The 125,665-nt window shown below is 33.9% G+C and overlaps 16 protein-coding genes and 1 long non-coding RNA gene across 40 annotated transcripts; 7 read left to right on the forward strand and 10 right to left on the reverse strand.

Annotated features, from left to right (window-relative positions):
- Window positions 1-4,593: 4,593 nt before the first annotated feature.
- Window positions 4,594-6,254, forward strand: LOC108221680 (transcription factor MYB20). The gene is made up of 3 exons (XM_017395543.1): window positions 4,594-4,755; window positions 4,872-5,001; window positions 5,270-6,254. The coding sequence occupies exons 1-3, from the start codon at window positions 4,623-4,625 to the stop codon at window positions 6,252-6,254; spliced, it is 1,248 nt and encodes a 415-aa protein (XP_017251032.1). The 5' UTR covers window positions 4,594-4,622.
- Window positions 6,255-11,693: 5,439 nt separating this feature from the next.
- LOC108221681 (transcription factor MYB20) lies at window positions 11,694-54,414 on the forward strand. 2 transcript variants are annotated; one of them, XM_064093045.1, is made up of 3 exons: window positions 11,694-11,887; window positions 12,004-12,133; window positions 53,429-54,414. In XM_064093045.1, exons 1-3 carry the CDS (start codon window positions 11,749-11,751, stop codon window positions 54,252-54,254), a joined length of 1,095 nt encoding a protein of 364 aa, XP_063949115.1. In that variant the 5' UTR covers window positions 11,694-11,748; the 3' UTR covers window positions 54,255-54,414. The 2 variants fall into 2 exon arrangements, with proteins under 2 accessions (XP_063949115.1, XP_017251033.2); XM_017395544.2 differs by lacking the exon at window positions 53,429-54,414 and adding an exon at window positions 12,314-13,182.
- On the forward strand, window positions 14,361-18,379 carry LOC135152610 (protein ALP1-like). The gene is made up of 5 exons (XM_064093044.1): window positions 14,361-14,887; window positions 16,480-16,997; window positions 17,110-17,335; window positions 17,425-17,943; window positions 18,137-18,379. The coding sequence occupies exons 2-4, from the start codon at window positions 16,482-16,484 to the stop codon at window positions 17,832-17,834; spliced, it is 1,152 nt and encodes a 383-aa protein (XP_063949114.1). The 5' UTR covers window positions 14,361-14,887; window positions 16,480-16,481; the 3' UTR covers window positions 17,835-17,943; window positions 18,137-18,379.
- On the forward strand, window positions 22,473-23,056 carry LOC135152611 (uncharacterized). Its single transcript, XR_010291957.1, has 3 exons — window positions 22,473-22,597; window positions 22,691-22,858; window positions 22,943-23,056. It is a non-coding gene; the product is annotated as an uncharacterized LOC135152611 (long non-coding RNA).
- LOC108221682 (uncharacterized) lies at window positions 29,091-31,555 on the forward strand. Its single transcript, XM_064093043.1, has 8 exons — window positions 29,091-29,211; window positions 29,308-29,486; window positions 29,817-29,993; window positions 30,090-30,267; window positions 30,386-30,514; window positions 30,607-30,744; window positions 30,812-31,012; window positions 31,194-31,555. Exons 1-8 carry the CDS (start codon window positions 29,107-29,109, stop codon window positions 31,320-31,322), a joined length of 1,236 nt encoding a protein of 411 aa, XP_063949113.1. The 5' UTR covers window positions 29,091-29,106; the 3' UTR covers window positions 31,323-31,555.
- On the reverse strand, window positions 37,266-40,167 carry LOC108221685 (uncharacterized). Its single transcript, XM_064093161.1, is given in 13 exon segments — window positions 37,266-37,449; window positions 37,451-37,475; window positions 37,578-37,643; window positions 37,743-37,850; window positions 37,981-38,133; window positions 38,269-38,377; window positions 38,468-38,680; window positions 38,789-38,871; window positions 38,951-39,125; window positions 39,207-39,258; window positions 39,352-39,498; window positions 39,600-39,660; window positions 40,104-40,167. Coding segments are annotated over 13 exon segments (1,440 nt in total).
- Window positions 41,158-43,293, forward strand: LOC108221686 (acyltransferase Pun1). The gene is given in 2 exon segments (XM_064093162.1): window positions 41,158-41,204; window positions 41,327-43,293. Coding segments are annotated over 2 exon segments (897 nt in total). The 3' UTR covers window positions 42,177-43,293.
- A 681-nt stretch (window positions 54,415-55,095) lies between the features above and the next one.
- Window positions 55,096-56,581, reverse strand: LOC108222485 (trans-anol O-methyltransferase 1-like). The gene is made up of 4 exons (XM_064094024.1): window positions 56,298-56,581; window positions 55,983-56,200; window positions 55,478-55,542; window positions 55,096-55,398 (listed from the first exon to the last, which is right to left on the reverse strand). Exons 1-4 carry the CDS (start codon window positions 56,579-56,581, stop codon window positions 55,096-55,098), a joined length of 870 nt encoding a protein of 289 aa, XP_063950094.1.
- A 3,727-nt stretch (window positions 56,582-60,308) lies between these two features.
- LOC108219773 (E3 ubiquitin-protein ligase PRT1) lies at window positions 60,309-64,512 on the forward strand. Its single transcript, XM_017393282.2, has 7 exons — window positions 60,309-60,559; window positions 61,618-61,646; window positions 61,734-61,913; window positions 62,002-62,397; window positions 62,521-62,718; window positions 63,655-63,776; window positions 63,928-64,512. Exons 1-7 carry the CDS (start codon window positions 60,483-60,485, stop codon window positions 64,300-64,302), a joined length of 1,377 nt encoding a protein of 458 aa, XP_017248771.1. The 5' UTR covers window positions 60,309-60,482; the 3' UTR covers window positions 64,303-64,512.
- A 4,331-nt stretch (window positions 64,513-68,843) lies between these two features.
- On the reverse strand, window positions 68,844-74,959 carry LOC108224034 (WEB family protein At5g16730, chloroplastic). 19 transcript variants are annotated; one of them, XM_064093118.1, is made up of 9 exons: window positions 74,549-74,959; window positions 74,371-74,461; window positions 73,860-74,003; window positions 73,683-73,789; window positions 73,050-73,387; window positions 72,835-72,911; window positions 72,069-72,119; window positions 70,025-70,096; window positions 68,844-69,759 (listed from the first exon to the last, which is right to left on the reverse strand). In XM_064093118.1, exons 1-5 carry the CDS (start codon window positions 74,656-74,658, stop codon window positions 73,336-73,338), a joined length of 504 nt encoding a protein of 167 aa, XP_063949188.1. In that variant the 5' UTR covers window positions 74,659-74,959; the 3' UTR covers window positions 68,844-69,759; window positions 70,025-70,096; window positions 72,069-72,119; window positions 72,835-72,911; window positions 73,050-73,335. The 19 variants fall into 19 exon arrangements, 16 of the variants coding, with proteins under 16 accessions (XP_063949188.1, XP_063949180.1, XP_063949183.1 ...); XM_064093110.1 differs by having other exon boundaries at window positions 72,069-72,132; XM_064093113.1 differs by having other exon boundaries at window positions 72,069-72,199.
- Window positions 74,960-78,797: 3,838 nt separating this feature from the next.
- On the reverse strand, window positions 78,798-80,642 carry LOC108219970 (large ribosomal subunit protein uL13w). Its single transcript, XM_017393580.2, has 4 exons — window positions 80,278-80,642; window positions 79,608-79,724; window positions 79,419-79,506; window positions 78,798-79,075 (listed from the first exon to the last, which is right to left on the reverse strand). Exons 1-4 carry the CDS (start codon window positions 80,547-80,549, stop codon window positions 78,932-78,934), a joined length of 621 nt encoding a protein of 206 aa, XP_017249069.1. The 5' UTR covers window positions 80,550-80,642; the 3' UTR covers window positions 78,798-78,931.
- Window positions 80,643-85,618: 4,976 nt separating this feature from the next.
- On the reverse strand, window positions 85,619-86,573 carry LOC108220651 (NDR1/HIN1-like protein 13). The gene has a single exon (XM_017394474.2). The coding sequence runs from the start codon at window positions 86,520-86,522 to the stop codon at window positions 85,758-85,760; it is 765 nt and encodes a 254-aa protein (XP_017249963.1). The 5' UTR covers window positions 86,523-86,573; the 3' UTR covers window positions 85,619-85,757.
- Window positions 86,574-87,550: 977 nt separating this feature from the next.
- On the reverse strand, window positions 87,551-104,122 carry LOC108222828 (chromatin modification-related protein EAF1 B). 3 transcript variants are annotated; one of them, XM_064094314.1, is made up of 23 exons: window positions 103,794-104,121; window positions 103,151-103,348; window positions 102,996-103,050; window positions 102,813-102,916; window positions 99,843-101,310; window positions 99,647-99,766; window positions 99,340-99,477; window positions 97,988-98,194; window positions 97,745-97,825; window positions 96,655-96,712; window positions 96,051-96,574; window positions 95,873-95,926; window positions 94,194-94,251; window positions 93,908-94,104; window positions 93,748-93,801; window positions 93,552-93,632; window positions 93,188-93,325; window positions 92,982-93,098; window positions 92,142-92,233; window positions 91,818-92,018; window positions 91,348-91,729; window positions 90,883-90,966; window positions 87,551-89,798 (listed from the first exon to the last, which is right to left on the reverse strand). In XM_064094314.1, the coding sequence occupies exons 2-23, from the start codon at window positions 103,291-103,293 to the stop codon at window positions 88,341-88,343; spliced, it is 5,814 nt and encodes a 1,937-aa protein (XP_063950384.1). In that variant the 5' UTR covers window positions 103,294-103,348; window positions 103,794-104,121; the 3' UTR covers window positions 87,551-88,340. The 3 variants fall into 3 exon arrangements, with proteins under 3 accessions (XP_063950384.1, XP_017252243.1, XP_063950385.1); XM_017396754.2 differs by lacking the exon at window positions 90,883-90,966 and having other exon boundaries at window positions 103,794-104,120; XM_064094315.1 differs by lacking the exon at window positions 87,551-89,798 and having other exon boundaries at window positions 90,883-90,971; window positions 103,794-104,122.
- Window positions 104,123-106,795: 2,673 nt separating this feature from the next.
- Window positions 106,796-108,343, reverse strand: LOC108222872 (pathogenesis-related genes transcriptional activator PTI6). The gene has a single exon (XM_017396829.2). It carries the CDS (start codon window positions 107,854-107,856, stop codon window positions 107,041-107,043), a length of 816 nt encoding a protein of 271 aa, XP_017252318.1. The 5' UTR covers window positions 107,857-108,343; the 3' UTR covers window positions 106,796-107,040.
- Window positions 108,344-109,992: 1,649 nt separating this feature from the next.
- Window positions 109,993-114,437, reverse strand: LOC108222871 (probable inactive receptor kinase At5g58300). 3 transcript variants are annotated; one of them, XM_017396826.2, is made up of 3 exons: window positions 113,915-114,437; window positions 111,344-112,686; window positions 109,993-110,852 (listed from the first exon to the last, which is right to left on the reverse strand). In XM_017396826.2, the coding sequence occupies exons 2-3, from the start codon at window positions 112,680-112,682 to the stop codon at window positions 110,221-110,223; spliced, it is 1,971 nt and encodes a 656-aa protein (XP_017252315.1). In that variant the 5' UTR covers window positions 112,683-112,686; window positions 113,915-114,437; the 3' UTR covers window positions 109,993-110,220. The 3 variants fall into 3 exon arrangements, with proteins under 3 accessions (XP_017252315.1, XP_017252316.1, XP_063949510.1); XM_017396827.2 differs by lacking the exon at window positions 113,915-114,437 and adding an exon at window positions 113,481-113,620; XM_064093440.1 differs by lacking the exon at window positions 113,915-114,437 and adding an exon at window positions 113,128-113,333.
- Window positions 114,438-118,273: 3,836 nt separating this feature from the next.
- On the reverse strand, window positions 118,274-121,404 carry LOC108222873 (hypothetical protein). The gene is made up of 2 exons (XM_017396830.2): window positions 119,966-121,404; window positions 118,274-119,178 (listed from the first exon to the last, which is right to left on the reverse strand). The coding sequence occupies exon 1, from the start codon at window positions 121,069-121,071 to the stop codon at window positions 120,643-120,645; it is 429 nt and encodes a 142-aa protein (XP_017252319.2). The 5' UTR covers window positions 121,072-121,404; the 3' UTR covers window positions 118,274-119,178; window positions 119,966-120,642.
- A 539-nt stretch (window positions 121,405-121,943) lies between these two features.
- Window positions 121,944-125,505, reverse strand: LOC108223808 (root phototropism protein 2). The gene is made up of 5 exons (XM_017398233.2): window positions 125,156-125,505; window positions 125,003-125,072; window positions 124,190-124,570; window positions 122,952-123,671; window positions 121,944-122,576 (listed from the first exon to the last, which is right to left on the reverse strand). Exons 1-5 carry the CDS (start codon window positions 125,227-125,229, stop codon window positions 122,079-122,081), a joined length of 1,743 nt encoding a protein of 580 aa, XP_017253722.1. The 5' UTR covers window positions 125,230-125,505; the 3' UTR covers window positions 121,944-122,078.
- Between the last annotated feature and the right edge of the window lie 160 nt (window positions 125,506-125,665).

A 125,665-nucleotide genomic window follows, 5' to 3' on the forward strand; every position in this document is an offset into this window, starting at 1 on the left:
TGTGTAGATTACCAATGTCTAACATGCATCATCTTATCCCAAGCACAACTCAGCGTTTAAGTCTTTAAGATATACATAATGTGAATCTACCAAGTAATCAGATACTACTCATCAAAAATTTAGGTTTGCTATAACAACATCTTATACTTTTCAAACATTAGAAAATATATCATCTATACCGGTATGCATGAATAACTTCATCACTCCAACGAACAGAAATATCAGGATAGAAACATTAAATTTGATATCCATGAACGAAGGAGCACATGCTGGTTAGGGTTTCTATTGGCGTACCTTGGGTCCAAGAACTCGGGGAGAAGCAGCTGAAGGCAGTTCCATCCCGATATGTACACTCTGAATTTCTATCAACTAAGCAATTCCATGCAGTCGTCACAGTGAGTGGAACAGGAGTACTACTTTGCGAAAGTGAAACGACGACAAGATCTTGATCAGTATGTACATATGGCGATGGAACTGTTTTTAGCTGCGTGCAGGTACTTAGTTCCTGGACATAAGGTATACTGAATAAAAACCCTAGCTAAAAGCTGCAGGTGCTCCTTCTATTCATGGCTATCAAATTATATGGTTCTAGCTTCTCCGTCTCTTGAAATGGATACATCTTGGCTACTTGCATGGGTAGCTATATATACGTACACCGGCCAGAAGTAGTTGTTAGTTGGAACTTTATGACATATATGGGCACATACGTAATGAATTAGCTTGCTAGCTAGGGCTCAATAACAATATTTGTACAAATATTGTTAGAGGAATTTGGAATATAAGAATGGAGTATATTTATAGATGATGCACATAATTTAGTTTGGGTTTTAGATTTTTAGTTTCAATAGCTCCGTAATATTGTAATTAATTATATAACAAAGTATAAATATATAACCGCTGGATCCCACCAAAACTATATGATTACTATTCTTATATTTTCATTTAATTAATTTTGAAATATATATAACAAATTTATATATTCCAAGGTATTTTTGTTAAATTTATAGTTGAGTATTAAACTTATAACAATTTATAATTGAATATTAAGTTTATAATAATTTAATACTCAACTATCTACCTGTTTAGAAACTTACCGCTGAGTTATAAATATTTTTGTTCCTATCACGAACATTACCTTTATATTAGAATTTAACTATTTCATTAACTATCACGTTGTCTCTTAGAAAATGATTTTAGATATTCTTGTTAAGTTGAATAATTAATTATTAAAAATATCATCATAAATTATTTTATGACATAACCTAACTATTATATACTCGATAATGTCCACATATATTTAAATTATTGTGAAAATAGTACATAACAAAGAGAGTAAAAAGTAGTTTATAATTATATATTCAAAATAATAATTCAAAAATAACTTCTGCTCTCTAATAAAATAGTTGTGATCGTCCGTGAAATTTTTTGAACACAGGACCTACAGCAACATCCTTAGCTTGTGTACTTGGAAATTCTAAGTTCGAATATAATTGGAATGAGTATAGTTGTAAAACGCGAACTAAGAAGTTGGAAAAAACGAGACCTAGCTAATTTAAGAAGAGCTGCATGATGATTGCATGTTCAATACTGCAGGTAATAATTTAAGTAAATTCGTGCTGGTCAATGTTCCCAGGGACTTCTTATAACCACACAAGTACTCAAGTAAGTTAGCAGCAATTATCTTCATTCTTTTTACTCTGCAAGTGCTTCCCAAAATACTCCCGACATGTTTTTCAGTTTTCAACATTTTCCACCTACTTACAGAAAAGCAAAAAAAAGGAATCTGCATAAAAAAAATCAATAAAAGCCCGCAGCCGACTTTAAACTTAAATCTTCTCCACATATATATATTCATCCATCACAACTTTTGGTTGTAATTTTTTTTCATAGGTTGTATATCCAACTGTATTAGCTTCTCGATCCCAAGAAGCTGTAATAATGCCTTTACCTTTAAAATTCATAAATCTGTCATACATATTTCACAGCAGTTATAATTAATCTAGAGAGAGATTAACTTGGTTCCTCTGTTAAAAATAAGAAGATGTTTTATCTTAATTCTTTTATTTTTTTTCCGCAGCCGGATGATGATAACCATATAGTAATTTACAAAATTAACAACTGACACCGCAACTAATTCATCGCTCTATAATTCATAATATTTGAAAAAAGTGAAAGTCATTATTATATATGTTATACAGTACTATTATTTTAGTATACATGAATACCAAGAGTATTATCTCAGTATGTACGAGATATCATATACTCCCTCCGTCTGGGGGCGGAATTTGACACTTATCTTAAAGCTCTGTTAATTATAATTTATATTTTTAGTTTGTTCTTTTAAATAAAAATTTATTTTTTAATTTATACGGGTGGTGCTTAACATGCATAATCCAATTCCAAGTACAACTTATTTTGATTTTGATACCGACTATTTACTCTTTGGCTCTCACATCTCTTAACACTTTCACCAACTATTTGATATGTATTTTAAAGTACATATAAAATATAAGTTTACAACTTAACTTTTTCCAAAAAAATTCTTATTCTGTATAAAAATTTAAACATTAAATTTTTATTTAAAGAAAATATTAAAAATAATTTATCAAATTATATTTTATGAGAATCTTAAATCATCTAATCATCCCAAGTATATCTCAGCGTATTACTGTACATGAGGTGTTAACATCTATCAAGTATTCACATCATCAAAAATTGAGGTATACTTTAAGAACAGCTTAAACATTCAACAATATCATCTAATTGCTTTGATATACATGTATGAAGGAGGACATGCTGTTTAGGGGTTGTATTGGCGTATCCAAGAACTCGGGGAGGAGCCCTTCAGCTGCTCCTCCCCTTATTCCATTTCTACATTGATGTTTCCAGCCAAACTTTTTCAAAAAGTTTAAATACATTCATATTTTGTCACTATAAACTCATACTTTCTTATTTCTCATTAAAACTTCTACATAATTTTTCATATCATTCTCCCCTCATTCCATCCAAGTGAACACAACCTAAGTATGTGTCCATATGTCATGAAGTTCCAACTAACGACTCTTTCTAGCTAGTGTGTACATAGTACATATATATATAGCAACCTATGCAAGAAGCCAAGATATTGTATCCATTTCAAAAGATGGAGAAGCTAGAAACATATAATCTGATAGCCATGAATGGAAGGAGCACCTGCAGCTTAATTTTAGGGTTTTTATTCAGTGTACCTTCTGTCCAAGAACTAATTAATTAAGCACCTGCACACAGCTAAAAGCAGTGACTTTCATCGTCATATGTGTACATACTGATCAGGATCTTGTAATCGTTTCACTTTCTCAAAGTAGCTAGTACTCCTGTTTCAGTCACTGTGACTGCAATATTGAATTGCTTAATTAGTTGATAGAGATTCAGAGTGTACATGTCGGGTTGGAACGTTCCAACCCGATATGTACACCCATGAATGTATAATGAACACGAGATTATAAGTAAAGAAATTATATATGTACAGAGCAAAGAGTAAAAAGTAGTTTATTATATATTCAAAAATAATAATATTCCAAGAATAACTTTTACTCTCTAATAAATTAGTTGTGATCCTTAGCTTGTGTAATTGGAAATTCTAAGGGTTCGAATATCATTAGAATGAGTATAAGTTGTAAAATGCGAACTAAGAAGTTGGAAAAAACGAGACCTAATCGCGGAAGAACCACATGATGATTGCATGTACAATACTGAAGATAACAATTTAAGTAAATTCGTACTGATCAATGTTCCTAGGGACTTCTCTTAAACCACACAACTGAAGTAAGTTAAGAGCAATTGTCTTCATTCTCCTATCACCAAAGTTTCCACGGCTTCTAGAGAGGATTAACTATATAATAAGCATTGAAGGCTCCATTTAATTGTAAGAGAAACAAATTAAATTATTTCTTGCAGTTCATCTTGATTTCTAGAACGAGTCCTCTCCTTGGCCCCCATGCAATCCCTGAAAGACTATTCCGGCCGTTGCAGACTTGCAGTAGCGGAGCACATTCTTTTTTACTCTGCCAGCAAGTGCATGCTTCAGTTTCCAACTACTTACACAAAATACTCCCGACATGTATTTTAGTTTTCAACATTCCCACCTACTTACACGAAAGACTTCGGACATGGATTACAGATTTCAATTTCGTTCCAAGATAACTGGAAAAAGAATCTGCATAAAAATTCAATAAAAGTCTGCAACTTGATATATTAGACACAAGTTTATGCTAGCTTAATAATTAATTAGTTGTTGATTCTAGAAAATATATAGTACAATAATGCCTTCTGGAAAGTAATTCGACTGGACAGTGTTCTAAAATGGGGCGGGAAAGTATAGGGATGAAACACAAGTTTAAACCATATGCTGTACTTTAAGACAGACAAGTATATATACATTTTAAAATAATTACATAAAAATAAAAAATAAAAAATAGTGCATTTGTGCACATTCTCCACGTAGGCGCGGGGAAAAAAATAATCAAATATTCTCTCCAGCAAGCCTTTGTATGCACTAATATATATGGGGAACAGCTTGGGGGCAGTGAGGCCAATAAAACGTATAATGTTGAGTATTGCTTATATACATATGCATGTAGATAATGGGAAGGAGACCGTGCTGTGATAACATCGGGCTAAACAAAGGGGCATGGACTGCTGAAGAGGACAAGAAGCTCGTCAACTTCGTTCTTACCAATTACAAGTGCTCCTGGAGAGATGTTCCTAAACATGCAGGTATTATAAGTACATATTAGGTTGTATAAGTATACATTGGCTTCTTCTTTAAAACATTTATGTCTTCATTTCTTTGATTGTTAAAAGATAACTATGCATGGATGGTTGCATTACAGGACTACTAAGGTGCGGGAAGAGCTGCAGGCTGAGATGGGTAAATTATCTAAGACCAGATTTGAAGAGGGGCCTTTTAACGCAACACGAAGAGAAGCTTGTTATTGACCTCCATTCTCAATTTGGTAACAAGTATGTTTTTGGGTATTTACACTATGCATTTTACTTCTCATTGCACTTTAGAAACCAATGACTACTTGTAAAATGATTGCCTGCGGTTCATTCATTATTGTGTGTTTATATGAAGATACAAATATGATATTTTGGATCTTTGTGAGTGTTTGTTAGCATAAAACAAAACATACATACATATATAGAATTAATCATCTGTATGAAATTATTTATTGATTGCGACAAGTGTTTGTTTGCTAAAGTCTGCCTCGTCAAACAACTTGGGCAGATGGTCAAAGATTGCTTCACATATGCCCGGGAGAACTGATAATGAAATCAAGAATTTGTGGAATACCCACATCAAGAAAAAATTAAGCAAGATGGGAATTGATCCTCTTACTCACAAGCCACTAAATGCTTATCCTCCTCCGGATAATCATCACAAACACTACCAATCCCAAGAAGCAGAACTACCAAATGGAGAAGAAACACAAGAGCATCATAAAGATCAAGAAGATGAGATTTCGTTAAATTTAGAGGAGTCGACCATCACTCACACTGATGATCAACTGGCTAAAGAGCAAGAGTTAATGGACACCAACAATGGTTTTTTACAGCAAGTCCCGATGAATAATGAACCTGATGAAAACAATGATAATGCCTTTTCTATATATGAAGTCCCAATTATTGAACCCTACGAACCTGATGAAAACAATGATAATGCCTTTTCTATATATGAAATCCCAATTATTGAACCCTATAAAAACACCGAAGATGGCTTTTCTACACATGAAGTCATGTTAAGTGAATCCAATGAAAACACTAATAATGACTTTTCTACACATGAAGTCCCATTGATAAAATCCAATGATAACATTGACGAATGTTTTTTTTCAGATGCAGTTCCGTCGATTGAACTCGAGGAACCCGATGAAAACACGAACAATAACTTTTTTATACATGAATTCCAGTCTATTGAACCCGAAGAAACTCTCCGGCCTGATTTATCATCATCTTGTTCTTCAACTACTTGTTCTAATACAAATGCATCAACTACAATTTCTATTCTTGAGGATTTGAAGTCTTTGCAATCTTTTGAAGATTGGCAGAGTGGTGGTCATAAAAAACTTTACATTGAAAACTCGGGTGTCACCTGTGAGGATGATTTCAGTGATTGGAATTGGTTGATTAATGATTTTGATATTGACACAATTGATTTTGAACTTATTAGATCTCTTCCCGACCCTGTGTCTCTCAAGAATAGTCTTGGATGAAGAATGTTGCAAGTGCCAGCTGATCTAATAAATTGTAATAATGATTGAAGAGTTAATTAGTTATACTCTTTATTCACTTTAATTTAAGTGTAACTTTCAACTGTATTGGAATAAATTAAATATAAATTATCAATTTAATAGTGTACTCTTTTTTCACTTTAATAATCTAAGTGTAACTTTTAACTGTAGAAATATATGAAAAATCAATTATCAATCTAATAGTGTATATCACTCTTTTCGTGACATTCCCAAATCCAAGTAATTCGTTGGATTTTGATCATCATGTTTATAGAAAACTTAATTACATGTAAAATCGCACGCAACGGTACTTAGTCTATAGTTATTAGAAACCAAATACATTAGTCATCATACTTAAACCAATGAGGATTTTCAATTAATGTGTATGTATCCTTATTTTACTCTATTTCGACAAATATATATGAAGATTGCCTTCTTTTTGGCATATATATATATCTGGTTGATCTGAGCTGAATGGATAAGTGTTTATGCAATTATATTTATTATCGATTTTGAGCAAAAGATTTGTTACTGTTTATTTAAACAGCTTAGTTTTATAATTTCATTGACCACTATCTTAGTTTTTGGATTTTGGCCCCTTTATCATAAGTTAATAATGTCTCAAATATCAGGTCCGGAAAATTTGATCTCAAATATCACTTTATAACATTACATCATTTAGCACAGAAACGCGGCATCATGTAGTATTTATCATTCTTTTTAAGTCCAATACATAGGTATGTGAACAAATGATGCTTATCTGACAGGCTGTTCTTTGGAACATGGATACCTTGCGAACGGAGGACACTCCCGAAGAACACCAGTTCTTGATTACAGATGTCCGTTTCAGGCCGAATTCAACTCAGTTGGCGACGGCTTCATATGACAAGTCTGCGCGATTGTGGGATGCAGCTAATGTAATTTTCTAATCTCTATTGTGTTGTGTATGTACTTGTTTATTATTCTGCATACTATGAAGTACTCTTTAAACCAACACACATGTATTTAAATATTTCACAATCTTTCAGCCAAGCTACTACTGTTTGCATGCTTATACTGGGCACAACAATCATGTTATATCCCTAGACTTCCATGAAGAAAAATGATATATGTAATCTGATTTTGCGATAGTAACAATGAAATTCGTTTTTGGAACGTAAGTCCATTTTCATGCACTACTTGAGTTTCAAAGGTTAGTTTGTGAACTTCTTATGCCTTTCTTCTTCTCGACAACTGTACATTGCTTAATTAAGTAGTAGTTATAACTTGTTATATTTTGTCTCTCTCTATATTGCTCTTATGTAGCAAGGAGGCAGTTCACAAGTACGATTTCAACCAGCAAGTGGTCGCCTGCTAACCGCAGATAAATAAATCGTGTCCATCTTTGATGTTAAAACTGACATGCAAACACATTATTTCCAGGTTAGGGATTTAATAGTCCTGATGAAACGCCTATAAATTGTTGGCCGCACACTAGACACTTACCCTGTACTAGTTACAGGATTGACTTGCACTTTGACCTATGGTATCAGGGACACATACAAAAGGGTGGTTAGCTATCTATGCTGGGATCTAAATGGTGATTATTTGGCCTCTGTTGGTGAGGAATCTGTAAAAGTTTGGTCGTTGGCCTCTGGGGAAAGCATTCAAGAACTCAACTCGAACGGGAACCAGTTCTATTCGTGTGTGTTTTCCATCCAAGCTATTCAGCTCTATCTTGGTTATTGGTGGAATGAGGGTAATAATTTTGTTTCCTACAACTTTTTCTACACCTGCACCAAGATATGTATTTTATTTTGCATTACGGATTAGTCTATCAGTAAAAGTGGTTACTAGAAAAAGGATACAGAGGTCACCAAAATTTTTTGTTTATGTTTTAACTAAATTAATTAAGAACGTAACCCTAAAGACTGTGTTCATTTAGATGGAATGTAATTAGGGAAGAATGGAATGGAATTTGTACTATAAATTGGGTGTGATTAGAGAAATTGTACTATTTGAACTATAAATCTAGCCCACATGTTTTGGAAGGAATATTCATTCCATTTGTTCATTATGTTTCCCGATCATCTTTTTCATGAAAATCAGTTTAACTCACTCATATTTAATTTAGTGTCTCATACTTTCTTATTTCTTCATAAAACTTCTCTATATATTTTCATTCCATTCTCCTCAAATTCCATTTCATATAAGTGCACGCAGCCTAAGCACTTAATCACTTGAGTTTTTATTTAACACCACCAAGATATGTATTTTATTTAACATGCGGATTAGTCTTTCAGTAAAAGGGGTTACCAAAAAAGGAAAAAGAGTACGGATTAGATGGACACAGGTGACAGTTCATCATAATATCGAGACTAAAGTGAATACTTGGCAATGAGGGTGCATTAATCTCAATAACATGAGGACTGAGGTAGATGAAAGTTAATTCCCTTGAGATTAGGGTTCATAGAAACAATACAACTCAAAGTTGCACCACCTACATCTACCACTTCTTTCACTCCCTCAAATCCTTTCTACTTTTCAAGTATGGTCATGAAAGTAGGAGCAGACTTTTCCATTGCATTGCTCATAAGTTCAGCGAGGTGTTTATCAGCTTTTTCTAATTAGTCAAATAATGAAGTTCCCTCATGAGCCATATGGCATCCCTCCCTCCAGAACTAATTACTGATATTTGAAGTTACCGATGATGCATATTGGTGAATTTTGTCGTAGAGTTAGCCGGCTGCTACTCATGTTTGTGCTTTTAGACATGTTAGTTGGCTTGTCAAATCCAAAAGGTACCAGCTGGCTGCTGCTATGTTTCGCTGTCATTGGTTTGATAATGTACTTCTAGTAAATTGAATGATTTTGTTGGCGGATGTTAATCCAAGTTCTACGCATTATAGTTATAAAAAAGATTTGTTTTGAATATAGACGGTATTCCTTTTTTTTTCATAGGGCTAAAAAATTTCTTCAACTAATTATGATGAAACTGAGCAAACTCCTGACAAAATTTATACAGACCAACAAAATTTGAATTTTAGACAGAACTAGTGTAATAAATTTCCATTCTAAAACCTGGTTTCGTTGCAGTGACAGGAGTACTTTCAGAAAGTGAAACAACGACAAGATTTTGATCAGGATGGACATATATATGGCGATAAAATTGTTTTTCGTTGCAGGTGCTCCTTCCATTAATGGTTACAAATTATATGTTTCTACTTTCTAGCTTCATTTTTTGAAATGGTTACATCTTGGCAGTTGGCTTCTTGCATGGGTAGCTTATAACACACACCTAGAAAGAGTTGTTAGTTAGCCATAATTCATTTATATATTTCAAAATGTCTAACAATATATATTTGTACAAATATTGTTATCGACATATAGGCACATACTCTTAATAAATTAGCTAGCTAGCTAGGCTTCAATAACAATATTAGTACAAATATATATTGTGAGGAATTTGAAATATAAAAATAGAGCATATTTGTGGATGATGTAAAAATCACATAAATTTAATTTTGATTTAACATTTTGATTTCAATGACTCGTTAAAATTAAAATTAATTATTTAATAAAATATAATTAATTAATTATATTTTCATTTAACTATGTAATTCCGAGTAACTCTCACATTTTCATTTAATTCCTGGTAACTCTCATATTTTCATTTAAGTATTTTTGATATAACATATATACAATTTTATATATACATGTTATGGACTAGTGTATTAGTATATATTCTCATTTTTATCCCGCTAATTAATGTGTTTTTCATATGATGGGGTCATATATGTCCTACTTATATTGTTCTCGACAGGTGACTTATAGGGGGTGTTTGTTTCGGGCTTAAAAGCCGGGCTTCTGGTTTATAAGTTAGAAGCCCTTATTTGTATTTGTACCGTTTGTTTAAATTGTATTTGTACCGTTTGTTTAAAAAGTCAAGAAGCACTTATTAAAAGCTTGGAATGCTAGCTTTTGTTTCAGGTTTCTGCTTATTTCCCAAACACTTTAATCACTTATAAATTTTAACTTGCTTCTAACACTTCTACTCCACTTTTTTATTTTAAGCAAGAAGTACTTATTTTAAATTCACCCAAACGACCCCATAATAATCAACAAATTGTTTACATATATTATATGTCGAATAATATAAATAAGTAGGCTTGTATATATAGGATACGAGATTAGCAAAAGAAAGTACAAAGAGAGTAAAAGGTAGTTTATTATACATTCAAACTAATATTTCAAGAATAATTTTACTCTCTAGCTAGCTAATAATTCCTTTGTGATCTTCTTTTGAATTATTTTTTTTAACACAGGACCACAGTCTACAGCAACGTCCTTAGCTTGTGTAATTGGAAATTCTAAGGGTTCGAATGTCATTGGAATGAGCATAGTTGTAAAACGCGAACTAAGAAGTTACAAAAAACGGGACCTAATCAAAGAAGAACTACAGGATATGATTGCATGTTCAATACTGCAGTCTGCGCGTAGATAACAATTTCAGTAAATTCGTACTTGTCAATATGTTCTCAGGGACTTTCTAAAACCACACAACTCAAGTAAGTTAGCAGCAATCATCTTCATTCTTTTTTACTCCGCAAGTGCATGCTTACTTCCACAAAATACTCCCGAGTAGTCCCGACATGTTTTTCTAGTTTTCAACATTTTCCACTAACTTACAGAAAAGGAAAAAAGAAGAATCTGCATAAAAAAATCTATAAAAGACTGCAACTTAAAATATATTATATATGCTAGCTAATTAATAAGTTGTTGATTCTAGAAAATATGTACAATAATGTCTTGTGGAAAGTAATTAGACTAGACACTATTCTGAAATGGGGGTTTCTTATTGGACAAAATAATTAAATATATAATAATATTTATGGTCCAGACTTTAAAATGAACATAAGTAAAATATTTGGTATTTTACCTATAAGAAAACAGTACTTAAATTCAAATAAAAAATTCTTGAATTCACAAATTAGATTAGTTATTTTAAACCAGGTTATAAAGAATTAAATTAACTTTTACTTACACCCTTCTTCTCTTTTCAATAACCTTGTTTATTTAAATAAAATGCTTAATAATATCTCTTCTTTGTTCGATATAATTTTTGTACTATTTTCAGTGTTTGACTATAAATAACTCCCACAACTTTCTAAAATTATTAAAAAATAATTATGAAATATAATAAAACAGATGAAAATTTGGTTATATTAATTAATACAATTTTAGTGATGATAAAGATAAAAAAAAATCACATTAATTTAAAATTTCTTAATGTAGTGCATTTGCCCACGTTCCCCACATGGGGCGAAGTAAAAATTCAAATATTCTCCCCCGCAACTCCAAAGCCTCTGTATATACCATAAATAGAAGAGGACTGAGGAGCGCGATTGTGCTACAGTATATATGAGGAACAGTATGGGGGCATTGAGTGGAATAAAACGTATAATCTTGTAAATTACATATATATAGATACATCTAGATGATGGGAAGGAGACCGTGCTGTGATAACACCGGGCTGAACAAGGGGGCATGGACTGCTGAAGAGGACAAGAAGCTCGTCAATTTCGTTATCACCAATAATTACAAGTGCTCCTGGAGAGATGTTCCTAAACATGCAGGTACTATGAGAGTATGAGTACATAATACACTGGTTTCTTTTTTAAAACATTTATGTCTTCAATTCTTTGATATATTGATAAAAGAAACTATGCATGGCTGGTTGCATCTATTATAGGACTACTAAGGTGTGGTAAGAGCTGCAGGCTGAGATGGGTAAACTATTTATCACCGGATTTGAAGAGGGGCCTTTTAACCGAACACGAAGAGAAGCTTGTTATTGACCTCCATTGTCAATTTGGCAACAAGTATGTTTTTGTGTATTTACACTATGCATTTTACTTCTCATTGCACCTTAGAAATCGATGACTAGCTACTTGTAAAATGATTGCCTGTAAAATTATACATAGAATCATCTGTATGAAATTATATATTGCTTGCAACAATTGTTAATTTGCTAAATTCCGCCTGATCAAACACTTGGGCAGATGGTCAAAGATTGCTTCGCACATGCCGGGGAGAACTGATAATGAAATCAAGAATCTGTGGAATACTCACATCAAAAAAAAATTAAGCAAGATGGGAATTGATCCTCTTACTCACAAGCCACTAAATGCTGATCCTCCTCCGGATAATCATCACGATCACTACCAATCCCAAGAAGCAGAACTAGCAAATGGAGAAGAAACAAAAGAGCATCATAAAGATCAACAGATTTCGTTAATTTTAGAGGGGTCGACCATCACTCACGCTGATGATCAACCGGCTAAAGAGCAAGAATTGATGGGCACTAAAGATGGTTTTATACCCAATGAAAATAATGATAATGCCTTTTCTATATATGAAGTCCCACTTATTGAACCCTATAAAAACACCGAAGATGGCTTTCCTACACATGAAGTTCTCTTGCTTGAACCCAATGAAAACATTATAGATGGCTTTTCTACACCTAAAGTCCAGTTCACTGAATCCGAAGGAACTCTCCCGGGTCATCATTTACCATCATCTTGTTCTTCAACTGCTTGTTCTAATACAAGTGCATCAACTACAATTTCTACGTCAACAACCAACTCAATTCTTGAGGATTTGAAGTCTTTGCAATCTTTTGAAGATTGGCAAAGCGATGGTCACAGAAAAATTTGCATGGAAAACGCAGGTGACGCTTATGAGGATGATTTCATCGATTGGAATTGGTTGATTAATGATTTTGATATTGACACAATTGATTTTGAACTTATTAAGTCTCTTCCTGACCCTATTACTCTCCAGAATAATCTTGGATGAAGAATGTTGCCAAGTACTAGCTCTAGTAAACTATAGTAATAATGATTTAAGTGTTAGTTATACTCTCTGTTTACTATTTTGGTCTGTAACAATCGATTGTTGCAGAACCCTTGTCCAACACACAGCTTCAGAGCCCTTAGATCTGTATTTTAATGGTGGAGATGAAAGCTTTTTTTTTTTTACCGATCCGCTATAATTTTCCGTGGATCGGAGCTTTTCCCTTCCGCGGATATTATCCGCGGAAGGGAAAAGCTCCGATCCGCTAATATCCGCGGAAGGGAAAAGCTCCGATCCGCGGAAAATTATAGCGGATCGGTAAAAAAAATGCTTCAATCTGGACCCTTCAAATAGAAATCCGACGGCCCTGGTAGTGTGTGTTATATAAACGGTCCCTGACACACGGTTATCAGGGACCAGGACCCTTAACTTAATTGTATCTTTCAACTGTATTGGAATAAATGAAATATCAGTGACAATTTCAATCTAATAATATCTTCATTCTTTTCGTGACACCCCAAATCAAGCTATGTTAAATTCATATCGACGTCATGTTTATAGAAATACTCAATTAAATATAAAACCACAAGCAATGCACCAGTAATACATATATAAGTCACATATAAAATCACGAGGCTGTTAACATGTGTGTACCAGTGTATGTATCTTTGTTTTACTCTATTTGGTCAAATGGGAAGATTGCCATTTTTGACATATACCTGGTTTTGATTTCTGAGCTGAATGGGTAAGTGTAATTATTTTCATTGTATACCAATATTAAAAAGTATTACCTAGTTTTTTTTTTTACAAACAAATGATTTTATTATGACGAAATTTAAAAGATTTTACAAAATTTAAAATGATTTAAAATGGTGATGCTTATCTTAAGATGCTAATTTAATATTATCAATGACCATATGTCGTAGTGAAAATGATACGTGGTATTGGCGTAAGGAGAAGTTGGGTCATTATTCAGTGAAGAGCTCTTACTTATTGATCCAGGATGGAAAGGAGAACAGCCAAACAAGTGATAACTCAGGGTTTTGGAGGCAAATGTGGAATCTTAAGATACCCGTGAAAGTTAAACATTTTTTATGGCGTGCTGTTTCCAATTGTTTACCTACTAAAGACCTGCTCAGAAGAAGGAAGGTGGATGTTAATTTAGTGTGTCCTATGTGTCAAAATTCAGCAGAGACTGTTTTACACATTCTGGTGGAATGCTCGTTTGCTTCAGCTTGCAACCAGCTTGTTTTAGACCAAGCCATTCAGGAAGAATTTCACACTTTCGCAGATTGGTTGCATCTGGTATTTGAGCAATGCAGAAGCGAGAAGATTCGTGTGCTGGTTATGGTTTGTTGGATGATTTGGAAAAGTCGGAATGATCTAGGGGGTGTTTGGTTGGAGGTTTATGGGCTTGGTAAACGGGAATGGGCTTCTCATTCCGTAAACTTATGTTTGGATTAAATTTTTAAGACAAGGGAATGGGAACTCTTGTACCACTAGCCTGTTAACACAAACCTGGCCAATACCCTGGGTTACCAAAATTGATTCCCGGTCTCGACATACATCTTCTCCCTCATTTCTTCGTCAGTTCTCTTCGCCTGTCCGTCTATTTCGCCCCTTTCTCTCTCTCTCACACGTCATCTCGCCTCTCTCTCTAACAGTCTCTCTCTCCTCTCCATCTCTCCCTCTCTCCACTCTCAGTCTCTCCTCTCCATCTTTCCCTCTCTCCACTCTCCATCTCTGCATCATATTGCTCCATAGTGAAGGCTCCTTCCAAGGTAACTCTTTGCACAAAACTCTCGTCATATCTATACTCTCGTCACAAATTTATGCATATATTTGTGTATATTGGCTCACCATTTATGCAATTTATGAATCTGCTGGTGCTGTGTGTTTATTATCTGCTTATACATGAAAATTGATATCAAGGTGTTTGATTAAATGTCTAAGTGAGAATATTCTAGCTGAATTGAACAAGTTATGTTCTTCAATATTTTGATTTGAGTTAAATCATTTCATAATGTGTTTTCATTGTTTAAAATATCACTTTGTTATGTGAGTCATTGTCGAATTGTGTTACTACATTGTATCTTTGTCTAGCTTGAAGTATGCCAGCTTTGTCCAGGTATCAAAACTGCTAGCTGATTGTTATGCATTATGTATGAATCTTTCTGTTTTTGAACTATTGGTTTGAAACCTTGCACCATAATTGTGTTAATGGTAACAAAAATTAGACTGGTCATAAATAGCTATAATACTAAAATGATATTAAAATTTTGGTACTCAGCAAAATAATAATATTTTTCTGCATCAAAATTAGTGAGTGTTACATGTGACTATTACAATTGATGATTTGCTTTGGGAAGAAGGAAAAACAGAGGGGATTCTCAAGTGGTTGAGGTGAACAAAAAAGGTCGGGTGTGCATCATTGAATTTACTTAACATTTGTTGCATATTATTCTAGAGGAACATTATTGATTGGTGTAGCTTCAGAATAAAGCTTTTTAGGACCCCATATCATTATCAGATCAATGCGTGCTTCTGGGTTCTAGTCTCAATGTCATGATCACTAAGTTAGAATATACAGCTCTTTAAGATAATTCTGCAAGTTTCTGTTATCTGTACAAAATAGAGGAGAACCCATGGTAATTAGAAATTTAACATGCTTCCGGCCTTCCACCGCTTCTGAGTAAGATATGCCAACGTAGTTGATTTGTTTTGAGAATGAAACAGGTAGACCTAATAATACACTAATGTTTGCCAGATTTATAAATATATATTACATCTGTTGACAATTAATTCCTAATACACTAATGTTGTCTTGGTTGAGGTTAATGGATGGAATGAAATAGAGAGAGTGAAAATCAAAAAGAAATAATAGGAAGATGTAATTGTTTCTGCATCATATCTATACTCTCGTCACAAATATAAATGGAGAAGGTGATGTGTTTTCTGGAATAAAATACAAATATAAAGAATGCAGTATATAAACTCAAGCATTATCAGCATGTTTTAGCAATTTGTTTCTCACGTAAAATGGCACAACATACTACATACTAGCAATGCCAACTGCTAATAACAGAATGATTCATTATACGAATCCATCTGCCTTCGATTCTTTCTGTGTTACCTAATTTGACATTTTTGTGGCCACATAGCTCTACTGGAGTTCTCAGACTCATATAGATAAGCATGGTAACTTAACTTATGCTTTTATACTCTAGCAGGCCAGACTCTAACATTGTCCAAAACAGGGCCACAAATATGACCCTAGTCGTTAGTTTTAGTGTGATAATATGCACTGAAAAATGCACTGAAAGTGTGTTTCTGCTTCATATATATTAATGTATTTATGTTTGAAATTTTGTAGTAATGGCTCATTTGGGAGTGACACGGAGAAGCAGAGTATTGTTAAAGCTTCAAGTTAACATAATGATAATCAAGTTTTTCGTTATTTTTGTTCCTTGGTATTTGATGGGTATAACACTATTGAGTGAATCATATTTTCGGAAGAGGACGAGGGAGAGAATGATTCATAGACTAGCTAATTTAAATAGCTTGATCAAAGATAGTGATATTGGATGTATAAATGAACTTCGTATGAATAGGTCCACATTTAATGTGCTTTGTGAGATGCTTAGAGATATCGGAGATTTAAGAGAAACTAAAAAGATGAGCTTAAACGAGACAGTTGCAATATTTTTGTACATTTTAGCTCATCACCAGAAGAATAGAACAAGTGGAAATTATTTTGTGAGGAGTGGGGAAACCATAAGTAGACAATTTAATCGTTGCCTTCTAGCTGTCTTGAAGTTACATGTCCATTTGCTCAAGAAACCTTCACCAATAACCGAAGGATGTGCAGATAGAAGGTGGAAATATTTTAAGGTAATATAATATCACTTTGGTTCATTGATTATTTTAATTTTGATGTAAAATTATCTTGGAGCCTTAGATGGTACTTATGTGAATTTATATAATATTTTGAATTTTGATGTAGAATTGTCTTGGAGCCTTAGATGGTACTTATGTGAGTGTTCAAGTGCCTTCTAGAGATAGGGAAAGGTATCGTACTAGAAAGGGTCATCTTGCAATGAATGTTTTGGGTGTCTGTTCACCGGATATGCAGTTTATATATGTCTTACCTGGATGGGAGGGTTCAGCGCATGATGGTCGTGTCCTTCGTGATGCTATATCTAGACCTCATGGTTTGAGAATCTCCCAAGGTATGCTAACTAAATTTGTAGCCGAAAAATGTTTCAAATTGCATACGCAATGGAAATAACTTTTAATGTTTTTTGCTCTAAAAATGTAGGTTGTTACTATTTGGTTGATGCCGGTTATGCTAATAGTGATGGATTTCTCGCTCCATATAGAAGACAACGTTACCATCTTAATGAATGGAAGGAAGGCCGTGTACCTCGATCTAGTGAAGAATATTTTAACATGAGACATTCAAAAGCTAGAAATGTTGTAGAACGGTGCTTTGGTGTGCTTAAAGAATGTTGGGGAATCCTTCGGAGTCCTTCTTTTTATCCGGTTCGCACTCAAGGTAGAATTGTAATGGCATGTTGCTTACTACATAATCTTATTCGAAGATATATGCCAAGTACGAGAAAGACTAATGATGATGATGAAGAAGATGATGATGAGGATGATGATGATGATGATGATGATGATGATGATGAGATGGATGATGATGATGATCTCGAAGATGATCCTTAATATATTGAAGTTGTTAGAACAATTCAGACATCTCATTTTTGGACCAACTATAGAAATCAACTTGCTTTGGGGATGTACAATGAGTGGAGAAATAGAAGTTAGAAGTCAGGTAATTATAACTCAGGGCCTCCCCTGCTCACTCTTGCCTCACCTCCAAGAACTCCATTTCTCTCTTTCTTCACATTATTTTAATCCCCAGCCCACATATTTTTTGGTTCACTGGTGCAGTAAATTTGTGATCAATTCTTGTTAGGTGTTTTAATAAGCATGTTTATCTGATGGCCTACTTCTCTTTTTTGCAGCATTTCATCCAAATTTAACGACGACAAAAACTTCTGACTGGATTTAGGAAGATCATCCACACTTGATCGGATTAGTAGCAGCAGTTAAAGAGAAGTGTGATTACAGACTGGAGCAGTAGCATTATTTACTTGTTGGGAATGCTACTGGAGACTAGTGTAGTCAATAAGACCATTAATATACTACTGAAATTATTACAATCTCATTTACTTGCATAATACTAGTGGTAAAATCCCTTAGTCCAAGAGCCAGAAATCCTTCTGCAATCTGGTGCTGATTAGGTAACCACCAATGCTTTGACTCTGCTTCCTCACTCCTATTGTCAAGCACTCTACATTGTTTATGCATTCTTCCACAAATTTCTCTCTGCTGCTCCTCCCACACAATTTGCTGTCATTTTCACATTATATCAACATGGGTGGATTTTATTAATTACAGTTACTCTATAAATTAAGAATTGGATTTTCGAGATAATATGCGCTTTGACTTTTTATACATAATTTGATTTGCAAAAAATACCTATTCTTATAAATTATTTTTCAAAATTTTTTGAATAAAAAATAGATATTAATCATTTATTTAGAAAAAGAAAATTTAAAAAATAATGGGTAGAATTATATTTTTTTACACCTCAAATTATGTGTAGAAGTAAAAAACGACTCTATTTTAGAATGAAGAGAGCATTTTTAATTTTAAAAAAATTATCTTCATGGCGTTTCAATTATTAATATTTAATATCGTTTACCCTTTAAAAAATATAAAAATTAAGACAAATAAACTGATTTTAAATATTATAATCAATTTTAATAATTTAAAATAATTTTCACCCATTCCCATTTCAGAGTAATCCAAACAGCTTCATTTGGTGAACGGAATCCGATTCCAGGACAATCCAAACAACTCTGGTAACCTCATTCCCAAACCCGATTCCCCCATTCCCGATTACCATTCCCATGTGCAATCCAAACAGCCCCCTAGTGTGGAAGCAGCGTAGTATGGAGGTAGCAGAGGTTGTGCAATCAGCTAACTCTAATCTTAACCAATGGCAAAGCGTTCAAGACAAAACATTTGACCGTTTCATGGCTTGTCACTCATGACGACGGTTGTGAACGCTGGTGGCTCCCAATGTTAAACAGTGTTAAGATAAACGTTGATGCAGCAATTTTCGAGTCTACTACAAATTATAGTTATGCTTTCGTAGCCAGGGATCATGAAGGCAAGTTAATAGAGGCAAAATCAAGGTGTCTGCAGGGTATAGTAGCTCCAGCATTTGCAGAAGCTCTGAGCTTCAGAGAAGCATTAAGTTGGGTTAAAAATCAAGATCGAAGGCACGTTGAGATTGAAACAGATTGTCTACAGATTATCCAAGCCATTCGCAGCTCTTTTTCAGGTTTTTCAGCCTTGGGAAAGGTGGTGGAGGAATGCAGAACTATGCTTGAGATGAAGTTAAAAATCGAAATGTGATTATTAGATTTGTTAAACGGTCCGCGAATAGGGTAGCTCACTATTTAGCGAGATACTCATGTTCTGTAGCTGATCGTAGGTGGAAGGAGGGTGAAGCCCATCCGGAATTTATTTCTGTAATGTTGAATGATTTAAGAAGTTAATGAAATCGTTTTCTTTTCGTGGCAAAAAAAAAAGCATGAGTAACATGTCAACTTGTCTAATAGTTAAGGAGTAGGAGTCATTATAGTCAGTAGTTGATTACTGCGGTTCACCATTTGCAAAATAAAAATATCTATACTATACTATAATAACATGAGTATAATTTGTAGTCCAGGGTTTTAGTTATATTTTTTGGTTTGGTACTCTCCTTTTGGTACTACAACTCTACAAATGTGGAGTCTATTAGTATTATATTGTTAAACAGTTTCAAATACTAAAAACACTTATAACAATACATTATCATATAATATTTCATTAAAAAAATTATAATGATATTATAAATTAAATTATAAATATACAATTTTGAATATCTTTTTTTTAACAAGAACTTTCATATAACTCTTTTTAACTTTAACGTGTTCTATTTCGATATAAACACGAGCCATTACATGACTCTTTCTAACTCTAATCTTAAAAGTTATTGTTGTCAAAAAAATCAAGATTACAAAATTACGTTTGAAATTCAATTGATTAGATTACTGAATATTTCAAAGATATTACAGGATCGGTTATGTTTGGAAAAGATTTGAATTTTCTGATTTTTTTATTTTTAAATCTACGTGTACTAAATTCAAATAAAATGTACTAATATATATATATATATATATATATAGGGTAGCAATCTAGGGAGGGCACCTTATATGGAGTTATATAGTACACTCGATCTGAACCGTTGATATTAAAAAAAAATTAACGGCTGTGATTAAGCATGTAAAATACATGTTAAAACAGTTGGATCTAAATTTAATTTGGCAACTATACACACAGAGGAGCTATACACACACTGGACCTATACACACGGAAACTTCACACTGAGAGCTTCACACACACAGCAACTACACAGCTTGAGAGATTCGAACGACGAAGCTCAGAAACAAGCTCGAAACAACGAATCGAGCTTCTTTATCTATCAAACCGAAGGTTCAGAAGCGAATCGAAGCAATTCGAAGCTAATCGATTCAATTTTGTTTTGATAAATTAGGGTTTCAAAATAATCGAAGCTAATCGAAGCTGTTTTGGTTTGTTTCAGGTGATTTAGAGCAGTATTGATAGCTTAGAAGATGCTCCGCCGAATAGGTCAGTAAAATTCCGGCGAACTCTTCATAATTTTATATTCTACAATAGAATGTTGTGAATTAGAATAATATACAATATACAATAGAATGTTTATTATTGTTCTACAGTAGGTGATTTAGCAATGTTCGAAATACATATGTTCCACAATAGATGTAATTCTGATTATTCTATATTAGAATAATATCATTTTCATAAAACAGAGCATGTTTATTAAGTTTATAGAGTATTTTTCATTATTTTGCATATGTAGTAGAACATATTACAATTTCATGATGTTTGTGCTACATTAGAATAAAATCATTGTTTATAGTACATAGAGTTTTATCTTCCACAGTAGAATATATTACAAGTTTGTCAAATTTGTTGTATATTAGAATAAATTCATTGTTTATAGTATAGATTATATTGCTTCTTTAATAGAATATGTTACTAGTTTATGAAGTTTATTCTACATTATCATATAGTTTATGAAATTTGTCAAATATGTTGTATATTAGAATATATTCGTTGTTTATAGTATAGATTATTTTGCTTCTTTGGTAGAATACTAGTTTATGACAAGGCTTATATATAACTTGTATTCATCAGAATAACTAGTCATAGAATGTTTTTTAGGAAATAGTCACCTTGAGTTATAATTTGGTGTTTGCTTAAGGTAACATCGGTTGATCCCAGTGATCATGGATTCACTTTGGAGATTGGTATACTCAAATATGTGGTATTTTAGGATTCATGGAAGCATCCATATTCTTTTTGTACTTACACTTTTTGTACTTACTCTTTTTGTACATATTCGAGCCATGCCAAAATCTGATATTTTAGAATTCATGGAAGTATCCAGTAGTACGTTGCTAGCTTATAAATCTCTGTGAATTATTCTGAGTATTGAGTCGTGGTAAAGATATATCATTCCTCAAGCAATTCTGATTGCAATATCAAAGCGTGTATGCCAATTTAGCACTAAACATAAAAACCTTTTGTTGTCCTTTAGTTCCACCCAAGCTTCATTTGTGGAAGATAGGTTGGATGATCAAAATAACCTTGCCATAAAAAATTCTTCTCACTAAACATATTCTTAAATAGAACTAAGTTTCCAGTATTCAGTAGCTGAGCTGAGTTTTTACATCCGGATTATGAAATGTTAGTTGACTAAATTGAAATATGAGGAGTTTCACTGTAAAATAAAACAAGTTGTCCTGTTTTATCCATTTAGTATCACTTAAGCTTGTGTGACATTTAGTCATTGTTTCATGTTATAATTGTATGGAACATTGTTTACAGGCACATATTTAGAGTACAACTTTAAAGCTATTTGCTCTTTCCATATTTTAACTCAAAGTGTATCTCTTAAGGAATAACTCAAAGTGGATCATATAAAATTATACTGGCTCTGCCTCTGGGTCATATGACAGCACAATCATTCTAATACTTTATTTATTTATTTGCATAAATTAATTAAAGTGTTTTAGGATGTCTCGGTGGTGTAAGCTTTCATTTATTTGAATAAATGAAATACTTGGTTTTGATTTTCCTATTTAATCATTCTAATATCTTCACTACTTTTATCTAAACATGGCAGGTACAAGGTCGGGAGGAAAGAAATATAAATTCAAAAGTTCAGGATCTGCAAAACAAGGCAAGTCGCAAAAGAGGCTTAAGCAAAATTCTGATGATGAAGTAGAAGAACAGTTGAGCACATTAGTCTTTGATGATTATTGGAGGTAATACAGTTTTGCCAAATTATACAACTGTTTTCATAAAAATTTTTCTATATTATTTTCTCTGGTCATGCTAATAATTTTTTTTCTATGTAGTTTAATCTGGAAAAGAATACCTTCAGAGAGAATAGAGGGATGTGTGTATTACCATCCTTTATCTTTTCGAAGCTATTTGACTGAAAAATCAGTTAAAAAACTGAAAAAATGGGTATCAAGACATAAAGTGTTCTCAAGCAGATATGTCTTCATTCCAATGTGCCAATCGTAAGTAAATTAACAACATGATGTTAGATATGTACTAAACATTCTTCAAACCAATTCTAATAAATTTATATTTGTTCATGACAGAAATCACTGGAACATGCTCATTATATGCAACATTGGCGAGGATATGAATTCTAAAACAAATAGTCCATGCATGTTCTTATTGGACTCGCTTCAAATCGGTGAAGCTACAAGACTTGAACCAAGATTAAGAGAGTAATATCTTATATTAACTACTAATTATAGTTTAATTATTTCTTATATATAAATATTATATTGTAACATAAAATTTGATATGATGCAAACTTCAGGTTTGTGTTTCATTTATATGAATCTGGAAATCGAAAAGAATCTGCTGAGGAAATCTTCAATATACCATACAACATACCATCAATTCCACAACAAGAAGATGGGACTAAATGTGGTTATTACATGTTATTTTACATGTTCAAATTCCTCACTGCTTGTCCTTATCAATTTGACATTTCTAAGGATTATCCAGGATTTGTAAGTTCTTATTTATTGGCTTTCTGTAATCTATATGTTCCTAATCTGTGTAATGATTTATAAAATAAAATGATGTGTTAAAAACTTGTCTGTTGTAACAGATGACTGAAGATTGGTTTGATAAGGATGAATTTCAAAAATTTTATGAAGACTTGACATCAGAGAAAGAAAAGGACAGTTTATCTGACACAACTACAGATAAAAAGAAAGATGGTGAAGGAAGTAGCATTCAAAAAATTGAGAATGTGAATAATGATATGCTGCAAACAACGCCATCACATGATCTATTCAGATCTAATGATGCCCTCCCTCCACTGGTATCATACACCCCAGAAAGCTCACAAGAAGAGCAGAAAATAACTCAATGTAAGGAATTCTCCACTTTGTTAAGTTTATATTCTTTAGAACTTTGTTTCTTGCAAATTGCTTTAAAGAAACATAATGTTGTTCTTTAAATATGTCTCCCTGTAGGCAATAAGCCATCCCCTTTGCCAGTAATTGAAGAATCAAAGATCGAGGCTGATGTTGTCAAAAAGAAAAAGACAATCAAATTTAAAATCAAATCAGGGGAACAAAGAAAATCACCTAGGCTCATTGAAGCAAAGAAAAGTCCTAATGATTACGCCAAGGATGAGACAAAAGATGCTGCAGAAGAAGATGAAAGAAATTCTACAGAAGAAGAAGCTGAACCAGTCGTGATTGCTGTAGTTGATGGTAATGAGGATGAAGAAAATCTGGATGAAGACAAGGCTGATGAAGATGATTTTATTGAAGATGGTAAAAGCAAGAAAACAACTAAGCCTAAGAAAAAGAAGAGAAAAGCTTCAAGTCCGGTAAATAAGTTTATTATTCAACATTCTATTTCTTGTTTCACTTCATATATTAGGAACACTCTTTCATATATGTGCACACATTTGGAACCTGTCTATCTTTTGATATGTGTAATTCAAATACTAAATATTTTCCTTTAATCTGGATGATATTAGGTCAAAATGAAAAGAGCCAAGAAACGAAAAAATGTCAAAGAAGAAGAAGAAGAAACAGAAGAAGAGGAACCAACTGAGAACAGAAGAAAGCCTGAAACAGACATGCCAAATAAGATATTGTTACGTGCCTACCCGAAAACCTTCACCGATGCTATCCAGGCATTGACAGAAGATCAGAAAAAATGGGTGACTGAAGCGGGATTTGGCCCTCTCTTATCATTTGCAATGAGAAAAGTTTCGCACTCAATGTGTGTGAATATAATTTGGTGGTATGATTTGACCGAAGATGAGATGATCTTCAGTAAACAAAGGGTGAAGATCACAGAGCAAGATGTGGCTGATACCCTTGGGCTGCCAAAGGGAGAGAAAGAAATCTGTTTCAAAAAAGGCAAAGTTAATAGAGACAAATTCTCTAGATGGAGGGCACAATTTCCTGACAAAGATGGAAATAGAATCACAGAGTTGACCGTGTATGAGGCGATAACAAGATCAAGAGTGGTGGATCTTCATTTCAAACAAAACTTCATGATTCTAATGATGAATCTGTTTGTATACACAAACAACAGCTCTTTCGTTTGTCAAGATGTTTTGGGATTTGAAGACGAGTTTGAAAACGCAAGCCACTACAATTGGTGCAAGCTTGTGGTTGAATCTCTTCGATCTACTCATGAGGAATGGTGGGATGATCCTCAGAAAAAGTACTACACTGGTTCACTAGTGTTCCTCCTTGTAAGCAAACATATAATATTAATAATTCATACTTGTCCTTAATTTCTATTGTGCATATAACCTTGCCATAAAAAATTCTTCTCACTAAACATATTCTTAAATAGAACTAAGTTTCCAGTATTCAGTAGCTGAGCTGAGTTTTTACATCCGGATTATGAAATGTTAGTTGACTAAATTGAAATATGAGGAGTTTCACTGTAAAATAAAACAAGTTGTCCTGTTTTATCCATTTAGTATCACTTAAGCTTGTGTGACATTTAGTCATTGTTTCATGTTATAATTGTATGGAACATTGTTTACAGGCACATATTTAGAGTACAACTTTAAAGCTATTTGCTCTTTCCATATTTTAACTCAAAGTGTATCTCTTAAGGAATAACTCAAAGTGGATCATATAAAATTATACTGGCTCTGCCTCTGGGTCATATGACAGCACAATCATTCTAATACTTTATTTATTTATTTGCATAAATTAATTAAAGTGTTTTAGGATGTCTCGGTGGTGTAAGCTTTCATTTATTTGAATAAATGAAATACTTGGTTTTGATTTTCCTATTTAATCATTCTAATATCTTCACTACTTTTATCTAAACATGGCAGGTACAAGGTCGGGAGGAAAGAAATATAAATTCAAAAGTTCAGGATCTGCAAAACAAGGCAAGTCGCAAAAGAGGCTTAAGCAAAATTCTGATGATGAAGTAGAAGAACAGTTGAGCACATTAGTCTTTGATGATTATTGGAGGTAATACAGTTTTGCCAAATTATACAACTGTTTTCATAAAAATTTTTCTATATTATTTTCTCTGGTCATGCTAATAATTTTTTTTCTATGTAGTTTAATCTGGAAAAGAATAACTTCAGAGAGAATAGAGGGATGTGTGTATTACCATCCTTTATCTTTTCGAAGCTATTTGACTGAAAAATCAGTTAAAAAACTGAAAAAATGGGTATCAAGACATAAAGTGTTCTCAAGCAGATATGTCTTCATTCCAATGTGCCAATCGTAAGTAAATTAACAACATGATGTTAGATATGTACTAAACATTCTTCAAACCAATTCTAATAAATTTATATTTGTTCATGACAGAAATCACTGGAACATGCTCATTATATGCAACATTGGCGAGGATATGAATTCTAAAACAAATAGTCCATGCATGTTCTTATTGGACTCGCTTCAAATCGGTGAAGCTACAAGACTTGAACCAAGATTAAGAGAGTAATATCTTATATTAACTACTAATTATAGTTTAATTATTTCTTATATATAAATATTATATTGTAACATAAAATTTGATATGATGCAAACTTCAGGTTTGTGTTTCATTTATATGAATCTGGAAATCGAAAAGAATCTGCTGAGGAAATCTTCAATATACCATACAACATACCATCAATTCCACAACAAGAAGATGGGACTAAATGTGGTTATTACATGTTATTTTACATGTTCAAATTCCTCACTGCTTGTCCTTATCAATTTGACATTTCTAAGGATTATCCAGGATTTGTAAGTTCTTATTTATTGGCTTTCTGTAATCTATATGTTCCTAATCTGTGTAATGATTTATAAAATAAAATGATGTGTTAAAAACTTGTCTGTTGTAACAGATGACTGAAGATTGGTTTGATAAGGATGAATTTCAAAAATTTTATGAAGACTTGACATCAGAGAAAGAAAAGGACAGTTTATCTGACACAACTACAGATAAAAAGAAAGATGGTGAAGGAAGTAGCATTCAAAAAATTGAGAATGTGAATAATGATATGCTGCAAACAACGCCATCACATGATCTATTCAGATCTAATGATGCCCTCCCTCCACTGGTATCATACACCCCAGAAAGCTCACAAGAAGAGCAGAAAATAACTCAATGTAAGAAATTCTCCACTTTGTTAAGTTTATATTCTTTAGAACTTTGTTTATTGCAAATTGCTTTAAAGAAACATAATGTTGTTCTTTAAATATGTCTCCCTGTAGGCAATAAGCCATCCCCTTTGCCAGTAATTGAAGAATCAAAGATCGAGGCTGATGTTGTCAAAAAGAAAAAGACAATCAAATTTAAAATCAAATCAGGGGAACAAAGAAAATCACCTAGGCTCATTGAAGCAAAGAAAAGTCCTAATGATTACGCCAAGGATGAGACAAAAGATGCTGCAGAAGAAGATGAAAGAAATTCTACAGAAGAAGAAGCTGAACCAGTCGTGATTGCTGTAGTTGATGGTAATGAGGATGAAGAAAATCTGGATGAAGACAAGGCTGATGAAGATGATTTTATTGAAGATGGTAAAAGCAAGAAAACAACTAAGCCTAAGAAAAAGAAGAGAAAAGCTTCAAGTCCGGTAAATAAGTTTATTATTCAACATTCTATTTCTTGTTTCACTTCATATATTAGGAACACTCTTTCATATATGTGCACACATTTGGAACCTGTCTATCTTTTGATATGTGTAATTCAAATACTAAATATTTTCCTTTAATCTGGATGATATTAGGTCAAAATGAAAAGAGCCAAGAAACGAAAAAATGTCAAAGAAGAAGAAGAAGAAACAGAAGAAGAGGAACCAACTGAGAACAGAAGAAAGCCTGAAACAGACATGCCAAATAAGATATTGTTACGTGCCTACCCGAAAACCTTCACCGATGCTATCCAGGCATTGACAGAAGATCAGAAAAAATGGGTGACTGAAGCGGGATTTGGCCCTCTCTTATCATTTGCAATGAGAAAAGTTCCGCACTCAATGTGTGTGAATATAATTTGGTGGTATGATTTGACCGAAGATGAGATGATCTTCAGTAAACAAAGGGTGAAGATCACAGAGCAAGATGTGGCTGATACCCTTGGGCTGCCAAAGGGAGAGAAAGAAATCTGTTTCAAAAAAGGCAAAGTTAATAGAGACAAATTCTCTAGATGGAGGGCACAATTTCCTGACAAAGATGGAAATAGAATCACAGAGTTGACCGTGTATGAGGCGATAACAAGATCAAGAGTGGTGGATCTTCATTTCAAACAAAACTTCATGATTCTAATGATGAATCTGTTTGTATACACAAACAACAGCTCTTTCGTTTGTCAAGATGTTTTGGGATTTGAAGACGAGTTTGAAAACGCAAGCCACTACAATTGGTGCAAGCTTGTGGTTGAATCTCTTCGATCTACTCATGAGGAATGGTGGGATGATCCTCAGAAAAAGTACTACACTGGTTCACTAGTGTTCCTCCTTGTAAGCAAACATATAATATTAATAATTCATACTTGTCCTTAATTTCTATTGTGCATTGATTTTAACTAACAATGTTTGCAGTTCTTCTACCTTGACCGAAGCGTCCATACTGAATATAGAGCAGAAAGGACAAGGCCTGTATTCATTGGTTGGAGGGATTCACTGATTGAAAATAGAAACAGAAGTGAATCCATTGAAGGAACATTTATGAGAGGAGAAATTGTAGGTTCATTTGTCCAATTAATATAATTCTCAACCGATTTCTTTGAAAGATTATGATTAAATTTTGTTTTTAAAATACATTTCAGGTTGGACCATTGCACATTTCAAACACTGGAGAGAGACAGAGTACTAGAAATGTATTAGCTGAAGAACATAGGCAGCAGGTAAGAATGACAAACACATCATAAACTACATTCTCAATATAAACATATGTGATAAGTAAACTACAATTCTCATATGTTATTGAACTTTGAAAATATAGGATGGAAATCATGAAAATGAGGAGGCTGCAATTTTGAAATTGCGTAAAAACAAAGGAAAGTTACCAGCTGAAGAATTTGTGGATGTAAACTTCTCAATTCTATTCTCTAAAGATTATTTTAATTTATTTGGATTTATTTTAATTATGTTCTATAGTACAATAGTAATTTTGTGCTTCCAAAGTATGCTCGATTTAATTGATTATTAAACTGCATCAATCTTATGCTTTTATTAACAACATAAATATGTCTTCTCTTACATATATTTCAAGAAGGTGAGAATTTTAAAACACCAAAAGAAACCTTAAGGGGAGTAGAAATGATTCCACAAGTTTTCAAGGAAGATGAAACTTATTCTGGAATCATGTCTGTGGCGAGAGATATTAAGTACACGTATGAAGATAATGAAATTATCACTGAAGAGGTACAAATCTTTTTTTTTTTATAATTCTATAAAATCTAATTTATCTTGTGTAATTATATAAAGTTTTGAATAATGTTATTATGTCTTTGAAACTAGGAAATGATGACACAAGTTGATAAAGACATCAAAGAATTGGAATTTGTGTATGAAAAATGCAAAAACAACTTGAAGCTGGCAAATGACCTCTTCCCAAACAACCATAACCTGAAGCTGTATGAAGACAAATTTGCGAAAATGTATCAACCACAAAGTCAGGAAGAAGAAGAACAACAAAGGTATTATAACAACACTTAGAATATAATGTAATTTTTGTGATTGTTTACTTTGATAATTGTATGATTCAATATTCTTATTTATCATATGTCATTCTCTTCTATTCTAGTTATCATTAAAAAATAATTCAAGTGACAATAACATATTTTGAAAAACAGAATTGAACCAGAGAGTGACAGAGACCCAGAATGGCCTTACTACACGAACAAGGACTATAAAACCATTGATATTTTAGCGCTTCCAAAATACGATAGAGCATATAACAAAATGTTTGATCTCGATGATTTTCTTGGTGATCTAACATTGGGTGGTGAACGTATTGATTTTGATAGATTTGAAAGAGAAGGTGACACTGAATATAATCCAGGAAGACTGAGGAGAGAGGTAAAGGTCGGAGACTCCAAAAAATCACCATTTCTTGATCGCACAATTGACTTCAACAAGCAAAAGATTACAAAGGCAGAGGAGGAGGTGTGGAATTGGATCACAGCAGATACATCAGATGCAACGTATGTTTTCACTAACATATTTGATTAAATTAAAAAATACGTCATTACTAAATCTATGCAGTGCTTTTAAGTATGAATAATATAATGTTACTGCAGCCAAATTATTTTCTTCTGGGAGGATGTAATTTGCATGAGCTACCAGATTAAAACTTTTCAATTCAATGAAAAAATATCAACTGCTGTCATTGATGTATATGCGACCATCCTGAATGAAGATGAAAAATACAGATCCCCAGACTCCCCACACCGGTTCTTTTGCAACACTAGTATCACGGTATGCTACTAGACGAAATATTTTAGACACAATGAAAGTCTTTAATAATATGTAATATGCACTGATTTATATTAACTTCTATAGTTTATATTAATTTGAGTTTGTTTGTACAATACAGGGGATGTCATTGACAAAAAGGAACCATGTTGAAACTCCTGAAGAGGCTAAAGCAAAGTATAGAAGGTTTTGTTCAAGATTAAATATATGGCTTCTAAAACATGATACAAAAATTGATGATATCGATCTGGTACATTCTAAATCATTTAATAAATAATTTCTGTTTCACACAAAAACACAAACATAGATAGACTAAAATATATATTTCACATTTATTTATAGATATTTTTCCCAATCCATGATGTAGACCACTATTATGTTGTCTGTTTCAACATTAAAAATCCATCAATAGAGATCATTGACAACAATAGAATTGCAGATGGCAGCAATGCAGTCTATGATGGATTACCGGAATGCTTGGTATTTTTCTACTTTTATTTGTAACTATTAGTTGTGTTATATGTATTGACCACAAATTTGTTTTCAGCAACAACATTTTGTGAGCTACTTGGAAACAAGCAGTCCGGCCAAGAGTAAACAGTTGGGCAGCGTTTCAATTGTTCGACTAGATATGAAATGGCGAACAATGTATAACAAGGTGGATTCTGGAGTGTTTGCCATTAACCATATGGAAACCTACAAAGGCAATGGATTGAGGAACTGGGAATGCAAATTTGCATATGAAAAGGTAAGACCATTCCATATCTGATTTGAGTTGTATAATAATTAAATTATAGTATCACCAAAATGCTATTTAGATACTTTACTCTAATACTATTGGTATTCAGTGTTCTACTATCTATTCAGTTCTAGAATACTTTATGCTCCAGACAAACTAACTAGTTTAAATGATCAATATATTGATGCAGGGAGTTCAACAGAAAAAACAGCTGGAGAAGGCACGCCAGATTTATGCCTCAAAGATTATATATTCACCAATAAATCTGTACAAAAACAAAATGGTGAATGAGATCAAGTCGTTGTGTCAACCAAGATGAATAGTAGTTGTCTTTGAAAGTACTTGTCTTAGAAAATACTTGTCTTCGAAAATGATGTGAATAGTGAGGTGAAGCAAGTACTTATTTTTGAAAGTGATGTGAATACTCATTGTTTGCTGTTATAATGGTATGGAACAGTGTTTAGAGGCACATATTTAGAGTACAGCTTTAAAACTATTTGCTGTTTGAAAGTGATTGTGAATAGTGATCAACTGCTAGTAAAAATGATGCAGATTTTTACTCTCTTGTAATGTCTGTTTTCATTTGCTACATATTGGAATATGATGCGAGAAATTTTAAAAGAAATATTCTCTTGTAATGTCTGTTTTGCTCTATCTATCATTCTATATATAAAATAATCATTGTTATGTACTAACTTGTGTTGATCTTCATATGGATTGTAAGTTATTAAAAATGGATAGTAAGCTAATAATAGTAAGTTAATAATAGTATTCTTTAGTGGAATCATTATATTTTACCAAAACCAAAAAACCTACATTGTTCACATCAATATTCAATAGTAGAATAATTTAATTTATTAAAAAGAATTTTGGTTTTGACTGTAATACATCTAAATTTTAGTAAGCTAATAATAGTAAGTTAATAATAATATTCTTTAGTGGAATCATTATATTTTACCAAAACCAAAAAACGTTCACATCAATATTCAATAGTAGAATAATTTAATTTATTAAAAAGAATTTTGGTTTTGACTGTAATACATCTAAATTTTAGTAAGCTAATATTAGTAAGTTAATAATAGTATTCTTTAGTGGAATCATTATATTTTACCTAAACCAAAAAACGTTCACATCAATATTCAATAGTAGAATAATTTAATTTATTAAAAAGAATTTTGGTTTTCACTGTAATACACTTACATTTTTATAATGTTCTACACTAGAATCATAGTTTACATGATACCCTAGAAACAGGCCAAGCCTCAAGGGATGGTACATTAAGCCAAATAATTTACATGATCTTTACTCCGAAATACCATGTGAATCACAAGGCATCCCTCCTAATCATCTCGTATATGCAGCCTCTCTATGGCAGCCTGCCAAAAGATTACAACCTGGTCTTTAGCTTGTGCATTCAAGTACATATATAGAATCTGTATAGCGTAGCAAATTTGGTCAAGCAAATTCATATCTATGCCAATAAAGCCAATTAAAAAATAATCCATAGTTACATCTCCACCGTGAGAAGACATTGGTATAAAATCAGAGTTTCAGACAATCATTCTTGCTTAGTAAAATTTGTAATTTAATCTCATGAACAAAGTAAAATTTGTTCATTTACACTGCAAAATATATTAAGAACTATAAACTTGACAAATCCACATTTTTGCTTCAATCCTTGTTTCTTCTTGTCCGATGATCCATGCAAACTAGCTGATTATTCCTAAAAACAGATATATGGAAATAAGTTATAAATTGAAATCAATCTATAAGTTTCAATTACCATTAGATAAAAATATTTAACAAGCATAAATGCAGAGAACTTTAAATTGCAGAATACCTGTATTGATGGTCTGGTTAGTGCTAATATTGTCGACAGAATTATTAGCAGCTTGCATGATTGGATTTTGCATCTTCTTCTTCGGGCAAGTACGTGAATCGTGATATCCTTCCAGCATACAGAATTTGCACACCCTTAATTTCCTCTTCTTTCCATCACAACTTTTTTCTGCAGGACCAACAAGTCTTTTTCGGCTACCTTTATTATTACTTTGGAGTGGTGGATGAACAGTAGTTATAGTTGAAGGTCTCACTCCGAAACATTCTTCTAGCATATCTTCTTTTGTAGCTCTGGAACTTTCAAATTTTTCTTCAACCCTTTTTTTCAAACTATTCATCTCATCAAACAAAAACTGCATACCATCACCATTGTTTGAAACATATTCAATGCATCCTTGGAACACAGTCCATACTTTTTTTGACATATCCCTAATGTTCTGTACATTAGTACTTTCCATCACATCTGAAAATTTTGATTTACAAAATCTGTCCTCTGCATTTCTCATCCAGCGACTACATAAATACTGATGTGGAATTCGTTCAACACCCCATAGACCCAAACAGTAGAAACAATGCCGACAAAGGTATCCCACTCTAGTAAAAAGCTTGCAAGAACAATCCACATTGTTTGTCAAGAACGAAAACTGAACCTCGAAATACTTCTCATCATAAGTTTTATCACGTACAATATACGTACTAACACCATCAGCAACAATTGGCTGTCCAGCCAAACTAATATGAAAACAACTAGCTTTAATCTGTTTTTGAACCTTGTAAAACATTGTACGAGTGTAAAGCTGGGCTGCTTCCTTTTCAATTTCTTTTTCAGTGATAGTTTTAGGAATACATCTATCTCCATCATTAAGTTTTTTATTTTCATAAATCTGTTTCTCAATGGCACTCTCATAGCATATATAGAACTCTGACAGTGTGTCTCCCCTCTGCACAAAATGATTAAAGAAAAAGTTACTACTTTCTGACCTTGATGTCGTTCTCAGCAACGCTCCCATGGGCTTGTCCCGAAAAAAGGCAGGAATCCACGATTCTCTCATAAGGTACATTTCATTCAACCATACATGTTCACTCAATCCAAACTCATCCAACACAGAATTCCAACCTTGTTCAAATTCAGATATCGTCAAATGTGATGACCAAACAAATTTATTAAGTTTCTCCATAAAACCAGATTCCGCACAGAAAACAGGACCAACCTATAATAAAAATATTATTTTTAATGGTTTTATACAAATGCGAAGGTATTTCTAACACACAACAGATAATCGAATTAAGTAGATAATGTACAACTAATCTATTCCTCTAATAGAATAATTGATAAAATATAATAACTCAAATCATACTAATGAGTATCTATATTACCAACAAACATATAACAGAAACAAGTAAATCAAAATCATTTAATTTCCACAAGGCAGATGTATTTGATTACCTTAGCTGTAAACTTTTGCATTATATGCCACATGCAATATCGATGAATTGAATTAGGGAATATCTTGTTGATAGCAACTTTCATAGCCGGGCATTGATCAGTGATAATACATTTTGGTGCCTGCTGAAAGACTTTCAAAAACATCTCGCACACCCATGTAAAATTTGTCGAATCCTCGTGATTAAGCAAAGCAGATGCAAAGGTAACACTTTTCCAATGATTGTCAACACCTATAAATGGTACAAAAACCATACCATACCTACAATTACACAATATAAATTATACAAAAGCAGAGGTGAAAAAATGAAACAAAGATTATAAACTTATACAAATATAAAACTAACATACTTATTTGTGCGATAAGTTGCATCAAAAGAGACCACATAACCAAACACTTCATAACTTTGGCGTCCTGGAATATCAGCCCAAAATAGACGAGTAAGATGACCATCCGAATCTGTTTCATACTCATAAGAAAATCCAGCATCTGATGTCTCTCGCTTATTTTGGAATTTTTGAAGCAACATATCCGCATCATGCTTTCCAATATACAACTTAATATCCCTTACCCAATTCTGAAAATCTGTAGCAGTTGCCCCTATATCAGTGTAGGAACCGGCTATAGATTTATAGAGGCTATGCGCTCTATGAGCACCAATATTTGATTTAGCAGCATCTAAAATGAATCGACGTTGAAGTGAGGAAATAGTTCGATTGATACGAAGAAATTGCTTTCCAGATGTGGATGCTAAAGGATGATTGTGACCTTCAACAAAACAAGATATTATATATTGATTAAAACCACCATATTTCAGTTGAATCTTTGCTTCACATTGACATTTTTTTGTAACTGTCCTTCTTCGCCTTCTTACATCAACTCCTGCAGTGCTTGAGACAAGAGACAAATCCGAATTACTATCAGATTCTTTCGACATAGAAGTTTCATGATTACCTCCCTTCGAACACACAAAATACTTGTAAACTACAATACCATCTCTGACTTTTTGTGATGACTTGCGAATATCGAAACCACCTTGCCTCCCATATTCAGCATAAAACTTAAAACATGTTTCAATATCTCTAAAAATCTGACCAGAATAAGGCTTCACTTTGTTGTCATCAACCTTCGGTATCCATAATCCACTACTACTGCTAAACGAATCATCAAAACCTTCGATAAAATTCTCAACCTCATCATCACGAGCACACTCAACAGTGAAATCATTGTTATTAGCAGTGGAATCAACTTGTAAATCACTGTATCTATTGCAACTGTTATGTAAATTTCCTGGTCAGAAGAAAACTATAATTCAATAAAAAGTAGAATAAAATTGCATTCAAAACAAACTAAACACTTAATTTCCACTATCTATGATTCTCTAGTAGCATAAAAAAAAATTATAAGTTCAATAATATAACTATAATGACTCATATCTACTATACTTTAGCTGTACAACTCAAACATGTAATCTGATATTAAGTCAATCAACACTTAAAAGATACCTCACAGTATTCAGAATCCACAACACAAACAAAAATAAATATAAACTTTCAAAAACAACTACCAGTGCAAGTAGAATCACAGATTTTAAGAAGTACAAATCTACTAATTATATTAGCTAAACACAATGAAATTGAAGATAAATACCGGATCATAATTGGATCTCAAATTTTGATTTAATGATATTACCTTGATTCGAAGAAGACGCCATTGTTACTTTACTGTGTTTGACAGAGAGAGGGAGGAGAGAGTGCAGAGGGGAGAGTGCAGAGCGGGGAGGGGTGAGGCACGGAGGCGAGGGAGCGGTTTTGCTGCAGTGACACTGACGGAGGGAGTGGGTATGGTTTGGGGAGGGAGTGTGTAGTTGGTTATGAATCAACTGTATCAATTAAGTGTAAGCATTTATTATTATTTTTATTATTATTTTATTTATTATTATTTATGATATTCCATAATAGAATAATCTTCAATTTTCTGTTCTCTCCTATCTTCCTCTCTTTTTTTCTCTTCATTCTCTCTTCCTCCACTTGTCTCTACAATGTGTTTGCTCATGGTGGAGGAGGAGGAACACAATGACAGCAACACGAAGCCCGAGAAGGCGATCTTGTCGCGATGAGCACGCCTTCCAATATCTTGAAAGGGAAGCGGACTAAGAGACAAAGGCCACAATGACCCTTACCATTCTCAGTTGCACATGCAAATTTTTCAAGCAAGTATGCAGGAGGTGATTATGTGACTAGCTCCACCACGAGTGACGAGGACTCGGCTGGGCCTGGCACCACGGAGGAGGAGGAAGACATGGCAAAATGCTTGTTGCTATTGGCGCAAGTTGATCCCAAAAATGATTCACATTTCGGGCTAGTTCCTTACAAATTCACTAGCAAAAAGTACTTGGAAACAAGCATAAGTACTAATGGCAAAACATGCATTTATGTCTACCAATGCAAAACATGCAACCGAACCTTCCCTTCTTTCCAGGCTCTAGGTGGTGACCGAGCTAGTCACCGCAAGCCTAAGAACGTTAACGCGGCCTTGGAGAACAAGTCGAGGCTTATAATCTCAGTCGAAGACGAAGATCAGCCACCACCATTCAAGAGAAGTTCTCATCCGGACAGGCCTTAGGCGGTCACATAAGGCGCCATTGTGGAGGCGCCCCTGTCAACCGCAACAATGCCACAAATACAACTACTCTGTAAGAGAATAATAATTAGATGATTAATTATATTCAAGAGTAGAAGTATTCAAGTATCAGTATTCTTAACAACTATATTGCTTTTGTGCTTAAGTAGAAGAATTTTTGATGTTCTGCAAAAAAATCTTTTGCAATATAAAAGTACATAAAAAATCAAAATTTACATTTGTTTCGAACACAAATAACACAATTTCTTCAATATGTGACACAAGCACAAATATTTACATACTATTTCAAGCATATTTACATTAGCAAAAAGTATTGCTTCTATACATATTTTGATTCAAGATACTACATCGAAATCTAGTGTCTTTTTCTCAACTTTTTCGGCAAATTTTACAGCTTCCAACCACCAACCATCTTTCAAGCAGCTATCCACGCTGTCTATCGTCTTGTTATCAACATTATTCTCATAAATTTTGTGACGCTTAACACCCTCAAAAAATACAGTTGTGTCAGGTACAATTAACTGGACGTAGTGGAGAGCGATAACCTGTTATAACATTAACAAGATTATTTAAAATTGATTATATTTTTCAAACATTTATTTCTATAACTTCTAGTGCACATAATTTAGAAATACAGTGACTCATACCTCTGCAATCTGGATCATGACATTTTTGATAATAACTAGCTCTTCTTAGATCAACAACATATATAACTACAACGTACAAGTCAACTTCAAATCAAAATAAAATCATAAAACTCAAAGCTACAATATAAAATCAAAATAGATACAACTAAGTGGGATAAAATGTACCATGATTGCTTTTGTGTTGTCTACCAATTCTCTCACAGTATCTATTTTTTGACATATTATACACCATTATACCATACTCTGAAAACCAATGCCAACTGTGAATTTTTCCTGAAAAGAACATGTAATATCCAACCTACTAATCATATAAACGATTATATATTCAAATATCAATAAATATATATTCTTCTTATGTTTCTAATATTCAATTATACATAAGTCAAAATCACTTAATGGATACCTGATATATTTCCTAAGGAGGCAACAGATTCTACAAACATATCCAATAGTGGAAATAGTGATCTCCCTGTCTGAAATATTCTTGACGAATCAATTATGCAAGAATTTGACAGAAGATTTCTTGGGACTCCATAATCTTTATGGAAGTTCACATGAACCTGAATCAAATTACATCTTATTTTAATTCAAAATAAAATTAACAAATATGCAAATTACAATGATTATAAGGGGTATGGATACATTCTATCAAACAAAAGACTTTCAGACGTGATAATAGTTACCTGTGTAGCAAATTGGAGAGTGTTTGAACAACCAATATCCATTTCACATATAAGAATCTTTTGAACATCAACATCCACTTTGCAGATCAAAGATGCCATAAACATATCTTCCTCACTCTATTTTAGGAATATTTCATTTCATTTAGTTGAGTAACAAATATAAGCATATGAGAAATAACAACTCAGAGTCTTAGTCTAGTATTTTACCATTAACCTGCACTTAAAACGTCCAGTAGGTACAAGTATAGAAGTCTTTCGTGCTTTTGAAGACAATGGTAAACGAAAGCATCGATTTCTGGAATACACTGCTCTATCAATAAAAACTTCTTTATTCACATGAGATGAGTTCCTATCTTTTAATATGAACAATTTTTCAAATCTTCCATCTCTTCCCCTTTCATTTTGTATCCTTGAGCAAATCTGAAATTTAAAAAAATATGAAAGCTTCATCAGTTTTGTGATTAAACAATACAAATCCCAAGAACCTAAACCTTGATGAATACAATGTAATTTAAATCTGAATTACACCTCACCAACAAATGCACCAGCATGTCGGTTGTTCTTAAAAGCAGTGTTAGGGAAACAAATGATTATATGGCGAGAAAATTTTTCTGTCAATAATAGTATAATTACAGAATCAGAATCCAAATTATAATTTGTTAAAAAAGATTGTTTATGTCAAAATAATACCTTCTGTTGAGGAATCAAGTTCAACAACACACTCTTTATCTCCTTCAATAGAATACTTCTCATTCATGAAATCAAAAACAAGTGATAACAGTATATCAACCATTTCCTCACCATTGTTGTTTGAGTTTTCGATCTTATTGAATTCCAAATCAAAATAAAGGTGGCATGGTAATCCCTAATCACAAAATGAAAGTTTAAAACAGATTAGATAAATAAAAATACACTAATACTACATAATGTAATGGAACATAATTACCTCCTGAATAACTTCATAATGATGACGATATTTGGGATTCATGTTCTTGTACCTATGATTACATGACAAATTTATAAGTTATAGCAACCATAAAAATCAAAATTACATAGATATATTAAAGCAAATAAACAAAGATTATAAGAACCTTCGCCAAAACTCCTTATAGCTTGAAACAACAAACCTCCTCTGACCATTAACATGGTCTTGATAGCTAAATATAAAAACATTGCTATGTTCTTTTTGATAACTAATAGCTTGCTCTTGTCTAGGAAATGTTACCCATAGTTCATTCCTGACAAATATCATATGCAACAATAAAACTTAATAATAGTTCATTGATATTTGTAAAAACAAAACTAACTAAAAGCACATAATAACATTAATCCAATGTACCTTACTGCATTTTGTTCACTAATATCATCACGAATCTCGTGTAATAATCGCAGCACTCTATCTGGCAATGATTAGGACCATGAAATGGACTATATTCATTAGAAGTTTAACACATTCAACTATACATAACAATTTTATTCCACACTAGAATGAATATTAAAAACATTGCAGATAACAACACCAACACCTAATCTGATTCTATAGTAGAAGCGTTAATTAAATAGTAAACTATAAAATAAAAAAATCAGTTCTACATTAGAATCAAATCCAAATTAATTATAAGATACAAGAACATACAAATCTCATATGGAATACTATTCTACGATAGAACATAAACAACTTATCAAGATTATAATCAATCCAGTAAACAAGTTCAACAATACAATCCGAAATCACATTCAAAATAACTAATCAACATACATGACTGTAAAATTGTAACTTTACACAATCTCCAACAATATGCAGCTTGAAAAAATGAAAAATCAATTATAATAAACAATAAACCTGATGAACTTGGAACATCACCGACTGAAATCATGCTTTCAGATCCATTGTAAGAATAATCCATAGTTCGTTTGCAAGAAACAGAGCAGAGAGAGAAATTCCGAGAGAGAAAGAAATTGCGAGAGAGAAAGAAATTGCGTTGAGAGAGAAAGAGAGAGAGAAGAGAGAGAAGTGCGAGAGAGAGATTTGAGAGAGAGGAAGAACAGAGAGAGAAGTGCGAGAGAGAGCTTAGAGAGAGAGAGAGAGAGAGCGCGCGTTGAGCGAGAGACACAGACAGTAGAGAGAGAAAGCAGACAGTAGAGAGAGAAAGCAGTTGGGTCAAACGGTCAGCTGGATAAAATTTCAGTTTTTATACAATTATTAACAGCCGTTGGATAAGATACAAATGAAGGGTGGAGATTGAATTAAAGGTTTACTACGTAACTCTATATAAGATGTCCCTCTCTTGAATTTTTGCCTATATATATATATATATATATATATATATATATATATATCTGTGTGTGTATATAGTCAGTTGAATAATATAATTTAATTAAAATTCAATCCATTAATATTAAAATACTAATAAGATGATGTTAAAATTTAAATTATAAATAATAAATTACGAACTATATACCCGCCCGTGCTTCGCACGGGTTAAAGGCTAGTATATATAAAAGAGAAAAGAAAGTGGAATATTTTCCGGAGTGCAAAATAACACTTGGAACTTGAAGGTTAATTTATCACAATTCACAATTACGTATTTAAGATATAAGGAAGAAAGCAATGTTAGGTGCACATAATTGTGTACATAAAATTTGGAGTGATTGACACTTTGCACCCCTTATGTTTGTGCGCTTTTTCGATTTGGTCTCAAACAATTTTTTTTGGCAGTTTGCACCCGTAAGTTTAAAAAGCGCTTCACATTGCACCCATTTGACCACTCTCCGTTTAATTGACCGTTAAAGTTAACAGATATGGGGTTTTCACTTTGCACCCCATAGTTTTAATTTTTTTTTCATGAGTATGAAATATTCTTTTTATTATATTAATATTTTTTCATGAGCCATAGATGAATTCAGTTTATGCTGGGATTGAGCCCGTAGTTGGTTTCTGCATGTTTCTAGTATGTATGCTGCTTCTTTCTCCAGTTGGAGTCTGAAGTTTTATTAAAAAATGTGCTTATTAAAAAAAACATATACAACAAAGAAGCACAAGGCAATACAGTGAGGCAACACTAGTGATCTCGATTCTGTCATTTCAGATAACTCAAAACTTCTGAAGCAATCATTGTTAGAGACCTTAACCCGATTTTACCCTTTTGCTGGAAAGGTCCGAGATGATTTTTACATTGACTGTAATGACGAAGGAGTTCACTACATCGTGACACGAGTAAATGTCAGTCTCCTGGATTTCCTCGGTCAATCTCCAGGAGATGAAATGATCAGACGTTTAATTCCAGCGTAGGCTAGAGAATCACCTATAGGAAATTATGTTCTCATGATTCAAGTGAACATTTTTAGTTGTGGTGGAATTGCACTGTGTACTTGCATTTCCCACAAAATTTTGGATGGAAGTACTTACGCGGTGTTCTTAAAAGATTGGACAGCTGCAGTCAGAAGATCTTCTTCGGAAATTGTACACCCAAGTTTCACCGGTCCATCATTGTTTCCTCAAATTCCATCTCTATTGGACAAATGTCCTATTGACTTCAGCAAAATTAACTTCCCATCCCAGAGGTTTGTCTTTAGTGGTCCGAAGTTAGCAGCTCTAAAGGCCCAAACCGAGGTTTTAATATCAGAATGTGTCCCATCTCGATTTGAAGTTGTCGCAGCCTTGTTATGGAAATGTGTTGCTAAAGCTGCTTCCAAATCATACGAAAGCTCTCTGGGAAAGCCTTTTAATTTGGGGATGATCATCAATCTTCGCGGAAAGAACTGTGTGCCAAAAAACTCTGTAGGAAATCTTGTTTGGCGTGGTTTAGCACAATGCAAGCTTTCCCCTCAGCTAGAACCCAAGACACTGGTCCATCAAATAAAGAAGTGCAAGACGGAAATCAATGATGACTTTGTGGAGGCTATGAAAGAGTGATCCGCATGGCCAACCGTATGATTCATGAAAAAAAAATATTTTAAAATACTCATGAAAAAAAATTAAAATTGTGGGGTGCAAAGTGAAAACCTGAAATCTGTTAATTTTAACGGTCCATTAACAGAGAGTGGTCAAAAGGGTGCAAAGCGAAGCGCTTTTCAAACGTTAGGGTGCATACTGTCAAAAAAAATTGTTTGAGACCAAATCGAAAAAGCGCCTAAACATAAGGGGTGCAAAGTATCAATCACTCTAAAATTTGTACATAAACAAATCATTATGTATAAAATTTTGTACACATAATTGTGCAACAAGTATTTTCCTATAAGGAAACACATGACCAACTTAACTTCTGTGCCATTAGGGTATGGCATCACAACTATTTTCTCATAATCATAATCAAGCACAAGAAATTCACAGTTTCTTGTACAACTCAATCACACCATATAAATCAGCCCTGCATATCAGTTCCGAGCTGGCAAATCCAGCTTCTCTTCCCAGCATACAGCTCTTTGTGATCATTGAACTGATATTGAGGAACAAGACAAGGTCCATCTCAAGCTTGAACAAATGCTCTCGTGAGAAGAGCATTGCCAGAGGCTTCGGGGTTCTTTGTAGGAAGTTTCGATGCGATTTCATCAGGATGAAGGTAGCAATCAAGGTCGACTTTGTGCATAATAATGTCAAATACATTGAGCTCAAAGAGGGCACCCAGTACCCCATGGACAACTGAAGAATTCATTATCTACATAGCAGTTAAGAACGCTTCTTGATCATGGAATGCCATCATCTCTACTTTTCTCGTCTCCAGAATCATACATTTATAGACAGATAGTTAATCAAACGATTTGCCTTGTACAACATATATGACATGTTAAGTTTCATATTTTTATGCAAACATGTTCACCTTGTGCAACAAAAAATTGTCATATTTTGGGGACTCAAAAGAAGACAGAAGTTTCTCATTTGTTGCTGCAATATTAACTGATAGTTCTGAACATTGAACTACAAATTATGCTTATTATGTGAAGATCAATTGTAATGCCACTAGTTTCATAAATGATATAGGTTGGATTGTCCGATATGTCATTATAATACTTTTTAGATTAAAGAATCTAAATATTTTATGTGTCAAGTTGTCTGAAAATAAAACGGTAATTTGTTCAGCTCGTTCTTTGTTTACAATTAGATTGTAGTTGACAGTTCGGGATTTGTCATTCTGTTAATAATACTCCCTCCGTCCCACAATACATGTATCTTTTGAAAAAATTACGCATATTAAGGAAACATTAAGGGATTTTCTATGGTGTGCCCAAAGGCACACACTAATCCCTAACTCCAATAAGAATAGCTCTTTTTGATTGGTGGGTGAATAATAAATGTGAATGGCCCCCCTGCATTCACATCAACTCCACCAATCAAATTAGCTCATTTTTATAAAATTTAGTGTTTATTGTGTGCCCTTGGGCACACATTAGAAAGACCGAAACATTAATTAGATAATATTTTCATACTTGTACCTCTAATAAATGCATGAATGTAGACTCTTATTCTAACCCTTATTAATTGTTACACAACTTTCAAGAAGGGTAAATTTGGAATAATGTCAATATATTTGCATTGGAAACTAAAACTGGACAAGTATTATGAGAAATTTTTTTCACATGTATTGTGGGACGGGGGAAGTATCATTTATTTGTTAAAAAAGAGAAAATATTAGAAGTACAATTATTTTTGAGTTTTTTTTAGAAATATAACTGATATTACTAATTGTATTTGCCCCTTTTTAGGAATATACCTGATTAATCTAGCTGATTTTGTATTCAAATTTTGTGTGCGTAAGAGAGAGTTGGGCATCATTTCACATTTATATTGTCCTGAAAGGAAAAGGCCGAATTGAGATTTCGATGAGCTCTACCAAATTCAGACTATGTCATCCATCACTGAAAGCCCTTTTCCAAGAAGCACCGATAAATGTAATCTTTTTTTACCAGATTTACGTCTAAAGAAAAACTTAGTTGATTGAACAAATTTTCCGACTTCAATACAATTTATGGATAACTAGCGTTTTATCCGTGCTATGCACCAAATAGTTATTTTTATAAAATAAAAATAAGTTTGTATACTTATAAATTCAAGTATATATTGTTTTATCATTTATATATTTCTATTACATAACATAGGTATAATTTTTTTAAGAAAATAATATTATTTCTTAAATACTCTGTTCAACACTCTCGTATTATATGAAATGAAGTAACCATATTTTTTTTTTCATTCAAATATTAAATGAGATCATGGAATGCAATCCCTGCTCCCGGTTTCGGACCCAAAATATACATATAAAATTATATTATTGTCAACAATTATGTAATATTTATTCATGAATTTTTTTATATATTATATATGAGGATTGATGAGGCAGTTAGGGAATAAGGACGGGAGCGGGGCGAGTAATTTCGGGGCCATAAGATTTTTCAATTTCCCGTATTAAATAAAGTAATGTCAGATTAAGGTCGATCGGGTCGGGTGAATGCATCCCTTGATATCAGTCATTATTATTATAATATATAATTTAATTAATTTGTACACAAAAATTCATTTATATCCGCATGATTAGTTTTTGTAGCCATATTTTACAAAATTTGTATGCACTTAACTTATTTATGAAGTAATATAAATTATTAAATTCAATTGAGCATGCCGTAAAAGTATAAATTTGTAATAAATTCAATTGTGTAAGTAAGATTTTATGAATTTAAAAAGATAAATATATTTTATTTTTATATCTATTTTAATCATTGACATAATGAAAATTTTGTCCTAGTAAATTAAAAAGCCACTGTGAGATTTTTATTTGGTCATTCTGGATGCTAACTTGTGTTTATTTTATATTTTTTCTTCATTATAATTATAAATTTACACTTATAAAAACGATGTTTATATTAAATGAGTATGAATTTAATTTTATAAAACAGAAAATATTTAATTTTATATCATATAATACTCAAAAAACTATGTATGTCACGTAATACATGTTAATATTTTAACTACCGCAACAAATTAGAAATATTGTTTAGCCATATAATAATTTATGGGTGGACTCGTGTAAAATTATATTAATTTTAACAATTATGTGATATATATATATATATAATATATATATATATATATATATATATATATATATATATATATATAATATATATGAGAATCGGGGAGCCAGTTAGATAATGGGGACGCGAGCGGGCGAGTAATTTTAAGATCATAATGTTTTTCAATTTCCCCAATTGAATAAAGTAATGTTGGGTTGAGGTCGATCAGATTAGGTGGATGCATTTTCTAAAATAGTCGTTATTATTATATTATAGAATTTAATTAATTTGTACGTATATTCATTTAATCTGCATAATTGTCTTTGTAGCCATATTTCAGAAAATTTTTATTCACTTAACTTATTAATGAAATAATATAAATTATTAAATTCAATCGAACATGCCGTAAAAGTGTGAATCTATAAAAATTCAATTATGTCAATAAAATTTTATAGATTTAATGAAAATTCTGTCTTAGTAAATTATAAAATCACTGTGAGATTTATGAAAACCGGTCATTCTGGATGCTAACTTGTGTTTATTTTATATTATTTCTCACATTATAATTATATATATATAGTTATGAAAACGATGTTTATATTAGCTTAGTGTGAATTTAATTTTATAAAATAATCCATATTTAATTTTATATCATATAATACTCAAAAGACCATGCACGTCATGCAATATATGTTAATATTTTATCCACCGCAATAGAAGGAAATTGTTTTTTTTTTTGCCATCAAGTAAATAAAAAGCTCGTTCTAATCTGTAGGGTGTGGAGACTCGTATAATTTTAAAAAAGATTTATCAAATTGATCTAAAAATATAAATATTGATTAGTCATATAAAAAATTTCGGGATGAACTCTAATTTGTTCAAAAATTATCTAAAGTTAACGAATGAATATTATTAGCCTAAAATAAGGAATGATATTTGATAGGCACTAAATTAATCCCTCTTTTTTATTGGTTAACATCCTAAAATAATTTATTTTTTCTTAAATTGAATTGAACTAAATTAAATTACTTAAAGTAAATCTCAAATTCTATTATTATCTAATTAGATTTTTTTTAATTAGATAATGAAAAGGAGTCTAATTAGTTGAGTTATAATCAGATAATGAAAAGGAGTTGATTGATTATATTGTATAATAAAAAATTGTATTGATTAACTCATGATTAACTTGTATGTGGTTAATATTTTGGATAAAATTTAGCTGAAGAAAAGTTGGATAATGAATATTATTAGTGTTAAAATAATATATTTTTTCTGATTGGTTAGCTACATGAGGTGGTTGAAGGAAAGTTGAGGAATGAATATGATTGATCTAAAATTTTTAAAAGGCTTTTGATTGGTTTTAAAATAGTTCCTATTTTCTGATTGGTTAACTGATACGGTGGTAGAAGGAAAGTTGGAGAATGAATATGATTAGTCTAAAATTGATTAATTATATTGTATAATAAAAAATTATATTGATTAACTTGTATGTGGTTAATATTTTGGATAAAATTTAATATAAGAAAAGTTAGATAATGAATATTATTAGTGCTAAAATAATTCTTTTTTTATTGGTTAACTACATAAGGTGGTTGAAGTAAAGTTAAAAAATGAATATGATTGGTATAAAATTTAGGAATGACTTTTGATTGATCCTAAAATAATTCCTATTTTCTGATTGGATAACTGCATACAGTGGTAGAAGGAAAGTTGGAGAATGAATCTCATTGGTCTAAATTTTAGGAATGACGTCTGATTGGTCCTAAAATAATTATTATTTTCTGATTGGTTAACTATGGTGGTAGGAGGAAAGTTGAAGAATGAATATGATTGATCTAAAATTTAGGAATGACCTCTGATTGGTCTTAAAATAATTCCTCTTTTCTGATTGGTTAACTATAGTGTGATAGTGTGGTAGACTCAGGTATTATAATAAAGGATATGAGAAAATTAATTCTTATTAATTTAGTCTACTCCTATTTAAATTCATATTAATAATAAATCTGAGTAAAATATAAAATGATGACCGACTATTTGCTTTTACATTTTAGTCCAAAATTTGAAGTTTAGAAATGGATGGTGAGACATTATATTTATATATAAAAAGAATGGCTAATATTATTTTCTCAAAAAAGTGGCATTTAGACATTTTTGATAAATTAAAACAATATATAATCATATTATTACTGTTTTGAAATTTCGGTCATCGAAATGAAAAACGGAAAAGATGTGACCACCAACCTATACTTTCCTCTAATAAATTATATGAACATAGATGAAATTTAATAATTATATTTCTAATTTCATGAAAGAACATAACATCAAAATGAATGAATGATTTATAGTTAAAGTGGCCTAAACTGAACAAAAATTGTGATTGAGCAGGGTTGGATAGTCAAATGGTTAAGTGCTCATCCTCTTATGCGAGCTTTTAAAGATGCAATAAATAACATCTATTTACGATGGAATTAATGTTAAATTTTCTTTGGCAAAAAATCAGTTTGGTTATTACTTTCCGAAAGTGAAATGATGACAAGACCTTCATCAGTATATGGACATATAGGGATGTAATTGCTTTTAGCTGCGTGGAGGTACTTAGTTCCAGGGCCTGCTCAAGATATTTTGGGGCTTTAGGCGAAAATAAAAATGAGATTTTAATTTTTCGAAAAATAAATTTTATATTAAAAAAAATATTGATACACCATTTAAACATTACAAAATAAAATTATCTAATAAATACAAAGTACATGAAAAATTATGAATTATCTAGTATCTCTTCGTAATATCTTTTAACCAACACATTGTTTATATATATAGCATTAAATAACTTTTATACATACAGATGTAAGATGTTGTATATTTAAATGTTAATTTTATTTAACATCATTACGTAAAAATTATGTTATTTCATATTAGTATTTTTATTTTAAAAATATAAATTATATGTATGGTTTAGTATGAAGATACTAATTATTTTCAGGTAAATAAAATATTTTTCAATAATAGATATTCTAAATTTAATATTAATATTTAAATGATTTTAATCTATATTTAAATACACGCTCGTGTGTATAGAACACGAGAATACCATATTAGCAAAAGAAAATATTAAGGTAGATAATTTGGTCGGTATGGTCCGAAAACTTATCATCTGTCCGTTGGATCGTATATTGAACAAATAAGCGCAGTTAGATTAGAGAAAAATTAACTTCTGTTCAATAATGCAACTGATATCTACATGTTTATAATTCTTTTTCTAAATCCAAAACAAATTCTGTCTTTCACGTGTTTATGATTTTTTTTTAATCTAAAATAAATATTTGCTACCAGTTTTATTTGTAGAATCATATAAATCCGCACCGTCAGAAAATTATTTTTATCTAATATATTTTAAAATTAATAAGCCAGATTTATGTGAGGAATGAATACAAAAACCTTTTAGAATACAAAACAAATTCTACCTTTTTATTGCATGTTTATGATCCTTTTCTTAATTCAAAACAAATTTTGTTTATCAATTTTAATCTAGAACCATATAAATTTTAGAAAAATATTTAAAATCACATTATAATAATTCTAGTATAAAATATATTTATAAATATAATCTAATAGAAGTTAGCGTCACATATTTTACTCAAAAAATATTAAAATTTGATATAAAGAATACGAGAAAAGAAATGGCTTAATTAGAATAGTTTATTTGAAGCTGTTAATGGTTGTGATGGTGTATTTCATACTGCATCCGCCATCCGCCAATGATCCGACAAGTCTTTTTTATTTTTTTGGACATAAACAAGTGTGAAAAGTTGAGCCCATATTTTTATCACGTTCCTAAGACAAATTATGCCCTCTACTTGCAAGACAAATTATGCTTTCTACTAGCATGCATGTTATTCAAATTATTAACGAATATATTTTATATAAAGAATAATAATTTAACATAAAAATATTTTTAAAATGAATATTTATATTCAAGTATATATATATATATATAGGTCATTGCTCAAAACAGAACACTGTTAAAAAAAGAACAACACAGAACACTTTAGAATCAAATATAAAATCTCATCTAAAACTTGAATTAAATTCAAATTTTAAGCTGAACAACGTTTTATTATGAATGATAATAGTATCCACCATGTTTAATAATAAATATTTATTAAAAATAACATGATTCTATGTAAAATAATCGTGCAAAAAATATATTTATATGATTCTATTCTGGATTCTATTCTGGATTCTGTTCTGGATTCTGTTCTAGATTCTATAATATTTCATATCAATAATATGGATGAGTTTGGATGTTAAATTTCATATATTAAGTTTAATTAGTGTTTAGCTATGTAGTTATAACCTTAACAAATAATTATTTGTGAAAAATGAAGTGTTATGACAGTGTTCTGTGTTGTTCTTTTTTTAAAGTGTTCTGTGTGGAGTGCAACCCATATATATATATATATATATATATATATATATATATATATATATATATCAAAAAAAAAAAGACGGAAAATTATATACAAATATGCATTACATCATGCTATTAAATATTTTTTATTATTAAAGACAAATATGTTAGATTAAGTTACTCATAACTGTTAAATTGTGAAAAACTAATATTTTGCATCAGATTCAACTAAAATTTAAGATAAAATTTTAAATTATACCAATATCATATAAAAATTATATATTTTTACAAGAGTTCTAGATTCAAAACAAATCAAAATTTCAAATTTTATTTAATTGACAATTTTAATTTATTATTTGTAAATTAAATTTTTTTCGCATAATTTAAAATATATTTAATAAGTCAATAAATAATTAAAAAGCTCTCGTGCCTTGCACGGGTTATAAGCTAGTATACATAGAAAGCAGAGTAAAACGTACTCCCCCTGTCCCATTTTATATGACACTTTTGGGATGTCCCAAAAAGAATGAACCTATCATACAATTTTTGATCACTACTTTACGCTATTACACCCACTACTTTCTTCTACTATCTCAATTATATAATAATATAAACATATAATAATATAAACACTATTACACCCTATCTCAAATCTATTATTAAATATTGATTGATCCCACCACTTTACACACTTTTCAACTAAACTTACTACTTTTTTCTTAATCTCCGTAAAAGTCAAACCAGCTCATACATTTTGGGACGGAGGGAGTAGTTTGTTATATATTCCAAAAAAACAATTCGAGAATAACTAATTTTACTCTAATAAATTAGTTGTTATCTTCCTCGTAAAAATTTTAATACAGGACCTACATCAACGTCTTAGCTTGTGTAATTGGAAATTCTAAGGGTTCGAATATAATTGGAATGAGTATAGTTGTAAAATGCGAACTAAGAAGTTGGAAAAAACGAGACCTAATAGAAGAAGAACTACATGATGATTGCAAGTTCAATACTGCAGATAATAATTCAAGTAAATTCGTAATGATCAATGTTCCCAGGGACTTCCTAAAACCACACAACTCAAGTAAGTTAACAGCAATTAATTATCTTCATTCTCCTGTATATCATCAAAGTTTCCATGCATGCATGCATGGTTTCAAGAGGATTAATAATAAGCATTGAAGACTACCTTTTAATTCTAAGAGAAACAAATTAATTTATACTTCTTGCAGTTCATCTTGATTTCTAGAGCGAGTCTTCTCCTTGGCCCCATGCAATCTCTCACAGACTATTCCGGCCAGTTGCAGACTTGCAGTAGCGGAGCACATTCATTTTTACTCTGCCAGCAAGTGCATTCTTCAGTTTCCAACTACTTGTTCCACAAAATACTCCCGACAAGTTTTTCAGTTTTCAACATTTCCCACCTACTAACAGAAAAGGAAAAAAATGGATCAGCATAAAAATTCAATAAAAGTCTGCAACTTAATATATTTTACACAAGTTTATGCTTGCTAATTAATAAGTTGTTGTATTTAGAAAATATATACAATAATATTCACAACTTAATATATATATATATATATATATATATATATATATATATATATATATATATATTACTGATCCCTCCGTCTCAAATAACTGCCGCTTTGACTTTTTCATGTAATTTGAGGTAAAAAAAATATACTTCTATGCATTATTTTTCAATTTTTTTCTGAATAAAAATTTAACATTTATATTTATTCAAAAAAAAATTTGAAAAATATGAAAAATAATGTGGGAAGAAATGTACACAAATTTATGCTTGCTAATTAATAGGTTGTTGGTTCTAGAAAATATATACAATAATGCCCGCTTGATTTCCGATATCATTCTACAATTGGGGAGGGGGTAGTTTTAAAATAGTGGCCGCCTTTAAACTTAAATATGCTTCACATTTTATCTATCACAACTTTTGTTTCTAATTTTTCTCACAGGTTTACTAAATGAGCTGGTCCCCGTACTTCTATTATAAGATATGAACTTCTATTTCTCTCACAGGTTTACTAAAATGAGCTGGTCACACTATATAACAAATATACAGGGGACATGAACTTCTGTTATAAGAGTGATTTTTTAGTTTTAAAAACAATATATATATATATATATATATATATATATATATATATATATATATATATATATATATATATATATATATATATATATATATATATATATATATATATATATATATATATATATATATATATATATGGCATTGCTCAAAAAAGAACACTCTTAAAAGAAGAACAACACAGAACACTTTACAATCAAATATAGAATCTCATCTAAAGCTTAAATTAATTTCAAATTTTAAGTTGATTAACTATTTATTATGAATCATAATAGAATCCGTCATGTTTAACAATAAATTTGAGTTAAAAATAACATGATTCTATGTAAAATTAATCGTGCAAAAAACATATACATATGGTTCTTTTCTGGATTCTATTTTGGATTCTATTTTGGATTTTATATTATTTTATAGCAATAATGTGGATGAATTTGGATGTTGGATTTTATATATTAAGTTTAAATGGTGTTTAATTATATAATTATAATCTTAACAAATCATTTTTTGTGAAAAATAAAGTGTTATGCTAGTGTTCTGTGCTGTTCTTTTTTTAAAGTGTTCTGTGTGGAGTGCAACCCATATATATATATATATATATATATATATAATTGGAATTTTTAATTTAAAAAGTTATATTTTATAATTTTTGTTTATTTAGAATAAATAATAAATATTTGAATTATTGAAATAATAATGATATATAATGCTATTGCATCATATCCACCTAAATTATATTCGGTAAATAATATAAACTACGCGGTTAAAAAATAGAAAATAATAAGATCCCGACCTCAAATACGCGGAACAGTGTATATCCGAATGAAATAATTCCGGACAAACTAGAAAAATAATATAATCCATTTTTTGAGCGGAGGGAACTGGTATCACTCTCATCATTTTACTATCTTGCCCCCAAGCCTCTGTATATACCATAAATAGAAGAGGACTGTGAAGCGCGCTTGTGTTACAGACTTACGGTATATATATGAGGAACAGTCTGGGGGCAGTGAGTCGAATAAAATATATAATGTTGTGAATTACATATATATATATATATATATATATATAGATACATGTAGATAATGGGAAGGAGACCGTGCTGTGATAACATCGGACTGAACAAGGGGTCATGGACTGCTGAAGAGGACAAGAAGCTCGTCAACTTCGTTCTCAGCAATTACAAGTGCTCCTGGAGAGATGTTCCTAAACATGCAGGTATCTTCATACATATTAGGTTGTACAAGTATATATACATAACATGCACATTGGTTTCCTTTTAAAAACATTATTGTATTTGTCTATGCATGGGTGATTGCATCCATTGTAGGACTACTAAGGTGTGGTAAGAGCTGCAGGCTGAGATGGGTAAATTATTTATCACCGGATTTGAAGAGGGGCCTTTTAAGCGAACACGAAGAGAAGCTTGTTATTGACCTCCATTGTCAATTTGGCAACAATTATGTTTTTGTGTATTTACACTATGCATTTTACTTCTCATTGCACCTTAGAAAACGATGACTACTTTGTAAAATGATTGCCTGTAAAATGATACATAGAATCATCTGTATGAAATTATATATTGCTTGCAAAAAATTGTTTATTTGCTAAAGTCTGCCTCATCAAACAACCTGGGCAGATGGTCAAAGATTGCTTCACACATGCCGGGGCGAACTGATAATGAAATCAAGAATCTGTGGAATACCCACATCAAGAAAAAACTAAGGAAGATGGGAATTGATCCTCTCACTCACAAGCCACTAAATGCTGATCCTCCACCGGATAATCATCACGATCACTACCAACCCCAAGAAGCAGAACTACAAAATGGAGAAGAAACACAAGGGCATGATAAAGATCAAGAAGATGAGATTTCGTTAATTTTTGAGGAGTCGACCATCACTCACGCTGATGATCAACCGGCTAAAGAGCAAGAATTAATGGACACTGGCGATGGTTTTTTACATCAAGTCCCGATGAATATTGAACCCAATGAAAATAATGATAATGCCTTTTCTATATATGAAGTCCCACTTATTGAACCCTATAAAAACATAGAAGGTGGCTTTTCTACCCATGAAGTTCTCTTGCTTGAACCCAATGAAAACACTAGAGATGGTTTTTCTACAAATGAAGTCCAGTTCACTGAATCCGAAGGAACTCTCTCGGGTCCTGATTTACCATCATCTTGTTCTTCAACTACTTGTTATAATACAAGTGCATCAACTACAATTTCTATTTCAACAACCAACTCAATTCTTGAGGATTTGAAGTCTTTGCAATCTTTTGAAGATTGGCAAAGCGATGGTCACAGAAAAATTTGCATGGAAAACCCGGGTGACGCTTATGAGGATGATTTCATCGATTGGAATTGGTTGATTAATGATTTTGATATTGACACAATTGATTTTGAACTTATTAAGTCTCTTCCTGACCCTATTACTCTCCAGAATAATCTTGGATGAAGAATGTTGCCAAGTACTAGCTGATCTAGTCTATAGTAATAATGATTTAAGAGTTAGTTATACTCTCTATTTACTTTAACTTAATTGTATCTTTCAACTATATTATTGGAATAAATCAAATATCAGTTGCCTTTCAATCTAATAATATCTTCATTCCTTTACTGCCACCCCAAATCCAGCTACGTTGTGCATAGTCTATAATCAGGAGGATGTTAACATGTTTACCAGTGTATGCATCTTTGTTTTACTCTATTTGGTCAAATGGGAAGATTGCCTTTTCTTGACATATATCTGGTTCTAGCTGAATTGATAAGTGTTTATGCAATATATTCATTGCAATGCCAATATTAGAAAATATCATCTAATTTTGCTATTTTTAGTTATCTAATTTTGACTAATTTTTAGTGATCTAATTTTGAATTTCAATGATTAAAATTTGATCAAATTATATTTAGAAAAATTTTAAAAATTATATTATTATAAAGTACATATTAATATTGAATTTTAAAAATAATAAAAAAATTATCTTTAAATTTTAGTCAAAAATGATCAATTTGATTATTGAAAATAAAAAATGAACAAGTAAAAAGGACGTAAGAAATAGCATATTTATAAGTATTAACAGCTCACCATTTGCAAAATAAAAATATAAAAAGAGAAAAGAAAGTGGATTGTCCCGAATGCAAAATAACACTTCGAACTTGAATGTTAATATATCCCAGGCATCTTCAAGAGGTTTTTTATTTAGGATCTTTATTTCATTGTAACTAACTTATCGTCTATGCCGTTAGTGTATGACATCAGAATAAGTTTCTCATAATCATAATCAAGCACAAGAAATTCACATTTTCTTGTACAACTCAATAACACCATATAAATCAGCCCTGCATATCAGTTCCGAGCTTGCAAATCCAGCTTTTCTTCCCATCATATGAAATTCTTTCGCGGTCCTCTCTCTTCCCCCACGGGTAAAAATCATCATGTGTATATCCACCTGAGACGTGTTCTTGGCAATAGCATCATTTTCTGGCAGCTCCGTGGGTATCATCTCCATAATGACTACCTTGCCGTGATCTGGTAAAGCTTCGTGGCATTTCTTTAAAATCTTCACACTTTCTTCATCCGTCCAGTCATGAAGTACCCTCTGTATAATTCATCAACTTTTAGTTTGGTAGTACTAAAACTTAACAAATGAAAAACTCCAGGTGCTGCTTTGCAATTACCTGAAGCAATAAAACTTCTCCTCTTGGGATTGAATCAAACATATTCCCCCCGATATGATCGATACCTAACAGATGTACACAAGTAAAAAGAAGACAAAATCAAGTGATCATATATAGTTAAAGATCAAGATTTTGGCTTCACATGAACAACTAAAGCTTGGGAAAACAATAAATATATTGGCATAATTGAGGGTCAAATGATATAAAATATAGCCTAAACTTCATCAGTTATTGTTGAAATATCAGAAGATTCATCCGGGGCCATGGTATTAGAGATCAGAGTTTAGGTTTGACGGAATTCTCGAGTTAGACACTCTGTCATGTGTCTTTCTCTGACACCTTAAGGTTTTAGATGGACTGGTGCCCCTAAACATAAAGGTGACGGTTGAGTTAATTAGTACCTGGCAATCTGGCATTGCGGGAGCATTTTTAATTATATGAGGCAGATCGAAATTAATTCCCTTGAGATGAGGGTTCATAGCAACAATACAACTTAAAGTTGCACCATGTGCACCGCCAACATTCACCACCTCTTTCACTCCCTCAAATCCTCTGTAAGTCTGCAGAAGTATGGCCATGGAAGTAGCAATTGACCCGTCCATCGCATGGCTCAAAAGTTCAGCAAGGTGCGTGTCTTTTTCTAAATAGTCAAAAAACGTGATTCCCTCGTGTGCCTTTTGAAATGTAACTCCTCCCTCCAGAATTGCATCTTTCAATTTATACCTGCAAAGTGTGAGTGTGTATGTGGTCGAAATAGTCAGTCGTATTTCACTGCAAGGAATTACATATAGAAGAAAGAATGGAGTGAGATTACACAAACCAACAATTATGCAGCTCTTTGTGATTATTGAACTTATGATAAGGAACAAGGCAAGGTCCATCTCGAGCTTGAACTAAATACTGAGAGATCGATGTTAAGCCATATGCTCTAGTGAGAAGAGCATTGCTGGTATATTTTTTAACAAGCTTGCATTTGATAATGGAGTGACTTGTGAGCAGGCGAAGCATGCGATCAAGCATGCCCGAGGCTTCGGGGTTCTTTGTAGGAAGGTTCGATGCGATTTCATCAGGATGAAGGTAGCCATCAAGGCCGGCTTTGTGCATAATAATGTCAAATATACATTGAGCTCAAAGAGGGCACCCGGCCAGTACCCCATGGACAGCTGAAGAATTCATTATCTGCATAGCAGTTAAGAACGCTTCTTGATCATGGAATGCCATCGTGTGATTTTCTCGTCTCCAATATCGTACATTTATAGACAAATAGTTGATCAGACGATTTGCTTTGTACTACTTATATGCCTGTTAAGTTTCATATTTTTTATGCAGACATGTTCAATATTGTTGATATACAATAAAGATTAACCTACATATATGATTTAATCATCAATGCCTCTTCATTATGTTAGTTTGCCGACAATATAATAGAGATTGTATTATACTCGTCTGATATTATAAAATTTCCGTCCCCTCACCTCAATTATTTATACTAGCTAGAGACAGGGAATCTGACACATATTTTAATACTCTTATAATTTGATAAGTAATATTAATATTTTTTTGAATGAAAATTTATTGTTTAAATTTATATAAAAAATTTAAAAATAAATCATACAACTATGTTTTATATATGTCCTAAAATACGTGTCTGGCCACCTTCACGACAAAAAAATGCGGCCTGCATCAAATTAGTTATCCTTAATTATGAAAGCGCTACTCTCTACCTCACGACCAATAGTACTTTTGATTACACATTATTTTATGATTTTAGTTAAAGTTAGTTTTTCTTAGAAATATAACTGATATTCCCAATTGTATTTGCCTAGATCCTGGAGCCTGGAGGTTGGAAAGCCATTTTTAGAAATATACCTGATTAATCTAACTAATTTTGTATTCAAAGTTTGTGTGTAAGAGAGAGTTGGGCAAACTTGACATTTTTACTGTCCTGATTCCTGAAAAGGAAGGGCCGAATTGAGATTTGCATGAGTTCCACGAAATTCAGACTCTACGTACCGTCCCCATCACCGTGCCAAGAAGCGCCGACAAATTTTACATGTCTTTTTTTACTAGATTACGTCTAGAAGAAAATTTAGTTGATTGAACGAATTTTCAAATTTTAATACAATTATGTCTTGAACACAAATAGAAGAATTTTTTTTTATTGATTTCGATTAAGTATTGGTGAAAATTTATGGATTATATATGAGAAAATTAATTCTCATTTAGTCTACTCCTATGCATTTATTCCAACAATAAATTTGAGTAAAAATACAAAGTGGCGACTATTTCTTACTACAAATAATTTGTGGGGTGTGCCTTGGCATAGGGATCATGTTAATTCAAATCCATACCTGAAATCATGGACGGCAGGTCGACATGAATAGGAGGTATAAAAATTTATGTATTTTTGATGTTTTCATATTTTTATCGATATAAATTTAAATCATGCTATAGAAAATATATTATAATAATTTTTTTAGTAGTATTTTGAATCAATGCTAATCAGATTTTAAAATATATCTCATATGTCATTTGACTTGGGAAGGATGGGTTTCCGGCGTTGTCCGATCCTCACACTTTTCGAATCAGAAATTTGGAAACTTTTTTATATACACGGCGGAGGAAAGTTTATAAAAAATTCCCGAACTGGAAATCTCGTTCCATTTTGAGGAAGGGATAAGGGTGAGTTCGGAAATCGATTTTAAATTAGAATAGAGATAACATTTCTCAACTTCAAAATGACATTTCTATGGTATGAATTTTGTTTATTCCAAATATAATACATGATATTTGGTTGAATTGTTTTTCTTCGAAAACCAGTATATTGAACCCACATGATATTATATTTTCATATCCAAGTATGGGTTCGATGAATCAAATTTTTATTCTTTATTTTCATCCTCATTTATATCATTACATATGAATTATTGATATAAAATAAAATTAAAAACTCAAAAATATATAAAAATATTAATTAAAAAATATTTTAAATTAATTATTGTAACCACTCATCAATATTTAAATTTATCATATTTATTTCATCACTCAACCAAATACGTGATATGATACATAAATAATATCTCAACACAATATTATATTAACCGGTTTCTAATTACAACTTTATGCCCATCTCAAATAAGGAGGCGCTCTAAATTCGTACCCGATTCTAACTCACCTGGTACAATTCGGCGAACCAAACACCATTATTAAAAAATAAACTCAAGACACAATTATTAAAGACAAAACTCAAAATTCTACGATAATCCAAATTATAGTCGGTCATGATTCATGGCCCACATTTGAAAGTTTATTAATATGCTTGTCCGCTGCGTGTATGCATATATGATTTTTTCTCATATGAATTTTCAATTTAATTCATGATTGTTGTTTTGTAATTTAATATATAAATATGTTAACATTGACACGCCTTCTTAACACTACTTGTACCTAATTATACTTAAATTTGTATTGATAACAGTTTTTGTAAAATTAAGGTGCTATTTTAATACGCGGCCAGTTACTTCTTTCTTTTTATTCTTTATTATCTTCAATTTAAAATGCTAACATTGTATTCTCACTTTTTGTATTTCTTGCATCTTTACGAAGATATGCTTTCAGATTTTGGTGATTTCTATTCTGTAAAATGATTTTAGTCGAAAAGGAGTTGAAAATTCTAACAAGAATTATTACATACAGTTTTCAAATTCTGAATTCAAAAATATTGTTAGTTTATACCCCTATTAAATAAGTCGGCACTCAAAATTTATACCCAATCTTAGCTTAATACTCAAACCTAGTACAATTCCGCGAACCAAATGTCATTAATTATTAAAGAACATTATTACTCAAAACACAATTATTAAGGGGCCGTTTGGGTGAGCTTAAAATAAGTGCTTATTGCTTAAAATAAAAAAGTGAAATAGAAGTTAGAAGCAAGTTAAGACTTATAAGTGATAAAAGTGTTTGGATAATAAGTAGAAGCCGTGAGACAAAAGCTAGTAATCGTAGCTTTTTTTAAGTACTTCTTGACTTCTTACACAAACGGTACAAATAAGTGCTTCTAACATATAATTCAGAAGCCGGACTTATAAGCTTGTGCCAAACACCCACTAAATAAGAAACTCAAAATTATATAATGGATACAAGTTACACTGTTACAGTTAGGGGTGAACAAAAAACCGATCAATCCGTCAAATCGACCCAACCCACCCCTAATTTCGGCCGAACAAATTTAAACCGACCCGTTCGAAACCGAAAAATAGTTGGGTTCAATTTTTATTTACCCGAATAAATTGGGTTGGTTAAGGGTTTTTAAATTATTAACCCTCATCCAACCCGACCCAACTCGTTTAAATTAGTATAATCTAAAATTAACATTTATCATAACAGTCATCAATTTATACACAGTCTATTAAGATTTAACTGAAAAATATGACGATAATATCATTTACAGTATAATGTTTTGAGTATATTACTAGTCACATATTAGTTCATTCGGTCTGTCAGCTGCTTATGATAGTTTACAACAGAAGTTATTGATCTCATAAGTAGAATTTCAGTAGGCAGGCAACTAAAATCCCTGATAGCCTAGTATATAAATTATTAGTTCTTAGGTTGTTCTGTGAAGGCAGAGTCTTTAGTATCAAAAACGCATTCTTTTTTTAAACCCGACCCCACCCGATGCACGAATAATAGGGTTGGGTTGAAATTATTTTTCGGGGTTAACGAGTACAAATTCTTATAAACCAAATATATCGGGTTGGGTTGAATTTTCACCTCTAACTTGGCCACCCTACCCATGTTGAAGTTACAGTCGGTCACGATTCATGGCATACGTTTGAAAGTTTATCGTTGATTCGGGCCTGTAGGCAATCCACAGATAAAGGCCCACAATGTTTTACTCCAGGCCCACATTCGTTGCTCATCAGGTTCCTCGAGACTAATGAATATTTATGATTAAACTCGACACCGAAACACCACAGAGAAGATTTCAGAATTGAAGATTATGATGGAGGCTGCCGACGAGATAGAGGATCAAGCAGATGAGCAAATCTGTGATTCATTCGTTTGTTGCGTTTGCCTGTAATTTTCTCACTTACATATTAAATCACTCTGTTTCAATTTATAATGTTCATATATAGTTTTTAATTGATTGTAATCATCCTGTGATTAGTTTTGTTATGAATCGTGTATTTGCTGTGTTTGTTGTGTATCTATGGCTTGTTTTCTAGAGAGAATTATCAAACATTAGGGTTTGATGGTTTGATTTTTTCGAAAGTAAACTTAAGATTATGATTTCACCTAATTGTAGATTGTTCAGTAATTATTGTTGTGATTTTGGAGGTTGACGGTTAGTATTTTAGTAGCGAAAATGGTATTTCTAGGTCGGCAGACGGTGGGATAGTTTATGTAGAAAATCAGTTAGGTTTATAGGGTACTTCTAGAGAGAATTATCAAACATTAGGGTTTAATGGTTTGATTTCTTCGAAAGTAAACTTAAGATTATGATTTCACCTAATTGTAGATTGTTCAGTAATTATTGTTGTGATTTTGGAGGTTGACGGTTAGTATTTTAGTAGCGAAAATGGTATTTCTAGGTCGGCAGACGGTGGGATAGTTTATGTAGAAAATCAGTTAGGTTTATACTTGATGATAAAATGCACTTTTGTAGGGCTTGATAAGTTCGTTTTTCTAACGAAGATCTTTGGAGTCCGTTAGAGGACAAGTAGAGGAAGAAATACTGGAATTTTGTATTTATCCTGACGTGTGCTGTTTGATATATGAAGTTTGTTTGGATGTTTGTTTCTGGTTCTGGACACATTGCGATATCGAGTGGCGTAATCTCTTTTTAAATGCAAGCTGCATGCGATTACGTTTCAGATTAGAAATCTTTATTTGTATGTTTGTGCCTGTCGGTAAATTAAAAGCTAATTGAAATATTTGATGGCTAAGATTTTCTCATTATGAATAATTAAGCTTTATAACCGGAAACTATGGATTTCTTTATGCTCTTAATTTGGGACATCACATTTGTCCCTTTAGAGGTACAACTAGTACCACGGTTGTATTCCTATCCAATTACTGCTTCGTAAATAAAAGTTATTCTGAAATTCTAAAATAATATGTTATTTTCGTTGCAGAGATCTCCTGTACAAGCCTATTGTTCTGGGTAAGATATTACTCTAGTGACAACTGATAAGCACTCATTGTCACATAGTACAGTGACCCAAGTCTAATAATTAATTTATTTTTGCAGCTTGTGGCCATGTTTCCTGTTTCTGGTGTGTCCATAGATGCATGAATGGTCTTAGAGAGTCTCATTGTCCGATTTGTAGGCATCCATACCATCATTTTCCTACCATCTGTCAGATGCTTCATTTTCTGCTCTTGAAGATGTACCCCGTTACGTATAAGAGAAGGGGAACTCAAACACTAGGTAATAACCAGTCATATGAACTGCACCACTGTGTTTTGTTATGTAAATATTGAGTTCTGGTGACAATTGTTTTTTTTACCTGCTTTAGAGTATGAGAAGTCAATTGACTGCTTCTCACCAGAGATTAAAGATCCTGTACATGCAACAAGTGATAGTGAGAAATCGAATCATCAGGGTGATGCAGGCCAATTGTCCCCTACAGATGCTAGAGAACCCTCATCTTCCTTAAGTTCACTTAGAGAGGGGCAAGCTGCTGCAAACATGGAGGAACAAAGATTTCCACCATCATTTGAATGTGTTTGCTTGAACCAGCTAAAAGAAAACTCTTCTGGAGGTCTTGAAGTAACTAATAGCGATGCTGCTGAAGAAAAGTTAAAATCCGGGAAAGATAATGGAGCTCAGGTGCGGGTGTCAATTGCTGATATGCTTTGTGTAGCGTGCATTCAACTGCTGTATCGACCAGTTGTTCTTAACTGCGGACATGGTATGTTTCAGCATATGTATTGTCACTATAGATTGATTAATTTGTTATAAATTGTTGCTACATTGTACTTGTAAGTGAAATGTGTTTTGCAATTTCTCATATATTTGGGGAACTATGGTTCAGTCTTCTGTGAGACTTGCATAAGCATCCCAGCAGATGAAAAACTTAGGTGCCACGTATGTCAGAGTTTGCATCCAAATGGAATCCCCAAGGTTTGTCTGGAGCTTCATCATTTTCTGGAGATCCAATTTCCTACAGAGTATGAACTTCGAAGAAACACAATAAAGCAGGTCGATTCTCAGCAAGAGGCTCCACATATAGGTATGTTTTAATTATTTTTTTCTCCACTTTTTGCTTGCAGTTTATTTGTTTAAGTGCCCTATACACTAGTGTTACTAATATATGAAATTGAATGTAAAATGAATAGGAAATCTCAAGTAGCCACATGAATTAATATTTTTGCTGTTTTATTTTACTTTATCGGTTAATTTGATATTTTAATTCTGAAACACCACCAAAACCAGAAAGCCACACTTCCATGATCCATATTTCAGAGTTTTATCACTGACCAGAGATACTTCTGTCTGCAACTCCAAAACATATGTTTTTGAGGGATTAAGGTTGGGATTGGGGTATAGTCCTTAAAAAGATGGAATCTCTTGCTTCATTTGTGGGAAATTACTTGTGACATATTCCGGAAATTAGATTGGATGAAAAATGATTTGTTAGAGGGGATCAAATAATAGTAGAATACCTCGTTCAACCATTATAATTCAAGGGTTAATAGTGATAGTTATATAATCTTTAGTTTAGTTTAATTGGACTCTAATCCTTTGAGACAAACACAAGCTTAGTATTCTAGTATATGTACCTTACTACCTTATACCAATGACCAACCTCCTTCCATGAATATGATTAGCCTCTTATAGTTGTTTAATTTATTCAACTTATCTTTCTCCCTTGGTTTAAAATTATTTTACCCTACCTTCGCTTGTGGAGACAGAAGTCAGTCTAAATATTTGATTTTGTCATGGTGTAGCTTTAAAATTAATTCTTTGGTGCATACTCTGTTCCATCCATCACAACCGTTGAAGTATAATTTCTTGGACTGAACTTTATAAAAACATGTAGAAGTGAACACTTTGTTTCTTGAAGCAGTACGCAAAGATTACAAGTATATTGTGGAATAATTTGTCATTTTGACACATCTTTTATGCACTGTACATTAATATTAATTATGTTTTTATGTTGCTTCAGGTTCAATAGAATCTAATAAACAACGTGACCATTTGTCGTTTACACCAGAAGAAAATTTCTCTCCGCCATGGGGCGATCACAACGTACATGTACATTTTGGAGTTGGTTGTGATTTTTGCGGGGTAAGATGTAATCCTTTAAGTTTTGCTTTCTTGCTAGCCAACCCATGTAGTTAATTTGTTAATATAATGGGTGTTATTTAGCTAATATGTTTCCTTTTTATATTTGAGTAGTAGCTGTTACAATATGTTCACCTTTATTTCATTGCTGCAGATGTTTCCCATAATTGGAAATAGATATAGATGCAAAGATTGTGTGGAGGCTATAGGCTTTGATCTTTGTGGTGATTGTTACAATACTAGGTCCAAGCTACCTGGCAGGTTTAATCAGCAGCACACCCCAGAACACAGTTTTGAAGTTGTTGGATCAAACTCCATACGTAGGACGATCTTGAGGCTGATAATGGGACAGGTAGAAGATGGTGCGGCTGCTCCTAATATTCCTGAAATTGACTTAGAAAACCCTGAAAATGCAATTCATCCCGCTGATGATAATGTTGAAGTGGATGGAGGAAATGAGTCGGTATCCTTTCTTATCTCAACCAGTAACCCACAGGAGCAAAGCGACGAGCAGTCACCCCCCATGTGAAATGCAACAGTGATACTCTGGACCATGGTGTCTGAGCCTTGTAGCATTGCAATTGAGCCTCATAATTTGAGCTTCTTACAAGTGTATTGCAGTTTTGCAATGCATATATGCTGAAAATTCAGTGTGAATTTGGCTATCGTATATATAATGTGAAATAAATGTTTAAGATACCTTTGTTTAATTGGTACGCTTTATGCATCTTCTCAAGAACCACCCTTTGCCCATAAAAGATTACTGTATAATTAGCATCTGTTTAAGTAACTTGTAATTTGTGCATTAATGTTAGGTGTCAGTCGACAAGTTCACTGTTACGTAGTTGCTTGCGTATATATCTTTGGAAGGAATAAATAACTTTGTTAAAATTGTAGAGCCATATCATATAATTTTTACTTTTGTTTGTGTAGTTTTGATTCATATCGTTAGTGACAACTTCGTTTATGAATGTCCAAAATTTCGAACCAACCTAAATTTCACAATGTCAATGCGAAACCCGTCATAAATTATTCATGAATGATTTGAACACAGTTTGAAAATTTTAATAACTATATATAATCAAAATAAAAATATATGTATTTAAATAATAAATAATACATATAACATAATTTCTGGTTCGTTTTGTGTAACCTGAGAATGACCATTTTTGGTTAATTTTGGATTTACCAGAAATCAACGGATTCGAAAAGTTTCAAACTTCGTATACATATTTACGACTCTATAAGATTTCATCCATTCTAAAACCATACATGGTGTTTGTAAGAAAAATAAATCTTGGGTTACAGTCTTGTACACTACTAAAACACTACCCTTTTTTTTAGGAGTTATCATCTTTCGTGAACAATATTTTTTTTTAAAAAAAAATATATTAAAATGATATAAATATTATACATTTTTAATTCATCTTCGGCCAAAATTTTACTATTACCTAAATTATTTTATTAAATTAATAAAATATGAAAATATAACAAAATTGATAGAATACAAAAGGAACCCTCCTAATCTTGCAAGTGTATGCTCTGTTTATTGTTTAATAATCTCACAAAAGTTACCCCTGGTCCATGAATATATTTTGTACAAGGAAGATATTTAATTTCATTTTTGGTGTCACGGATGCCTCTGTAGCCTCATACTTACACAGAGAGAGTAAATAGTATCACCTGACATGGAATTGGCTTCAGACTTAATTACCTGTGGTGCTGATGCGGGTTTTCGTGCTCTAGTTGGGTTCCTCTTTGCGATGCAGTTTCATGGTCGAAAAGTATCAAGCAGAAATAATCCATTCAAACCAAAGCACTCGGTGACGACATTTTTTTTGTTTGTGAATAAGTTCATACTGACTTGGTTGCAGAAAGAAATTGTACCGGAAATTGGAAAGTAACCGGTGAAGAATGGATGAACATACTCTGTTCTGTAAAACCGGTGGAAATTATTAGAGCGTGTCTTGCATGTGTGATGTTCATAGAATCAGTCACTAGACTTAGACGGAGGAGGGCTTATCTTGGTGCTAAAATTGTATGTTTCTGCTATCCATTGATAATCGGGCTTGATGGACGAAAGTCATTAAAATCTCGGGATATTCAATTCGGATTTTAAATTATGCTATAAAATCTGATGGGTATCAATTAGTATTTTAAATTATGTTTTAAAATCTGATGGTTTTCAATTGGGATTGTTTAAAATCCCTTAAAATACGATGATATTCAATTTGCGATTGTTTAAAGAGTTAATTGCAAAATGCACCTCTAGACTTGGGCCCAAATGCACTTCAGTCAACATACTTTTATAAATTGCAGTTTGCATCCCCTTGATATTTAGTGCGCTGCAATGTACATCCATATCCGTGTTTAAGTGTGTTTAACGTCACTTAAGTCAGGGGTATAATAGGAAAATCAAGTTTGAACGGTCTTCTTCCCAATTTCAGCTATATATGCCCTAAAAATGTATGTATTAGCCCTAAATAAATAACATAATTTTCTTCTCTTTTCTAGAATAGATGGCAGAGCATTGTGCCTGTGGAAACATCATTGTTGTCAAAACAGCTTGGAGAAAACATCTTTGATAAAACATAACCTACTATACACAGCTAAATCAATGAATTATCTCTAATAAAATCCTCTAATAACAGACACGATCATTTTTTTTTAACCTCGATCAATGAATTATCTAGACAATACACAGCTAAATCGAGAAGTAAAAGAACGAGTAATCACCGGAGATGCGTTCGCAAGGATTCTAAATAGCTTCGTGAAGAAATTGATCGACTGAATTAACCAAATCCTCGGACGCGATGGGCGGGACAGAAGATCCGAGAGCAGAAGCAGAAGCAACATCGCGGAGCTCAAGCGACTTGGAGGAGGCGATGGAATCGCGGTTCTTGAGCATCAATCGGGCCATAATGGCGTCCATATCAGCTACCTCCCATGAATCCGGCGGGGACCCCATATCGTCAACGGATCCCGCCATGTGTGCATAGAGTACAATTTGTGTGCGCAGAGACGCGTGTTGTGTTCGAAAGAGGAGAGGAGAGATTGATAGTATTACAAAGGACAAAGTGAATCTGTAATTTTTTTAATTAACCGATGATTAAGAGGTTTACTGCTTTAATTATTTTAATTGCCGCAATTGCCATTTAATTATAAACGGCTCCGTTATCTTTTGACGGAAAAGATGTACATTGCAGCGCGCTAAAAACCAAAGGGATGCAAACTGCAATTATAAAAGTATGTTGACTAAGTGCGTTTGGGCCCAAGTTTAAGGTTGCATTTTGCAATTAACTCTTGTTTAAAATCCATTAAAATCACACAAACTTTGATGAAAGTACCACTTTGAATCTATCTCACTAAAGTAGAATATGTTTGTGACATAATATGAAGACAATAAGTAACCTAAGGTTAACCTTAGGATTCTTATTCTCTCATATTAATATCAAATACCCAGTGCGTATCCGAAGGGTAGCGGCTGCGAGTTTCTACATAAAAAAAAAGTTATACTATTTACCAATGTATGTGGTTCGACTGTTATATTGTTATCTCTATTATATTCTAGAGTTAATTTATGTGTGATACATATTAACAAAATGACTTTGCTGTGAAAAAATATATAGTTTAAGCATTATCAGCAAAGTCGTTCATATTTATACTTGTCGCAGTTGGTTTACATTCCTTTTTTCGAATTCTAGCATGTTTAATAAGTTAATCTGGGGGTGAGTCAGAGTCAAACCCGGGTGTGCGGAGACAACAGAGGATAAACTCACCACTGGGCTATCCAATCATGCTCAGTATAATCCAAATTTAGTTCCACTACAAAGGATTATATTATATTTTACTTTAGATAAATTTGTAGGTTCAGTGGTCTAGGTAGCTGGGAAACTGTATTCATTCCTTACTTTCTTTGTCTTGAAATGATTAAAAAATATGTTAATTTAGAGGGGTGCATTTGATTGAGATTTTGATGAATTGTTTTTTATCTATAAATTTTAATGAATTGTATGTGATTTAAATACATTTTAGTGTGTTTTAGAATATTAATATTCTAAAACACACTAAAATGACTCTCATCTTTTACATGAACAAAACTGAGACACAAGGACTAGAGGATTACAAATGTATGAGGAAAACTAAAAGTCCAAATGAGAAAAAATAGGTCGTGATTCACATGATGAGAGCCAATCGAGCAGAGAACTTTTAAAACTCTAACCACCAGGCCAACAAAATGGCTCCATATAATTTTTCATTCTATGTTATTTGAAATACTACATGCCATACTATAACATTGCAACTTGTTGGACTGGTACAAGTTTGATGATGGTTCTAAACTTCTAATTACCATGATTCATTTCTGTTTGCACACAACATTTTATACTACCATTCTAATCTAAGCGCATTCTACACAGTAAGCTGGTGGTCGACATGAAGAAATGATGATCAGCATAATCATCTTAAGTCTAGCTGCCCTTAATCTTAAGTCTAGCTGCCCTTAATAATAGACTTACACAACACATTGCAACGTCACCAGAAGTCCAGAATAAACACCAATCTATAACCAAAAATGTTAACTAAACTTTGTAATAATATTAATATTCCAAAACACACTAAAATGGCTCTCATCTTCTACATAAACGAAATTGAGACACAAGGACTAGAGGAATACAATTGTCCAGTATATCGCTTAAAAGCCCAAATGAGGAAAAACAGGTCAGTTCACGATGATTCACAAGATGAGAGCTAATCGACCAGAGAAATTATAAACTCTAACCACCAGGCCAAGAACCAGAATATTACTAAACAAATACTAAGTACCTTTTAATCAAATTTTCCATTGAATAGTGCAATACCAATTGGAAGATAAATAAATGTGAAAAAATCCAAGAAACGATTGACAAAATATCTAGTTAATAATATCCAACGTAATAGCAAATATACGAAGTTATACGCACTTAAAATGGGTTCAAATTACAAACCCAACATGGAAACAATTAAACACATTGAAAGTGGATTCATTCCACGAAACAACATAGAAACAACTAAACACATTGAACATGAGACTATAGAAAGTGGAGCCATCCATTCCATCAAGTAATAAGTCATCATATGGTCATACATGACATAATCCAAAACATTATAAGAAAAGTTCAATCAAGATACCACTAACCTTATATCTGATCTATCTTATTCTAGTTCTTTAGCTCCACTCCGTTTGTCCCCGCAACAAAACAAAACAATTTAGGATCTATGTCTTCACATCCTTCTTTCCCCCATTCGATACCGTGTGAATTTCTTATCATCACAACATCCATTTTTTCGCCGTTACTCACTCTCAATATTACTACCGCGTGATGTCTGATGTTATGACCTTCGAGGTTCCTCCCTTAAAGCCATGAAACCCTTTTCTACAAGATTTGCATCCATGGTACCTATTGCCACCCCGATATTAAAGCATCTAATTATGGACTCTGGATTTAAACCAATACTCCGGCTATAAAATTGAATTTTCGACGGAAAGAGCCGAGGTCCTTTTTCTTTCCTCATGTTCTCAAATGCAGGCATATCCTGAACTTTAAACTTCAAATCCCCAACTTCAAGCTTCATCTTGTAATTCTGCAACAAACAGATTCCATAATCTCCACAATGATCGATAACAATCCCGGGATTACAACCCCAAACTTATCTATAATAATCCTAGGTTTTCCATCTTCGTCAAAACTTTCATATAGCTTTTTGACAGAATATACGGTTTTCCATCTTCGTCAAAACTTTCATATAGCTTTTTGACAGAATATACCCAATCCAGCAGTTCTTTGGAAGAACACATTGATCTTTCATCATATGATTCTTTGTTATTAGCAGAGGCGGATCCTGAGAGGATATAGCTTTTTGACAGAATATACCCAATCCAGCAGTTCTTTGGAAGAACACATTGATCTTTCATCATATGATTCTTTGTTATTAGCAGAGGCGGATCCTGAGAGGGGCAAGAGGGGTCAGTCGACCCACTTAAATTTTTGTCCCTAATTTTATATAATTACAATGTCGTGCAACGGTAAAAAATTACATAATCTGAATATTAAAATTTTGTTTTCTATGTTATCATTCTGGTGTCAACCATTCTAATAAAGGTGGACATGACTTATTTATGTTGTGCAACGGCAAAAAATTACTTAATATGAATATTAAATTTTTTTATATCCATCCGATTAATCATCGTTACAAAATTATATATGACCTACCTTACTTTCGGAGCTGAATCCGTTACTGGTTATTAGTGATCATCAAGTTAATCCCTGTCCAATCGGTTATTGCTAGACAAGAAAAAAATAAAAACACGGGGCATTAGACCAATGTAATATGAAAGGGCATATGATCGTAATATGAACCCTAATCAAAATGAGTTAACATTGTAAAATATTGGAGTTGTCACTACAAATGATAAAACAGGTTAAAATTAACAATTATATATAAGCTAATCCAAATACTCTTGTGTATACAGCAAAGGAAAGGAGAGACAAGTCTCTTCTACATGTAACATCTACCTTCGATGTCACAGCAGAGTATCTGCAATGAATTCTAGCTATGTTTAAGAGTATGAGTTTGTTGCTATCTTCTGATTTTTAGCCTACCCTAACTTTCTTAAGAAGAAATTCGTCATTTTAAGGTATCAGATATTTTTTGCTTAAACCTTTATCGCTTGTTGATGATATAATTGTTGCATGCTTTACAAAATTAACGTTATATGTGTGGTTGTGCGTATTAAAATTGAATTTTGACTTTGGAGCTATCAATGGTTCATGTTAATAGAATTTGGTTGTTTAATGTGCTATAGGGTAATGAGGAATTAGATCATGTTCAACAAAGATGGACATTGTGAAAAGGACGAAAACCTGTTAACAAGATTGCAGCACATCAATCTAGCATTTCATTTTGAAGTAGAAAAATAAGTCAATGGAACTTTTCTCAGCTTTTTAAAGATTTAGCAGGACTGCTGGGTTGTGGAGGATAAAGGCATTATAAAAGTAAGTTCAATGCAAGATGCAAAATAACTATAGTTATTGTTATAATTTAGCACCAAAAAGTGTTTTTTATTGCTAAAATAGAATTTCAACTCCAATGCTAGATGCATTTTACATCCAAATAATTCCAAATTTAAATAATTTTAGTATCTCTCTCCTAAACTTTATTTAAAGTTCACCACTATATATACCAATTATAGTTAGTTGATGATGTGGGCTGGATGCATAAATGCATCCTTGGTTTCAAATTTAGAACCAAGGATGCATATATGCATATTTGCATCCAAATATAGAACCCCATTGGAGTTGGGATTTTTAGCATTTGATTTCAAATTATAGAAATGGCAGCACTTATAACTTTGCACTAGTGAATAAAACGCGCTTCGCGCGAGTGAGAAAAATATAAAAATATAAAATATTTTAAACATCCTTATGATCTATAATATCCAAGTCCTTTTATTTTGTGTTTGTTGTGAGAATATAAAAAGATATTGATAGTTATAAAAAGTGTAATAGTGACTCAAACATTTAGCTATATTGCAATTTAATTGATTCTTTTTTAGCAAATGCAAATTAAAACAAAACAAACACCTCCTTTGGAACACCCAAAAAAAAGAAGCAAATAAACAGAAATCTAAACCACATGTAAAAACTATGAAAGTAAAGCCCCGCTTGGGTAAGACTTGTGCACACAATTTTTTGTTTTTCTAAATCCTGAATTCCTTCCTATACACATGTACCACCTCTTTCTATACTTTAGATTTGTCATCATAAATTAAAGTTCAACCAAAACTAAACCAAGTGAATCTACGTAGCTTTTGCTCTGCCTTCTGATTGCTGCAAGCAGATCATTCTTTGATCTTCCACTTTAATTATGACTATCCGCTGCATTAGATGAATTTGCTCATCTAGTTTAATCTCAACTATTTGCTTCCTCTATAAACTCTGGTTGACATGTCAATAAAGGAGTAATGATTTAATTTTTTTGCCAAAAGGAGTAAGGCTTTTGGAAATAAAGAGTATATAATTATAATTGAAAATGAAGGAGTAATGTACTCAGTGTACGCTTAAATGCCTTGTAAATGATAGTAATGATTTAGTCGGTGTCAAAGTCCACAAAGAAGATCTGTAGAGGTTGAGGTGCACAATATAATTTACAAGTACTATCATGTTGCAGAACTCACCACACTTTAACCATAGTCACTCAATTGCACATAGATATGATGCTTATAATAATATAAAACTGCGGAACAGATGTAGTTACCTCAATGACATATCTTGATGTTTGTTCTTGTCAAGCCATATATCTTTGTTCCTATTTACAACCACTATTGAATGAAGCATCAGAATTTTAAAAACAAAGCCAATTGAAGAGTAATATTTTCCGGTCCTAGCCTGAAATTTTAAAAATTGGCTCAATATAGCAAGACCGGTTGTTAATATTTATAACTATCATCTACTAAAACTATGTAAAAAAAATTCTATTAAATTGATACCAAAGTAGTCAAAGCTGTTGTTCCACAGAAGTCATAGACAGTGCATTGATCAACAAGAGCTTAGTTAGCAAGTAAAAATGCCTTATGATGAGAATTTCCTAGGTCTTCTAATAATTGATCATTGTTTAAAGCCTGGATTTTTTTCATACTTCAAAGTAACACGCTCATACTTAAGAGGTTCAACCTTCTTTTCCATCTCAGAAGCTTGATCCTTGGCCATATTAAGACTACGCTCTGAAATCTCAAGATCACCTCTCTGTGATTCTATTGACATTTCCAGTAATCCCACTTTTTCTTTAAGAGAAACAATTTCTAATTCTGCATCATGCAATCGACCATTACTTTCCACTAACTGTTTCATGATCGAGTCCAAAGGCTCTGATGCATTTTTTTTCCAGCAGGTTTGTTTCTGAGCATAAGAGTGAATAAACATTTTGCTATTTTTTAATTTAATTGACTAATTTTGAGTAAATGAGAGCGACACCTCGTATAATTTTAAAATTAAGGAAAAAATATGCATAAAGATGCACTAACCTCGCAACCATCCCCCAGGCCTGAAAAAAACTTTGCAGCACCATTTGCATCACACAAAGATCCAAAAGATAGCAGACCTGTTGACCAGAAATAATGTAACGTTGGGATCGGGGAAAATCTGACAGTAAGTTCCAGCCATGTATGCAAACCAAAACCCGATCCCAGCCGAGGCACTAAACACATACCAGCTAAATCCATTTTAACACAACACATACTATTGCAGCATAACAGATGTCGCATGTAAGACCATGCCTCCCCTTACGGACGACACCATGTTAAAACAGAGAATCATAGCACACCCGATTGGTCTGCAGATGGCACCAAAAACCACTGCAAAGCACTGTAAGTCAACCAATGCGTATCACAATTAATAAGCTGCTGGAAAAATAAAGAGTTAATTAATTAAATTACAAAAATAGGAAAATTAGGTGGAAAGGATTGAAAGATTCCACGTCATCCTCTCAAGAATCTCTGCCATCGCTCTTTTTTGTCACTGGTTTCTCACAAGTCAGAAGATGGCCTCAAGCAGCATGAAAAACCCAAATCCCCTCTTCTGCAAAGAGGCCATTATAATTTAATAATCAGTGAATTATATTTATAACTAAATGTTTGATTTGTAATAAGCTTTATTGTGCTTGAAAATAACTGTTCCAGAAGCTATTGTACTTCCAGCTGAGTTTTGACCCTATCCTACTTGTCTAATAGAGAAAGAAATGTTTTTATTTGATTCCTCATAGATTATTTCTACAAATCTGACATCCACAATTACTTCAAGCATGAAAGAGTAGTCTATCATCAATTATTCATAAGGTAGTAACTGAATAAACCAATATACAGATGTTACTTACCTGTGCCGCAGTTCGGTATATGTTGTGAGTGGTAGAATTAAAAGTCTTGGGAATATATTCAGTTCCCCACTCAATGATCTCTTTAACTTGATTAAGCTCACATGCATCTTCATATTTTTCACTATAAGTAACAGAATCTAACATGTTGCAGATAAGTCACATAATCATCTTTCTCACCTCTAATCCACTAAATGAGTCTTTGCTGTGACAGTTGTCCAAAATGATTTTCATCTGCCAAAGAAGGTCATTTCTACCCGAAATATATGCTTGAAAGTATGTATCGGAGTGAAAAAACATTAGCTTCCAATGATTAAAATTCCCCTGTAACCAAAAAAACAGTATTAGTAATACAGGGAACCTCTCAATGACCGGGAAACATAAATTCACAACTTCTTGACATTAAAACAACAAAAATAACATTCTAACATTTCCCAAAGAGATGGACTAAATAGACAAATCACACACCAAACTGTGGTTAATTAAACGCAAACTAATAAGTAAAAACACAAGTATACACAATCTTAGAGGTTTAAATCATAATCAAGTCGAACATTCATCACTAAAATATAAATCCAAAACTATTAATCAGAACTCACATTCACAGGACGTTACAAGTACACTTTAATTAATTTATCAAAACCAACAATGCAACTCTAAAATACATTATTCCATCAATTTATCGAGATACCTCGGAAGGGGCGAGACGGCGAGCGAAGGTGCGATTAGAGATCTGGCCGACTCCGTGCTGCGACGTATTCACAAACAACAAATCAGATGACCTTTAAAAAACACCCAAAAAATAACTGAGTAATTTACCAGCATTATGGATGGATGATAAATACAAAAAATAATTAAAAAGTACCTACAGGCACAGTGGTAGCTCCGGCTGATATTGAGATGGGAGCTCTGCAAGTGAGAAAGCTATCTCGGGCGCGAAGAAAGACACTAAAAAGACACAAATGTAAAAAGGGGTCATTAACTTTTCGTTAGCTCTTTATAGTTCTCAGTTTTAAGAAAAAGATTTAACTAATAAAATGCAAAAATCCATGAAAAAAGAGAATTTGAAGGAAGGACTCTCAAGCATGCCATGTCATCCTGCTGAGAACCTCCTTTATATAAATATAAAGATTGGACTTGCTCTAAGAGTGTGGAGGGTGGTTAGAGAGGACAATTGTTGAGGACATGGATGATAGGATATGATCCGGATAAGGAAGAACCCGGGTCCTCCCAAGGGACTCTTACCCCGGATAGCCATCAGCCCCGCCAGATAACCCCTAGGCCAAACAGAATAACGCAACCCGGACAGGATTCCTTACCCGGGTAAAGTAAAACCTACTGTTTACCCGGGTCTGCATGTACCAGCCGACACTTGCTGCACAAGTCACAGACTGACACGATAAAGACAAACATAACGGTCAACTACTGGCGATAGAGACAAGCCAGGGAACATTCCAAAATACTAATTCTACGCTGACACCTGGACACGTGTAGGGGATCAAACCCCTACACGTGTAGGACCAGGATCCAGGTACGCGCCCTTGAACCCTAATCCTTGGCCTATAAATAGACCAAGGATCAAGAGTTTAAGGGTTAACTTCTCTTTACACTCACTCTTTGCACACACTCAAGCACTCAGTTCAAATACAAACACATACAGTCACCATACAGCCATCACACAGCAACCATACACCACCTTCACCCACTACATATCGATAGCTTATTTCCTGTTCCTACATTCCGATACCTGCACTCATTCTCACGCCGGAGGCGCCGCGGGGCTCAAACCCCCCTCCGGTGTTGTTTTGCAGACACCCATCCAGTAGCTACACCGCAAGACACTAGTGCACGGCGGAGGAGCTACCGGAACGGGATCTGGAGTTATCAATGGACATTGCAGTTCGAGCTCATCTCCATGGATGGAAATTTATCTTCCTCAATGACGCAGAGGTATTTTAACCTACAAATGGACTTTACAAGATTCAAGCTTGCTTATATGATGTTTCTCGCACATAAATAACGCTTTATTAGTTCATTTGTAGTGTCAATGTGAATGGCCTGAATCATATAAAGCTTACAGAAAACAGCAGCATAGATGGCATTCAGTTCAGGTCCCATGCATCTGTTTCGTCTATGTTTGCCTGATACTATTCTGTCGATGGTATCCAGTTTTGTCAAACATTTATTCCGAAACTCGAAATAAGTGAATGTAATTTCTTGATCTCAAAGTGATTTGTTATGCTTTGATTGATGCAGATTAGCACATGTCAAAAATTCAATATAATCATTCTTTTCTTCCTGTTAAGAAAATTATTACTTCCATTCCATTCGTTCACCCTATTATGCATCATTCTTCCCATGACAATGTTTGTACCAGAGTCTACACTCCCAGCATGGTTTGTCAGCTATATTCAAGCTACTATGTCATTCTCAACATACTCCATGTCAATTACCTTTCATTGTCCCTTACCTGCTATTTGAAAACACCATGTCAATTACCAAGTTTAATGCTATGATATCTGGATTATTTCAACTCGGAAGTGCATACGAAAAGATTGTCACCAAGAAATCCGGTCGTTCCTCTGAGTGTGATCTTATCTCTTCAGTTGAGAAAGAACCAGTATCTCAAAGGGGCAACCCAACGCCTGATCTAGACGAGTCTCTAAGAGGAAAAAACACAACAAGATATATACAAAAGAGTAGGCACTAGCTTTCCTTCTATTGACTGCTTCAGCCAGGAATCTTTTATCGGCTCAGGGAATTCATTTCTACTTCTTGCTCTTCCAGGGCGTATAAATGCAGGGAAAACTACATTCCCTATACTTTTAAATCCCTACTACATTTGTTTTTTTGCAAATATAAATAGGTCCCAATAAAAGTTGACTAAATCAGCCGAAGTAGATGCCCCAGAAAATTGTTTTGAACAGTTTATTGAATTTCATAACCAAATTGTGCAAGCTTTAGCTAGAGAGATGGTGTCCATTCAAGCAGCTTCAGAAATGACATCTAACGATCCAAATGGTGAACAAACCAAGAAAGTGGCACGATATTCTGAACAAGACTCTCCAATCTCCAAACACAACCAAGACTTCGACAAAACTGCATCATCTATGAGCAGAATTGCATTGTAAGAATCAATAGCATTACTTCCGGAAAGAATGGATCAAAAGACTATTTTGGGAAAGCGCATGAGATCAGACAAAAAAGGAGTGGCCCTTTTGGCTCAACAGTCTGAGCAATACAATAGAACTAGGGCAGCAGATTGAAACTGAAGATGGAAACTGGTTCATGGAATTCCTTGACAGAACAATGGATAAGGGTTTGAAGAAATCTAAAGATAAAGTCAAAGCTGATGCTCGAAAAATTCCCATTTTTCAACCAATTTGTTGGCCTTATTGGTGCCTTTACCTTCTGGCCTATGACAGTATATTTCCCAGTAGAGGTGTATCTCTCCCAAAGAAAAGTTAAAAGATTTCCCAGAGCATGGAATGGCCTGCAGATATTGAGTTTCTTTTGGTTGATAGTATCTCATCTAGCTGCTGTTGGTTCTTCTGTTCATGGCTTGTCATATCTCTTCAGAAATATGAGCTATTCCAAAATGTATGTAATATAGTATATTCTTTATCTATAAACCATCTTGCCGCATATTTTAGTGAAGTTATTTGTGACCTGACAAGATATTTCAACCATGTGGTTTGTAGAAATTTATAGTTGTTCAGTTTCTATATGATGACTGACTTCAAATTTTCAATTGTTTTTCTAGAAATTTAGCGTTATATAACAGATTTTGTATTCATTCTATGAACATTCATTCAGTCAGCTTACACACATCAAATTGTAGTTTTTTTACTTAATGAAGTATGTAGATTGTGAGCATTTCTTCATCTTCTTTAGCTTAGATTGATCAGCTTTCAGGATCCAAAATTAATCCTATATAATAATTAATTAAAAATTATATGTTTAATCCGATCCCGGCATGAATAATCTTTATAGCTGTTTCTTTTAAAATATAATTATTCAACGTACATAATAGTTGGTCTATATAATAAGCGAACTGATGTTATAACTACTCAAACAGACACGGCTACACTTGAACTAACATAAGACTGTAATTAAGACCGAGCGAGCCAAGTTTCAATTCGGGTATAATTCGAACCGAAGTTAGCCGAGCCGAATCATTTAAATAATCGAGCCTTAACCTCTCGACTCGTTTAATTTCACGAGTCGAGCCGATCCGGCTTGTTTAACTCAACGAGCCGATTATAACGAGTTTGGCGAGTCGACTCGTTTAATTTTATATTTAATCGAGTCTAAACCTCTATCCGAACTCTCGAATTAGTTTAATTTAAAATTTTATATTTATTGAATTAATTCACTCTCGAATTAGTTTAATTTATGAATATATACAATTAATATAATTAAGTGGATATTAATCAATTAATTATAAAAATATGAAGCGTTCAAGTTCAAAATAAAATGACTCCTGCAAGGGAGTACAGTCGAGCCCTAGCTCCCTAGAGTGTGTATGGTCGATTCCCAAGAATGTGTGCAAGAAAAACGAAGTACAAAGTACCTAGAGGGCTGTTTGGTTGAATCCCAGAGACATGGCCTCAAAACTGTCATAAAGCTATACTACACTTGGCCGAGCCCTTGAGCTTCTATGGGGTTCTTGGGAGATTCCAAGGCTTTTAAGCTACAAACTAAGCTATGTAAGATTGTAAGTTATATAAGGGAGGGGAGGTCGAGTCCTAACATCTCTAATGTGTTATGGTCGAGTTTAAGCTTCAAGTAAAGGAAATTTCTTAGGTAACTCTACAAGAACTACTTGGTTGAGTCCTTGAAGAAAAGAATTGAACAAAGTACCAAGAACTAGACTCTTGTACTTGAAAGTACACTATACTAGGAAGGTCTAGTGGTAAATCAGCTTTAAGTATCACATCCTTTGGAAGTTGCTTGCTGCCTTTTCCTTTAATCCATTGCAGAACACCATGGGCTGTCACTTTATTGAATTTCCATTTTGTCTTGACAGCAGAGGACTTTTTTAAGTATATATATCAGGATTTATCTAGACCAGACCACTACTTCTAACATCAAAAACCATACCTACCACTCAGAAAATTATAACAGAAATCATGTCAAGATTATCAAAACATAGAAGAAACCTCGTTTTGTTCAGAACAAGTTCAGGGTAAATCTGAAATGCCATAAATTTAACAAACACTTTTTGCCGCTACACTAATCCAAACAAGAACTTAGTACTTAACAGCAGCAATGATATCCAACTGAGAACCTAATTGTTTCTCGGCAGCTGCCTCAGCCTTAACCTTCAGTTTGTTTAGCTGCTTCTTCTTCTCATAAGCAACCTGGGCCCTCTCCTTTCTCTTTGCCTCCAATTCCTGTTAATAAATAAAGTGCTCAGATACCAACGATGGATCACATAACCAAGAAATTTCAAGCCCGGTTTATTCAGTCCTCCAGGAGGGCCTAAATTGCAAGCAAGATGTGCATTGCAGTAATAATGTACATCAAGAGTATGATCACTTTTCTTAATCATGGATATTTGTTTGCAGTCCAAATTTAAAAAACAAGAATTAACACGTGTGAGCCTTATCCGACAAACATTATATCATTTCAATACTCAAGGGAATGAAAATTAAGTAAACTGATATCCCACATTAGTTCCATAGTGACAGATAGATATAGCTGCAACTTCAAAAGTTTCTTGCATAAAATTATTACCTTAATGGTATCATAATAGTTCCAGCCAACCTCAGCTGAAAGCTGGCCCAACAAACAGTATTTGTGCCCAGCCTGAAGCCTCAAAACCCTGCACACGATACAAGGACAACCCAAAATGTCAAAATAATCAGCAATCAGATTATTTTTTTTGATGTTCTCAATTGCACCGTCTAAAAGCATGCAACTCACTTGAGAGCATCAGGAATGACCATCCTCTTCATTTTGTCATATGGGGGAGGAACTCCCTCATACACCTTCAACCTTGCCAGAGCATTTGCTCCCCTCTTAATCTTGTGGGGAATCATCCTGCAATGCCCAATAAATATAAATCCATTGCTACATACTCACTCAAAACATAGACTTTAGCCATATTTGCACTACGAATAACCTTAATCCATTATACAGAAAACAATTCACAATTATACAATTTGAAATCTTTATCTCTTATAGGCAAATAAGTATACCGTTTATAATAAAGATCACACAATTTGAAGACATCCGTTCTCTCATTACCCCCACCCCCAATCCCGCAGACAGGATATTTAAAACAAAAAAAAAAAGATAAAAAACTCCACCCCCAAGCTGGAATAACACAACACCTATTCAATCAAACTGATACACAAAATAAATAGAAACTTTCCAATTCCTACTAAGTCGATAATTGACAACATTTGAAAGCCAACAATCAAGTAGAACACAATACACACTACATTTAAGTGGATAAATATTGATACAATCATAAGAATACATATTATTAAAGCTTCCATATAATTCTTAACATACATTATGCGTCATCAAAAATGTAATACAACAGAATAAACAAAAGTAAAAAAAATAAAAAAAAAAAAAAAAAAAGTACCCGCGGATGGTGCGCCAGAGGATTTTAGCAGGAGCGCGGAAGTGAATGGGGCCATGAGAAGGTTTGGTGTTCATACGCTTACGGAGAAAACGGAGATATTTCATCTTCTGACGAACAAGACCACCGGACAAGCAGATCTCCTCGCAGCGGACCACCACCACTTTCTGGCCATTCAGAAGCTCTTTGGCGATGATTGAAGCCAGGCGGCCCAACATGTGGTGGCGAGCATCCACCACCACTTGCTTCGCGCATATCCCTGATCCGTTTACCATCCCCTTATTTTTCTGATGAAGCTAAGCTGTGTTGTTTTCTTCTTAGGAGGAAGAGGAGGTGTGAGTGTAGGGTTTTGTTTTTATATACTGTATGTTTCACTGTCTTTTGGGGCTAGGCTAGGGTTTGTTGCTGCTTCTGTTGGGCCGGCTTAAGGTCCATAATACTTTCAGGCTGACTTGTATTAGCTTGTCTGTTGCTCATCAGTTCTGGGCTTCAACTAGGATCCCAAAATTCCCGACCAGCCCGATACAAATTAGGGGTGGTTTGGTTTGCAGGGTGGTATGTGTTTGGAATGAGAAAAGTGGTATGTGTTTGGTTGATTGCTAGAATTAATATATTTAATTTTTTAAAAATAATTATATTAATTAAAATATTAATAAAATTATTATTGTTATGTATTTTTGCATTATTGATTATTTTTATATTAAATATTAATATGTAATTGTTTAAATAGAGACAAAAAAAAAATATTAAACTGATACTCATACCCCCATCTCATACCCACTTTGTGGGTTTGAGGAATGGGTTTGAAAATTTGTTTTCTTACAACAATAAATCTTGGGCTACACCCTTATACACTACTAAAACACTACCCCTTTTTTAGGAGCTCACATGACCCACCACTTTTCATTATCTTTTTAATTTAATTAAGGAAAAAAAATCAGAAACTTAAATATATACAAATTTCTCAGTGTCCTCACGGCTTCCATCATTCGACTCTTCTGTATTTCATCAGCTACTACAATTACATATACATAGAATATACATACACATATTTCACAATTTCTATTAATTAGTAGTCATATATTATACACAGATCAATGATCCCGATTTTGAAAACCAGTCTATGGAAGCAGCAGCATGGCCAGTGTATATAAAAACAAACTAACCTCTAAAAAATACAGTAACAATAGTAGTTAGTAATATCAATTAGAAATTATTTTTAAAATGATGAATACAAAATTTATGGTTATATAGTAATAATATAAAAAGAAATAGAAAAATAGTAATAAAAGAAATTTCTCTGATTAGAGAAATTTTATGTTAAAATTATATTTATTTAAGAATGATATTTACAAAGATGTAATACATAACAATTATAGAGAAAACTAAATTTATGTTGAATCCTAAATTAATATTATGAGAAAAATGAAAAATCAAACTTTAGGAAAATGAAACAAAAATGTAATAGTTGGTATTATTTAATTGAATACATTTCAATAAATTTATTAGTATAAGTTTTTACAATAAATCTATATTTAAATAAATTTCAATGAATTTATATTTGAATAAATTTCAAATAAATGAATATAAAAACTACGTTGAAAACTGATTTGCTTTTCAATTTTAAGGCTTAGAAAAAAAATTGAAGTCTAAGCCGTGTAACCAGCAGAATAGCTAATGTGAGCCACGTCAACTCCTAAAAAAAGGGCAATAAAGGGCAATGTTTTAGCAGTGTACCTTACAAATTATTTTATTATTTAAATAACGACCATAACACTGCACCGTATCTGCGTATCCCACGGTTTATTACATAAATTAGTTATTAGACTAAAATTATGGAACATTGTTCTAAAGATTGATGATGAAGATGATGATGTCATTATTGTTGTGAAAGAAATACTCCCCATCTTATTTTAACTAATATGTAAAAAAATAATATCTATATTTATTAAAAAAATATATAATTCTTATATCAAATAAAAGTTTAGATTCTAAGTTTTTATTTGATATAAATTTTACAAAGGATAATTATGTTAAAATGCGATTTTTTTAATACATTAAAATACGTGTAAAAAAATCAAAGCAATTAAAATGAACAGAGGTAGTAGTAAGATTCATAATATGAAGTGTTAATTTTTATATTTATTATAAAAGGTATATTTAAAGTTAAATTCATTTAGATATTATTCAGTATATATTTATGTCATACTCCCTTCGTCCCACCCATTTCCTATCGAATTGGTTGGGCACGGAGGTTAAGAAATATGTATAAAATAGTGGAAAAGAGGAAGAAAAGTGGGTAAAGTGGTGGGGCCCATTGATTTTTAATGTATAAAAAGAAGATAGTGGAGTAAAAGTAGTGTGAAAAGGAAAGAAAAGTGGAGAAGTGGTGGGACCCATTGACTATTTTTGGTAAATTTTGAAATGTAAAGAATTGGGTGGGACACCCCAAAAAGGAAAGTGTAAAGAAATGGGTGGGATGGAGGGAGTAATTCATATATATTGAGGGTTAATTATCAAGTTGATCACTGAAGTGGCCTCAATGTATCAAGTTGGTCACTGAACTCAAAACGGTATCAAGATGGTCATTGAAGTGGCCATAAATATCAAACAAGTACCTTAAAATATAAGTTCAAGCACTAAAAATATTATTTATAAAATTTTACACATTATTTTTAAATTTTACCAAAACCAAGTAAAAGGTTATGATTTCTAATATTTATGATAATATATTTAGATTTTATCAAGTTTATTTATTATTTATTTTTGATTAAAACAAAGAAAATAACTATATAATAAAATATAAATAATAAATAAACTTGATAAAATATAAATATATTATTTTAAATAATAGAAGTCATAACCTTTTAGTTGGTTGTGATAACATTTAAAAATAATGTGTAAAATTTTATAAATAATATTTTTACTACTTCAACTCATATTTCAAGGTACTTACTTGATAATAATGGCCACTTCAGTGACCATCTTGATACCGTTTTGAGTTCAGTGACCAACTTGATACATTAAGCCCACTTCAATGACCAACTTGATAATTAACCCTATATATTGATATCAAACCCAAGAAAATTGGTTCTCAGTTGATTTATAATATATAAATATCTTTTTAAATTTTATTATTTTTTAATAAAAAAATTAATACTTATCAGTTTGGGCATTTCTATGATCACCCCTAATTTTATTTTGTTTTTTTTACTAATATGACTTATATTAAGTATTTGTTTTGAGATATTCCACCTGGATCAACAGAAGATGAACCTTTAAATATTAGGTTATCCAATTGCGCTATGATTACCCAATCCAATAAAGGAATCAATTGGGCTATTAAACTGCAAAACGAAAACTTGGTTCAATAACCAAAGATAGCTACGTCATCAGTGGTGAAGATGCAACCATATTCAGGAAATACAGTCACTGGTCTGAATATAGTTTTTGTCGTAGCTGTGAAAATGCGATAGAATATGTAGTAAAAAATGCGAGTAGCGAGGAGTGAGGAGTAGCTGCATCTTATTACAAGCTGGACTCTGGTTTTTAGAGATCGCTGTTAATGCCACAAAAATTGCACTGCCTTGAGCAAAGCCAACAGCAGCATCTTTGACGAGTAAAAGACACACAGTATATAAACAACTCAAGACGGATAGTAGAATTGTAACTTATACAGCGTATATTATATGAGTAATAATCCCCTGAAAATAATATAAAAACCAAATGGTTGTGCTAGAATTTTGTGTAATCTACTGTATCTACTCAACAATAAATGGATCTACACAAGCCGGCTCTTCAAAGAAGACACTCTCCCCTACTCGGAGCGGGTATGCAGATGTACCATCACTCTCCAGTCTCCCCTACTCTAATTTGGTTGTGCCATCGACAATGGCACAAGAACAAATTTTCCGCATTCAACACATTTTTACTTTGAACGATACTAGCAGTTCAAAATAATTGTTAGTCGTTCACGATGATAGATAACTAATGACGGATCTGGTGGAGCGCGAATTTCCGACGGAATAAAGTGAATAATCGATTCTCAAAAAACAGAAGATTTATAAGAATTTTTTGTAATCACTCATCTAGCGTATTAAAGTTTAATGAAAACTTCATTTTAATCGCACTCCATTCTGCATAGAGGGATAAAATTTAAAAAATAATTTAATTCTTAAATTCATTTTGTTTCTCATTATTGTAAAGCATGCTAAATATTATGTTCAACAATACAATCAACAGGTAAAACAATTAATATTGTAGATAGCTTAGCATAATATTATGCATATTTTTAAGAAGTGGAACTATATTTTTCCGTTTAGAAAAAACAGAAGTAGAACTATATTTTTGATAATCGCTAGAATTGAAATATATTAATGACAGTAGAGTTAAATATAAAAAAAAATTAAATAAATTTAAATTTTGAACCATATTTTCAGATTTGTATAATAGATTCTCATATTTTAACTAAAACACGATAACATTGAACTTTACTCTTACTTAGCATCTTAATTCTCAACAAATTTCCATAATTCCATCACGCAAGACACTGCATTGAAGTAGAACCTCCACATGCATGCTCAAATTTGGTCGATATAATAACATATACACAGCCGGCTCTCCACAAAACATTCTATATTGTTGGCAGGTATGCAATAAAACCATGAGCTCTGAAATTTCATACCCTCGCATGTGCCATTCGAATATGGTTATAACTTATGTCATGGCACTAGAATAAACTTCTGTATTTAAAGATATTAAATGGAAATCATTATTAAAATTTAATAGGATACTTATCGTGATATCTAATATATTTTTATAAATATAGTGTTAAATATCGGGGTATAATTTTCACATAAAATTGATATTATTAGTTATTCGTGTATTTTTATACACTTCATGAATATGATATATTTTTTTTATTACTACGTAATTGATGTTTTGTGTGTACTACGTTCATACCATGTGTTATTTTTCTTTGTTTCATTTTTATAGTACTTTTATGTTATATTTATGATAATTTTGTTAGAATTTAGGTAATATTTTTGAAATTATATTTGTTGTTTTGACTTTAAGAGTGTTAATTCACATATATATACTATATCTTTCGAAAATAATACATGTGATATATATCAGTATATTAAAAATTAACATCATTGAAAGTGCCGAAAATTTATACAAATATTCCAAATAATTTATCGAATAATATCGAATAATGATTTCACATGTGTATATCTAACAATTAGCCTAATAATCCACTGGATGCTTCTTATCTAACAAATCACCATCATGTATAAGACACAAACTTGGAAGTCGTAACATCCTAATCCTATAAAATTAGCGATAAAACCAATTCAACGATCAACTATATAATAACACAATACATGCACAAACGCCACCTAAACAAACAATAAAATTGTGTGTAATTTGACTTGGAACCGTTTGAAAAACAACCAATCCAAATAAATAATGTTAGTAGTAGTCTACCACAACTTAACACTATAGTCACAATGTTTTGAAACTATCTTTGATTTCGCCGTTAAACTATCCACCGTCAAATCACACTTCACTTTCACGTTTATCGTCCACGTTTTAACGCCGCCTACTTTTATTTTGATCGGCGCTTTCAAGTTTAACTTTAACGGTACTTTCTTCTCCGTTTGCGCCGTTAATAGTTCTGAATGATCGGCACGTGATAACACAATGTTGTTTCCTCTTAGAGCCGTTTTGAAAACCGTTACATTATTCACCGGCTGATAAAAGACGGGGAGAACTCCGGCGGAGAGACGATCGTCGGAGTAGTAGACTTGTACGGAGCTTTTCTTCTCGTAGTAGATTCCGATTTTGTCGTTCGGATTGTTCGCGCTGATGCTGACGTCGAACTCCGGCGACATAGGTCGAGATGAAGAGAGATTGAAGCCGGTGATTGCGATCGAATCGACGGTGTACTTCGGCGATTCCGGCTTGTAGACGAAGTAAAACACCGCGGCGGCGATTCCGAGGAGGATAAGGAGGAGAATCGCGGCGGCGAGAGTGTAGCCGAGGCACCTGCAGAGGCGATTGCTGCGGCGGCGATTGGTTTTGGCGAGCTTTTTCATGCGTTCGGCGTTCTCCGGCGGCGGACGGCGGTAGATTTGGTCCTTCGGAAGCTGAATAACATAAGTGCTCCCCGGAGCAGCGGCATGTTTCGACTGAGGCGGTGGCAAATGAGGCGGTGAGTCAACGCCAGGGTGGACTTTTTCAGCCATAGTGAAGAGAGAATGAGCTCGTGAAAAGTGAAGTTATGGAAATGTAGTGAAGATAAACAGGCGTGTATTTATATACGTGTATCTGTAGATTGATACCGCGTCCGCGTCCAAAATTACGCGATATTAGTTTTAATGCGGTGTGAAAAGATTGCGTGCCAAGTGTGATAATTAGCTGCATGCCTCCAAATACATTGCAGTCACCAGCTGTGATATCGATTCAATTTTCAAGTAATTTATTATTTATATTAAGTTATTAAGAAGTAATTGGCTCAATTTCAATGCTTATTTCTTTTTTATATTTTGAATAAGTAACGGGTTGAATTATATTGCTTGGTTTTTTCTTGGTGTTTGTATGAGTGAAAGCGATGCTGACAAGGATACTTTCAACTCTTTAAGTAATTTTATACAGATTCAGACCTTGTCCATCAACAAGAAGATTAGCTACTTCCTTCTACTAAATCAAACCAAAGGTAAACCATGTCAATAATTTTTTTATTGGAAAAAGTTACTTCAGATTCGAAGGTTACGTAAAAACATATACACTCATGTTTTATTATAAATTATAGAAAATTACAAATTGATTATGAATAGTGTTTTAAAAATTCTCGATGTATTAACAATTTCTCAACTAATTGTTAGAATATATGTTACTGATTAACCAATCAAATTTTATTAAAAAATTATTAATTTATTAAAAAATCTCGTATAATTTTCTATAAATTATAAAAGAGCAGGTCAATGGATTAATTTAGGGTATCGTCGTTGAGCGGAGCGGCCACACATGAACTAGGGTCTCTCAAACGCCCATCCCGTTCATGCATCTTTACAAATTGCCAACGAATTATAAAGAACGCTCCATCAGTAAAAGCTACTTTTAAGTTTTAAGATCCAGGCACCAACAGACCCAATTTAACATCCAGTTAGCTGAAATCTGAATGAATAATTTCTTCCATACAATCTTCTTTTCCTTCTTGTTTTTGCTGGGTGTTATATGTGAGAGTACTAAAACACATCTAGAACTAGAAGACTGATCAAGGCGAAGCATAAACTTTTGCATTAATGCTCATAACTGCAAATATCAAACAGAAATATTCCAGGGATAATTCCGACATTTTTACAAGGTCTATTTATGTAAAATGCCGAGAAAACAATCTGCATTTAATTACCTATAGTAAATACATTGATGTGACAATGATAGTCTAAACAGCATGGATTGGCCAGTGTCACTCAAAGATTTTATATTCACAAAAAATTCCTTAAGCTTTACTACAACAATGATATCACTAATCTCTAACTACACACAGCGGCATAATAATTAATACTAATACATGGGGTTGACCTGCGGGGTGTGATAAGCCCCTCATATCAGCAGGGCCCCTGACTGGGAAGGGAGGGAGAAAAAGGAGAACTACCCAAAAAAGGGAATAGAAACCCTGTACAAGTACAACTATGTTGGTTTCAGTCTTCCCGCATTTCTAGGGTAATGGTAATGTACATAATTCCTGAAGATGATTCCCGCCCTATCCCTTCAAACAAGTCTAATCGACCTGTAGACAAAATAATTACTAACCCCTGCCTGTCTCATAATCCTGCCAGCAACTCTGAGCTTCATCTGCACAAAGCCGCAAATCATCAACTCTGTTTCACAAAAGTTGTGCAACCAACATTGCATCTGTTGATATCATAATACCGCAATCCTAGCTGGACTATTTCTAATATGGAGCAGACATACGAAATGTTGCAAAAAAGCATGCTGAAACAACCATAGCAGGACTAGCTGCTCCAAGGACTTGTTCAATCTGCTAAAAGACACTAATGTCACTGTTCAGGAGGACTAGTACTATTACCCACTTCTTGCAGAAGTAGAGATTGTTCTTGGGATTGTTTAGAATCCTCTTGCTGCTGCTGTGGTTTCAAATGCTCTTGTTGCTGCTCCAATGGAGGTGGTGGCGTCAGAGATTCCAACTGTACAGGCTCCTCTAACCACTGTACAGCACCACCAGGACCTACGCAGGGCAAGCTATTTGAAGAGTAAATGTGGTCTGTCCCTGGCCGAACAGGGGGCAGTGACTCAATGGTGAGAGGTGGAGTGCCAGCGGAATCAATTGGTGTTGCAGGATTAGACATGCTGGAATCAGACACCTGATCCAATGCCTTCAACTGAGGAGTACTGGCAGAAAAGTCAGCTGACATTACATTAGCCACATCAACACAGCTAGGAGCTGCAGCAGATGAAACAGCTTGAGATGAACTATTAGTGGGGTGCAGGCTGGTGTGAGTTTCTCTAGCTTGAACTCTGTTTGACTGGTCAGAGGTTACTTGACGATTTGGTTGAACCAATCTTTGAACAGCTAACTGAGGTTGATTAACTAACTTTGGGAGAGCCTGTGACTGTTGGCGCTGCTGCTGGTTCGGTGGAACAGCTTGACCAGAAGTAGATGTAAGACCAGCTACTGGTAAAACACGATTCTGATTGCTGTTTTCAGAATGAGAACGAGTTTGTTGGTGCTGCTTTGATGACGTGGTTTGACCAGAATACAACACTTGCTGAGGTTGTGGCTGATGAGATATATGGGACGACAACTGCTTCTGATTGTGCGAATGTGACTGATGTTGCACTTGTGACTGATGCCGCTGTTGGGGGTGCTGCCTACCAGACTGCTGTAACTGCAGTTGCTGAGAATGCCGCTGCCGCTGCTTGCCCACTTGATTGGTCGACCCACTGCCACCAACTCGTGGGTTCCGTGCAACACTGTGTGGTGGAATGTGATGTTTCTGTTGGATCTGCGATATTGGACTCATTGAGGATGACGTCGTCAGTGGTGGTAGTGATACCTGTGGAGAACTAGTTTGTGACTGGGAACTATTTTGTGGAGATGATACTGCTAGCTGAGGCTGTGCTGGGACAGGTGGCATTAGAGAATTTGACGCTGCAAACTGTTGCTGCTGGTGCTGTTGCAATAAACGCTGCTGCTGGATATGTCTCTCTTTAGCTATACGAATGGCAAGGGCTTGCTGCTGAGCGTTGCTTGCAAGGTTCGGTCCTCGAAGATGCGGATGATGAGAATTAGTAAGCACATGCGAGTGTTGGGTTGACATTGGATGCAGCTGCTGGTGATGGAGTGGGTATGATGGGACAGAAGGGGCAGCCGACTGATTAGAGAACGAGGAATTTAATCCACCATATGGAGTTATTCCTTGGCTATTTCCCTGTGAAACCTGCATCTGAAGCTCCGGAATCATCATCTGCCTTTGATGTTCCACGTTCTGAGTAGGCTACAATAGTAATAAAAATATTGATAAGAATTTACCATTTCCACATCTTATAGTCAAAAACACATAGCAACACAAAACGACAATATAAAAAAACCATAAGAAAAGCAGAAACAAATGATTATCTAAAGCAAAGTCTGATGCACGAGAAAAAACTTGCAAACTGTTAAACAAGATGACAACATAAATAAGTTCAACATTACATATTTGTAAAGGAATATAGTATGATAAATTGCTATGATATTTGCATATTCAGCGCATTGTCCTATAAGACCTCACATTACATATTTGTAAAGGAATATAGTATGATAGCATTATTCACAAAGTGCATCTTTCTCGCTACTTCAAGTCATGTGACAGCTCACTCTATCGACATGTGTCAAAATCAAATTCAACATGGACGAGTGTCTGACAAAACTAGACCTACACGATATTATCTTTTATCTGCGCCTCAACCCTCAAAATATATTGTCCCCACTTTTCTGTGACTGTCCTTTAGATTTCACAATTATAAAATATGTGGCTGACAATGACCTTACATTACAACGAGCATTTGAAATCAGGCATGTTATTTCCATTGCCTAATGCCAAAAAATGAACTAGCTTTATTAGTCTGATCAAATTTTCAATTGAGAAATTGCAATTTCTTTGCACCGCTATGTTCACAAGACGAAACTTTTCTTTTAAACTGTCCAGTTAACCCTACTAGAGCCTATCTGGAAATATTGGTTCTAGTTCTTTGCTACTGTGCAACGGCTCCTGGTGCCACAAGCACCAGTACACCTTAGGCTGGGAGTGTTTTACTAGCAGACCGTATAGCCTTATCCCCGTCTATGGGTATTTTAGTGATAGGTTCCATAGGAGCAGTACGCTCACAAAATCCTCTACGGATTCGATGTAACTGCACCTTTCAGCTACATGCCGAGCGATCTCTTAAAACAGATTTGTCTATCACAATGTCTTGTTTATGGACACCTCTTGCACGTCCTTGAAATTGAAGTTCGTGAATCTCCAAGTGGCTATCTACAAAGTCTAAAACCTTTAATTTCTTAGTTATCTCACTACAATTATAACTTTATCATCTCACCTTGGAATCCTCGTCTAATATATGATACCATCTGAAGATAGGACATGCCATGATCCAGATCTTCAATACTCCTTGTAAGCTCACCTATACTATATGCAAATTAAAATAAGCTTCAGACTTATTCTCAATAAAGCCAGCACGTATGATAAATTCCGTAGGTCACAATTTAGTTGTCCGACTCCTCTCTTTCTCTAATACCTAACTACTGACTTCCGAAGCAAATCTTTTTAGAGGACGCTGAAGGGGACTAGAGGCACAGTGTAAATTAGCAAGAATCTGTGGCAAACAGTATCTTCTTTTCCGAGATAAAGCACTATAGTGACCTTAATGAAAAAGCCCCCAATTAATAATTCAGATTGTTAGACTATCATATCATGTATCACAGCCTTATAAATTGAAAAGCATTTTGATATACGAATATGTAGAAACACATTTCTGAGATCAGGAAAATACTCGATAACTCACCCGCATCATATGCATAGGATCATGAGGTCTCATCATAGAGTTTCCTTGACCAGCACCAGGACTGGAGTGAATATTAACAGGGTTTGGCACTGCCATCATGCCAGAGGGATGCATGCTGCCAGGACCAACCATGTTTGATGAGGCAACACCTTGAAGTCCTGGTCTCTGCATCTGCATGCTTCTATTCAATCCATTAGGAGAGCCGACACCATTACCACTACTTAGCATGCGAACACCACGATCAGTTCCTGGATGTACCCCAGAAACAGGCATATTGGACTGCTGAAAGTTTCTACCAGATATCATTTGACTGTACTGTTGCAGTCTCTGCTGCTCATCAGTTGATATAGATACAGATTTCGCGATGCCAGGTCTACCATCCCTGAAGCAGAATACAGAGATATAATCATAAAACTCAAAACAAAACACTTACAAAATATATAACAAATACATTTTTATATGAATATTACCTAACAGAAGCATTGATTTGACTAGATGCTGACGAGAAATTACTCCCAGGAACAGCACTTGTGGATGTCACACCAGAAGCAGGAAGCATTGGTGCAACATTACCCTGATTTGAATTTGGTAACATACTAGCATTAGGGCTTTGATAACCGAGGGAAAGAACATCTGGACTGGAAGCAGTTGCATCGCACAGATCAAGAGGCCTATAATGGGAAATATTATAAAGAGAGTTATTAAGATTAATTGTGCCATTATAGAAGGAAAAATAGATACATAAATTTGAAAATGTTAACCTAGTATACATGATACAAACTAGACAGACTTACGTCAGGACAGGCCCTCCATCCAAGTTATTTGGGCAGACTTGAGACAGCGCATATGTATGAGAATTGTGGGGTTGCTGGAGATGCTTTGGATCCTAGAGATCATTCAAACAAAGTCCAAGATAAACAGAATGACATAAATGGGCAGCGGTTATTTTTTAATGATCTGTTTCTTTTTTGGTATTGGTCAATTACAAAAATATAATTAGGCACACCCCTATGCCTTCACTGAGAATCAAACTCACTTCCTCTGTTACCAAGAAAAAATGGGTATACACTGGACTACAATACTAGAAATCAGGAAAATATTCATTATTTGATAAAGCTTAAGTTAATTAATTCAGACATTTCCATTCTGAATGACCGACTTCACAAGAAATATAGTTTCATGATACAAAAAGCCTTCCTATCTTTATCTATAGTATCAGCTGTGCATTGTGTTGACTTATAAAAATATAGATGATACATTTTTCCAATCTCTAGCAAAGCAAGAAGATATATAGAGCACGAAATAAATTCTTCAAATCGACATCAAATATTGTAGAACTGAATTAAGTTCAAGAAAACTCCTTAGATATATAGCATGACAGCACTAACTATGCAACATAACCCCCTATTTTTTTTCAACCACATTCACCAAATATAAAAGAGGACAATAGAAACCTTACGAAACACACACACACACACACACACACACACATATTATGTTGGTAACTTAAAATTTTTCATAGCATAAGTCAGGTAAATCCCTGAAAATTACCGTTTCAATTTAAATAACAGATCAAACAATAGGCAAGGGATATACAAATATAAAATGCAAAATACTTCTCTAAATAGGCCGACCTGTGCCCTTCTATGATGCTGTTTTTTCCCAATTGCTGTAATTTTTTCTAAATGTGATTTGATAGTATCCTCTTCCATTGGTCCCTGCAAACGTTGAAACAACTGTCTCGCACTACCCTGTATAACATGCAGGATCACCAGTTACTACCAACATCAAGGTCAAATAATTTTAAGGAACCAATGAAATACTTTTTAGAGAAAATTGCCTTTGGGATTCCAGGTAAAGTAGAGCGATATGGTCGAGATGACCCTGAATCATCAGCACTATCCGCCCCCTCGCCACCAGGGCTATCCATTACAACCTTGTGACGCTCCTTGCATTCTTTAGGGTTGCGGAATATGCACTTTATATGAAAATAATTAAGTACATTTTCAGACAAAAATTATATGTGATGGACAAAGAATATATGTATCTGGTCCTACACATAAAATATCCGAATAGTGAACCATGGATGTGTCAAACTGTCAATACCGCAAATATACTATAAAATAAAAGCATGGAACTCATCCTGCACCCAAGATGTTGAGGAGCGGAAACTAAACACAGAATTCGTGAAAAGAAATGGCTACCTTGAATTTCAAAGTGCTGTTAAAAGCATCACTGACGAGATCCCAGTTCGGACCCATGTCATGGACGAGAACAACAAGGGCCTATATAAATCACAGCAGATAGTATTATAAGGTATTTGTCTATCGATACATAAGCTTCGACCATTAAACAACATACAAAAACTAAGAAGTAATAATAATAATAATAATAACACACCTGGTCTTCAAACAGTGACCATGAAGTTCCCGGACCTGTCTGTCCAGATGCTGTCTGCAACATTTTGTTTATTTTGATTATAACTATATGACACTCAGATAAAAGTAGATTAAGAGGAAGAGTAAAAGTTGTAATCTGCATGTCATTCTCTTTAAATTACCTTCAGTCCTTTCATTTTCCTACCCCGGTCCCGGCCACCCAGCATTTTGATAAACTTATTTGGGTTAGGCATGTTACTCATTTGGGAAGCCACAGGGGAAGAGAGTGAACAATTCACAGGAGCGACATTGTCAATCGAATTATCCAGTGACTGCTTAATTAACTTTGGTTTTTTACCAATATGATGACCATATAAACCTTCAGAAAACATGGAGGTGTTAGGATAAAGATAAGTTACAAAGTAAAGTATCATTAACATTTCTTTTCTTTTCTTTTTTGAAAAGTACCATTGGTTCCATTTGATTCAAACTGATGACTCTCCGATCTCCTTTTATAACTATCTCTCTGCATCACGATGGACAAATAAGTTTGGTCAATATATAAAATTAGATATCGATACATCAGCCATATGCTAGCGTAGTTTATTGTCAATTATGGAGCAAAGCAAGACCAATTTAAGTAGCATCATGTTATTTGCAAAACATCCAAACAGTTCATAGGCAACTGCTAGATAAATTCAAAGGTCAATATAAAAGGATATTGTCCCCGCAAGGGAAGCATCTTTGCACATGCAGCATTAATATATAGCTATCAAATATATTAACTTCCTACAGACCTAGACCCAGGTGATCAAAAGATCTCTAAAGCACAAATGGGATAGCTGATGTTTTTCATTATCTGTGTCAGGTTTTAGTTTGACGCAATTGGCAAATGGAATTTGATTTTGGGGAGGAAAAATATCAGATACGAAAAATATTTAAGCAAGGTTGGACCAAATATTTATAAGAAATCAGTTTATATTGTTAACTTATTATTATTTACATATTACAAAAGAACTTTTATACAACTAGCCATATATACTAAAGGAAACTAATATCGACTGTCCGAAACTTTAAAAAAAAAAAAAAAAAAATTTATGACTTCGCCAAGGAATAAATTTAAGAATCAAGCAGTATCAAACTATCATATACATATTGTTGGATTCACTTATCCAATACATGTTAAACGATTCACTTGCTATTCCGATATATCGCTTACTAGCCTTTACCCATTTGGTTTTTAATCTTTTAGTGATTTTCAGAAGACACAGAAATCTATCCTTGCATCATTTTCTTACAGCATCTTGTAGAGAGAGAAGTGAACTTAAGATGTGGTTCAAACAAAGAAATAACACCGACTGAACATAATAAATTGGATAAGATATGGAATGAAGTTGTATTGGATGATATAGACTGGAGCACAGAAACGGCATATCAAAAGATGTGAGAAGATTACATGGACAGAAAATTTAGTTGACCAGAGATGGGGAGAAAGGGTGACATAGATTGTGGAAGGTGAACAATTTTGCAGATAAGAACAAGGTTGATATCTCCAACCACCATCTTACTAACTGAACCAGAAAGCCTATCAAGAAGGCCCTGCATAAGTTCAAGCAGCTATTTTTTTTTTCTTTCAGCCTCTTAATCCACATAAGCTTATCTCGATCTAATGCATGATGTGAAGAATAATTCTCTCTCTACATAACTTGCTGCGGATCCCAGGCTCCTAAAGTAATACACCCTTACATTCAAACTATTGTTACCAGTGAAATTCCAAGAAAGAAGAGACATGGGGGAAACATCACAAAACCCCAAACCAATGACATATTACTAGCCAAAGCAAAACCAATAAAACATCAAACCAATGTCAAAAAGATGGGAGTTATTTAGTGCAAAAAAAAAAAATGGGACTTAGAAGATACAGCTACATTTCACAGCAAAAATCTTAAAAATCTGAAATCTGACATTCTTAAATCCAAATTTTACATGTACAAACAGTACCTGTTGTCCATTTATCTACTAGGTCTTTCTGTGAAATACTAATTTCGCCTAGTTAGGAAGTAGAACTATCACCAGGTAATTTACATTTCAGATCGGTTGTATGATGCAAAAACCACAAAATACCGAACAGACAAACAATATATTACCTGCTCATCCTGGAAATTGGAATTAGACCTCCAATTGTGCTCATATGTTGAACCCTGAAACAGACATGCTCCACTGAATAATAATAAAACAGACAAGGAGACTTAACAGGAAAACGTTATGCTAAGAACAAAAGAGGGGATGAAGTCTTCCCCAATTATTTTTCAGACTGTAGTATACCAAATTTTTTGTCTTCTTTTTCTTTTTAGGTCTATGTGATACTTCAGAGTCGAATTGTGGTTGCCTATCAAAGTTACGTACAGACTCCACCTCCATATTATTGAGCACAACGGATCCACCATGCAAAACATTCTGATCATCTTGAAAAGAGTTCGTATCACCACTAGAAGCATCTGTCTTGCTTGGTGCCTGAAGACAGCCGTGAGCTCCTGCATTAAAAGGACTTAAAACTCTCTGCCGTGAAGCTGTTCGCATTCGCTTTGTTGGAATTGAGCCATTATCAGCGTCGGAGGTCCTTTTTCCAGTTAAAACAGATCGATGGTTTCCGGATTTGTTTTCATTGGATTGCATAAATGGTGAATCAGATACCATGTCATATGATTTAGCTGCAAATCCCTTTATTAAATGTCTCTTTTTTTTCTGCTCCAGTTTAGATGGCCTGCTGTTCACAAAGGCTCCAGGCAAATAAAATGTGTTTGCGTCTCCTTCATCCTCTTCCAAGGCGTTCTCTCGGGAATCATAATCTATAAAAGTTACTGACTTGTTAAAATACATAAAGAACATATAACCAATTACAGATAAATTGCATTTAGTCTCCCATTACCTGCCACGGCATCATAACCAGATGTCTCCACTTCTTCTTGCATGCAAATGCCAGTTTTCTAAGGACGTTGACCATAAGAAAACAATTAACGTGATCAATATATTGAAGTAAGCCATGACAGTAAGCTGAAGGGAATATGATAAAACCAATATTACAGTTACTTGTGACGATTATACATTAGAGGGCATGAAACTCTGCATAATATGAAGAAAAACTTGATAAAGCATAAACGGGTACAGTACCAAAATAGCAATGTTATTTAAACAGTGGCAATCTTTTTTCCAAAATGTTCCTTCCACAGTCCCACTCCAGGTCTTACATTTACATCTAAGAAATTACTTTACTGTAAATCAAAAGCGTGAAGGGAACAGTGGGCTGGCAGTCAACTAGACAAAATATGCAAATAATACAAGTCCTTCAGAAATGACAACCAACAATATAAAAACAAATATGCCGTAATAGTAGTATACTACCCCATTGTGATGTTGATAATAAGCCTGTTAACAAATGCATATGCAAATATATAAATGTCAGCAAAAACCTAAATTGAACATGTCTGGAATCAAGTGACAAGAAAAAAAGATGCATACTATAGATTTGACTATTAAATAAAAAAGAAGCGAAAGAGTTGAAAAATTCACCCACATTACTCTAGTAATTTTATTTTTTTTTTGACGAACATTACTCTAGTAATTAGATTATAGTATTTTACCAAAATACCCATCCCTGTTGATATGTACTACTACAGTTGCAGAAGTATCTAACACCACCTACCATCCCTGTTGACATGTACTACTACAGTTACAGAAGTTGCTAACACCACCTATCTATATATGCAATAACATAGGAATACATATATATGTGTGCATACACACACACACACACACACACACGTATATTTCAAACATTATGATAGTATATATAACTATATATTGACATATAAGTTGATTTCATAAACAGACAAACAATACTTCTCTCTTTCTGTCTTTTCTATGGATGAATCAACCAGAAGCACATAAAGGAGACAAGGCTATCATAACTTTCCAGTTAACCAATAAGATGCATTAGTTGTAAGCAATATGTCTACTACCTCCAATTGCAGTAAGTAGGATTCGATAGATTTCTTGTAGATTTGCATTGCACCAGCAGGAACTGAATAAAAGAGGTTCTCCTGAACAAAATGAAGATATAGATGTCAACAAGAAACATATATTAGAACCATCTGAGTATTAACTACATTATAGGTTAGATCCTGAATAATGCCTACGCTGCAAAAATCAATCTGTCAATTACAGTTCTTATGTTACAAATAGCATTAACTAGTGGCCCATACTTCTGTTAAGTGATCTTTCCATGACATGTCCACAACACCCAAATTGGATATAATAGGAGTAGCAGCTACTTCTGCTTGGACATATTGAACAGTGGAGCTATTATATTGTAGAAATCTCAATGCATATCCCTGAACTGCATGTCCAAAATCATTGCCAGGCTTTTGAAACTCCCGCTCTTTGCTCATCTCCTGCTCTTTGCTCATCTCCTGCCGCACCACCACAGATAGCAAGACCGTTATCAGTAGTCCCGTATATATTAACCCCAAGATTTCCTCAAAAAAGATAAATGTCAATTTTTAAGCTCAATACTACGCTATTGACAAAGAAGCGATTCTCACATAGGAGGCAAGTGTACACAAAAAGACACTGATCAAACATATAAAGGAATTCCACGAATAGACAACAAATATTCTAGATTTACAATGTCATGTCACTGCTAGATGCTAATTACAAAAGTTTTTAAATATATTATATAGTTTAATTGCTGATCATATATAAAGCCATGGTTAAAAATTTTGAAAAACTGGTATACAAAGCTGCAGATAGTCCTTTTTATCTTTAAAATCCAACTAAGTTAAAACCAATCAGCAAATACCATACACAGGCATATTTTCGGGAGATCACAGCTGGGCATTTGATACTTGCACTATTCCAGAAATATTTACAAAAACCAGGCTAGGGTTCTTATTTCCTCTACAGCTTCACTAGGGTTTCCACCTAGGTAATGCCTGTACAGCTTAACTGAAACCTACAAAGCATGTATAATTAACTCATTAAATACAATGATTTTCATTTATTTTTGTGTAAACTTAATTCCTTTTCTTTTTAAGACATATGGTACCAAGAGTAGCCTTGTGCTGCCTTTTAGATTTTTATATAATTGAATAACGAGAAGCAAGTATTAATCAACACCGATGTATCTCAAATTTTACATAAAATTCTGGATGCTAGCTTAATATAAAGGTATAGCAATGAAAGAATTCATGTATCGGATCCTCCACTTCTACGTTTGAAGCTTTGTGGATTTTTTAGACTGAGGCTTCAACCTGCTTGAAGGGATAATAGAATCACATCAAAAAAAAACATGAAGAAAATTCAAATGAGGAACGCAGAACCTGCAAACTCTAATATGAACCAAAACAATTTGAGACTAATGTTGCAAATTTTTGTAAAAAGGAAGAGATCCAAAAAATGAGTACATAAAACCGATGTTACTGTTATTGCAAGAATTATTAGGCACGAAACCAGTATAACCTGCAACAATAACTACACGGATGATTTTTCACTCAATCACATAAATGCATATTTATACTAAAGAACAAAAATGTGGCGAACTAATATCTGGAACTACCTCTACCAAACACCAAAAATCCATAACAGCTTTGGCCAATCTGCGGGTGACTTGTTTTTGTTCTTCAAATTTTAATCGCGCAGCAGATGCAGCTTGACAACCTATTTGAGCAGCAGCACTTGTCTTCCAAAGTCGCTCCTAAAAGTAATTAAAAAGATATAACATGAGTAGATGAGAAGAAATTACAAATTAAAAGTAATTCTAATTCAAAGCCCGACAGAAGCACCATTGTGGCATTTCAATATGTTAAATAAAAAAAAAAAAAAAAAAAGATACAAACAAGAAATGCTTTAAAGTTGCGTCATACCTGTGCAAAATCATTTGCCAACCATGCCATCTCCTCAAGGACAAAATCCCAATGAGATTTTCGGCGACTCTCCACACATAATGTATAAACAGATAACTCTGCAATTCTCTTACGTTTAGCCTGATTACAGAACCAAAAATATTTTAGTCAACACGAAGAGAAAGTATAGAAAATGTAACAAGGCCAATGTTGTAACCTCTATAACACGAGCTTCTTCCAAAATAGAATCTTCACGCGCCTTCGTTTCCAATTTCAAGTCCTGAGAACAAGTTTGTTGCTCTAGGGAAATAGAGGAATCTCTAGGAGGAAACATAGCATCTGGAGTCTCTGGAACACATGTATCTATGGAACAATGAAGTCTACCAGTATGAGTATCTTTGTTTCCATTGAGGTGATTAGAATCTATAACATTGCCGGGCATTCTCTCGTTCTCTAAAAAAGAAGTTTCTACTTGTTCATTCCCCTCAATGACCATGAGATTTTTAGCCTTACTTTCTGAATTAGATACTTTTTCATTTAAGGCTTCCTCGTCTCTTAACAAGGAACCAATTTCTTGGCTGTGACAGGAACTGTTGTTGACATTGGCAGCATCACATATATTGTCAACTTTGGTAACATTGTTATCCTCAGCTGACTTGGTACTTTCCATGTTTGTTGGCTCCCCAGATTCTAAAGCATCTTCTTTAGTACATCCATTTGAGCCAATACTTTTTAAGTTGGTAAGAATTTCATTATCTACAATTCCATTTACCTGAAGACCAGCTTTGGAGCCAGATGTTTCCAAATCTGAACCCTTCGCCTCAAGTACTCCATTCTTATTACCGATTTCATTTAATGGATCTTTTCCATCACCTATACTCCCACCAAACCTATTGATTAGACTACAAGTGTCTTGAACTTCATTATTAGCTATATTAAGAGATGGGTCACATTCCTGACCTACAGAGATCTGTTCACTTCCCGCTTGAGATTCAGGTTTTGAGAGAACCGTTTCATTCTGAGTTCTCTGAAACTCAAATTCCATAATTTGATTGTGTCGGCTGTCTTGCATATTTTCTGAAGCACTACGATCTATCTGGGCATTAGTAAGACCTACATTGGGCTGGGCAACAGTTGATTCTGCAGCATTTCCCCCATCCAATTCCATATCTATCTGGAGCTTATACGGTTCTTCCTTGGGAATAATGATACAATTTGGACTTGTTGGATTCATATTTGAATTTGAAGAAATCATATGGTCCTTCTGGTTGTCCGCATCAACTGTCCCTTTTACCACCTTAGGCACATGAAGAGAAGATAAAGCAGTACGAGCGCTTGAAGATGACATAACATCTGTAGAATTTGATCGAACTACAACACGGTTTGGACGTGATCTGTTCCTTCGCTCATACGCTTTCTTTGGGAGCCCAAATGCAGTAGACTCATCTGATTCTTTGGCATGTTGACCTCCGACCAACTGTGAAGACTGTTCAAAAGGACCAACAGTACCCCGACTGGATCGTAACAAACTTCTTTCACCTTTGGGAATACCATTCTCCTTGATAAATAGCATAAGATTATCAGCACTATTAGGGTCATTCACCGAAGGAGCTCTAGGTCTACCACTACTTTCGTCAGAATCCCCTGGAGGTGAAGCAGCCAATGCAAAACTACCTTTTGTTTCACTGCAATAACAGCATATTTATACTATATGCATCAACGTGTAGTAATCATCACACACAAGCAAGGGATACATGCTACAACAGATAAGTTTTATTATGATATTATTGAAGCCTCTTAATTTACATGGCAAAAATTTATAAGAAAATTTTTGGTGATATGCCAAATCTAGAAAAAATACTTTCACCAATATAACCTTGCAACAGATTAGCGAAATGACAAACAAAAGTAACTGTGGACTTGAAAATTAAATATATCCTCTAAAATAATATAATAACCCACGATCAGCTCATGCAAAGCTATTGAATAAACCAAAGCAGTGGTATCATTTTTTTATCATGTTCTGCCTTAAGAAATTGGGAACAAAGATAATATGATAATGGTAAGGTATAGTATGATATTTTAAATATGTTAAGATATGATTGGAACATTCCAACATAGAAAGTGTTAAGAAAGAAATGGGATGGAGACAGTATCATTTAAATCATTTGAACTCGTATTTAAGTCACCCTGTCAAGTCAAAAGTTTATAAACAGGAACCTTTAATACATGGCAAATAAACTCATCAGGTGCTGATGTAGCATCTGATGGACTTGAAAGAAGAAGAAAAATGAAAAATACTAAGACTACTTCTTCTGTCATGTCAAACATAAAGTATATGTCTATCTGTATCTATACCCTATTATCACCACCACAAATATATAATAATAACTCAAATTCCATGTGTTGATAGTAATACAGATAAGACTATACTTGATCTAATAGTTTTGAATCCAATCATCAAACCCTAACCAAGCTAGGTCAGATCTTCACAACACCACCTATCTTCAAATTTAGTTAGACTTCCCACTATTAACGTGTACAATTGTAACATAAATGGTGTTAATTAAGATAATACATATACTTTATTGTGTTTGTTCAGGTAATTGATTTTATTTGAAAATCTCTTTCTCCTTTTAAGTGGGAGTGAAAGCTCCGCAAGCTGCCCCCTCACTCTATAGATAATGGATGGAAATGCCTGCCGTGATCAATGCGAAATTAATCGAGATGGGGTCATAGTTCGATTGGAAACGCATAAGTAAGAGGAAATGGGACATGGTTCCAAATACTTTCACTAAATATTAAATATAATTGTAAAGAGTTTAATTCAAATTTGAAAATTGGCCAATAATGATTTCAGAAATTGATAAGAGAAATGAGAAGATCGAACAAAAAGAGGAAGAAATCAGACTGAGTATTACACACAAATATGTATAAGTGTACACACATTGTATTTCAGATTTATATTTTTTTTAAGCTTGTTTGTCTGCTATGTCGGCGTATCAGTTTACTTGACAGGTGTTAACATCTTCCATCATAAAATTTTAGATTAAACCAAAAGACATATATATATATATATGTGCTCACGTAATTTATTTAGATGATCCCCTGTTTACATAATTGACGAGAGTAATATTTAGGTGTGACTTAAGTGAGCACATTGACACTTAACCCTTAAAAGAAATACCTGATCACAAACTGCTCAGGATGTTGATCTGTCAAGGAAGTAGACTGAACACTAAGTGAAGCGGCATTCTCAGTCCCAGTTCTAAAGTCCAGAGGATCACCACCCTGCAAAAAGATAATGTTACTCACAGCAATCCAATACTTGTTAAAAGATTCTAGCGCTAAGCTAATCTCTAATGCTTACTTGCTCAAGAAACTCCAACTGTCTTCTTGCTTGCTCGTAACAAACATAATGCTGACTGTTAAGAGTAACAACAGCTACTTTATAAATCATTGTTTCCATGTATAATAACTAACTAGCATATTTCACTTGATAACAGAAGTAAAATGCCACAATACCTTAGTTCTACTTTTGTCTCCTCGATGTCTGTTTGATTTGAAGAAAGGTCATTACTAACACCACCTTTGTGGTTTACAACAACTCCCATAGAATCTATACAAGCATTGACAGAAACAGGAAGTTCTGGACTACATTCATGCATTCCTCACAACTCTTAAGAGAATTCTGGTCCCATCTTTTTAACCTTAATGTGGTTCCTATAACAAAGTACTAGCAATTATTGAAGAAGAATCGAGAAAAGTACCAACAAATAGATAGTGCAACAGACTGAGACAGCTCAGAAAATCACGCATATTATATTTAAACGGTCAAAAAGGCGAACTTAGCCCTCACAAAAACACACATATATACATTACATTGAGAACGTTGAGATTTCAAGGTTTTGCTAAAATACACAACATGATCACATACAAACTATTCACAGGTTGTTCAATTAAAATGATAGCGCAACTAACTTCTATACGTCGACAGAGCACAATAACACGCTACGCGATAAGTATTAACACTAGAATCAAATGCCACGCAATGAACCATACAAATAAAGAAATAGAGAATTTCAGTAAATGCTGCTTATACTAACCCTAAACGCACCAATTCCACGTTCTAGGGTTTGCAAAACTACAAAATTCACACGAAAATTACCTCAATTGTGACAATACGTCGAGAAAATCGCAGCTTAATCCCCGTATATATTTCTAGGGTTTTGCCCCAATTAAAACAACAAATTAGCCCTAATTAACATCAACCTTTAAATAAACTCCTTCGCGCCCTATCAATATAACATACAAATAATCATACAAATATAAATTTGTGTGTAATTTTGTGTAGATGAAGTGTATATAATGTTGTTCGTCTTCGTGCTCGTTCACAAACTTTCTCTCTCTAAAAGTTTTGTTGTTTCTCTCTCTAGGATTGTAACTAGTAGTGGGCTGGACATGCAGAGACGAAGACGAAGAACGAGGCCTTTTTCGGGTATTTCATTGGGCCATATTTTATTTTGTTCTTAAAATTTAATGTATTACTGTATTGATTTGTATTTTTCATGGGTAATTTCGGAAAAGTATATTTATCACATGGCTTGTTTTCTTGTTTGTGACCGATTGGAAATTTGGGATCTTGATCGTTGAAAATTTTGTCATGTACTTTGTTTATTGACAACGGCTGGTTTTAGACTCTTTAAATATTCAACTGAGATTTTACTGTATTGTTGATAATCAACAGATCGGTCTTAACAGATTGTATACGATTTTAATTTTATAATTCTATACATATATTTGATAAAATATCGCAATGCCATGCAGAGATTAATTGAACATAATATTATAATATCTCATAATATATGATGAAATTTCAAAAAGAATATAAATATATTGAATAATATCATAAAATTCATCATTTTACTAAGTCCAGGCATTTGAAAATCATCATATATTCATGAATTTCAAAAAATAACAATAGAATAGCTTCAATTTCTTAAGTATAATTTAATATTCCCATTAAATATCACCAGATTTTATAAAATAATCATAAGTTAATATCACAAGATTCTGATACATTTATTAAAATTCGAATTGGATACATTTAGATTTAATAAAAAAATCCTTTTAAATCTCAATCGGATATATTATCTTCAAAAAGTTTGTTTGTTAGAATTGAAATATTATTTATGATGGATATATTATCTTCAAAAAGTTTGTTTATTAGAATCTTAAAATTGGATATATCATCTTCAAAAAGTTCCTTAAATATGTATTCTGACTTGTTTATATGTGTGTGGTCAGTGGTGTAAAAGTGATTTTTAGTGTCATTTGAAATTTTAATTTTAATGATACGATATAAATTTTAATATTTTATGTATATTTAATTTTGTTTTACATGTAACATTTTAAATAGATATATTAAGATGATTTATTGGTTTGTTTGAAATAAAATGTTTCTAATAAAATTTAATAATTAGATTTGTTAAAAATTGATATTAATATAAGTCCGACGGTGACTTGGATGGAATAGATCAACTTGAAATAGGAGTTTATGCGTGAGCGTAAATGTTTAAAGCCCGGTGCTAATTACGAGTCTAAAGCAGGACTGTAATTCGAGCCGGGCAGGCGAGTTTCGAGCCAAGTTTAATCGAGTAGAGCCAAGGTGGCTCGTTAACTCATCTAGCTTAAATCTTTACTCAAAACTCGACTCGGCTAATTTCACGAATCGAGACGAGCCGGCTCGTTTAGCTAAACGAGCCGGTTATAACGAGTCGAATGAGCTTGTATAATTTTATATTTAATCGAGTCCAAACCTCTACTCGAACTCGGCTCGTTTAATTTCACGAGTCAAGTCGAGCCGGCTCATTTGATTAACCGAGCCGAAACTTTTGTCCGAACTCGACTCGTTTAACGAGTCGAGTCGAGTCGAGGCCACTTAAACGAGTTCGAGCCGAGCGAGCTCGCGAGCCGCCCGACTCGAATTACAGCTCTAGAATTAGAATTACATGTTATTTAGGGACCGTTTGGGTGAGCTTAAAATAAGTGCTTCTTACTTAAAATAAATAAGTGGGGTAGAAGTTAGAATAAGTGATTAAAGTGTTTGGGAAATAAGCAGAAGCCCTGGAACAAAAGCTAGCATTTTTAACTTTTTATAAGTACTTCTTAACTTATTACACAAACGGTACGAATAAGTGCTCATAACTTATAATTCAGAAGCTGGTCTTATAAGTTCTAAAAAAACACCCACTTGGTTAGTGTATATTGGTCAAGATGTGAAAGGTCTTTCTAATACACTAAGAGAAGAATATGAAATTCGTTTATATCAATTCAGAAAAATAAACCAAATCGTCTTATTGGTTATTGCTTGCTTACATGCACTACTCTTCATAAATAGTTAAGAAAATTGTGATATCTTAAATGCGATTACCGTGTCTTCAAGCTAATAAACTTTAAACAATAAAAAATTAAAATCTATAGTATAAAATATAAATAATATCGCCTTTAAATTCGCTACTCGCCGCAATTTTTTTAAATTTTTTTTTGACAAAACGGCAATTTTATTTCTCATTGCAATAGATATATATAGTCCGAAATTTAATCAAGAAATAGTGTGATCGTCTAAAAAGTGAGGGCGGCCACAAGGATTTAGGCTGTAGTAGCTTTCATATCTATTTGGTGGCCAACCAAGGAGCCCACCAAATCACTAATCAGCTCATTGGATTTTATTTAAACAAAGTCTACACATTTCTAAATGCCAATCCACACCATGAGTCATGAACTTATCTGCACCCCTCTGTCAATTTGTTGAAGACTTTTAACTATAAAACAAAACCATGGTTACTTAGTTTATACACAACATACTTCTTTTAACAAAGAACTTTGCTTAATATATGTGTGTGTTTCACTTTGCATTAACACTTGGTGAAGGAGCCAAAACTTGGATTGTAAAATGAAAACATCCTAGAATGTGACTAGGTACATACCATTTGTTGTTTTTAATGACATGTTTTTAGTGAGATTAGTGAGTATGCACAAGGTGAAGCTGCAATTCTACTTAAGTAGTGACAAAATTGAATCTAACATATAGCATATATCATTTCTGAGACAGATTCAAAGTGATAAACAAAGTCGCCAATCTATGCAATAGAACTATAAGTACACAAATTTTTTATGAGTTGTTGGAGGCTGTGTTTATTTAAGAATGTATCATTTGATATACATCTATGAGAATTATACAGTCACATAGATCATGAAGAATTAGCACGGAGCCAAGCCAGCCATCACTCACCTATACTATACTGTAATATGTGGCAATATAATTTTACAAAAACTCCTATATATACTGCAGATGCGATAGTAATATGGGAAAAGTCCAAATAGACAACTATGTTGAGTTGAATCTCGAATGATTAAAGTAGAAAATCGTGTAGGAGGTCAAAATCGGCAAAATCTGGGTCGTCGACACGAGTCCTGGAGTAGGTCCTGGAAAGCATAATATCGGGCAAGCAGAAAGGGACAAGCTGGTCCTCTATCTGAAAACCAAAGGCATCAACATCTCCGTAGCCAAACGTGGCTAGGTCCTCGTCGTCATTGTAGGGGAGTACTGATGTCGGGGACAGAGCGCCAGCAGGGAGCGCAGGCTCTGCAGCTGGAGTAGTGGCTGATTCAACCAGTTTGTTCTCAGGGGAAGAAATGTTTGTGTTTACTTGATCAGGTGGTGGAGGGAAATTTGTGATGGCATCAGGACCCTTGAGTTTGATGGCAGCTGTGTCGTAGACAGCAGCCGCTTCTTCAGGGGTGTCGTAAGTGCCCAGCCAGAGCCTTTTTCTCATGACAGGATCACGAATCTCAGCAGCATACCTCCCCCAGGGGCGTTGCCTCACGCCCCTGTACTTTCTCTGCGGACGAGCAGGAGGTGGAGGAGGAGCTGATCTATCAGATACCTCCTCTTCCTCCTGCTGTTCTCGACGCCTTCTGTTATTAGTAGCACTAGCAGAAGGAGTGAAGTTGATCTCAGACACTTGTCTTTTAACCACCCTCCTCTTCCTCTTTCTCTTGTTCCCGACTATATAGTCATGATCATAGTCCTCGTCAGAGGAGCAATCAGTAGCATCAGCATCGATAAGAATAATTCTCAAGACCCGACGTTGGGAGGCGGAGGAGTGCTTCTTGCTAGTGCGGCTGATCACTCGATCACAAAACTCCACTACTTCCGTCTCCCCCATATCCCTACACAGCTGGATCAGACAGAAACTTAGCCAACTTTCGGCTACCTATATAGGCAAAAGCACGAAAGAAGACTTTGTCAAAAAAATCTAAAATTTTTACCACCACTATCCTGCCACAGAGTACGCAATTCACTCTAGAAACAAAACCAATAGAGTGACTTCTGTTTATATACCGAGTCCCCACTCCTAGTTTCGTGGTAATGTTGAAGAAGTGGAATGAGCACGTCAGCAGCCACCGTCAGCAGGTAAATTACCTACACCACTTGACCACAGGACCGATCCAGCTTACTTCTTCCACAGATTTTTTTACTTAATTTCTTGACTTTTCTACTCCCTACCCCCACTCTCCCGGCGGCCTTGCCCAGTCCCTATCGATTGTTACTTACATTATCGCCTTCTTTAATCATTACTCAGACTATTCATCTCGAACTATTAATTTAGTTACTGATTAAATCATCAAACAGAAGCAAATCCGCGTGTCTAAATACGACACAAAATTAACACCTGTACAGGCAGGCCTGCGACTTTGGGGCATATTATATGAATAACAAGTTCTGTATTTACGCGATCTACTAGCATAATGATATTGTAAAGTTATGTCATATCAGTGATCTAGTTTGTGCCGAAGCGAGATAATTCCAACGCAATTATTATTCTCTAAGGAATGATAAGATTTTATCAAGATATTCCTCAACATCCAGCGGATGAAAGACAGAAGGAAGAGAGAAGTATCACGGCTGCTTAAATGATGAAAAAGCAGCGACAGGTACAAGAAGAATACTAATTCACCTCATGTGCATTCTGCGACATTTCTCTATTGTGATGGTCAGCCGTGGGCCTGGGAAGCAATAATATGTATTTTGAAATAATAGCACCAAGAAAAAAAAAATTGTGCGCATGTACTAATATAGAGCCAGTCAACTAAAATATTTGAAAAGTTGCATCTCAGGGAACCACGAGTTTATGCTTGCAGAAGAAGTGAAGTAGGAAGGAGGACTCAAATTTGAATTTCCTAAGCTGTTAGAAGCGGGGCTTATTAGATCGTAGACTAATTCAACACTAATGCCCTGGCTCATAAATTTTTTTCCTACAACCAAAAACTCAAACAGGATACTGCAACACAAGATTTAAGCATAGATTGCTCAACACAAGCTATGAATAGCTGTAATTTTTTTTTTTATTGCCAACACTTGTGTATTTCAAATGATCAAATTAGTAAGACCGAAATCATGGATCATACCTGACCGCCATAGAGCATACTTCTGTCTCGGTTCAGCTGTGGCTTAATATTTGGCATGGTCAGTTGATACTCGCGAGTGATTTCAGGGACCAGAGGATCATCATTGTTTGTCTGTCAGTAGAGAACAGATGGACTACAAGGCCCGACACATATGATCATCTGCGTCAAAAAGTTCATAAATTTGATTTTAAAGTATGTAAACAGTTGCACATATATCGCTACTTATTACCACTGATAAAGGGAATCTGAGATTAGCCAACACCTTCACAATAGTCTTCTATTACATGCATACTATCTATTTTGAGTCTAAAGAGTAAAGACATGAGACATCTTTCCAGAGAAACAAACATCAGTAAAAAAGGCTAGCATTCGTTCAGAAAGTTAAGGGCGACACTTGCAAATGGAAGATGTACCATTACCAGTGCTGCATGATGTAGGGGGAATGGAGGATACTTCTGCATATCATTGAGCTCGTTCACAGTTTCGGAATTCGATGCTTTGACACACAAGTGACCTGTAAAGAAACTGTAAGGTAATTACACAGCAGCACCTAACAATACTTTCTAATGAATCAGTGTTGCTAATATTGTCCATCTCTCCATAATTTGTAAACCAAAAGAAAAAACACCTAAAAGATGAACTGGGGCTACCAGCAGTTCTCAAAATTGAGATGTAAACAATTCTGGAAGCCGAAAGGGCATCCATTCAGAAATTTCCAGCAAAACAGAGTATTATATTGTTCTAAAATTATATCTCTATTAATTAACCTTGGATAAATTCTGAATGAAGATTTGTTTGTTGTAATGGTACTATAAGATCAATAATGATGTTTCTTGAATCCATTTTGGCTTGTTGGCAGATTTGATTTCTAATTCCTCTCATCAGATATCACATTTTGTTTTTTGTTAATGTTCAATCAAATAGAATTGCTTACATTGTAATTATTACAACAAATAGTATTATGACATGCTACCTCTCCCTAATTTGACCAAACCACTGAAAAAAAAACATAATGAAAAAACTGGACAAACTTCACTCTCTTGACAGAATCTTACTATCATGTGAAATCAAATAAATTTTAAACTGACATTGCAATTAGATTCAATGGACTTGCAAGGAAATCAGGGGGTCTGCACATTTGAGTCCTTGGATTTGTTGTTCTCTTCTGAAGATGGCCGGTTCTCTGAGTCAGATTGCCGAATCTCTTCTATCATTCTAATCACTTCATTTATGTTTGGTCTCATGTCTGGCACCCTTGCAACACATGCCATTGCAATTTGCAGCATTTGCACCATCTCTTCTTCTATGTTTTGATATCTCATCAATTCTACATCAAATACTTCAGCTGTCCATTCTTCTCTCACCACTGACTGTACCCACCTTGGGAGATCAACCATATCATCCCGAGTTGGTGACTGAATTGGTTGTTTTCCGGTCAACATCTCGAGCAGGAGGATGCCAAAGCTATATACATCTGATTTATGACTGTGCTTGCGTGTTTCAATCACCTCTGGGGCACGATACCCTACATGCCGAGATGGAGTGGCAGGGAAGTTCATTAGAGGTGCTAACCCGATATCAGAGACACAGCCGTCTAGGTCTTGGTTGAGAAGAACATTTGAGGACTTGATGTTTCCGTGAGTAAATTTACCACCACCTGCAGAATGGATGTGGGCTATACCTCTTGCAGCTCCAAGAGCTATTTTAATCCTGGTTACCCAGTCTAGTGGAGTTCTCCCGGCACCCCTAGTTCCTGAGATCAGATTATCATTCAGCAGAGAGTAATACTGAGGATTAACTAATAGTCTTTAACAGAGTAAAAGCTACTGTGCATCATATCTCAAATTAAAAATACAATGGTAGGCAATCTACATAAGATAGTCTTAAACGAGTTTCACAGGTAAATGATATGTCACTACAAAACATTTCAAATAAAGCAAGAGCATATATTTGGGTACTGGGGACGAATTGTATTACGGCTACAAAATCTAGACTCTAGTTAAATATTCCAAAATAAGGCAGGTAAATCACTCTTATGAAGTTTTGCCTCTTATGTCATTTGAAATTCTCTCTGCCACAGTTAGGTAAATTGTTTCAAATGGCATACAGTCCTGGGCAGAAAAATCTAGAAGTCAATTTCTGAAACTATACGGGTGAAGTTTATCACAATGCTTATAAAATGCCAACACCGACAATAGACTACTATTAAATCTTCAAATTAAAATATAGTTTAAAGAAGCTTACCGTGCAATAGCATGGACAAGCTACCGTTGGGGATATAATCATAGACTAGAAGTTTCTCGTCTTTTGAGTAATAATAAGCACGGAGGGGCACCACATTTGGATGCTGCCCAACTCTTCCAATGGCATCCATCTGCTGCTCAAAGTCTTTTTTTCCCACCACTACTTCTTTCAATCGTTTTACTACCACAGTTGTTGACTCCTCCAGGACAGCTTTATATGCAGTCCCATAACTTCCCTTTCCAAGCACTTCAGCTGAAGCCCTCAACAAATCCTCAAGATCAAAATTATAAGAACAGCCTTCAAAGAAAACCAGCTTGTTCTTTTCCGGCTCTTGCACTCCACTGCCAAACTCCTCCTTAGGTTTCTCACTCCTTCCACCAGTAGCAGACTTCCCCTTCGTAACGCGTTCGCCGTCACTCCCCTTTTTCCTTAAGCAGCACAGAAATATGATTAAAATTAGAAGAAACAGAAGCACAGCCCCTCCAGCTGCAATAGCAATAATAGCACCTAAACTAATTTTCTTTTTAGAGCTTTCTTTTTTGGGCACTTGTGGAACAGGTGGAGAAATGGTTGGCGAAGGTGGAGGACGTACAGGAACTACAGGTGAGCAAGCAACAAGTGGTGGCCCGCATAAGAAAGTGTTTCCCACAAACGAGGAATTCGGGAACCCTTGGAGGGAGGATGGAATAGATCCATTTAGATGGTTATTACTTAAATTCAAGCGCCTTAGTCCGGGAAGGGTGATATTGGGGATATGTCCAGAAAGCGAGTTATTCTGAAGGCTTAATGCAGTAAGTCCTGTCCAGTTCTGTATAGACAGTGGTATGTTGCCAGTTAGGGAATTGAATGAAAGATCCAGTATGCTGAGTTGGGAAGAAAAAGAGGTTGGAATATCACCAGAAAAGTTGTTATTTTGGAGAAAAAGGTTGCGGAGGGAGGGGAGGGAAGCAATATCAGACGGTATGCTTCCATCAAGGGCATTTGATCGGAGGCTAATAATACTTAAAGAATCTAGTTTTCCAAGCGTGTTGGGTGGAATTTTCCCAATAAGGCCAACACCAGGGAGTCGAACCGTGAGTACATGAGCACCATCTGGAGTGCAAGTGATGCCTACCCAAGTTGTGCAGATAGAGGTGGAAGAATTCCAGTTCAGCTTTCGACCATGGGGAACAGCAGCAGCAAATGCAAGAAGAGCTTGTTGATCAGAATTCAAATCACCAAAACTCTGAGGCAGAAGAACAAGTACTGTGAATATGGACACAATCAACTGGAAAGGAGAGCAGCGCTTCATTAGGAATCGCTCAGCTGTATGCCAGTAAATGTGGCGCATATCTCTCATTTTCCTGTTAGGATATAGGAGCGATGAAATATTATTAGAACTAAACAAAAAACTGAACTCACGTATATGAATTGAAAATAAGATAGAACACAAGTGAGAATTTTTCTGTTCAACGAAATGAATATTTGTAACTACACAATTCCTTAAGGATAAAAAGAACAATTGTGTCTTCATGTAGTAGTGGCCACAAAATCACAGGCAAAAATTAGAAGGTGAAACCAGCTAAAATTCCCTACACTACCAGACCCACAATAATAATACTGAGAAATACTGAACATTCATCGGTGACCAGAGAAGGACATCACAAAGCCTGTTGACCAATTTGAATACCAAACATTCCAAATAACTTATCACCGCCAATTATCTTTTCCATTGAGTGACAAAAAAATTCTAACATCAAAGGTCAACTTGGGAGGGGGGAGGGGGGCACGTGGCCCCAAATAACCTTTTTATTTTAATGAAATGAAAAAACATATAGGGATGTAAGGATGCCCCTTTCCCCTTTTCAAAGAAAAAACAGGATCTGCTCTGGCCTGTTAGCTCAAATACTCATAGTATACAAGCACAGGGATTACACTTCTTAGTAAACATATAATTAAGAAAAGAAAGCTTTCTCCGTAAACTGGTAAAATGATAGTGGATAAAGCATTTCGCAGCAAGATGAGGACATGCCGCTGTTAATTTAACACATTGCAAGATAGTAGAAGGTAGTGCACAAGGCAGTACTAAGAATTCACAAGACAGAACATTGATGCAGTATAAAGCACTAAGTAAATCCGATTCAACACGATACGAAACTTGAATATCAGTGATGGAAAACATGTGTTAGGTTATCAAACATGAGTAATTGAAATGGTAATGTGAGTATTTAGGTGGGATGCAGGTAGCAGTTGGTGAGAGATTAACAAGTGAGGGAAAAAGAGAGAAAGTAAAAGCATAAAATTACTAATTATGAGTGGTTGGTTTCGATTTAAAGCTGGTCAAACCAACTTATAACTTTAGAATTATCTGCAAATTAATTAAAAAACAAATTCAAAAGTTGAACTTTTAGCAAATTGAAAGATGGGATTTTTAAGTTATAGGAACAGATAATAAAGTAGATAGACACTAGCTTTAAGCAAGAAATGCAGTATGGATTGATAATATAGAGATAATGTTGTAATGTTACATATAGACATAGAAGTAGCAGTAATTATGGAGATCTAGAGAAAAGAAAGGTGTGAATGTAGTACCTGGAAACATTGGTAAGAATGTAAGTGAGTTTAAAGCAAACACTGAGTAGCAAATTAGGATGAGGAGCGGAGAATTATGTTGGGTGTGGCTGGGGAGAGACTAGAGAGGGAGAGAGAGATTTAAGGGAGAGTGAAATTAGAGAGGGGGGGGAGAGAGATGCAGAGGGAGAGAGAGAGAGAGAGAGAGAGAGAGAAAGGATTGGGGGAGCTCAAGAGAAGCTTGAAGTTTCTGCAGAGAGAGAGAGAGAGAGAGAGAGAGAGAGATTGGGGGAGAGAGAGGATTGGGGGAGCTCAAGAGAAGCTTGAAGTTCCTGCCGTGGAGTAGTAGTGTAGTTTGACGATGTTGTGGATTTTGTAGAGAGAGACGAAATGTAGAGAGGGGGGAGGAATTGGGGGAGAGTGAGTTGATGAGCGACTCAACTCAACTCAACTCAACCACCGGACGAAATGAATAGAGAGAAGCTACTGGCTAACGCTACTGGACACAGGAGCTGATGATGCAATACACTGCATACAACATACTTTAATAAATATTCCTCTAACGTCCTCCTAATTAATACTCCCTCCGTCCCTCTGGGATCTATACGTTTCTTTTGGACACGGGAATTAAGAAAAATGTATAAATTAATGTAAAGTAATGAGAAAGAGAAAGAAAAGTAGGTAAATTGGCGGGACCCATTAATATTTAAGTGATAGATTTGAAAAAGTAGATGAAAGTAGTGGGTGAGTGGGATTTTTATATTATAAAACTTTACCATTTTGGGAAAATTTTGAAATGTATAGAATTAAATGGGACATCCCGAAAAGGAAAGTGTATAGAAATCAGAGGGACGGAGGGAGTACTAACAAATTTTGTTTAATTATTATTAATTGCATCTCTCACACTCTCACTTTCCAATATTTAACTAAATTTGTTCTTACCTGGCTTTTTTTTTTATTGCAAACTCCTGCTCCTCTCCACATCCCCATTCATTCTCAAGTCTCAACTACGGTTGCAATATCCCCTTTTTAATGCCACAATGTTATTGCTATGTTCCCCCAAATTCTTTTGCTAATATATCTACTGTACCGTGTACTCGAATCATTTTATACAAGGAGCAGTACATATCCGGATTATAATACTTTTTATATGATATTTTTTAATAATATTAATCTTAAATAATTATATAATTATTAATTATAATTTAACTTTTTAATTAATTTATTAGTTGCTTGGTATTGTTGATTAATTAACTAGATTGATTTTATTTTCATTTAAAAAGTTAGTTTTTATAATATTGTTTATATTATAAATAGTAATAGAAATAATAACCATTCTTTTATCACTTATATTATAAAATTTAGAAAAAATTTCAATAATTTTATAAAGGGATTTTCTCATAAATACCTAAGTCCAAAATTGTTTTTACAAAAATATTACATCATTTTAAAATATATTACAAAAATATCAAATTTTTGAAAATATTTGCAAAACCACAGTATGTAATCAGTTGTAGACTCTAGATGCAATCATACTTGCAATCCCTATTGGTGTAAATTGCAATTAAGTGAAGTTGTATATAGTTGCAGAGTGTATTCTTGTATTTCTAAAAATTTCCGAAAGATAATGAAATCACAGAAAAATTTAGAAAAAAGTAATTTTTTTTGAAGAAAAAAAAGCTAGTTTTTTTATAAATTCTTTTTTATAAATAAAAAAAAAAAAAAAAAGCGAAGTGAAGGTATAACGGAGGGAGTATGATAGTAAATTAAAAAGAGTGGAGCAGGAGTGGGACAACCCAGCTCTCATTAGGTGAGCTATATACTTCAGTTGGTTTCTGGCATTCTGCTACTTGCTATTTTTACCAATACTGTTTCTTCAATTTATTACTAATATTTTGTAGCAATAATATCTCCTACAATGATAATGAATACATCACGTTATCTCCTGTAAACAAATACTATAGTTCAGACGGATGCATCCATCAGTACAATACATCTGCGTTCACTCCACGGCTCCTTGGCTATTCATCGGGTTCTGTTATGCACATACATTGTAGATTGCACAAAGTAACTAAAAATTGTTTTTTGTTGCTACAGATGTGAATTGTGATCCATAGACATAAAAATACAGGTGAATCATATACAATATACATGCTCCATCATTGTTCAGCCTCCACTCATTCTGAATCGGAGATAAAATCAGGAATTATGATATTTAGAATTATTGATATAATATAATAATAAACATTTCGATAATAATAAAGTCATAGTCCAAAAAGTTATGTGTTTGGACTGTTTGGCTTAGCATAGAAGAATTGTTCATTACTTATAAGTGAAAAATTAATTATAAGTGATAAGTAACTTTTGTTTTATGTGTTTGGATAAATTTTTGATATTTATAATTTACTGAATATAAAATTTATTAATATATTAATAAATTATCATAGATTATCTTTAAATCTGCATTCTAACCACTCATATTCTGATATATAATTAATTAATTGACTTATAAAATTATTACAAAAATAAATTGATGGACTTAAAAACTCAGCTAAACGCTCTTATTATTTCCCGGTATTCCACCTGTGCACTGTATATAACGATAAGTAGGCAGTAAGAATCTCTCGGAGGTTGAAATGTAGAAAATCACATGGCACACTCAACACAGAACCACAGACCAGAGGTGCCTGCTCCACATTACTGTATTTGTCAGGAAACAAAATCAATTGCACCCGGTAAAAGTACATAATTACTGAGACACATGCTCCACAGTACTACTATTACTACTATGTCTGAATCCCATGCTATGTTTAAGCACAACTTATTGGAACTTTATCTATAGTGCAAGTAACCTTAAAGTCAAGATCCAGTTAATTCTCCAAAGTCAAAAGTGCAATCGAAGTTTTTGAGATCAAATGCAAAAAAGTCAAATCTTAACCCTCATTTTTTAAAAATTTAACTTTGCAATTCATGTACTATACAGTTGGCTGCCAAATTTTATTCCAACATGTGTTGCGCTTCGGATCGTGGCCTTGATTTGTACTTTACAGTCTAATTTCATACGGCCACTTGTTTCGATGAGAATTTATCTAATGGTCTCAGGCTAGAACTTAGAACTCAGAATTCTTAAAACTGAGATCCACTGCCTCTCAAGTTAGAACTCAAATTCTTAAAACTGAGATCCACTGCCACGGCAAAAATCGGTGACGGAATCAAGTCGGACTACATAAAATGATAAAATGCTAAAACTTGTTTACATGTGTAACTGGGAATAGGGGATTGGTTTAATTAATTTATGAAATAATAATCACTAACTCTAACGAGAATGATAATCTTTTATTGGTGGATGAATAATATGTATTTACATCAATTCCACCAATAAAAATAAATCATGAAAGTTAGTGTTTATTGTGTTCTTTTGGACACACGTTAAAAAGATCGTTCATTTATTTATTGTGCGTACTACTAGAATTGTTTGATACTTTGATCAGATGGATTCTTGTGCTCATATTCAATAACAACTCTCAATAATTGTTACTACCTGCCATCATCGATCTGTCAAAATTCATAAATGCAGTTTTTCTGTCTGTTATTTGATTGGGTCCTTAACACACGAAAGGAATTACACAGAAATGCAGGACGTATTCCTCTTGTAGAAGTACAACATTCTAGCACGACCAACGGTGATGTATATTTTGCAGAGAAAACCTATAAAACATCACTCACATGATGATCTATGTCTTGTATTAAAATATAAAATGATACTGTACCCTTCATTTTACAGAGGTGTAAAATGTTTTTTAGACATTACCAAATGATAAAAATGACTGAAATAAAATAATTGCCTTTATATAACAAAAAATTTTATAACCGGACATTCAACTTGTATGTCCCGTAACTTAGAAGCTTTATAATTTTATAATGAAACAAAAAATTGTTTTTTTTTTCAATTAAGCAAACTTACACACTCATCTTATTGATGCTGAGACTCGAATAATGTGATTAAAATGGTGAATTCCAAAAGCATTCAGTAGTAGTATATATGATTGGCAAAATTCTATCTCCCTGTCTTCATCGTCCATGATTTACGTTTGCTAGCTGCACCAGGCTGGGAAGGAAACTTGAATTGCTTTATTCCACAGAGAGGATGTTACGAATCAGAATAAACATAATTTACTGACAAGTCAAAGAGTACAAAAGCAATAGATGCATGTGACCCTGCATTTTCATATTCTGTAATTTACATTGTACAGATGAAGACAGTGGAGATTAAAAATGGCGAGTAAAAAAGGAATATTAGTAGCAACCGATTACGGAGGCAATGATTTAATAGCAATTCTCTGTTATTTTGACAAAAGTCTGGTGTCTTTAGGTGTCTTGGAAGATTCTTTCCCGGGCATCATCTCTGTCTGTCTTGATAACAACATTTCTCTACATTCTTAAACTCTGTTGTATTTTGCCACCCACTTTTACTCACTTTCTTCTAAAAAATTTAGTTGGTTTCGGCTTATTTATGGGAATTGGGACTGGTCTCCAACACACTCATTTAATTGGATTTCTATATGATTATGCGGTTGCTTGGTTCCTTTCAGTCTGAATTGCCCCACAGGGCCAGATTTGAGTGTCCTGCCATCTAAAATACAAAATGCCTGAACAATAATTTTACATCGGTTGATTTGGTAGTCAGAATCTTCTTTGAGTTTCTCAACCGATTTTGTAGAGTTATATTCATGTCTGAGGTGCCGTAGAGAATATGCTTTTAGCATCACGCTCCTGGATTTGAAGGTAATTGGGGGATGACCCCAGAAAACGACGAATCTGATGCACAAGACTCCTCAGTTGGAAAGATTATGATACAAACATGAAACAACCTTGCTATCTTTTTCAACAAAAAAACTGATTCCAAGTTTCATATATTAACAGCATTCAAAATTTCCATGACAGATAATTGCCCATAATACACGTGATTTGCTTTAGATCAACTGTTTAATAAGTATGGGAAGAAAAAACCATTCAAGAGAGCATGGTCCCTGGAGCACTAGTTGACCTCAAAACTTGACCAATGGTCACACATTCGATTGACCCCTTTTTTTGTCCATCTGATTTCCTGCTACTGGATCCTCTTTAGCCGTCGAAAGAAAAGGCATGCGAGTTAGAAGGGTCATACAATTCTTTTTCACGGTTTGAATCAAAAATGAGGGAAAATGATGGAGCATCCAAATGAATCTCAAATGACACGTGTCATGATTTAATTGACTACAACTCTATTGAATACAATGGACCCCCTGCATATACAATGATTTCATCAATTAAAACATTTCATCCAGAAAGAATTTTATGTATCCAATTTCGGTGCTCTAGCATTACTCAAAAAATTAGTGCACTAAATGTTAACGAACCCATCAATTAGCAAAGATATAAGGATTAGGTTCTTCCAGCATTAAAAAAACAAAGATCACAGAACCGCACTAAATCACCATGTTGCACTTATCTTTTGTCGATACGGATCCTGGGATGGATTAGATTAACATTAAGCAAAATACTCAAGGCATATAAGCTAGAGTTATGAGAAAACACCAAGTCCAGCCAAGCAACTACAAAACTTATCGACATTCATATAACTGAAGCTGGTATTAAAAATTAAAATTATTGCTTCCCCGTTTAAATCCCAACTCACATAGGTATCTGATAATTATCCATCAATTCAGATGTCAAACAGAGAAGTTTTCATAGCTGGCATTCCAAGATGTAATCAAAGCAAACAGATCCTCCATATCATATAGTATTATATTGGAAAATCATATAAGGTTGTGCATGAGAAATTCTTTAATGAGAGGACATAGTAAACCTGGATGTGAATTAAGCAGATCTCATCATACAAGGAAACCCGACACTGAAGCCAATATGTTTGAGCAATGTAGAACATAGAAAACTAGGATGTCATTGTAACAATGTGTGCAACACAAACATATATCTGAACTACTAGTACTAAGTAACAATTGAATGATTAACAAATAGAGAAACCTAAAATCATAAAACAATAGATATAAACATGCATGTTTGCTAAGTTACCTCCAATTTGCTTCTTCCATAATGACGATTAGAGGTGTCATTCTCCTGCACTTGTTCAAAACCATCAAACGAGACAATTAGTGACTCCGTGTATCTCAAAGTTGCAAGAACCTCGTATTCTCTACCTCTATAAAATCTAAGTTCTTTCTTCTCAGAGTCATACAAGTGCCAAGTTTGATCGAATGACATGCCTCCATGAAACTGTCCAACTCCCAAATAACCAGAGAGCCACATTTCCCAATCATCCTTCACACTGAATCTTTTCGTCCAAGAAATTCTGTCCGATACATCATCCAACGTCCATAAATCAACTCCAACTAGTACCCCGTCATCACCAACGGATTCAAACATCATAGCAACACAACCTTCGTAATCCAAAACATCCGACCTCTTTCTCCCCCCAAAATCTATAGGAAATAAAACTTCTCAAAACACCTCTTCATGAAAATCAAATGACACCAACTTATAATCACAATCCAAATATAACACCCCGTTTACAACACAATCAATTTGCCCATACGGGTTACACTTCCACTTGCTCAGAACAGGATCCTGAAATTGCCTCCAACAATCGGCCTTACTCGAATACACCTGCACAGCTGGCACATGATCATCCAAATCCTCGTACACAAACCTAACAACCTTATAATCATCCGAAACACTATCATAGCCAAACCCTAACCGATAAGCACGCGTGGCGCTGCCACGTGTAGAGCCCAAACTCTCTTCCACATATTAGTACACGGATTCCACAAACACACCTCCGCACCATGCATAGTGTCCAAACATACAATCCCATTACAAGTACCAACAACAAGAACATGTGTAACAAAACACCATGGCATAACAACACAGTTGATGTGTATTAGAGAGTCGTTCATATCTAGTGCAACTTGTTCGTGCGGATATTCGATAACGAGTAGCGTTGGTTTAGTCTTGGAAGCGAGTAATGCGAAGTTGAGGTGAGATTTGATGAAGCTAGGGTTTGAGATTAAGGAGAGCCATGATTTGCAGACCGACTTGCATCGGAGCAATGATTTCGCCGGAAGGCGGAGAAGTATTTCGGTGACGAGTTCGGGCGGTAAAGAGTCGGCGGAGTGCGCCATGATAAGAGAATTTGTCAATCTACGGGGCGGCTCCGCCGCGGTGATGCCTTGATTAAAGATGAAGGGGAAAATTAGCGCAGAGGCTCTTGGCCATGATGGATGATGAGTGATGACTATATGTATTTGGATTGGGCTAGAATATTCTGGGCCTGTTTAACTGAATTATATTTCGGGTTCTATTTTTCAGGAGCATTAGTGACTTGAAATTCCATAATTTTAAATTTACCATGTGGTTTCTTCAAGAATCCCTCGAAATCATTTGCATGCCGGAAATATAAACAAAAGTACCGGTCACCAAATAGCAAGTTGTCAGAAACCGGTACAACAATTATCAGGGGACTGGGGACATTTTGATGATCCTTGAGAATGAGAATCGGAAATGTGACATGGAGATTAATAATTCAAAATGTATAAAATGAGTGATTTATTGTTAATTGGAGTCCCATATATCGAAATTGTTTATCCGACGGCATTAAATAGATGCGTTAATCATGAACCAAACGTTGCAGGAATGATCTATCCAATAAATGTCATTGAGGTTCCCATTCTATATAACAAAATTGCTAATCAAAATACTAACACATAGATTTGAGATTCCGATTCTTGTTAAACGGATTCGATAATTATGAACCAAACGTCCCTTGTTCGTCGCAACTCTGCAACCCATGCCATCTTCTTATCAACATGTTTCCTTGAGTTGTTGAACAACATACTTATCTAATAAATTCACCATGAGCAACACACATACTTCAGTTCTCATTCATTTCTTTTACATTTCAATGAATTTTCTTGACGGATTCAGTCTGATAATTATCTGCAGAATTTTATTCTGTTGCAGTATTATACGGTAATTGTTACAGCGCTTATACATGTAGCACCAACAAAACTCACATTCACACATTATCTGTTACAACATGATCGTCCACCTTTCTAACAAAAAATAAAACAAATTTTAGTATCACACAGCAAACTGGAGGTAGATATATATAGACATATATTCCATAATCTTAAGAGATGGAGAATCTTCTTCTCCTTGGCTTGGTGAGGTCTACACCAACATCATCGATATGAGATGTATCTTTGGATCCATGCTTGAAAGGATTGAGCTTTCCCAGAGTCTTTGACATCGATGAAAAGAACTTGGTTTGCTTTTTTACACCTTTAGTTGCAGCAGATGTAGTCCCTAGAGAATTACTACTACCACTCTTCTGCATATCTGAAAGGTACATCTTCATTTTCAGTAGCTCGGTTCTTAGTGCCTCATTTTCTCTAGCTAACGACACGTCAGCCTGCAATTGATTTCTTGTAGAAATTGCATCAGGAGCTTTTCGGTCATCTACACCACTTCTGATCTTTAACTGATCATAGTATAGTGCGTGAAGAACGATCTGTACAGGTAATCTTTTGTTTTGTGATGCATGGAGCCTTGCATCGTATGATAGCTTTAGTGGATCCATTACACTGCACACTTTCTCCCGCTCTATCTCGTCTAGGTTTGGATGAGCCTGCATGTATTAATTCAGTGTTCAGGTTCTCAACTCAAACTTATATTAATGGTCTCAGATCCTGATGTACTAGTAAAAGAAAGCCTACTATGCATACTAAGCCCTCCAAACATCTGATGGTTTTATGGTTTTAGGATATTGTAACATGGCATGCTTTTGATAAAACAGCCATTCTAGCCTATTGAATGACCACACTATATAGTTGCATCCATATATAAGTCTTCTCTGCTAAAATATTTTAGATTGAACATCAATACTCCAATTCTGATGCGGAAGGATAAATAATTTCATGCGGAAATAAGGTTGTTGATCAAGTGAAATTATTTCAAGTGCATGTGCAACTGAATTCAGAGCAGTGGTATATACGATTGTTACCTTCAAATAGATGTCAATGGCCCTGTACAGATCATCATCTACCTTTCTAGCAGCTTTAGGCACCAAATTAGCAATCCCATTAAACTTAGATATACTGAGTTCGCTGTGGACTGCAATTTCACCTAAATAAGCATCAACTGTCTTGGCCACCCTCTGTGTAGCCGCAGAACAAACCTCCTTAAAATCACCTCCATTGAAGACAGCAACATTCTTCTCCTTATCAACAAACCCCGCTATGATCCTCCTCACACTTTCCAAATCAAACAGTTTTTCCCCATCATAAGTATATGATGTGATCAGCAGATCATCTACTGTAACATGCTCTAGTATTGCCGAGATCCTTTTCTCTAGCTCTGTTTTGCAACTGTTTGATGCTCCCAAGAAAATTGCAGTTCGAAGAAGGCAACACATGAAACTTATGGGGAAAACTGCCTTGTCAGGAGGCAAGAGCGCAACAATACTCTCAAGAAGCTCGCGCTGCTGGACTCTGATGTTGCTGGACTCCTGCTTGATAGCATTGCTGCCAGAATGATCACGCACCAGATCTGGAAGTGATCTTTCTGTATAGGTTATTATTGCACTGGCTATCGTCAACCCTTTAGCGCCACGGCCTTTCATTGAAGTAATGACCTTCCCAAAGAAACATATGTCTAATATGGACAATTCTTCTGTCCACCAATTTGGAGGTGAACGGCTTGGAAAATTCGCCTCGTTACAAGCCTACACCAGTTTAAGTTTCAGATTAATTTATTTACACATCCATGTATGTAAAATAAACCAAAAAAACAGATCACATAAACAATAAATAGCTAAACTTGGTTTATGATGATATGATTCTGCTTCTATCACAATTTCACAATAATCTGCATGTAAGTACCTATCAAGTCTTGATCTATACTGGTATGTGTACAAGTGCTAGATTAGAGGATCAACAAATTTCTAGAAAAAAATTCTTTACAGAAAATAAGGGTGAGTCTGCACACATTGAGATGTTTCTCAGTTCATGCTATTTGCTAAAGCGGGAGCCTTGTGCACTGCATACAACATAATATTTTTTGAATCCTCTTAATTCATTGAAATGGCCTTTTTCTAATTGAGTTGTGTTATGCCTATTATATCCAAACCTTATACATACACATACAGATATGAGATATGCATGAAGATTACTGCATACAGATTGACGGATTTTATTATAATATACAGAGACTAATTAATATGTAGGATTATAGAAGTAGTACCTTAGTAGTAGCGACATCAACACATCTTTTTATGATATTCAGATCTTCAGCCAAAGGAAGAAGATTTTCACAAGATTTCAAGACGACAAGTGCACCAGAAAGGCTTGTCAAAGCAACTTGACTAAGAAAATCCTCTGTCCGGCCAGCCAAGTTACCATCACAGTACTTGTCGTTCATCTGAAGATACTCGGATGCACAACGGAGAGCTGCTACGTTGTGGACTGTGATCTCAAAATTAACACCATAGCAGAACTTGGCTGCTTTTTCGAAAATCTCAGCTCCTCCTGGTATATCTGATAGATCAATTCTTTCCAACTCTGTTCCATCTTTCTTGTCCATTATCAATTTTCGTATGTAGTTGCTCTTTGCCACAAGCATGAACTGTAAAAATACAAACACAAAAGCCATTATTTAATAATTAAAATTTATATGTTCATGTATACCTAAAAGATCACTCAACTTGACCGCACAAACACGTATTTAATGTTATTTCCACCTAAACCAGTTTAGCGTACAAACTTAAAGCGTCAAGAGGATGGTTTACGACAATCATATTACTACGTAAGGTTATTTCCATTGAAACCAGTTTATAACACGTATGTAAGGTTATTTCGACGGTCATGCTGGTATTAATAACCATATTAAGCGATATTAAGCCGTTGGTTCTCCTCAAATCTTAAAGTGCTAAAAAAGAGCCTACGAGAATTATATTTTACGAAAATCATATTGTATTCTAACGAGTTATATTCATGCTAAGATCACTAATAATTTAACAGCATCAACAAATGATATAATAAGATGAATCATATGCACCTTATGAAGATTAAAAGAGGCTCCACCGACTTCAACAAGAAGATCAGTTGGAATTTCTTGAGAGAACACCCTGCAATCAAACATAAAAAAGCATAATTAATGATGTATCATTAACTATAACAACATACTTAATGAGCACTACTCAATACATACCATTGGTTAGTTCTTTCCATGGCAAGAGAGAGTCTAGTAGCAGTGTTCTTAAATGTGGCAGTGCTTGCTGCCATATACTGTGTATATGTAATATGTGAAGGTAGATATTAGTGAAGGAGAGAAAATGACTTAGAAGATAAAGAGTATCTTCGGATTAAAGTTGAGATAGTGCTTTAGGTTTATATATAGATAGAAGAACAGAGTGATATGTGAAGTTAACTTGGATAGATAATCATGGATAGTGTGAGTGTGTGTCTTTGTAATTCACTTTTAGTAAATCTGGGTTTTTGAGCTTTAGTGATAAGGTGTGTGATACTGTCTCCAGTTACGTGAACCCAACTTTATTTACGTGACCCTTGTCTAACTTTACTTTTTTCGGTTTCTGATTGACCCTTTCCGAATTGTTAGGTGCTTTCAATTCATTCTTGTTTCTGTCACCTCACCTCCGCCTTCACTTCGTCATTTACTAATTATTTTGTACTTGAAAATAATAGAACGGTATCTCGCGTA

Source organism: Daucus carota, chromosome 5, assembly GCF_001625215.2.
Source record: "Daucus carota subsp. sativus chromosome 5, DH1 v3.0, whole genome shotgun sequence".
NCBI lineage: Eukaryota > Viridiplantae > Streptophyta > Magnoliopsida > Apiales > Apiaceae > Daucus > Daucus carota.

Coding starts and splice junctions, on each gene's coding strand:
- LOC108221680 (XM_017395543.1), top strand. CDS start 4,623: ATGGGAAGGAGACCGTGCTGTGATAACATCGGGCTAAACAAAGGGGCA. Junction 4,756..4,871: donor AGATGTTCCTAAACATGCAG/GTATTATAAGTA, acceptor GTTGCATTACAG/GACTACTAAGGTGCGGGAAG. Junction 5,002..5,269: donor CATTCTCAATTTGGTAACAA/GTATGTTTTTGG, acceptor CAACTTGGGCAG/ATGGTCAAAGATTGCTTCAC.
- LOC108221681 (XM_064093045.1), top strand. CDS start 11,749: ATGATGGGAAGGAGACCGTGCTGTGATAACACCGGGCTGAACAAGGGG. Junction 11,888..12,003: donor AGATGTTCCTAAACATGCAG/GTACTATGAGAG, acceptor CATCTATTATAG/GACTACTAAGGTGTGGTAAG. Junction 12,134..53,428: donor CATTGTCAATTTGGCAACAA/GTATGTTTTTGT, acceptor CAACCTGGGCAG/ATGGTCAAAGATTGCTTCAC.
- LOC135152610 (XM_064093044.1), top strand. CDS start 16,482: ATGGCTCATTTGGGAGTGACACGGAGAAGCAGAGTATTGTTAAAGCTT. Junction 16,998..17,109: donor GAAGGTGGAAATATTTTAAG/GTAATATAATAT, acceptor ATTTTGATGTAG/AATTGTCTTGGAGCCTTAGA. Junction 17,336..17,424: donor TGGTTTGAGAATCTCCCAAG/GTATGCTAACTA, acceptor CTAAAAATGTAG/GTTGTTACTATTTGGTTGAT.
- LOC108221682 (XM_064093043.1), top strand. CDS start 29,107: ATGATTCCACAAGTTTTCAAGGAAGATGAAACTTATTCTGGAATCATG. Junction 30,268..30,385: donor TTTGCAACACTAGTATCACG/GTATGCTACTAG, acceptor TGTACAATACAG/GGGATGTCATTGACAAAAAG. Junction 31,013..31,193: donor GCAAATTTGCATATGAAAAG/GTAAGACCATTC, acceptor ATATTGATGCAG/GGAGTTCAACAGAAAAAACA.
- LOC108222485 (XM_064094024.1), bottom strand. CDS start 56,581: ATGCACAAAGCCGGCCTTGATGGCTACCTTCATCCTGATGAAATCGCA. Junction 56,201..56,297: donor AAAGAGCTGCATAATTGTTG/GTTTGTGTAATC, acceptor CACACTTTGCAG/GTATAAATTGAAAGATGCAA. Junction 55,399..55,477: donor GAGAAGTTTTATTGCTTCAG/GTAATTGCAAAG, acceptor TGAATTATACAG/AGGGTACTTCATGACTGGAC.
- LOC108219773 (XM_017393282.2), top strand. CDS start 60,483: ATGATGGAGGCTGCCGACGAGATAGAGGATCAAGCAGATGAGCAAATC. Junction 62,719..63,654: donor GCAAGAGGCTCCACATATAG/GTATGTTTTAAT, acceptor ATGTTGCTTCAG/GTTCAATAGAATCTAATAAA. Junction 63,777..63,927: donor TTGGTTGTGATTTTTGCGGG/GTAAGATGTAAT, acceptor TCATTGCTGCAG/ATGTTTCCCATAATTGGAAA.
- LOC108224034 (XM_064093118.1), bottom strand. CDS start 74,658: ATGACCCCTTTTTACATTTGTGTCTTTTTAGTGTCTTTCTTCGCGCCC. Junction 74,462..74,548: donor CCGGAGCTACCACTGTGCCT/GTAGGTACTTTT, acceptor TGTTTTTTAAAG/GTCATCTGATTTGTTGTTTG. Junction 73,790..73,859: donor ACTCATTTAGTGGATTAGAG/GTGAGAAAGATG, acceptor AAAAATATGAAG/ATGCATGTGAGCTTAATCAA.
- LOC108219970 (XM_017393580.2), bottom strand. CDS start 80,549: ATGGTAAACGGATCAGGGATATGCGCGAAGCAAGTGGTGGTGGATGCT. Junction 79,507..79,607: donor GTCATTCCTGATGCTCTCAA/GTGAGTTGCATG, acceptor TATCGTGTGCAG/GGTTTTGAGGCTTCAGGCTG. Junction 79,076..79,418: donor ACTATTATGATACCATTAAG/GTAATAATTTTA, acceptor ATTTATTAACAG/GAATTGGAGGCAAAGAGAAA.
- LOC108220651 (XM_017394474.2), bottom strand. CDS start 86,522: ATGGCTGAAAAAGTCCACCCTGGCGTTGACTCACCGCCTCATTTGCCA.
- LOC108222828 (XM_064094314.1), bottom strand. CDS start 103,293: ATGCATGAATGTAGTCCAGAACTTCCTGTTTCTGTCAATGCTTGTATA. Junction 99,478..99,646: donor TGGCAAATGATTTTGCACAG/GTATGACGCAAC, acceptor AATTACTTTTAG/GAGCGACTTTGGAAGACAAG. Junction 97,826..97,987: donor GGAAAGATCACTTAACAGAA/GTATGGGCCACT, acceptor CATTTTGTTCAG/GAGAACCTCTTTTATTCAGT.
- LOC108222872 (XM_017396829.2), bottom strand. CDS start 107,856: ATGGGGGAGACGGAAGTAGTGGAGTTTTGTGATCGAGTGATCAGCCGC.
- LOC108222871 (XM_064093440.1), bottom strand. CDS start 113,156: ATGTTTTTTCATTTCATTAAAATAAAAAG. Junction 112,687..113,127: donor CATTTCATTAAAATAAAAAG/GTTATTTGGGGC, acceptor ATATCCTAACAG/GAAAATGAGAGATATGCGCC. Junction 110,853..111,343: donor CTTGTCCATGCTATTGCACG/GTAAGCTTCTTT, acceptor ATCTGATCTCAG/GAACTAGGGGTGCCGGGAGA.
- LOC108222873 (XM_017396830.2), bottom strand. CDS start 121,071: ATGGCGCACTCCGCCGACTCTTTACCGCCCGAACTCGTCACCGAAATA.
- LOC108223808 (XM_017398233.2), bottom strand. CDS start 125,229: ATGGCAGCAAGCACTGCCACATTTAAGAACACTGCTACTAGACTCTCT. Junction 123,672..124,189: donor TTGATGTCGCTACTACTAAG/GTACTACTTCTA, acceptor AAACTGGTGTAG/GCTTGTAACGAGGCGAATTT. Junction 122,577..122,951: donor CCATTGACATCTATTTGAAG/GTAACAATCGTA, acceptor TAATACATGCAG/GCTCATCCAAACCTAGACGA.